This window comes from Lycium barbarum, chromosome 12 (assembly GCF_019175385.1).
Source record: "Lycium barbarum isolate Lr01 chromosome 12, ASM1917538v2, whole genome shotgun sequence".
Classification (NCBI taxonomy): Eukaryota; Viridiplantae; Streptophyta; class Magnoliopsida; order Solanales; family Solanaceae; genus Lycium; species Lycium barbarum.
In genome coordinates this window covers 69,746,583-69,890,761 of record NC_083348.1, presented here as the reverse complement: position 1 = coordinate 69,890,761, position 144,179 = coordinate 69,746,583, and the positions used below count along the sequence as shown (strand labels likewise).

Genomic DNA, 144,179 nt, shown 5'->3' with positions numbered 1-144,179 from the left:
CAGTTTATGCTCGTGCCTTAAGGAGCGTCATCTCGCTTCAAGGATAGTACTTTTTCAAGAACTTTGCGTTGATAGGACCGATCCTCAAGCCATCCGCATCAACAAGCTTGTAAGCGCCACTTGAATATGCTTCTTGTACGACATATGGTCCATCCCATTTTGAGGTGAATTTGCCCCCAGACTTATGGGAAACTATAATGGGTCTTCTTACTGCAAGGACTTGATCTCCCACTTGGAAGGACCTCAAGCGAACCTTTTTGTTGAAGGCACGAGATAGACGGGCTTGATAACATTCAAGATTTTGTTGAGCCTCCAGCCTTTTCTCATCAAGTGCTTCTAACTCTGCAAGACGCAACCGAGCATTTTCCTCTTCGGTGAGCCCTTCTTGAATAGCAAGTCGTAAAGAAGGTATTTGGCGCTCAAGTGGTAAGACTGCTTCAACTCCATAAGCAAGCGAATATGGGGTTGCTTGCGTTGGTGTGCGGTAAGTCGTCCTATATGCCCACAAAGCTTCTTCCATTCGTTCATGCCAATCTCGTTTGGACTTGGAGACGACCTTCTTCAACAAGTTACACAAAGTCTTATTGAACGCTTCAGCTAGACCGTTGGCGGCAGCATGATACATAGAAGATTTATGCTGCTTGAAGCCGAAGAGATCACAAATCTTGTTCATCAATTTGTTATCAAATGGCTTGCCATTGTCCGTTATTATGTAACGAGGAATGCCGAAGCGGTAGATTATGTTTACTCGGATGAAGTTTGCAACATTCTCCTTCTTCACTTCTTTAAGAGTGACAACTTCGGCCCATTTTGAGAAGTAATCAGTTGCAGCCAAGATGTACAAGTGTCCACCAGACGATTTCGGCAAAGGACCAACGACATCCAACCCCCAAGCGTCAAATGGCCAAGATGCGACAGTCGGGTGTAATGCTTCGGGAGGCTGATGTATAAAATTCACATGAAACTGACAAGCCTTGCATCTTCGAGCATAGTCCAAGCAATCTTTCACCATCGTTGGCCAATAATATCCCATCCTTTTTATGTGGAAGTGGAGTTTTGGTCCAGATTGATGTGATCCACATACTCCTGAATGTGCTTCTTGCAAAGCTTGGACTGCTTCATCCTCTCCCAAACATCGCAAGAGTATCCCCTCAAAAGATCTTCTATATAAGGTATCCTTGTAGTAAAGGAATCGAGGTGCACGATGACGAATCTCAGTTCTTCTTTTTGAGTCTTCTGGCAGTATCCCATAACTTAGGTAATCAATGATGGGTTGTCGCCAGTCTTCCTTTGCAGCTTCAGAAACAGCTACGAGATGCTCAAGCTCACTTTCCGCGCCTTCGTCCTCATTTGGTGGTGGTACTACCCATTTTTGGCAGATAGTCACTTGTGTTTGATCTGGAAAAGTAAGCGCTGAAGCTAGAGCAGCTAAAGCATCAACTTTCTTATTTTCCCTCCTAGGGACATGCTGAAGAGTCACATCACCAAGCCATCCTATCAACTTCTGAGCATAACCATGATAGGGGAGTAATTCGGGCTTCTTGACTTCGTAGCTTCCCAAGAGTTGATTGATCACCAACTGAGAGTCACCAAAGACTTGAAACTGCAACTGCTTCATGTCGACGGCCATTTCAAGTCCAAGTATTAGTGCTTGATATTCAGCGACATTGTTGGAGCAACGTTGTGTCAAAGTAAAGGAGTATGGTAGAACTTCTCCCTGTGGAGTAACAAACACCACACCAGCACCAGCTCCATCACGTTGTGCGGCACCATCAAAGTACATTTTCCACGGAGATTGAATTTCAACGACCATTGCATCTTCGTCAGGAAGTTCATCAGTTAGCTCCCAGTCATCAGGTATCGGGTGATCTGCTAGGAAGTCTGCCAATGCTTGTCCTTTTACAGCCTTTTGAGGGATGTATGTAATCTCAAATTGTTGAAACTGGAGGTACCACCTCGCTAGTCGATCACTGAGGACTGGTTTTGACATCACAAACTTGATGGGATTTGCTCTGGAAATGAGGTTAACACTATGAGCTTGAAAGTAGTGCTTCAGATTTTGAATCGAGAAGACTAGCGCCAAACACAACTTTTCAATTGGCGTGTAATTCAGCTCATTAGGTGTCATCATTCTGCTCAAGTAGTAAAGAGAATTTTCTTTCCCTTCGCTATTCTCTTGGGCCAACAACGCTCCAACCGACCTTTCTTGTGCTGAAATGTACAGTATCAATGGTTTTCCAGGTACAGGGGCTACTAGAACTGGAGGCTTCATTAAATATGACTTGATATTCTTGAAGGCATTAGTACATGCTTCGTCCCACTTGAAAGGGGCGCCCTTCTTCATGAGACGACTGAATGGTTGGCACCTCCCAGCTAAATTCGAAATGAATCTCCTAATATTAGCTAGCTTCCCTTGTAGACTTTTTAACTCATGAATATTTCGAGGCTCGGGCATTTTCAAAATCGCATCAACTTTGGCTTGATCAATTTCGATTCCTAGATGTCGAACAATGAAACCAAGGAATTTTCCAGAAGTAACTCCAAAGGCACATTTCAATGGATTCATTCGAAGTTGATATCTCCGAAGTCGATCGAACACCATTCTCAGGTCTTGCAAGTGGTCGCTCCTCTTTCTTGATTTTACCACCAAGTCATCCACATAACATTCAACATTTTTGTGGAGCAAATCATCAAAGATATTCTGCATAGCCCTTTGATATGTGGCACCAGCATTTTTCAAACCGAAAGGCATCACTTTGTAACAATAAATACCCTTGGGTGTACGAAATGCAGTAAACTCTTCATCTTTTGGTGCCATGCGAATTTGGTTATAGCCGGATGAACCATCCATGAAAGACATCGCCTCGTAACCAGTGGTAGCATCAATCATCAATTCTGGGATGGGAAGCGGGAAATCATCTTTAGGGCATGCGTTGTTAAGATCCCTGAAGTCAACACAAACTCGAATTTGTCCAGTCTTCTTTTTTACGGGAACGATACTCGAAATCCATGTAGGATATTTAACTTCACGAATAAAGCCGGCTTCAATGAGTTTGTTGACTTCATTTTCGATTGAAGGAACCAAATCTGGTCTGAAATACCTTTGGGCCTGCTTAACAGGACGGGCACCATTCTTGACCGCCAGATGATGGACTTCTACTTTGGGATCTAATCCAATCATCTCTTTATAACTCCAAGCAAAAACATCCCTATATTCTTTGAATATTTCCATGTAAGTGTCTTCTTCATCACTTGTTAGAAAAACACTTAGGTAGGTGGGTCTTGGGTCTTCATCAGTACCAAGATTAACTTCTTTCAAAGAGTCTACTGTGGTCTTCACCCCTTCTTCAAGTTCTGGAGGAGCATCTCTGGCATCTTCATCCTCTCGAGGATCTCCATCACTGAAAGATATGTGGTAACACAAAGATATGTCTTCTAACTTCTCGGCAACCTCTATCTGAAATGAAGTATCTTGATCACTTTGTGAAGTAATATGATATGAAGAACCTACACTCTCCTCATCTTCGTCACGCTCCTTGGTATACACTACAGTGTGAGACTTTGCTTTTAGCACCTCCCCACATGAAACCACAAGCTTTGTTTATCGTCTTATTCTAGAAGTAATCAAACTTTGTATATCCCTCTGGGTTCCAGACAAAGCAAACGTTTTCACGCTTTGATAATCTCTGTGGAACTTGTTCTTCCTTTTCTTCTTCAGTTTTAACGACCCTAATCTCTCAAATACAGAAGCTTTTGTGGCCGACTTTCCAAGACGATCAAACACTGAAGGCCTTTTATTGGAAGCAACAGACTCATCTTCCACAGTGATATAGTTGATACTTGCCCTTCTTATGGATATACGAACTGGCGGAGGTTGTTTGTATCCCAAACCTTCACGTGATTGCATCATGCTAGCTCCTGATGGAAGTTTCCCTAACTTTGACGGCTCGTTAGGGTTGTACCCAGCCTTGACAAATAACTTGTAAACATTTGGATCAAAGCCTTCATTTGTACGTTTTGCAGGGAGTGCCATATTTTGTGGCGGATTCTGAGCCACAAAGTCTCCAAGTAACTTTGAGGATAAATTTATCGCATCAATTCGTCTGATAGGAAGAGTTAGCCCTCCTAGCGTATTTTCTTGAGCTTCAGATGGTTGACCTTCCTTTTTCTTCAACTTTGGGACATAGCAGAGTATAGGAGTTGTCTTCTTCTTTTTCAAAGACACGGTGTTCCCTTTATTGGGACTGGAGTGCGACACCTCAGCACCAACTTCAACTTTTCCAATAGTCTCATCAGCTTTTTCAGTTGCAATCTTATCACTCTTGGTCGTTGCGATGTCATCGACTTTTACTTCTCTCACCATGTAGTTCTTCAAGTAGAACTTCGCATCGACGAAGTGTGACTCTGCTTCAGTAAATGGCTTTTCATCAGCAACTATCTTCTTTTCGACCCTGCCTTCGAGATACTTCAAACACTGATAGTAGGAGGATGGGACAACTTTGTTCTCGTGTATCCATGGCCTACCAAGCAACATATTATACGAAGTCTTCGCGTCGATGACATGCATCCATGCACTTGATCGCAAATCTTCGATCGTGATATCTACTTTGACAGCACCTATGGCTCGTTGCCCCCCTTGATTGAATCCTTGTATCATCAAGTAGCTTTCAGAAAGTTCTTCAGTTGTGATGCCAAGTTCCTTCATTGTACGAATAGGAAGAATGTTAACTCCGGATCCATCATCTATCAATATTTTGTTTATCCTCTTCTCGAAGGCATAACCCACCATATACAATGGACGATTATGTAGTGTTTCACCAAGTAGAAGATCGTCATCTGTGAATGTGATTCTTATATCACATGTGTGTACCTCTTTCAAAGAAGATTCAACAGGCTTTTCAGATGATGACAGAGACAATGTTGATAGGTTTTCATCATTTGCTTCCTCTTTATCAGTATTGAGGCATGATGCCTCAATGTTGTCTCGAGCAATCTTATTGTGGAACCAGCTTGGTAGGAATTCCCCCAAAGTCACAGGACGTCGTGGTTCTTGGTGGTAGTTCTCCTCTACTTTTGCTTTCCTCGGACGCTCAACTGATTTCTGCTTCCTTGGTCTTCTAACCATCCTTTTCCTTGTTGGTTGTTTAGATGATTATTTTCGTGGACTTGTTTTACAGCGTCTCCGCCTAGTCACCAGAATCCAACCTTCATCATTGGCTTCATCAACTTGGGTTCTGTCTTCCTCCAATGGTCCTCCCTCATGTTCTTCAAAGCTGTATATCTGGACCGGATCAAAAGAGCCAAAGGTGATAGAGACTTGATTCGAACTTGCCTTCTCATCATCAAGCAGAATCTTGTTTTCATTAGCCAACTGCATAACTTTGTCTTTGAAGACAAAGCACTTCTCAAGAGGGTGACCCACAAGTCGATGATACTTGCAATAGTTCGGGTCGTTTGTTCTTCCAGCTTCATTGGGCCGCTTCATCTCTGGTAACTCAATGAGCTTCAACTCAAGTAGTTCATCAAAAATTTCAGGGACATCAGAATCCAGGAAGGGGTATTCTCTTTCTTGCATCTCCTTCAAGGTAGACTTTCGGCTTTTGTTGTCTTGGAAGGAAGTTGCTTTCATACTTTGCTTCTTGCTCACCTTCGTAGTAAACTTTATAGGCGAGGCGTTGACGTTCATGGATTCTTTATTATCACTCTTGGGGACGAACTTGCTCCATTTCTTGGGTTCCTGCTTGTCCTTTCCTTTGCGAGGGTCGTAGACAGGCATTACTTCATTCCCAGTGGAAGACATGCTCAACTCCATGTCATGAGCACGAGTATCTAGTTCTTCAAAAGACCTTGGCTTAATTCCTTGCAATATGTAGTGAAGCCCCCAATGCATTCCTTGGATACACATTTCTATCGCAGAAGCTTCGCTGAGCCTATCTTTGCAGTTTAGACTCGCATTTCTCCATCGGTTGATGAAATCAATAACTGGTTCGCCCTTTCTCTGGCGAGTGCTTGTAAGCTCGACCATGCTCACGGTACGCCTTATGCTATAAAAGCGATTGAGGAACTCCTGCTCTAGTTGCTCCCAACTATCGATAGAATTAGGCTCGAGATCAGTGTACCAGTCAAAGGCATTCCCCTTGAGAGAGCGGACGAACTGCTTGACAAGATAGTCTCCATAAGTCCCAGCGTTGTTGCATGTTTCAACAAAATGTGCAACATGTTGCTTTGGATTTCCCTTGCCTTCAAATTTTTGAAATTTGGGAGGTTGATAACCGGCGGGCATCTTGAAACTACCAATTCTTGTAGTGTACGGCTTTCCGTAAGTAAACGAAGACTTGGCAGCAACTTCGTACTTATCCTTGATAGTCCCTTCGATGAACTCCTTTAATCGGTCAAGCGGAATCATCCCTTGAGAAGAAACAGGAATTTCCTTGGTAGGTGGTACTTGCTTTGCACGAGGTTCAGTCTTTTGTACTTCTGGACCCTTCCCAGGTGCGTGGCTGGATTCTCCTTCCATTAATACATCCATCTTGTCCATCAACTTCTCAATTCGAGCGTCTTGATTTTGCACATGCTTGGCCAAGCCATCAATCACTTTTGCTAAATTTGCCAGTGTCTCCTCCATTGACGAAGCGTTGGTTACCATTGCTTGCATGATTGTTGGGGATGTTGGAGAATAGCATGGATTATCACATAAGTTGATCTTTGACTGGCCTACTTCATGTGGTGTGAGTGGAGAGGATCCGTCACTTGAAGTATCATCATCTTCCTTCATAGTAGAGTTCTTGGATCCAGAGAGATCAAGTAGGGCTAAAGTCTTCTTAATCTTTTCAGCAATGTTGCTTCCTTCCTCCAATGCATCAGTAGAGGATCTCGCTCCTTTAGGAGATGAAGATCCAAAAACAGGAGTTGTTACGGATGAGACTTGGAGTTCTTGTTGTCCCAACATGCTTGCTTTGCTCCTCGTAACTGGTCCAATGCTACCAAAGGTAATATCGAGGATGTTTTCCACATCAGCAGAGAACTTGGAGCTAGCGACCTTTGAGGAAATTGATTTGGAGTTGATCTTCTCTGAAGTCATCTCGATGTTGTTAAACTTTGATGATTGAAAAGTTGAGATGAGAGGTAGAGATTGTCCCACTGGGCGTGCCAGAATTAGTAGACAATAAAATTCGCTTCGAGAAAATAATAATCAAGACAGGAAAATATCGCAACAATATTTGTATTTGACTTCAGAATATGAGTGTTACAATCTCTATTATTCCTCTAATTCGTCTTTTCAACAATAAATTCAAGGGATTTTGAGCTTATTCTTGAACTTGATGGATTTGATCTTGACTTGTACTTGAATTCAAGGGCTTTTGAGCTTGATCTTGAATCTGGTGGTCTTGATCTTGAACTTGTACTTGGATTCAAGGGCTTGAAGCTTGATCTTGAATCTTAGTCTGGATCTCTAGAACTTCTAGAGAAATACTTGAATGCTTGAATGCTTTTAGCTTGTAGAGAAATCTGCAGCGTTTGATCCGCGAGCTCTCTCTTGCTTCTTGTTAGAATTTCTGTCCCTTTTTCTGAATTATGAGACCCCTATTTATAGTTGTAGGATGGAGGAGTTGTGATAAGGGCAGACTTCTTTCGACCAATCAGATTTAAGCTGACATGTCGATATTTGATTGGTCGGAACATGTCACTTGTACACGTGGCGCATCTTCATTGGCCTTCGATTTGACTAGGCATGTTGCATCGTTCTCACACGTGGTGTGATCCTATAGGCTCCTTTATTTGACTTGGCGTGCCACGTCATTTGACACGTGGCACCAATTTGGGCCTCTAGGAATAGATGACATCTTGGGCTTAGCCAAGTGGGCTCACCATTTGTAGCCCAAATCAATGGACTAGCCTAACGAAATTGGACCTTTAATAAACTCCGTATTTATTGGACTTAAACAATCGATCCAAATATACTAGCCAACAATATTTATTTGGACTAACATATCTTTGATTTAATATAATCTGAATTTCTTGTGAATTGAAAGTTAATAAAAATTCGTTATCCGCAAAGCTGTTTAATACGTATTAAGATTTAAGAAAATGATGTTTGTTTACTGATTATAATATTTATATTCTAAAAAATCTTAGATGCGTTTTAAATTAACATTGAGTAGAATTATTTTTCAATGACTTAATTTTCAATTACAAAAATCAATTAACTAAAATAATTTTGATTAACTGAGATTAGTATTCAATTACATGGCTATTGTATTCCATTGTTATGTTTAGATATGAAGTATATACGACTTTCTACACTTGTGGATATTATTTATGGGTTTGGATGATTAATAGTGTCGCAGGGGCGATGCTCACTTTTAAAAGTTTCAAACTCCATTATACTGTGTCATTATTTTTTTTATCCATTTGATACTTTAGGGGTGAAATCATTTACTGTTGAAGCCATGATTTTCTCAATTATATATCCTTTCTTAAACATGGCGTATTTTACTATATATGTGGGTTGTGGCTCTTTCGTGGAAAAAAAAAAGTAAGTGGAGAATTTTGGTGAGCACACTCTTGAAAGAGTTAAGGGGTTGTTTGATTATTGGTTATGAATGGAGTTACTAATATCATGTTTGATAGCGTTTAGTTGTTTTGTATAAAATTTAGCACGCCATACAATGTTTACTTACCATTTTATAATCCCACATAAGTAAAACATGTATAAGTTATGAGTCAATTTATGTATTATTCTATCCAAAGTAGAAGATGGAATAACTCATACATAAATGACTAAACTTTGCATAATTAATCGCAAGATAACTCTAATCAGCAACCAAACCAAATGACCCCTAACTGTTTCAATACAAAATTCAGTCAATCTTTATGGTTATGTATACTGATTCCATCTCATTGAAACCTTCATATCATATCTCTGCATAGAAGTATCAAAGATAAAATTAAAAATACAGATTAATATTATAATTAGAAAATACTATAAATTTAACAGGAAGACTTAAATTGTTGGGCGCGTGCTAGCACACGCCACCGGCATCTAGTCATTTTCTAGAATGGTTTGTTAAAGCCAAAATAGTGTCTAATTTATTGTAGGCAATACATGTTGATAAAAGAAGTGGCTCCTCCATCTCAAGTCAAGAAGAAAGAGAGATTAAATAGTTTTTTTTTTCAATAATCATTCGGTATCAAATATTTGCTATCTAAACTAATTCAAGATCGCTTCATGTATAGGTCATGAAGGGGAATCACTTCTTACGATGAATTTCTTCATTTTTAAAACACAAATGTGAACTCACAATATTATTACTATATATATAAGGGAAGATCTTAAGTTTTTGTAGTCCTCACATCATTCTTTGAGCAATGAGAATGTTACAAGTGGTGGTTGCTCTTTGCTTACGAATTTTCATTTTTGCCTTAATTCATTTTCTTATGACCATACCCACTTGGGACTTTGTAATTGGACTAGATTGACGCCATATATGATATTTTTTTTGGGTCTCTTTTTGTCCCTTAGTATATTACTCCTTCTGTTCCTTTTTACTTGTTCCGTATACTAAAATGATTTTTTTTTATTTGTCTATTTTAGCAAATCACAAAAGATTTATTTATTTCTTCCTATACTACTCTTATCATTAAGTAATTACATAAGTATTACTCTCAAATTATTTGTCGTGGTAACTAAAAATATATATCTCAAATTATTTGGCCTTTTAGAAGTTTAAGGCACAATTAATTATTTTTTCCTCATTTTACCCTTAGTAAAATTTTGTTATTAATGGAGATGACACATAAATAAAGTAAACATTTAATGTAGAGAAATTATAACTTAGACATGACTGAGGGTAAAGTAGTCAAATACCCCTTCTAATTAATATCTTAAGGTGCGTGTAAAACAAAATAACGACAGATAATTCGAGACGATGGAGTAATAATCAAACTTAAATTTCCAAAGCATAATAAATAAGGGTAATTTAGTATGTTTTGCTCCTAACAAATGATTTCTTAAGGAAAGTGCAAAGTACACAAGATACGAGTAAAAAGGAACCGACGATGTGCCTTTTACACCCTCCGTTTCATTTTACTTGGCCTTTATTCTAAAGTTAGATTTTTCTTTTACTTCTCTATTTTAGCAAATCAAGAGAGATTTATTGTTTCCATTCAATATACCCTTATTATTAACTAACTATATAACGTAATTGTAGTAAAAAATATATAAAGCATAATTAATAAGGATAATTTAGTAAAATAAACCCCTAAAAATAGCTTCTTAAGGAGAGTGTCAAGTCAACAAGGGCGAAGTAAAATAACGAAGAGAGTATTTCTCTTTCTTATATATAAACGAAGAGAGTATTATATGTGTTATTATACATTTTGATAATTCATGTAACTTTGGAGTCGCAGTTTCATTTTCTTTTTCTTATATATAAACGAAGAGAGTATTATATGTGCTATTATACATTTTGATAAAATTCATGTAACTTTGGAGTCGCAGTTTCATTTCCAATCAAAACATTTATTAGGTCTTACTAATTAGTACCCTATATTCTTCTTTGTGAGGGGAGTTCGGTATGAAGAAAATTTCATAAAATTATTTAAAAAATATTTTCGAGGAAAATAAGTGTGTTGCTTACTTATTTTCTCATCTTCGATACGTAGCAAAAAATATCATGTTAAAATCATTTGTATAACAAGTACTATGGGAGATGGGGGTGGGTGTTGCTAGGGACGGGCCTACGGTGGTGGGAGTGAAGATGAGGAGTCTGTAACCTAAATGACCTAATAAAAACCCAATTGAACCAAAATACTCCAAGAAAAAAAAAAGATACCAAAGTACCTTTAACGCACTTTTTTTCTGCGTTATATAAAAGTGAGTTAACGTCTAACGTTAAAATCTGTTACCGGTTTTTCTTTTTTATTTTAAAAAAAAAACTAAATTGCATAAAGCATGATTTTATTGCGCTATGCAACTTGCAAAAGTTAGGCCGTTTCATGTATACTTAGTTACTTACCATTAATACAAATGTATCCATTTCATAACAATGCAAAAGTTTCCATTTTCTAAAATATTTATAAGATTAATTTATCTTCTAATAGTATAAGAATCTTTTAACAATTTTTTATCAAAAATATATATTCTCTTATCTTTTGATATTTATGAAAAAACATTTATTCTTTTATTTTTGATATTATTTTTTAACAAACTTTTTATCCTCTTGTTCATTGACTTGTTGCTACCTTTTCTTAATTAATGTTCGTTTAGCTAACTCTAAAAACAATCGAGTCTACGATCTATTTACTGCTGACAAAAGTAAATAATTTTTTATTATAATTGAGGGGTTTTTTTTTGGTCAAACAGTAACAATTTTATTTAACCAAATAGACATTTACAACTACTTGTTCTTTGTACTCTAGAACTAGACCTCATCATCATTCTCTATTGTTTTCTTTACAAGTATCAGAAGTGCAACTAATTTAATTTGGATAGTTGTTCAGCTGTGCTAACATTTGCTTCCACTTTGGCTGCTGGTTCCCTTTCAGATGCAGCTGCCTCACAATCTCCCTTAGCATGTCTTGGCTTGATCTCATATTGCCTTGAAATCGCCTAGCATTTCGTTCACTCCATATATGGTAAACTGCGGCAGCAAACAGAAATTTCAGAATACCTGCTCAAGCTCGGTTCCCCTTCACTCTTTGTGCGACCCAGCTCACATCTTGGATCCAACTTTGGACTTGTCTATTTTCACCTATCCAGCCTAATAGTTTCTCCCAAATGTGTCGGGAATACACGCAGTTGAAGAGTAGATGTGGCAAGTCTTCTTCATCTCCTGAATCACATAGAACACAGTCTTTGGACACATGAATGCCCCATCTTTCCAACCTGTCAACAGTGGCGAGTTTCTGGTGCAGAGCTAGCCATGTTTGGAACTGATATCTTGGTAAGGATCCAGCCCCAAGAACAATGCTCTTCCAGCTGACTCTGATATTCCGAGGGGCCATGGCTGAGTATGCCTTCTTGATACTAAATTTGCCACCTTTACAATAGCTCAATAACTCTGCTTGGATATTCCTGCTACCAAACCACTTTCTAGTGTCAAATATTTTCCTAATAAGCCAACTAGCTTGTTTAGGAGTATCCATTTCGACTATCAACTGCCTTTTTATATAAAAGTTGTGCACCCATTGAATCCAAAGGGTGTCCTTCTTTTCAGAGAGTGCCCATAACAATTTACAAAGGGCTGCTTTGTTCCACTTATAGACATCAATAATGTTTAGTCTACCTACAGCTCTAGGCAAACATAATGTATCCCAGACAACTAATGCTCTCTTTGATGGTTCAGCACTTCCAGTCCATAAGAATGTTCTACATAGGCTTGTTATTAGTTTTATAATCTTCTTAGGGAGCAAGAAGACTTGAGCCCAATATGTTTGCATTTCAAAGAGAACACTCTTTATAAGTTGGAGCCTACCACTGTATGACAGAAACTTCATGGTCCAGCACTTAATCTTGGTTGTCATCCTTTCCACCAAAGGCATACATTGTTGAATACTAAGTTTCTTAGATGATAATAGGACCCCCAGATATCTAAATGGCATCTCACCTAAGGAGAAGTGCATCTCTATCAGAATTCCTTCTTTAAATGTGTTATCCACCCCAGCCAGGTATATGGAACTCTTTTCTAGGTCGGCATGTAAACTTGATACTTCGGAGAAATGGGTAAAAGCCTTTATCATCAGCTGGATTGAACCCTTGTCAGCCCTACAACACATCAATAGGTCATCGGCAAAGCAGATATGGATTAGCTTCATCTTCTCACACCTTGGGTGATAATTGAAGTCAGGAATGTGGCTCAACTGTTTCAGTGACCTATTCATATATTCCATAGCTAGGACAAAGAGATATGGGGACATAGGGTCACCTTGTCTCAATCCCTTCTTAGCTTGAAATTTAGGAGTAACACCACCATTTATCAGTATAGCATACTGGACTGTAGTCACACACTCCATAATCAAATTCACAAACTTCACAGGAAATCCGAATTCCAATAGTACCATCTTCAGAAATCCCCACTCCAAAGAGTCATATACTTTCCTTATATCCACCTTTACAATGCACCTTTGGGATACACCTGTTGACACCTAATTTTGGCTCGCCGTGCTTAAAATTAACGTTTTAGAGCGCGAAATACATTTTTTTACACATTTTTACATTTTTTGAAAATTTATTGATGATTATCCTTATTTTAGGAATTTTATCAATTTATTGTCATTTTTAAGAATCATTATTTTTGCACATGTACAGCGTAATACTACCATTTTGTGCAATTAATAATTGTTTCTTAATTTTATAACAATACATTTTCATATCTTATACATTAATAATTACATTTCATACTTACGCATGTATTAATTAACTATATTTTAGTACAGTCTGTCAGTGCAGAGAAAACCAGAGCAATTAATTTTTAAACGCAAAACAAAAATTCGATCAAGTAAAGGTCTCGTCACCTTTTTAAAAGTTGACATTTGAGGTGATGGGTTGGTTTCATGATCCATTGGTTATTATATTTTTACATAAAGGTTAAAAGGGGTAAAAGGGACAAAGGGATACACTCTTTTATTCTTTGGATAAAATAAGGGGCCATTTTGTATTATAAGGGAAAAGGGAGGGGTTAATTTTAGGACACAATCTTCAACACACACTACACATCTCATTTTTTCAGATTTCTAAAGGGTTCTCTCCTCCTAAATCCTAGAAGTTTCTCTCCCCTCACCTTCTCTCTCTGACAGCCACGCCGCCACCCCCTTCCACGCCGGAGCTCCGAGCTCCGGTGAACTCTAAACCATAACCACAACGACACCTCAGCCCTCTACTCCCTCTCCTCACTTCTCCAAAAACAGCCACCCCTACCCCCCTTCTACCATCTTCTCCGGTGACGAGCTCGCCGAAGCTCTAGACCAACACCACCAGCCCTTTGCTCCCTCCGTTCTCACCGCCAAAGCCTCCACTACGACACAACCTTCTGCCCTCATTTTTTTTTTTTGCCTTCTTCACTGCTCCGGTGAGGAGCTTTATGCTGCGGTGAACCGGAGCAGCCGCGAAACACGACCCCTAACACCACCACGACGCCACTGCCTTTCCTCTTTTCCCCGCTGCTCTCTCTTATCTCCCTCTGTTTTGACACCACCAACAAACAACCCACGCATAGCCATTTCCAACCTTCCCCTTTACTACCCGCCCTCGGAAAAAGTGTCCGGTGACCTCTGTTTTTCACGATTCCATTTTAATATTGCTGCTCCGATTTTGTTCTGATGGCTAACTGTTGTTCTTGATCCCTTTTTAGACTAATTTTGTACTATATATATTTTTCCAGATAACATTAAACTTTTCTGGTGAATTGCACTTGTTTTGTGCATCTGATGCCTTGCCATAAATGTTTTGATTTTTGTTTGGGTTTCATATTGATATTGCTAGATAGTTGTTGCCTGCTTCGTCTTATATTGATCAGATTATTTTTAAACATTTTCTCTTGCTATATAAATATTGGTTTTTGTGCTCGGAAAATACTACTCCGGCAGCCAACGGGACTGTTGTTGACACTTTTACCCAAATTCATTTGGGTGAATACTAAACCCAAATGGCCGATGAAGAAATTTCCGTCGATTTCCAAGGCCTCCCATGTACAAAAGACGGGTTTTTTATTTTAAGTTTATTCATTATTTCTTTAATTCATTCAATAGTTATTTATTCTCTTACTAACACTTTTACTAAGTGTCTATACAGGTACCCGGAGATACATCCCGGAGACGACACTCGGAAGGAACCCGAAGACTTCATCGAATCACCGTTTGTATTTACTTTCCGCATTTTTTTATAACTGTACAAAATATAAACTCATAGTATAGTGGAAACTTTATTTTTTGGAATGACGGGTTGATATATTTACTTACTTGTCGCCTTGTTTGTTAAACTTAAAATTGTCATTCGCTTTAGGCAAGACTTAGGCCGTCAATACTTTCATAACTAGATTAAATTGACCTGGTATAAATACTTTGTTAATTAATTCATACTTTTGGCGTTTAGGCAAAGATAATAGTTCATCCTTTATTTTTTTATTTTTATACGCTTTTAATACACATTTTTATAACATACATTTTACATTCTTTCGTACACATTAATACACCTTTTATTTAAGTTAAATTCACATTTTGACGCTAGGCAAATATTAAGTCGTCCATTTACAAATCTTTTATTCTTTAGAGGCATTAGACATTTTTACTCATTATTTTTTTTATACATAATTCCTTATACTTATTTTTTACCAAAATTTTTTACTATCCTTTTATTCCTTATTATTTTGATAGGATATTCATTAAATGAACGTTCTTTTAACTAAACGGTAGAAACAAGTCAAATCAATTTCACTTTTTGTAATAATTTTGTTATATAAACTCTTTACACTAATGAATATTCGTAGATTATTTTTACATTCTTTATGCACTAATATATCTAGTTATACAATTCTTTAGACATTTTATATTTGATATACACTCTTTTATACTTGAAATATGTTCTTTATATGTTTAATATACATACATTACACATAGACACACATTCGTTATATACCTATTTTACATACTCTTATATTTTTATACATCTTCTATATTGTTGTATATATTCTTTACACCAACTGATATACCTTTGTGCTAATAGATATACACTTGTTTTACTAACAAATACACTACCATACGAACGAGGTATGTTTTCTTTACACTCCTTTGTACATTCATATCGATATACATTCTTCATAAATTCTTGATACTTGATATACATACATTTTTTATACACTGTATACACTTAGCATATTATCACCTAGTGTAGCTTTTCATGAAATCACAACATTTTGAAAACAAGTAATAATAATGATAAACAGATAGATAATCCCCCTCTAATGTTCAATTAAACCAAGTCTAAGGATTGTCTTCGGACAGGCTCTGAGGAATGCTTAATACCTTCCCCTCGGGGTAAATAAAACCCTTATCTAGAATCTCATAGGTTTCGTCGACTAAAATAGAGTAGACACACAAATACATATAGGTTTCCTATTTTTCCTTAAAAATTAGGTGACGACTCTAACCCTTTTTAAACCAGTTAGAAGAACCGGGAAGTTGCAAACTATCTTGGACCCGTTCAAAATAGGGCGTAACAGAATGGCGACTCCACTGGGGATTACCTAGGTTTTGACCTTAACAGACTTAGTTTAAGTGAGCACTTGAGGGATATGTGATTATTTATTTATTTTTATTATTATTACTTTTTATGTATATATTGTGAACTGCTACAATATTATCTTTGAAAGGACACGAGCCAAACCAAACTTGTGTTCCTTGTTTAATTGAAGACACTACATGTTACTGTTTTCTTTATACTGTCATCGCACTTTCAATTGAGTCTTTGGCCGTACACATACACACATTGTGCACGTGAGTTGTGCTTTTGCGCTCCTCCGAACCTTCTTCAAACTCCTTAGTTTCAGAGATTGGTAGGCTAGTCTTACTACTTGCCATCTCGCAGTTTTCCGAATATTCTTTATCAGCTTAGGTGAATCTACTCTTAGAATTCTTAGGCCGTTGTATGTATAATTTTGATCACTGCTCTAGCCGGATTAATTTCATTCTTTATTTTCCACATATTTTTTATTTGCTACATGCTCTTTGCATCTTACATATTCTTTATTTGTTTCACATACTGTATTTATTAGACATTCTTTAGTTGTACATATATACTAGACATACCTTCTTCCGCCTTGTCTGCTTTATCGGACAATTTTGGTTGACTTATGTTGAGCTTGGAACCTTTCCAAACCCTCACACCCATTTTTTTGGTCTTTACGACCACCCTCACAGCCATATTATTTTTCATACCTATTTTCAATCTTTGCAACTATCATTTTGATTCTACCAATCTTTTTCAATACAACACAATCTTGTACATTCTTCTCATCCATGGAGCACACTTTTTTCAGATTCAAACTCTTGTTCATAACCTCACTTCTGTTCAATACAATCACCAATTCATCCAAATCACATACGACACTGTATCTGCCCGAACTACGTCTGACTTGATTCTTGGCCTGGCAAGATACGTAGGCAACCCTACACAAGGGTTCGGTCTCCCCACTGTTTCAGAATAATCCACCGGAATAAAAACAAACTGGGACAATTATTTTGGAGTAGTTCAAAGACTCTCTTCAAAAAAGCCTTCTAAGAGCGTCAATCAACCCCTTGAAATCCAAAACCCAACAGCGGCAATGCCAGCCTTACCCCAACCATCACCCAGTTTTGGTCCCAAATTATGGGATATAAGCTTTTCTTCTTCCAAGCATCGCAAGCCATGAGAAATTTGGCGTGTCGGCCTTTATTTTTCAATCCCAAGGGTTCAACACATGTAAATCCTCCCCCCCTCAACTATACAATAATCGTGCCAACTGATAAGGAGTAATGTCAAAGCTCCACAAACAGTTTGGTACCCAATCATTGCAACCTTACCGATGGGCGCGGAGTATTTTTAGAAACTCCATAAAAGTCGCCATTCCCCCTTATCACCTTGTCAGCGGACGCGGATTATTTTTTAAAACTCCACTGACGCTGACATTTCCTCATAGCCAACCATGCCAATGGATGCAGAGTAGTGTCAAAGCTCTGGCAACGTCTGACCTTCTCCTCCATAATAATCTTGTCAATGTACTGGAGTAATGTCAAGGCTCCATCTACAGTTGACCTCCTTCTGCTCGGCTGCCTGTTAGAGTATTTTTTAATGCTCTGGCTGCGATCAGCTCATTTTTTCTGACCGCCTACCATAGTACGGTCCAAGTTCTGAGCCTATGATTGGTCCCTTCCTGGATAATTTTCAAAAGCCCTGTGCCTGCGATGGACACACCCTTCTGCCATCTGTCGGAGTACCTGCAAAACTCTGCCTTCAATCGGCACCTCTTTTCTTACCTCTCTGAACGAACTACGCGCACCTGATTCTCATAAAAAATGAGATACGTAGGCAACCCTTTTCGGGTTCGGTACCCCTTATTCAAAAAATACAAAAAAATATTTTTTAGATTTATGTCTTTGACTTGATTGGTACCAACACAGTTAGGAATGTGCATAGGAAAGAAACAAGTAACAATCGATAGAATGGAGAGGACTGACTTCGTGGTAAACCATAGATTCTTTTGGTACCTCTCATTCACACTTTAAGTGACACTTGAAAAATTCTCTTGCATGCTCGTAAGACAAGAATAAAACCAACCTCATTGTTTCATGTGCATTGTAGGGTGAGCTTTAGATAACGTTCAATTGCATTGCATTGTGATCTAGAACTTGGCCCGAATGTCTGTTGAGGCGAAATTATGAGTAACACTTGGTATAGGAAAGGATCGTAGGCCTTCTTTGACCCGTTTGAGCCTTTCTATCCTACCAAATGATGTTATCCCTAGCATTCCCCCTTTGAGCCTAAAGCCTTTTCTTTGACAACCACATCATAAGACTATACCATTTCTGAGTGCTTACACGCACTATCCCTCTCTTGGCCCAACCTCCCTGAGCGCACTAGAAATGTGCAATCGTGGATAAGAGATCCAAACTGAAGCTTCAAAAAAAAAAAAAAAAACGGTCCGAGGAAAATAAAGACGAAGAACGACCTCCAAAGCAAGAAGGAGCCCAACAAAAAAAAAATCATCAGACATCATTCAGGATCTCGGGCATACAACCCGTCATTCATCTTTATTTTTCACATTCCGACATACAACCCGGAATTAACATCAGGACTTCGGGCATACAACCCAGGTCAATTCTCTTAATCCCCACAGAGTGTCGGGCATACAACCCCGAACTCCAAAAAAAAAAAAAAAAAAAAAGGGCTCCAACTTGCAAAAGAAGTCGCACAAATACAAAAAAAAGGGACAACAAAACGAAGCAGATCAGCATCAGAGCACACAAATACCAAGCACGGACATAGTGCAACGCTCAGGGAAGAATTAGTCACTCCCTACCCAAATAATATCCTACTATTTTTCCAAGCCTACAATACACACCCGTAACAAGCCCTACGTGATCCTATGCGAAGGGTTCTCACATTAGTGGATACTTACATGATGGCCAAGACTATGGTATCACAATTGCATGCATTGAACATCCTTCTGAGTGTTAGTGTACTTCTCTAGACGTCCCAAAGTAAAAAAAAAATACTGAATATGTGTGAAAAAGTGACTTTCTTTCTAATGAGGGCACTTGAAACATGAGGATAGGTATAGTTCAAAACCTTTACTTGAAGCAAGACGAACAAATCTTGTCGATACTTAAGTATGTTTGAGGTACCACTTGAAGCTGTAGAACTATCACGAAGTCAATCTCGGTTAGCTGGGAAGAAATTGATAGCTAATTGTTGGTACCAACTGAAGTCAAGACGTGATTCTCTCCTCACTTCTTCAATTTGCAATATTCTTTACAACAAAAAACAACAGAAAATGCATCAAAAAAAAAAAAAAAAAAAACAGGCGCCCACCTTCTAATGCGGGTATTTTCATTTCAAGTACATTTTTACAGGCGCCCACCTTCTAATGCGGGTATTTTCATTTCAAGTACATTTTTACAGGCGCCCACCTTCTAATGCGGGTATTTAAATTTTAGTCAAGGCGCCCACCTTCTAATGCGGGTATTTTAAATTTCAGTCAAGGCGCTCACCTTCTAATGCGGGTATTTTAATTTCAGTCAGGCGCCCACCTCATAATGCGGGTATTTTAAATTCAGTCAGGCGCCCACCTTCTAATACGGGTATTTTAATTTCAGTTCAGGCGCCCACCTTCTAATGCGGGTATTTTAAATTTCAGTTCAGGCACCCACCTCATAATGCGGGTATTTTAAATTCAGTCAGGCGCCCACCTTCTAATGCGGGTATTTTAATTTCAGTTCAGGCGCCCACCTTCTAATGCGGGTATTTTAAATTTCAGTTCAGGCACCCACCTCATAATGCGGGTATTTCAATTTTAGTTCAGGCACCCACCTCATAATGCGGGTATTTTAAATTCAGTGAGACGCCCACCTTCTAATGCAGGTATTTTAAATTTCAGTTCAGGCACCCACCTCATAATGCGGGTATTTTAATTTCAATTCAGGCACCCACCTTCTAATGCGGGTATTTTAAATTCCAGTTCAGGCACCCACCTTCTAATGCGGGTATTTTAATTTCAGTTCAAGCGCCCACCTTATAATGCGGGTATTTTAATTTCAGTCAGGCACCCACCTTCTAATGAGGGTACTTTAATTTCAGTCAGGCACCCACCTTCTAATGCGGGTATTTTAATTTTCAGTTAGGCGCCCACCTTCTAATGCGGGTATTTTAATTTCAGTCATGCACCCACCTTCTAATGCGGGTATTTTACTTTCAGTCAGGCACCCACCTTCCAATACGGGTATTCTAATTTTTTTTTATATAGGCGCCCACCTTCAAATACGGGTATTCCATCTCAAAGCTCTGGCACACAAAGTAGAGTATGCATCAAGATCTCGGCACACAACACGAGACTTCATTTCATTTCGAGGCTCCGACACACAAACCGGAGTATGCATCAAGGTCCTCACACACAATCCAGGACCCCTCTACATTCAGAGTTGTGGCACACAACCCGATGTTTTCATCAGGGTCCCGACATACAACTTTGTAGTCCATTTTAATCCATGGCTCTGAGTTTGGTCACCCCCATAGCAATACATCATTTTCCTCCCCAAATTATTTTCCCGAACTACAATCGGTCTGACTCCCATTTCAGGGATATGTAGGTAACTCGAATTCGAGCACGACCGTTCTTCGTCCCACACCGGCTAGGACCACTCCAACAACACTGGGGCAAAATTTTGATCGGACGATCAAAATTTGCCACAACATCCATTAGTTACCACCTTTCGAACTACATTGACCTGATTCTCGTGATTGACGAGATATGTAGGAAGCTCTATGCAGAGTTCGGTCACATCGGGGCGAGAATCATTCTTTCCCCAGCAAGTATACAATCTTGCACCCTCCCAGCGTCTCGTAGCTCGACACTGGGGCAATTTTGGAAGCGATGACGTGAGTGCGCGAATGTTTTTCGGACCTGAATAATCCTTCCCTTTTTATCATTTTTCTTTTTTATCACAACCCTGCCGGCGGACGGGGAGTATTGTCAAAGCTCTATCAACGTCTGGCTTCTTTCTCTGTACATATCCTTTTAGTAATTCTTTGCCGAGCCAAAATATGCTACACGTCAACGTCTTCGTCCGAAAACTCTTTCATCTTCTCCGGTCGAAGAGGGACAAGCTGTTGACACCTAATTTTGGCTCGCCGTGCTTAAAATTAACGTTTTAGAGCGCGAAATACATTTTTTACACATTTTTACATTTTTTGACAATTTATTGATGATTATCCTTATTTTAGGAATTTTATCAATTTATTGTCATATTTAAGAATCATTATTTTTGTACATGTACAGCGTAATACTACCATTTTGTGTAATTAATAATTGTTTCTTAATTTTATAGCAATACATTTTCATATCTTATACATTAATAATTACATTTCATACTTACGCATGTATTAATTAACTATATTTTAGTACAGTCTTTCAGTGCAGAGAAAACCGGAGCAATTAATTTTTAAACGCAGAACAAAAATTCGATCAAGTCAAGGTCTCGTCACCTTTTTAAAAGTTGACATTTGAGGTGATGGGTTGGTTTCATGATCCATTGGTTATTATATTTTTACATAAGGGTTAAAAGGGGTAAAAGGGACGAAGGGGTACACTCTTTTATTCTTTGGATAAAATAAGGGGCCATTTTGTATTATAAGGGAAAAGGGAGGGGTTAATTTTAGGACACAATCTTCCACACACACTACACATCTCATTTTTTCAGATTTCTAAAGGGTTCTCTCCTCCTAAATCCTAGAAGTTTCTCTCCCCTCACCTTCTCTCTCTCACAGCCACGCCGCCACCCCTTCCACGCCGGAGCTCCGAGCTCCGGTGAACTCCAAACCATAACCACAACGACACCACAACCCTCTACACCCTCTCCTTACTTCTCCAAAAATAGCCACCCCTACCCCCTTCTACCATCTTCTCCGGTGACGAGCTCGCCGGAGCTCTAGACCAACACCACCAGCCCTTTGCTCCCTCCGTTCTCACCGCCAAAGCCTCTACTACGACACAACCTTCTGCCCTCATTTTTTTTTTTTTGCCTTCTTCACTGCTCCGGTGAACCGGAGCAGCCGCGAAACACGACCCCTAACACCACCATGACGCCACTGCCTTTCCTCTTTTCCCCGTTTCTCTCTCTTATCTCCCTCTGTTTTGACGCCACCAACAAACAACCCACGCATAGCCATTTCCAACCTTCCCCTTTACTAGCCGCCCTCGGAAAAAGTGTCCGGTGACCTCTGTTTTTCGCGATTCCATTTTAATGTTGCTGCTCCGATTTTGTTCTGATGGCTAACTGTTGTTCTTGATCCCTTTTTAGACTAATTTTGTACTATATATATTTTTCCAGATAACATTAAACTTTTCTGGTGAATTGCACTTGTTTTGTGCATCTGATGCCTTGCCATAAATGTTTTGATTTTTGTTTGGGTTTCATATTGATATTGCTAGATAGTTGTTGCCTGCTCCGTCTTATATTGATCGGATTATTTTTAAACATTTTCTCTTGCTAAATAAATATTGGTTTTTGTGCTCGGAAAATACTACTCCGGCAGCCAACGGGACTGTTGTTGACACTTTTACCCAAATTCATTTGGGTGAATACTAAACCCAAATGGCCGATGAAGAAATTTCCGTCGATTTCCAAGGCCTCCCATGTACAAAAGACGAGTTTTTTATTTTAAGTTTATTCATTATTTCTTTAATTCATTCGATAGTTATTTATTCTCTTACTAACACTTTTACTAAGTGTCTATATAGGTACCCGGAGATACATCCCGGAGACGACACTCAGAAGGAACCCGAAGACTTCATCGAATCACCGTTTGTATTTACTTTTCGCATTTTTTTTTTATAACTGTACAAAATATAAACTCATAGTATAGTGGAAACTTTATTTTTTGGAATGACGGGTTGATATATTTACTTACTTGTCGCCTTGTTTGTTAAACTTAAAATTGTCATTCGCTTTAGGCAAGACTTAGGCCGTCAATACTTTCATAACTAGATTAAATTGACCTGGTATAAATACTTTGTTAATTAATTCATACTTTTGGCGTTTAGGCAAAGATAATAGTTCATCCTTTATTTTTTTTATTTTTATACGCTTTTAATACACATTTTTATAACATACATTTTACATTCTTTCGTACACATTAATACACCTTTTATTTAAGTTAAATTCACATTTTGACGCTAGGCAAATATTAAGTCGTCCATTTACAAATCTTTTATTCTTTAGAGGCATTAGACATTTTTACTCATTATTTTTTTTATACATAATTCCTTATACTTATTTTTTACCAAAAGTTTTTACTATCCTTTTGTTCCTTATTATTTTGATAGGATATTCATTAAATGAACGTTCTTTTAACTAAACGGTAGAAACAAGTCAAATCAATTTCACTTTTTGTATTAATTTTGTTATATAAACTCTTTACACTAATGAATATTCGTAGATTATTTTTACATTCTTTATGCACTAATATACCTAGTTATACAATTCTTTAGACATTTTATATTTGATATACACTCTTTTATACTTGAAATATGTTCTTTATATGTTTAATATACATACATTACACATAGACACACATTCGTTATATACCTATTTTACATACTCTTATATTTTTATACATCTTCTATATTGTTGTATATATTATTTACACCAACTGATATACCTTTGTGCTAATAGATATACACTTGTTTTACTAACAAATACACTACCATACGAACGAGGTATGTTTTCTTTACACTCCTTTGTACATTCATATCGATATACATTCTTCATAAATTCTTGATACTTGATATACATACATTTTTTATACACTGTATACACTTAGCATATTATCACCTAGTGTAGCTTTTCATGAAATCACAACATTTTGAAAACAAGTAATAATAATGATAAACAGATAGATAATCCCCCTCTAATGTTCAATTAAACCAAGTCTAAGGACTGTCTTCGGACAGGCTCTGAGGGATGCTTAATACCTTCCCCTCGGGGTAAATAAAACCCTTATCTAGAATCTCATAGGTTTCGTGGACTAAAATGGAGTAGACGCACAAATACATATAGGTTTCCTATTTTTCCTTAAAAATTAGGTGGCGACTCTAACCCTTTTTAAACCAGTTAGAAGAACCGGGAAGTTGCAAACTATCTTGGACCCGTTCAAAATAAGGCATAACACACCTGCTCTAGAATACCCTTTGACTAGCTCGTGGGCTATCAGAACATTATCTAAGATACTTCTGCCTTCTACGAACGCGGACTGGGAAGGCCCTACCACATAGTCAACCACTTGTTTTAGTCTAGCTGTAAGAATTTTGGCAATAAGCTTGTATAATGTTGTACAACAAGCTATTGGCCGAAATTCTTTTACAAATGTGGGATTGGAAACTTTTGGAACTAAAGTCACTGTTGTGCAATTTATCTCTTTGAGCAGCTTGCCATTCTAAAAAAAACTGCTATACTGCTTGCACCACGTCCTCTCCAATAACCCCCCAAATCTGTTTAAAGAACTCTGCAGTAAAGCCATAAATACTTGGACTCTTGTGTGGGGGTAGAGATTTGAGTGCTGAGACTACTTCCTTCTTAGTAACTGCTTCAACTAGTTTCCTTTGATGGACAGTTGTGAGACAAGGCCCATCCCTAGCAATGGTAATATCAAGACTTGGGAGTTCAGCTGCACTTGTGCCCAATAGATTCTTAAAGAATCCCAAAAATTCTTGATGTGCCTGATCTTCTATTAGAACTACTCCCATATCATTGCATATATTGGAGATTCTATTCCTTGCCTGTCTTGCTTTTAAAAAGCATGAAAAAACTTGGAATTTGAGTCCCCATGGGAGATCCAAGTAGCTCTGGATTGTTGCCTTAGAACCTGTTCTTGGACATTGGACCAGTGTTCTAGTTGCCTTAGCCTTTGCCTTTCTTCTTGGATAAGAGTAGGATTAAACAAGTCAGCCTGGAGTTGGTTTTGAATAGTTTTGACTTGCTCCTGTAGTTCATCAATTCTTGTCTCTAGCGTAGTCAACTCTCTGTTCATATGTGCAGCCTCCATTTCAATCAACTTCAACTTTCTCCACGTAGCATACATTGCATACCCATTTACTGGTGTCCACCAAACATTAGCCACCATAGTCTGAAATGTCTGTTGCTGCATAAGAACATTGTATAATCTGAATGGTCTAGGTAATTTATGCTGAACCACCCTAGTATTGATAATAATTGGTGAATGGTCTGAGCACTCAGGGGGGATAATGAGTTGTCAAATTGCTATATTGCATAAACCATAGATCATTACCCAGTGCCCTGTCAATTAAGCTATACACTCTGTCATCAGCATCTCGTTTGTTGCACCATGAATAGTGACTCCCTCTCCGTGTTAGCAACCCCAAGTTCAGATCCTCAACACACTCCTGAAAATCTACTAGCTCAGGAGCTTGAATGGGTGCTCCATTAACTCTATCATTTACAGACAAAACAGTGTTAAAATCTCCCAATATCACCCAAGGTTCAGCCATTGATAAGCTAATGACCCTGAGCTGTCTCCAGATTTCTCTTCTCGTAGCAACTGTGTTGAACCCATACACAAAAGTCATCTGGCAACTGAATTGGGACCCAATCTCTTTGACTAAGAAGTGGACAATTTGGGAATCCGAGTAGAGAACAGTGACTCCTATTTTTGATGTTTCCAGCAGATCCAAAGTCTGCCATTAGGAACCGCAGGATAATCAGTGAAAGTTTCTTCTTAATTTTCTCAGCCATATTAGCCTTTATTTTAGTTTCTAAACACCCTATTAAATCCACTCTATATTTTAGCAAAAAGGACTTTAGTCCCTTTTGCTTAAAGGGCTTGTTCAGCCCCCTTATATTCCACGAGCAAAAGATCATGGAGGGTGTTGTTTAGTGTTATGAGTCCCCTTAAAGGTTTCTCTAGCAATTGAGTCGCTACTGCTATGGCCTCATTAACTCTGTCTTATTTTGTTGGTTCGGGGAAGGCTTGAGCTTTTCCTCTAGTGTTGATCCTAAGCACTGCCTGATCACCAGGGGCTGCTCTAGCCTTCGTCACCTTTTACAGGTATCTCAGTGTCTGATGCTGCTGCCTTCTCTTTCTAGGCTTGTGATTTTGTTGCTTTGGAGTAGGTTGTTTAGCAGATAAGTTTGCCGTACACCCTGCATCATGATGGTCAATCTGAAAACACTCTACACAATACTTCGGTTTCCATTCATAGTCAATCTTCTGTTCCTTCACCTTCCCACCCAAAGTTTCAATTAGAATGGAATTTGGAAACTCTTGCGAGGCATCCATCTCTATTAATAGTCTAGCATAGGATACTCTATCACCCAATGCTGTTAACTTATCAGTGCAAAGAGGTTTCCCTAGACAGCTCGCAATCCTCCCTAAATTCTCTATTGCCCAAAGCTCAATAGGCAAACTGGGAAACACGACCCAGATGGGTAATAATCGAGCAGATTCCTTACTATTATAATTGAGGGTTAGTTACATTAAAGACTCATGTAATAAGAATTAATTCGAGATACACCCCTTGTATTTTAAAATTGAACATTTACACCACTTATATTATGAGAATCATGCACTTACACTCTCTATGGGGTATAGTCGTAACTAAATTTATTAAATATAATAATTAAAAATAAATTAAAATTATAAATAACTCAAATTACTTAATAAAATATGCCAACTATTATTATTGGCTTTCTCGCACATTAAGCAAGCAAATTATTTTTATTTAAATAATATTTTATTATATAAGAACTCCTCATCTTTAGTTTCTTTATTTATTCTTCTCTTTAAAATAATTTTTAATTTACTTATTTCGATAAAGTTTCATTAGAGTAGGATTTCTTAAGAATATAATTTTTATTTTATATTTGAAAATTTGGGAATACATCACTATAATTTAGATTTAAAAAAAAATATTTTTCCAAATCGTTAAAATTCTAGTTATCTTTTCATTACATACTCATGTAATAAGAATTAATTCGAGATACACCATGTGTTTTAAAATTGAAGATAGGATTTTCATAGTATAAGTGGTGTAAATGTTCGATTTTATAATACAAGGTGTGTATCTCAAATTAATTCTTATTACATTAATATTTAACGTAATTAACCCTCAATTATAATAAAAACTATTTACTTTTGTTGGTATATAGATCGTAGACTCGATTGTTTTTAGAGTTAGCTAAACAATCATTAATTAAGAAAAGGTAGCAACAAGTCAATGAACAAGAAGATAAAAAAAATTGTTAAAAGATAATATCCAAAATAAAAGAATAAATACTTTTTATAAGAATAATTAATACTTTTTATAAGAAATTTTTTTTTTCAGAAATATCAAAAGATAAGAGAATATATATTTTTGATAAAAAATTGTTAAAAGATTCTTATAGTATTAGAAGATAAATTAATCTTATAAATATTTTAGAAAATGGAAACTTTTGCATAGTTATGAAATGGATACATTTGGATTAATGGTAAGTAACTAAGTACAGCCTAACTTTATCAAATTGGGCGTGGTTGCATAGCGCAGTAAAATTATGCGTTATGCAATTTAGTATTTTAAAAAAAAAAAAAAAAACCGGTAACGGATTTTAACGTGAGTCGTTAACTCACTCTTATATAATGCAGAAAAAAAGTGCGTTAAAGGTACTTTGGTATCTCCTTTTTTTCTTGGGGTATTTTGGTTCAGTTGGATTTTTATTGGGTCATTTAGGTTCCGGATGAGGTTTGTTGGTAGGTGGGAAGGACACAATGAATATGGAAGCCACTTGTGGAACTTGATTTTCCTACTTCTACTAGGGAAGTCATTTTCCTCATTTTTAAGTAACTTACTTTTCTAGAGAAAATGCTTTTAAAAAATTTTGACTAGACCAACCAAACATGAAAAAATTGAAATATATTTTCTTTTCATATCAAACACACCCTTTATTTGTTTTAATACTCCAAAGTTCTTGATTCTTTAGTGAATATCGAATCTTGTGTCCCTTCGTATTTGTTAATACTCCTTCCAACCTTCCTTCCTCATAAATACTTTATTAATTATTTAACAATTATTCAATTATGTGACTAAAAAACTTTAATGATTATGAAGATTCACCAACAAGACATGATTAGTGTCGCCAGATTAAATTAATTATGCAATAAAAAAATATGACACATATATATTTTTTTTAATTAAATTTACTTCTTTGTATCATGTCGGGCCTCATGCAACTAGTTACTATTATATAAGAGTGGATGTTCAATTTTTGTAGTCCTCACAGGGCTACTTTTGATATTTCATATTTTTGTACTTTTTGAGGTTTTTTCGTATTTAATCAGTATTATGTACAAACTAATTTTTTCTTTCACAGCTGGATAAAAGAAAACAAACCATCATTAGGACACTTGTACAACTTTTTAAAATTTTCTTTGAGCCCATGAATTAGTTCTTTATTACCTCAAATATCCTAATGGGTTCTATGTAAACTAAGCAATTTTATTTGGCTATTATTCCCTTCGTTTACTTCTAATTATTCACCATATTAAAAAATATTTTCACTTTTACTTGTCAATTAGCATATCAAGAGAAAAACACATTTTCTCATATTTTACTATTAACATTAATTACTTATTCTCCAAATCATTTCGCAGGACTTAAGATTATAGAACACTTAATATGAGTATTATACACACTCCATTTATAATCTCTTAAAGGAGTTCAAAGTCTATTATGGACAAGTAAAAGTTAATGAAGGGAGTGATAAGGACTTCTTATACGCCACAAAAAGTAATGATGTCATGAAAAAAGTAATTGAGACACCACAAAGTATATACTCCTTCTGTTTCTATTTAGGTAACACTGTTTGAATAGGCATAAAATTTAAGAAAGAAAGAAATACTTTTGAAATTTTGGACATTTGTGTGAGTATATATCTTTTCATGTAAGGGTTAAAGGAGAATTTTTAAGTTTAAGTTGTTTAAAAACATAGAAAGGTGACATTCTTTTTAGGATAGACTAAAAAAGAAAGTGTGCCACATAAATTGAGAAAAAGTGAGTATTAAATTAAAATTGTCGATAAAGAAAAAATTATTAAATTCAAACAAATTTAAAAATAAGAAAACAAATTATTTTCAAGAACTTCTTGAAAAATATTGTGTCGTTTAATTTGGAGGAACGCTAAAAAGTATTTTGCATTACCATAATTTGTAATTATATAGCTTAAGCTTCTATATTTATTTATTAGTTAACTTCATCGATTTCATTATATAATAATTTTTGTAGCATTAGATATTTTTGCCATTAATTTGAACATCGTAAAAAAATATTATTAACCAATATGGGTTTGATTAAAAAAAAAATGAAATTAATTTTACATATGATAGAGCTCAATTTGGATCATTAGAGATTATAGTCTCATAAACTTTTAGCAAAATAGAAAATGGAAGAGCATTTGTACATGTTTTTGTTCAGAAATGTTTAAAAAGTCTAAAATATAAACTAAGAAAAATGTTCTCTTGTAACTTTCAAATACCTTTTTAATCTTTTAGAAACAAAGAGTTAGGAGTAGAAAAAATAAAAAAATAATTATAAATAAATAATTTTTAATGTTGGTTTGGGCCGGGCTTAACATGAGCCAAATGCCACTAGTCTATTGGGATAAGACATCATTACCTCCCTCACCTAGTAGCGTTTTTGCTACGACACACCTTACCTAATGGTTGGTCCTATCACCCCCCTAAACTATTTAAAACCGTAATATTTTACCCCCTAAACGCTGACGTGGCAAGGAGAGTGTGTTTCACTCTCTTTGAGAGAGTGAGAAACATAAAAAACGGGAAAACTTAATTTTAAAAAAAACAATCTATATTTTCCACATTTTAAAAAAATAATTAATCTTTTCAAATTTTTATAAAAAATCAGTTTTTTTTTTTCAAATTTTGACAAAAAAAACACTTTTTCCGGATTTTATTTGAAAAATAAAAGTATCCTAAGAAAATGAAATCATGAAAATCTAGATCTTTTAAGACATTTTAAAAAATAATCAAGCTTTCCATATTTTTAACAAATCCATTTTTCCCTATTTTAAAAACAATTCATGTTTTCAGTTTTGTTTTTTTTTTTTTTAAAAACATATGGCTTTTAAAAAAAATCAAATGTTCAATTTTTTTTTTAAAAAGGGTTTTAAATTTATTTTTTTGAAGAAAATTCAGTTTTTTAATTCGCGTTTTCACTTTTTTTTTTTTTTTTAAAAACGGGTTTTAAAAATAAATTTTTTAAAAGAAAAATCAGTTTTTTAATTCGTGTTTTCAGTTTTTTTTTTTTAAAGGGGTTTTAAAAATAAATTTTTAATTCGCGTTTCAGTTTTTTTTTTTTTAAAACGGGTTTTAAAAATAATTTTTTTAAAAGAAAAATCAGTTTTTTAATTCGCGTTTTCAATTTTTTTTTTTATTATTAAAAACGGGTTTTAAAAATAAATTTTTAAAAGAAAAATCAGTTCTTTAATTCGCGTTTTCAGTTTTTTTTTTTTTTAATGGGTTTTAAAAATAAATTTTTTAAAAGAAAAATCACTTTTTTATTTTTTTATTCTTAAAAATTGACACGTAAGCTGCTTTTTTTTTTAAAAAAAGAAAATAAAAAAATGCACATGTGGCAAGGAGAGTGTATGTCACTCTCTCATATGAGAGTGGACATCAGCGTTTAGGGGGTAAAATATTACAGTTTTAAATAGTTTAGGGGGGGTGATAGGACCAAACATTAGGTAAGATGTGTCATAGCAAAAACGCTACTAGGTGAGGGGGGTAATGATGCCTTATCCCATTAATACAACAATAACATATTCAACGTAATTTCACAAATGACGTCTGGAAGGGAGGTGTATACGCAATCTTGCTCCTACATGTGAAGGTAGAGAGGCTGTCTTCAATAGACCCTCAACTCAGATAAAGCATATCAAAATAAAGTATGGAAAGTAAATACAATAGTGAAGAAGTCTTGCTAAAAATAAATGAGAAAGAACAATAGCAACAACAAATAAGATGCTAACCATAGTAATGGAAGCAACAAATAGTAATAAAATTGAAGAATAAGATAGTAGGAGTAATAATAATAATACTGATAAGAGAAACTAGACAACTCTCGACTATTTATATCGTGTCTAATCACCTCTCCCCAATACTTCTTCGACCTCACCATATCCATTAAATATTAGTGGTAAAGTAAATCGCAAAAATGAGTTAATAAAGCTGGTATTGAAAAAATAAAAGAATTACGCAACGTAACAAACATTTAGATTGCATTTATGAAATGTAGCTATAGTATCAAAAATTACGAATCGTAACTACATTTTGGGTTTTGTAGCAATTACACAACACACACCGATATAACTCTTTTGTGTTGCGAATACAGCTCTTTCACGCAATTTTAACTGATACAGTATGCGTTGATACAACTCTTTCTGCTAAAACAACTGTAGCTACGTTTCATAAATACGCAAACTGTAGCTATATTCGTAATTACGCTTTAAACTATAGTTATTTATGAAATATTCTCAAAATGATTAGGTAGAAATTGGATGTAAGCCCTGCGAACCGAGCTGATCATACGTTTGTAAACTTGACTCTTTGACCAAAATAAGCCATTATTTCAGCCAATTCACTAAAATAATATATTCTTTTAAAAATTTACAGAAGTAGAATAAACGTATTCCGCAGTAACGTATTATGCATTATTTTATTCAAAAAATTCAACGGGCAAAAAAGTTAAAGGTTAACGGTGTTAAAGGGTAATTCGTTACTGTGAGTAACGTTTTATGGTTAATATGTTACTGTGAGTAACATTTTATGGTTAATTAATGGTTTCAATGTTCCACTGATTTGAGTTCTTTATTTTATCGTAGCTGATTTGTGTGCTTTATTTTATGGAGTATATATGATTCACTAAGGTCTCTTAGTCTACAACTTGATGGAAACCATTCTTAGCTGCCGTTTTGCTTTATACAATTTTAGTTCCCGCGAAGTGAATTGAGAGACCAAATTTAGCTGTTGTTTTGCTTTTAGAAGATGGAGTATTTTTCGTTAAGCAATATATATGAAAGATGGTTGCTTCTTAATTTTCATATATGAAAAGGCTGTGATATATAAGCATTAATTACTAGTAGTTATTGTTGTAAACTTAAGACATTGTATCTTTAATTTCTTTTGGGTCTTAACCATCTTGCACTTTAAAATGTATAAGAAAATGTTGAAAGGGAGAATTAACCAACTTCTGCTCATATAATTTTCCACTGTTGGTGTTGTTTTGAAATTGAAAAACAACTACTTTATTTAGCTAATCAATACTTTTTTTATAAGGCTTACCAATATTTTTTAAGGCTAATCAGTATCTTTTTGTAAGGCTAATCGATACTTTTTTTTTTTAAGGGTAATCAATATTGTCGGTAAAGTTTTATAATTACATCAATTAGAAGGGTTTGTAATTTGAGGAATTCTTTGCAGGATTTAACTGCTCGTGCCTGGATTCTATAGAAACGTTACTGTCAGTTACGTTTTAGCCTGAAGTTGTAACTCTGAGTTACGACTTTAAGATCAATCAATGTTAGATTTTGTATTCTTTAGAGTCGTTACTCACAGTAACGTATTAATCATAAAACGTTACTCACAGTAACGAATTACCCTTTAACACCGTTAATCTTTAACTTTTTTGCCCGTTGAATTTTTTGAATAAAATAATGCATAATACGTTACTGCGGAATACGTTTATTCTACTTCTGTAAATTTTCGAAAGAATATATTATTTTGGTGAATTGGCTGAAATAATGGCTTATTTTGGTCAAAGAGTCTGTAAACTTTGTCTCCACCGTAAAACTAATTTGCTACAAATGTTACAGAGAAACTTACACAATTTGTACACTTAGTATAGCCCAGGACCATGATAGAATAAGGAGTGCTCCATGTTCAAAAATCTTATCGGTAGATATGAAGAATTAAGTAGTTTAATTCAAAAATCTAAAATATCAGATAAAGTTTTTACTATCATTTAACTATTTTTTTTACTGCATTCCTAATATCATGACTATATAAGAGAACAATGAACAATTATAATTTTGTTATACGTATAGTAATTATTTAGTGGTTATAAGAAGACTTTTGCTGAAAAATAAAAAAAAAATTGTAACTTGATATATCGAAATAAAAATCTGATTATATGGAAAGAAGATTTAATGCATTACTGTGTCACTATACAAGAAAATTGTAAGTTTTTATATTAAAAAAATACTTGGAAATGGTCTTTAATTTTATACAATATATTAATTTTTCTAATTATCATAAATAAATTGTTTTATTTTGGATTTTACTTTGAGATGTTCAAATGAGTGAACAAATTAGGTTAAGTTTCTATCTTTTATCAATTAGTATATATACCTACCGTATTGGTTTGATTTCTCTTCTTACGTTCATTTATTCTCCTCTTTTCATGTTTATGATGATTTTATATTCCGTTTTAAACTCAATTTTTCCGAATCAATTAATTATTTTTATTTGTCCATTAAAAGAAGTATTTGAATGAATTGATTTTTAAAAGGATAAATTTATAGTTTTGCATCTAGAAAGGTTAAAGGAGCGAATTTAAAAAAAAAAATACACGAATTTTACTTAAAATATATTTATGATATCTTATTAAAGTTTGCTTGCAACTAACTGTATTGAGCCGCTCCTGCCTGATATAACCATACTTGCCTGATACAACTCTTCCGCCTGCTAAAATTGTAGTTACGTTTCAGTAAGTAGTAAATAGTTAAGACAAAGCATTAGCTTAATTGTTTATGGGTGCCTGCCAGATGTTTGATAAAATTCCTCTGAAGATATTTCAAGATTTTGCTCTAATTAAACCTACATCTGCATGTAGCTTATTACATGGTTTATGTTTTGTTTTGAAATGTTATTGTAGAAATGATGAGTGATGATAAAGCTGAGCTAGGGAATTTGCTTGAAATTCTACCTCCTGTTGAGTTCTGCTGTATATATGGTTCCAAACTCCATCCCAACAACAAAGACCAGGTTTTTTCTACTTATTCTTTCTGTTTTGTCATAGATGTGATTTTCCTTCTTTAAAGTTAGCCTCCCTCAATTTCAATTTCAATTTGTTTGCCTGATTTTGACTTGATACGGAGTTTAAGAACGTACAAACGCCTTTTGAATCTTGTGGTTGTTAACTAAATATGTGTAAAATTTACCCGAATGCCCTTTAATCTTGTGGTCTTAAACGTGCCACGTGGAGAGTTGGAATTAAAGAGTTGTCGAAAAAGGAAAATACATTACTTTTAAAACAGAGTAAAAAGGGAAGTAAGATAAACAAATTGAAATTGAGGGAATAATGATTGCATCTCTAGCCACTTCCACTTATGGTTTTGTCTAATCAAGAAGCTCTATGAAGCAGGGGGGATCCACCGTTATGAAATTGACTTCAGTTGAACCCAATACCGTCGGCGCCGAGCATAAATTCAATAAAATTGAAACAAATATTAAATATGAACCCGTAACTTTAAAAATATAATGGGTTCAATGTGAAAAACCTTAAAAGTTGAACCCAGAGATTTAAATCCTGAGTTCGCCTCTGCTATGAAGTACTCCAATAGTACATTACTAACAACTTCATTGCTAGACATCTATGACAGATTACATTATTGGAGTAGCTGATCCTCGACAATGGCATTCTGAGGTAATTGCTGAATTTTAAGAAACTCTCTATCCATCTTTGTTGTCAAAGTCTAACGCCTTTCTACAATCCAGAATCTAAAATTGAACAAGGATCACTATGCTTCATGGCTCATTCACCTTGGTGGAGCAAGGATGGTGCTATTTCCTTTCTTGAATTTACTTCGATTTCCCTTCTTTTTTCACGGCTTCATATATATTTTTGAGTAATAATATTACATTTCAACTTGAACTAAATAATAAGTTACTGCATTGAGTCAGATAACTGATATTGCAAATGACATTGGTGTTGGCGTACATTTCAACCCTTTTGTGTCTTGCAACAAGAAGGTATTGACCATTTAATGATGATGCACGTTTTATTAACACAATAGAAATTTCACATTACGCAACTCTTACAGATGGTCAAGTATGGAGTTGTACGGATGCATGACTTGATTCAAGACATATTGGGATGGGAGAAGTTCTATCTCAGCGGTCGTTTGCAGAAACCTGTATGGTTCATTTTATATGCTATTTAAATAACATGTTTGATAAAGGATTTCAGTTTCCGCATTAGTTACATTGATGAAAGGACATGTTGAATGAATTTAAGTTGGTCAGAATTTTTTGCATTCCTTTTGTGCCTCTTAGTCACGATCGTCGTACTGACAAGTCGCATGAATTTATTTTCTGTTGTAACTGAATTTGATAAAATTGATGCTATCAGGAATTAGGTGTTTATCAATGACAGTGACTATCCTGACTCACTATAAATACTTATTAGTCAAAGAAGCATGAGGTCATCATTTAAGAAGTAGCTTGATATATGATGTTAGCTTACTTTCTTAGTATAACAAAAGTGAGAAAACTTGGTAATATGTTTTTATTCCTATTGGTGGTGGATAAATAAGTTTAAGTTGATTGTGATAATATCCATGAGCTTTTCTATGTTTTCTTGGCCTTAGGATTCCGGCTTCACGTTGCCTAGAGACCAAAAGAATAAAGAATTATAAATGTTACCTTCTTCACAAAAAAAAAAAAAAAAAAAAAAAAGAAAGAATTATCATAATAACTTTGAGCTATAATCCTATCTAGTATCTCATCCCAAACAATTTATAATCCTGAGTGGAATTGATGCTAAGTAAGTGTACTCCCAGATAGTTGCTCCAAGTGTATCAAGATATAATTGGTTCTGACTTGAAACTATTTATCTCTCAGCCTGCATTTTGTTATTAAACAAATTGCATGTGCTTTTTGAGTTTTGATGGCACACCACTGCTAGCTTTTAAGCTCTCTCTTGTATTGACCTGAAGATGAAAAATCCATTCAGACATATGTAAAAGCGAAGAGTTCATTGAGTGTGTATCATAGCCTGTTATATTCTCAAGGATACTCCCACCGTTATCTGTTCACTCAGAGATGTCGTGTGAGTGTCAAAAAGAAGAATTTCTGTTGGAAATATTTGATTGGGATGCTTTGTTTTCTTCCATATAGGTCTGCTCAAAGAATTTAGACTTGAACAAACTTGACATTTGACCACCAAAGCTCTACATTGCATCACAGTTTGCAACTCATTGCAAAATGGAACCTGCATCCCCTACCCCATCTGGTTTTTGGTTTCATCCTTAATCGTATTAGTATGGGGCTTGGTACCTATTGCTTAATTGTTATCAGACATTTCTATGCTTTCTAGTTGGGCAGTCATTGCTGCACTAATGTGCTTCCTAAATAGAGAGTCTAAGTCTACTATAGATTGAAATTGAAAATATAGAAATGAGAAGAAAAAAAAGAACACGGAAAGGCTTTGTCTTTTTCTGTAAATTATATTATGTGATGCCTTCAACAGATATCCTTTAACCTATTTTTAGTTTCATACTCATCCATAATATTCTGGTTTTTTGTTGGCTCCTTTTTTGCTTGTAGTAGAATATGGTGACCGTCTCTCAGCTATTACATTTACTTCTAACCCAGGTGAACATTCTTGTGGATAACTTGGATATCAAAAATGTGAACTCTGTGAACCTGAAAGCTGCAACTTCTGCCGCTCTCCTCCTTTTGCCATCAAAATTCACGGAGGTTAGTCTCTTAATTCATTTCTTGTCAATCAGTACAGGAACATAACACATGCCACTTGGAATTTGGTGTTTATGCAGGAAGATTTATTTGCCAAAATCTGTAGCCTCTCATATATGGGTGACTTGCGTATGCTTTTTGCTGAGGACAAAAATAAGGTAGATTTGATATTTGAGTGGGCCTAAATTTTAGATTTTTCTGGCCCTAACTGCGCCACATGAAAGCATTACTCTACGTGTAAGTTCAAAGTGTAATTGGGTAGTTTTTCAATTTTATAGTTGATATTACTTCCAGCAGATCAACGAATATCAATTAAATTTATCTCTTATCTACAGGATATCCTTTTTGGACTAGAATTCGAATCCCAACTTTTAGCATAGTATCAGTATCACATAGTGCATATGCAACGTTCATGCCACACTGAGTGATTGAATTGATTCTTCCATTTTGTGGACATGAATTTCTTCACTGCATATTGATTCAGGTGAACAAAATTGTACAAGGACAGTTTCATTTATTTGAGGAAATGTATAAGCCACTTCTGGAAGAATATGAGGCCAAGAACTTGTTGAGATTTTCATCAGCTGGTGATAAACAAGTAAACATATTGCAGGTCTCTCTCTCTTTTCTAAAGCTTTGTCTCTTGTTGCTTCGTTGTCATGGTTAATTCTGCTAAATGATGCTGATAATTCTTTTATAATCAATGTGTCTTAATATGGGAACATAGAAAACCCGTTTTTTTCTTCTACTGAAGCATAAAAAATAAGTATGGTGTCTATGGTTGATCAAGAATAGACAGCATGACTCATGCTGATGGCTGATGGGGGCCCTATGTTGTTGCCCATTACTTTCCATTTTTATTGTGATTTTCTGGCCTTGAATGGTAACTTCTGCAGTTAGAGAAGACCTTTTTTCTATTCTACACGGGTCTCAATTAGCAACAAAGTCATTTCCTTGCATGAAAATTAGTTTGTACTTTTACATGATTGCAATTTGTGCAGACTTATTCATATTGCTTTTGGTAATGCATCTATATGAGCTTCTTTGACTACACAAGCAGGTGGTTTCTTTCTGATGGATCTTAGGATATTGATTTTGTTTATACCTCTATTGAGATATGTAAATTGGAAAGTCAAGGTCAAGTCAATCTCAAAAATTGAGATGTTTTAGTTTATCCAAATCAGGATTGTGGGTTATCTGCTGCTTCCACCTTGGTTTCTTCTCTTCCTTCATCGATCAGAAGTGAGATGGCCATGAAACTTGGAGATAAGAGAATTCTGGACAGCTCTGGTACGTATTTCAAATGCAAAAAGAGTGGATTTTCTGGAAAAAAAAATATTCTTAAAAATTGCCTGTTCTTTCAGATTTTATTTCTTGTTAGTAGTTACGGTTGGATTGTGTCTAACTGCCTCGTTAGTGAATATACACTTTATTTGGTTATTTTACCACTGTAACTCTCACGTGTGGATCCTGATACCATGTTGGATTATGTGTGTGTCTCATCTAATCTATTTATTTTATTTTAGTTCTTATGATTAGCTCATATAATGTTCCCTCCTCAGCTAAAGCAAATCATTTCATTTATGTCATATTTTCTTGTAGGTAGAGTTAGACAGCAAGTAGTGATTGGTTCAAAAGAACAGGCTGCTGAGTGCATGAAGAGGCTAGTTAGACGTAAGGTTATGTTTTCGAGCACAAGGCAAGCTGTTGCAGGTTTATTGACTGCTGGTGCTGTACATGGTGTCAGATATGTTGCAAACAAAATGCGCAAGGCTTGGAAATCTTGGTTGTAATCAGTAATGCATTAATTTTGATTTCCTATTTTTGGGTGCCATCATTGCTTTTTAACTGCTTCAGACATGGGGATATAGACACTACTATAGTTTCAACAAATGACATGCGGTTCAACCATAGAGTTCTTGGCGTGGATAGACTTTGCCAAGCCTCCTGCTGCTTTTCAACATCAGCAAATAGAATAGAGAGGGAAAATAACCAAACACCCCATTAAAAAATTTCATCTGAAGATTTTCTGTTCACTTGTATCTTTTCATTATTTACCTTTTCAAAGTTGGGAGGAGTTCTTAGGGGAAGGTCAGGCTGTTCTATAAGTTAGAACATCCTAATGTACCAATTAAAATTTAAAGGTGTCGATCAGTGGTTCTAAACAATGAATTGCTATTGTGTGTTATTTTTTCCTTCTATTTCAGCAGACACATAAAAAGTGTTCTCCTAAGGTTCATGAAATGATCCACATGCTTCATTAGGTATGCATACATGAGTCCGCAACTTTTTTAGCACAAAAAAAAAAAAAGTTGAACCAAACTAGTACAAAAAAAAAAAAACACATTAGTAGGTTTTACGCACGAATTTCGTGCGTGAAAGGACCAACCTGCAAAAATGCAGCTTGGCCCTTTCACGCACGAAATTCGTGCGTGAAAGGACCAACTTGCAAAAATGCAACCTGGGCCTTTCACGCACGAATTCAGGAGGCCTAACATCTGAAAGTGTCAGGAAAATTAACCTTTCACGCACAGAAACTGTGCGCGAAAGGCTTTTATCCTTTCACGCACTAATTTCGTGCGTGAAAAGGCCTCCCTCCCCCAACACCTTGATTTGACAATGCAATATTTGACTGTTTTAACACGACTTGTATTGCGCACCATTTTAATGCGCAATGTAATACCACACATGACAATTTCAGGAATCTATGACACATAAAGCCTTGATTTGACAATACGTTTCCTCATTATTTGACCGTTTTAACACGACTTGTATTGCGCACCATTTTAATGCGCAATGTAACACCACACATGACAATTTCAGGAATCTATGACACATAAAGCCTTGATTTGACAATACGTTGCTGTATTATTTGACCGTTTTAACACGACTTGTATTGCGCACTATTTTAATGCGCAATCTAAGTATTGATTTGACAACACACCACACATGACAATTTCAGGAATCTATGACACATAAAGCCTTGATTTGACAATACGTTGCTGCATTATTTGACCGTTTTAACACGACTTGTATTGCGCACCATTTTAATGCGTAATATAACACTACGCATGACAATTTCAAGAATTTATGACACATAAAGCCTTGATTTGACAATACATTGCTGCATTATTTGACCGTTTTAACACGATTTGTATTGCGCACCATTTTAATGCGCAATCTAAGTGTTGATTTGACAACACACCACACATTACAATTCTGAGTGGTCTATTTAACTTGAAGGCTTGACGAGTGAAAAACCCATCAACTTCTAAGTCTTACAAGTCATTCAAAAAAAATCAAACTTCATAGAAAAAATGTCTCAAAATGCTTCAACTGTTAAGGTTTCACTATTTTGGGATGGAGTTATCGCCGAGGACAATTACTCCATTCGTTATAGTATCAAACCAAAAGCCCATGTTAAATTTTCAACAACTTTAAATTATGAAACACTAGTCAGTTACATGCACAAAAGAATGAAAACTACACCCACTGAGTTTGGAATCTCAATAACTGGCAGATATCCACAAACAATATCAAACGGTGTAGTGCGTTATGGCATGCACAATATCAACGATGATGAATCTTTGAGTGATTATTTGGGATCGCCGGAAGAATATCGTGATTTAGTATTCATTAATGTTTTTGAGATGTATGTTGAAAAGATACCTCGAGAAGAAGTCCCTCAAGTCTAGCCTATTCATGGTAACACTTATGGGGACTTTAGTTCTTATGGAGACATTTTGAGTGGTCAAGTGCCGCTGGAAAATCTAAGCCAGCAATTTAATCAAGCTTACAATGAAAATTGGTAAATATGGATTTTTCATATTATTATGTGTAGTAGCACGTGTTTGTTGTATGAATTGGTAAATAACCAGTTTTCAAATCTTTATAGGAACTATTCTCAAAACTCGCCAGTGGTACCAAATATGGATGTTGGTCAATCCTCTCAGTTCGGTGGAGTTGATCATTCTCCACACCATGACAGTGCTTATGTACTCACCTTGATATTAAATTATCTATATATATATGATGTTGGTATTTAAAATATGTTACTTTTCGTGTAGGAGGATGAATACACTTGATAATGAAGATTTTCCTAATTATTATGAGTCATCATCAAGTGATGACGATGAAATAGCTAATAATGCAGAGGTAACCGATGATGATGATGTTCAAGTTGGTATGACCAACAATATTCCTCAAAGCCAAAACCAACAAGAACCAATGCACCACCACGTACCACCACCGATGGCTGAAAACCCAACTTCTGAAAGCCCAGTTCAGTGGCATTCTAACAATATCCCTTATCTTGACAGCCTGCAGGGTCGTGATGATGCATTTGTCTTCATAAGAGAAGATGATTATAGTCGCCAAAAAACCTGGATTGAACCAAAGGATCTCAACAAAGATCGATGCTACCTTGCAAAGGGAATGTTGTTCGCATCCAAAAAGGCGTTGCAACGGGCTGTCAAAATTTATTGTTTTAAGGACATGAGGGAGTTTAAGGTTGATCAGTCAAACACAAAGATATGGAGACTAGTTTGTAAACGACGGTATCAAGGCTGTGAGTGGTTGCTTCGGGGAATTGTTAAGCCTGATGGTATGTGGGCTATCACAAAATTCCGCGAAAGACACACTTGTGATATGGAAGAAAATCGAGCAGATCATTATAATTTAGATACAAACATGATTGCTCAAGTATTACTTAAAGAGGTTGCTGAAACGCTAAGGTAACTTATCCTACCTAGTACATTATATGTCTTATATCGATTAAAAGATCATTACTAAATATTGTTTGTTTAAACTTATGCAGGATCCCCATCAAAGATTGTATTCGAAACGTTCAAACCGTATATAGTAAAACTATAAGCAACAGAAAGGGATTTCTCGGGCGTAGACGCGCTTTTGAGATGGTCTTTGAAAATTGGCATACTTCTTTTCAATCGCTGCCAAGGTATATAGCAGCTCTACAACATTTTAATAATGGTACTGTTGTAGAGTGGCGGCTTATAGAGGGTAAAATCTTCAACTTCGTATTTTGGACATTCAAACCATGCATTGATGGTTTTGCTCACTGCCGACCAGTGATATCCATAGATGGTACGCATGTATATGATGCCTACGATTTCAAGCTCCTAATTGCAATAGGAATGGATGCCAATGGGTCAATATTTCCTCTTGCTTTCGCAATTGCCGCTAACGAGAGCAACGACACATGGGGCATCTTTTTGACCAATTTGAAAACTCACGTTATTAAGGATCGTACCGGCATATGCGTGTTGTCTGATCGTCACAAAGGCATATTGCACAATATGGCTAATTTACTGGGGTGTCAGCCTCCCTTTGTTTACCATCGCTATTGTTTAAGGCACTTGAAGGCAAATTTGCAATCAACGTTTCACAATGGCACTCTAAACAAATTGATGTGGGGGGCTGCGATGGAGCAACAACAACGAAAATGGGCTGCAAAAATGGATCTGATCAGGGCAGTGAGTGAACCCGCATATGTTTGGTTGATGAAGCTCGAAGTTGAAAAATGGACGCTTCATGCTGATGGAGACAAAAGATGGGGCATGCTCACAACAAACAGCTCAGAGTCTTTCAATGGCTTGCTGAAATCTGCTCGAGGACTACCTGTCACCGCAATGGTGAGAATGACTTTCAAGCAGGTTGTGGAGCGATTTGTTGTTAGGACAAGGCAGGCTAGAGCGATATTAGCCGACGGCGGGACATGGATGCCAAAGCCCTTAAAAAATATGGAGCATTATAGAAAAAAAAGTGAGCATCACCAAATGACCGAGTATGACCCAATTCAACATGTGTATGAAGTTAGGACGGGTTATCGCAACGGTAAAGGTGGAAACGTGCATACCGTTTATGAGGCAACAAGAACATGCACTTGTGGTAAGTGGAAAACGTACCACATGCCGTGTTCTCATGCTGTCAAGTGCTACGAGAGAATAAGAAAAACAGTAACAAGTTATGTGGCGGGGGAATACAAGGTCCACAGTTACCTTAGAGCATATTCCAGCCAATTCCACCCACTTGATAATGAAGCTTATTGGCCAAACGAGCCGTTTTCGATGGTTGTTAACAAGGATTACATTAGGAAATTGGGCATTAACTCACGGAGTCGTAGACCCAATCAAATGGATGTTAGTGAAAGAACTTATTCTCGCAAGTGCTCTACATGTAAGCAATATGGCCATGACAAACGTTCGTGTGGGCAACAAGGCCGTGGTAGTACAAGCACGTCTCGAAGCAATAGAGCCTCTAGAACTTGAAGATTGTATTATTATTATTGTAATTTATTATTGTATTGCTTTGAATTAGTATTGTAATTAAATGGAATGAATTATTTTTTAATTAGTATAAATCTCTCGTATTGGATGAATTATTATTAAATCTAATATTTATATTTGTACATTCAAATATAATAAAACACTTAAATCAAAACCCTATAATATGACAAGTTTCAAAACTTACTTCGGGGCACTTTAGAACCCCCTAAAACGACGATCCAAACGTTTAGGTGGACTTGATGTAATGAGCCGACATTATGTACGCAAAAAAAGATATTAAGTTTTATATAAAATATTGATATTTTGGGGTTTTGAAACATGACTAATCTTTGCCCAAAGTATGGAAAAAAATGTGATTTGAAAGGTAACACCCAAAAAAAAAAAAAAATAGAAGAGCCTTAACGCACGAATTTTGTGCGTGAAAGGCCCAAGCTGCATTTTTGCAGGTTGGTCGTTTCACGCACGAAATTCATGCGTGAAACCTACTAATGTTTTTTTTTTTTTTTTGTACTAGTTTGGTTCATTTTTTTTTTTTTTTTTTTTTTTTTTTGTGCTAGAAAAGTCGCGGACTCATGCTTTCATCTTCCAATCTATTAATTTTAAGTATGTTTTCCTTCTATTTCTCTCATATTTTTCCTTGGAATTTTCTTCCAAACCTGATTTTCCAGTTAACTTCCAAGTTCAAATTTTATTATGTCCGGAAAGGGACAGAATTAAAACAAGGTGTTATGTTTCTGAAGAAAGAAAATTTGTCATCTTTGCTTCATACCCTGCTATTTGGAGATACCGACTGATGGAATTTGACGCAATATGAACGGCTAAGAAAGCTACCCATCAAAATCTTCAGTCTACTTTTCCCTCAACTTATTCAAAGTCTGGCACATCAGGATGTTATTAACAAAAAACAAAAAAACAACAAAAAGAATCGAAGTTGCTTATTAACTATACTAAGAAAGTAGGATACTATTTTGAAGATCACCATCTGCCAAAAGAAAAATACAATAATGACACAGTATGCCATGAAGTCTACTAATAAACCGAGCTTAAGGTCAATTATGAACGCTTAAACTTCCTCCATGCCATGTTGCATTCAACTGTAGCTGTATCTTACTGGTTCAAGAAGTAAGCTCAGTAATGAAAGGAGTATGTAGATGTCATTCCAATAATGTTTTTTGCAGAAATCTTTGACTATTCCAAGTGATATAGGACAAAAAATCCAGCCTGTTACTCTTCCTAGTTCTAGGCTAATGAATTGATAGATTGTCCCATCTCTTTTTACATAAGCCATCTCCAACCCTTCACTCCAAATATTTACTCTAAAATGGAGTAAACTAACTCCAACCATTACTCCATTTTTTAATCCAAAAAAGAATATTCCTTTTTATATTCTTTCCTCTCTTCTATATTATATTATTGTCTTTTATTTAAATTTTATTTTCTTATTTCCATTAAACAAATTCTATCTTTTTTTTTTTTTACATATTCATCTCATATAATTCATATTTCTTTCTTATATAACCATTTAAAATAAAATTATTTTATACCATAAACTTTTAAATAATATAATTTGTAAGAATATTATAGATTATACATATTAACGGATAATTCAAATAAAAGTGAAATCCTTGAGATACACGATAATTCAATACATATTACATTATGGTAAAATTTAGTTTAAATACTTCTTAAATATTCAACTTCCACCTCTAGTATGCTCCCATAAATGATCTATTAATGCATTACGAAGTGCAAAATGAGCATCTTTGTCCTTAATTTTTTTTTTTTGTGTCGACCTAAAATTATTCAAATCGTTGGCTTTTATCTACTACCATTTCTATTGTTGGAGTTGGACCTTCCCAAGCATCTTGAATTGGTGCATTAAGATCACGTTCATTCTCGATTATCATGTTGTGCAATATAATACATTTAGTAATTATATCATGTAGCACTTCTTTTCTCCAAAATTAAGATGTAAAATTAATATAATAAAGATATTACATAAACATAATTTGGTATATATAATATGATAAATTAAAAGGGTTAAATAATAATAAAATAATAGGAAATAGTGATGGAGATAGTGTCACTCCAAATTTGGAGTGATACTGTTCACCGTCCAAAATGGAGGCAAATTTGTAGCTGGGTTGGAGTAAAATTTCTCCATTTTTGACTTCAAAATGAAATTTGGAGTTAAAAATAGAGGTGTGTTGGAGATGGCCGCCTAAGACGACTCCACGTTAGTCCTAGGGAGCTAACACAGATTGTTGATATTTTCAAGAAAGACACATGCACAATTATTGGCCCCTTTTTAACCCTTGACAGGACCATACGGCATAAAACAAAATATCGAATTTAGCGGAACACAAACTTCCTTGTTTAAACAGTAAGACTGACTTATTGGCAACCTTATCGATAACAATAATTGAAGATATGGGAGTCCATCCATAAAGTGAATGATCCTATAGACAGTAGTTCAACGGACATCCAGAGTGAGCTACAGAGCTAGTAATTACTAGCGTTCTGTAACAGTACAATGAGTCCTGAAAGGAATATAATAGTAATGGACTCTGTAGGTGAAGTGGGAGATGAGATTCAACCAAGAAGTTACTGGAGATGGAGCAAGCAAGATTTCTTCCCAGAAGATTCTTTCCAGAATTGGAGCGCATACCAAGCAGCACTGTCACAAACATTTACCAGATTCAAGGACCGAGCTGCAAGCCGTTCCGAGGATGCTGATGAGATTGTGGAGCTAAAGAAACAAAGTGAGAACGAAATGAAACGTTGCCTTAGTTGGTGGGATCTCACCTGGTTTGGTTTTGGCTCTGTTATTGGAGCAGGCATCTTCGTACTCACTGGCCAAGAAGCTCATGAGCATGCCGGACCAGCGATAGTTTTATCGTATGTAGCTTCTGGCATTTCAGCAATGCTCTCTGTATTCTGCTACACAGAATTTGCAGTAGAAATTCCTGTAGCAGGAGGGTCATTTGCCTACATCAGAGTAGAACTGGGAGACTTTGCAGCCTTTATCACAGCAGGAAACATAATTCTTGGATCCATCGCTGGTGGTGCGGCAGTAGCAAGAGCTTGGACTTCTTACTTTACAACTCTCTTGAATCGTCATCCAAACTCTTTGCGTATACATACAAATCTCACAGACGGGTTCAACTTACTAGATCCAATAGCTGTTGCAGTTCTAGTATTTACATCAATAATTGCAATAAGCAGCACTAGGAGAACTTCATATTTCAACTGGATAGCATCAGCAGTAAATATGGTGGTGATTTTATTTGTCATAGTTGCTGGATTTGCTCATGCCAATACCTCCAATTTGACACCCTTTGTGCCACATGGTGCCAAAGGTATCTTTGTTGCAGCAGCAATAGTGTATTTTGCATATGGGGGTTTTGACAACATTGCAACCATGGCAGAGGAAACCAAAAATCCATCTAAAGATATACCACTAGGATTGCTAGGGTCAATGTCAATTATCACCGTAATATATTGCTTGATGGCACTTTCACTGAGTATGATGCAGAAGTATACAGATATAGACCCTAACGCTGCCTATTCTGTTGCATTTCAAGGCGTGGGGATGAAATGGGCAAAATACCTGGTCGCCCTTGGAGCTCTGAAGGGGATGACCACTGTCCTTTTGGCAGGAGCACTTGGGCAGGCACGATATGCCACTCATATTGCACGAGTTCACATGATTCCACCATGGTTTGCACTTGTTCACCCAAAGACAGGAACTCCCATAAATGCAACTATCCTGATCAGGCTTGCAAGTGCCTGTATCGCGTTCTTTTCAAGTTTGAATGTCTTGGCAAGTTTGTTATCTGTAAGCAGCCTTCTCATAGCCACGATGGTGGCCGTTGCTCTGCTTATGAGGAGGTACTATGTTAGAGGTATCACTCCCCGGACAAATCTTTTGAAGCTAACCTTCTTTGTACTGGTCATAATTGTATCCTCCGTGGGGACTTCTGCTTACTGGGGACTGAAGCCTAATGGTTGGCTTGGATACATAGTAACTGTTCCCCTTTGGTTCCTGGCAACTTTGGCAATTTCGGTTCTTTTGCCACAGGAAAGAACACCAAAAGTTTGGGGAGTCCCACTGGTCCCATGGTTCCCATCCCTCTCAATTGCAATAAACTTGTTTCTCATGGGATCATTAGAAGCTTGGGCATTTATAAGGTTTGGAATATGTACGGTTGTAATGCTGATGTATTATTTTCTTTTTGGCCTCCATGCAACTTATGACATGGCTCATCAATCAAAGATGCCAATGTCTTCAAAGATCTCAGAAGAAGACATGGAAAAAGCTAGGGCATAAGTTTGATGCCAATGTCTTCAAAGATCTCAGAAGAAGACATGGAAAAAGCTAGGGCATAAGTTTTTTTTACACCTATGATTAAATCTGGGACTTGAGTTCCATCGCACTTATTCCTGCAATCAAAATATTTATGTTAGATGCAGTCATAACTGAAGAAATAGCAACAGACACAATCCTATTATTATGAATAATGAAAACTGTCAACCACAGCTCATGTTAGTGAAGTACATTCTCAAGAATCTCAACTACAGTCAAGACCATAAATAGAGAAAAAAAGGAAAGATGCTACAAGAGGAAAAGCATGTAAAGTAAGGAGAAAAACATCAGCACATAGGAAACACATTCTAAATCAAGAGTAAAGGTAGGTTTAAAACTCACTTAAACGAACCATAGTTGTTTGTATCGTTTTCATAATTTCTTGAACTTTTCTAGAAGCCGAGCAATGCTTCTTAGGAAACATCGATACCACTCCAGCGAACATATCTGACAATATATGCCCCCCCAAAAGTTACAACTTCTGCACAATGATCATTCATAAAATTGCCATGTTAGATCCATAATCACAATGAAACCATGTAGACTCTGCTTCATATCCAGTCAAAATGGAGTATATTTGATCAATAAATGAACCAAGAAAATGTTAACAAGCATAAGAATTCAAAAGCTCAGAAACATCTGAATTGTGAAAACTTTCAAAAATATTACCAGATTAAACAGTATTCTCGTTGTCATCTTCTACTGCTTTTTCATGCTTCAACCTCATGCACGTCACGAAAGCATCATGTGATGGACCCCTGTGGAGTTCTCACTGCCATTTTCTACTTATTTGCAAGCTTCCCATAGCAACCACCACGCTCACAATATTTCTTTCACCCACCATTGTGATCCCAAGTTAGTTTAGCGAAAAATAATAATTCTAGCAGCCTTACCAAAAGAAAATTACGTTAACATATGCAAGATGCACCATCAGATACATTAAAGAACGACGAATATTCGCATGTGCATTCACCTAATAGACTGCATATAGGAAGAGAAATTTACTCCATATGAGTGTAGAAAGCACTTTTAGTTGTGAAGTGAAATGACTGAGAGAGTAAGGTCAGAGGAAAACGCGCAGAAGAGAGCTTTGCAGCCTGGTAGTACTGTGTTATGGATTCAACAAAATCAATACCAAGTAGCTTCAGCTCAGTGGTACTGTGGTAGTCACTCTGTAACAACTATCGTTTATTTTGTGATTTCTATCCAGTTGTCTTTTTTCCGTAAGATAAATATTTAATATATAGGGATGAGGCCCCAATATACAAAATGTAGGTTATCTAATTGCTCTTTTGTAGCACCATTTTTAGAGGAACTTTGAGCAGTTAGAAATTAATGAAAAGCTGATTTTTAGTTTTAACATTGAAACTGTTAGTCTCTCTTGCACTTCAAAATAAGAACTTGTCACCGATTAGCCCCAATATCTACTTAAAAGAAATGCTTTCAGAGAAAGCCCACACACATTTGTTATTGGTAGAAAGCACACACTCTCTCATATCCATTTTTTTCATATCAAGTAGCGCACTTCTGCTACATTATCAGTTAATTACAATTATTTACAGCTTATTTTAAGTGCAAAATATTTTTTTCCTGAGAAACAAAAAATACATCAACATTTGATGCAAACATCTTTCAAGAAAGCTCCAAAGATTTGCCATCAGCATTTACACTGGACAAGTGGACATTGATAACTCCTGTTTTTCACACTCTCTCTTACCAGAGGGAATATTATATAAAGAAAAAATAAGCAAACAAAAATATGAAACTTATTTTCATAAGCCATATACAGAAACTTTGTTAGCATTTTAGAACTCTCATAAAACATTGTAGTACACATCTTGAGACAAATTGAAACAAAGAGGAAGCAAAAGGTAAATAAGAAATGTAAACAACTACTAAAACAATAACCTAAATGAACTCTTTTTAGACTCACCAAAACCATTTCTAAATGATCTTGCATGACTAGGGTATTGCAGTATCATCAATATTCAAACCTGATATGTAACAAACTTGTTAGAACTTTTAGATTTCAAACCTAACATATGGTAAGAAAGTGAAGAAAAACATATTCAATGACGTGGACGCTTTCTTTTTAATATCCTTCTGATGAAGTAAAAAGTTTCACTGATGGCATCAAGAACAGTACAAAATGTAAGGTTACAAAATATAGGTGTTTAGCTAAATTAGATAATAGGCTATCCTAAGTCCAGGGAACTGACAAAATTCAAAACTTGTAAGGGGAATCTACAAGTGATACGGATTGCTTTTTATTATCCTAATCCTAATGACTGAACAACGCTAGATTATCCTAATTGAAAGGTTTCTGTATCCATTTAAGAGCTTTGTAGAAATAATTGATAAAATGTCATTTTCTGTTACATACATGTGCAACAGATACACACACAAACTAACAGAAAAACGTAATGTTTAAACTATGGAAGCAAGTGTCTGTTTGGAAATAAACAGTCGTCCAGTCATTGTGTAATTGCTTGATGCACATCTCAAGCAGAATGACCCCTATTCTGAAATGTACAGAATGAATCCTCTGAAAGAATCTCACTGTCCTCTTTTGTCTCCAACGAGCAATGTGCCCATCGGAAACAATGTTTCAGGATATTGCATTTTTGCAACCAAAATAAAAACTAACCTCTAATATCAGATGAAAAGGTCACTCCAACACTTGTTAATAGCTCCTTGAACCTTCTTCGGTTTGCAGAGTTCTCGAATAATCATTTCCCAAGTAGAGGACTTGGGATGAAGAAATTTTTGAAGCATCACTTCTATAATTCTTGAAGCTCCTAAAATTCTCTGCCGCCTGTACAGTTGCCACACCAACTTATCCAGAAAGTCTTCCGCATCTTGGGATGGATTTGCTTTTTCATTTAAAGTTTTCAAGAAAATATTACATGTAATAGCATCAGGATCACAACCTCGATCCAACATGGTATTCAAAAGATCAATTGCTAGAGAAACTCTGTCCACCTTGCATAAAGCGCTAAGAACTATGTTAAATGCTATTACGTCAGGCTGAGAACCAGATCCTCTATATAGCATCTCATTGAAGAGTTTCAATCCCTGGTCTACAGAACCAGCATTACAAAGGCCGTGAATCACTGAACTATAAGCCACGGCATCAGGGACAAACCCTTTGCCTAACATGTGCTTCCACACCATCATAGCCTCTTTGAGCTTCCCATCTTGACACAGTCCATGGATGAGTACACTGTAGCAGATTTCATTGCATGTGATACCACTAGTTGCCATTTCTTTCCATAAAAATACAGCCTTGTTGCTATCGCCGGCTTTAAAATAACCTTTCATCATAGAGCAGTAAGTGTAAGCATTGGGATTGCAACCCATTTTAATCATCTCAGAAAGGATCTCCTTAGCTTCGTCAGGACTGCCTTCTCGACACAAGCCATCTATAAAAGCAGAATAAGCAACTGTATTTGGTTTCACTCCCTTTTCAATCATTTCCCTCCATATTTTTAATGCCTCTTCAGGTTTTCCCTCCTTGAACAACCCACTTAGTAGTGCTGAGTAGACATATTCATTTGCAATTCGCCCTTTCAGGTGCATTGCCAACAAAATCTGCACACCATCAGTTGCTCTTCCTTGCTTAACGAACCCGTTGATAATCGTTCCATATGTTACATCAGTTGGCACATACTTATTCGACACCATTCTATCCAATAAACTAACAGCTTTCTCCAACTTACCTTTCAGACACAAACCATGTATAAGTGTGTTATAAGTCACTTCATTCGGAACACAACCTTTAAGAAACATGTTATCCACAAGCTTTGCAGCTCGAGCCAAGTCACCTTTCCGACAAAGTCCATGAATCAACACATTAAATGTTACCGGACTAGGAAAACATCCCTCTATCTGCATTTCATCAAAAAGAATAACTGCCTCATCAATCCGGTCATCTTTGCACAACCCATCCATCAAAGTACAATACGTATAAACATCCGGTTCACATTTCCAGGTAGGCATTTCTCTAAACACCTCGATAGCTCTATCAACCATCCGAAGCTTACAAAAGGTCTTAATAACTAAATTAAAAGAAAGCACATTCGGCTTAATATTCCTATTATTTACAACATCAGCATAAAAATCCAATGCACGACGATATAACCCTGTCTGAACTATCACATTAAGAACAGAATTAAACGACTTCACAGTCCGTTTACATTGAAACTCATCCACCATTCTTTCAAACAATTCAACAGCTTTTTCAGGCAAACGGGCTTTTCCATAAGCTCTAAATACTAAGATAAAACTCTTCTCAATAAAGACTCTTTTTTCACACTTCATTCTATCAAAAACCATCTCTAAAGACCTAAAGTCCCCAGAACTGGCATATTTCTCAATAAGAGAATAAAATGTAGAATCACCCAATTTAAAAGAACCCAACTTTGGAGCCTCTTTAAATAACTTATCTGAAATTGGTACTTCTATTTCAGTTTCACAAGAACCCAACTTGGGTTTTGGGGCAACTTTAAATGAATTATCAAAAAGGGGTTCTTCTACTTTAGTTCCACAAGAATCAAACTTGGGTATTGGGGCAACTTTGGGTAGTCCCATTTCAGTTCTACAAGAATCCAATTTGGGTTTTGGTGCAAAATTATCAGGAATGGGTAGTTCCATTTCAGTTTTTAAAGAAACCAAGTTGGGAATTGCATCATTTGATTGAGGTTCATGTTCAGTATCAGAAGAAGGGTTAGAAAGAGCTGAGAAGAAACTGTTAATAATGGTGAAGTTAGAGAAAGACTTACTACATGGGATTATTAGCTTTGAAGTGAAGTGTTTGGTAGTGAAGGTGTAAAAGAGCATGCCTTTTATCAACTCAGATTCTCATGAAGAAGAGTGGAAAAAAAAAAAGAACTTGTGTGTATTGATCATAATATTGGGTTAAAGTTTATAATCAAGAATCTTTGGTTTAAGGCTTAAGCAAAAATGAAGAAGGTGGTCTCTGTAGGTAGAGACACTGACGAGGAAGAAGAAAACACGAGTAGGGCAGAAAACAGGAGGTGGGAAAGGTGGGGGGGGGGGGGGGGGGTTCTTAATTTTCTTTTTCTTCAATTTTAATTCTTAATTAAGAATATGGGTAAGATTTGATTTTTCATATGGTTCTAATTTTTTACTTTTTTTTTAAGGGAAGCTACCCTTCGGTCATCTAGTTTATCAAATATGTTTCGAGTAAAGAGGGAGTGTCCGGTTCTTTAGGACTAGGAGTGCAGTGTCTGCTTTCGAGAATCTAAATATACCCTCTGAAATAGCTGCATTTATTCCGTTATCGCCTAAATGAAATTGTAAAGTCCCTAGAGGAGCTTAACACTTTGATTGTATATATGTTGTGTATAGATAGATATATATAGTATATGTGTATTTAGTATACTTTATACAAAAATTATACACCGTGTACATATTTAATAAACTAGATGGTCGAAAGATATTTGATTGTAATTTTCTCTAATTAAAAATAAAAATTGAAGAAAAGAAAATTAAGATTGAGTGTTTACAAAAGATGTTTGTTTTATTGAGTGTTTGGATCAAATTTTTGGAATAATAGTTTTGGATATCTACTGAGAGAATTTTTCATTTTTTGTTTTGTTTAATTTTCAAAAATAAACAACAAAAGATGTTTGTTTTTTCTAGAAGAAGAAAAATAAAAATTACGAAAGGCATTCAAAGAGCTATAGATAAATCTTTTGAGTTTCATCCAATTTTTTGAGCTTTTAAATATTCTTCTTTCTTTTGAACTACAAGTTTTTGTTTAAATTTGTGGAAAATAATAAAAAATATTTACAAAATTAAATTACTCAGTATTTGTTGAGGACACATGTATGACATCACATGTAATATTTTTTTGAATCTTTAGAATACAGTAGAAAAAACGTTGTATAGAGAAGAGTAAAGTGAGTCTATATATTAACCTTTTACGAGCATACATGGTTGAATAGTTTCTCTTTTACAAGTTTGAGTATCATTTTTAAAATGAACTGATTAAGAATTTGAACATTTAATTGAAATAAAAGTGAGTATTCCATAAGTCTTACTAAAATTTAAGAAATAATGATAATCCCCTTCCTAATGTGTTTAATTAACTATTTTCCTCTTCGAGTTTTGGAAATTGAAGATGGCTTACTTACTAAATTGTTGATCATTATGTGTGTTGTCTTTTGCTCGCTAACCAGAAACTAGTGTCACCTTATTTTTTCGATTGTATTTTTTACATTGACAAATACGAAAGATTCTTGTAATTTATTTCAACGATTTCGAGATTGAGGCGTGGTAGCGTGATTGATTGACTGTGTTTTATCAGAAAAAGTAGGTATTAGTTGTTAGAATTGCATGCAATATATTTATCGGATTGGTGTAAATATCGGATGAAAGTAAGCTTTTTCTCGTCGAACTGCCTTTTTTTTTTTTTTTTTTTGTTCAGAAGTTAATGCTTCAAGCAACCACTGTTTTTAGGGATTTAATCTTTTCAGCCACGCTAATGTTGAATGAAATGACAAATATTTTCATTCATCATGTTACTTTCTTGGCCAAGGCCTATGCAATAATATGTGATGTAAACCTTATGGTAGTATCAGCTTGTCAAAACTGTCTTTTGAAATGTGCCCCAATAAAACTCAAAAAATAGCTTCAAAAACTCCAAATTTGGTTTTCTTCCAAAGTGCCTTTTGGTCAGAAATCTTTCAAAATAAAAGTACCTGTAAACATCAACCAAACTTCTTTCATACTAAAAACAATTATTGTATATGTTTAATATTGGACTAAGATTAGCCTAAATGAAGCGACATGGACAATGAAGATTCATATACTGATCTCAACTTGCTGGAATTGAGACGTAGCTGGTCACATTTACATGGTTTTATACCTTGCTTGATGCAATTCACAACCAGGAAAGGACAAATTCAAGCTAACCTTTTATTTAGATAAAATATATAGCAGTGGCCTAGAAGATCTCTTTTCTTTACATTAGTATTCTTAATCTTTTCCAATCACCTTATTCAAATGCACACCTTCCATTGTGGTGATAGAACTACTAGAGTTCAAGCTGGAGCTTCAGCACTAGAAGGAACAACCTTAAGGACATAAACAGGGTCCCCCACCTTGACTATCTTTCCTTTTCCACGGCTAAGGGCGTCGGAACAAACCATGTTCTGTCCAAAATATACCTGCAAAATAACATGAAAGCTTATACTTGTGATTTATCTAAAGAATAGGTAAATCAGTTATGGAACTTCTCACAGTATTTGATCTTACATTCCCTTGTTGTTTCTTATTCGGACGCAAGGCATTATCAGATCGGAACTTCGAGAGAGTTTCTGTTGGCTCAGAGCCTGGTACTGCTGTTTCTTGATTTATGGTAGGTACCTTATATAAAGAAAATAATCAATGTCAGATATAAAGACTTTAACTTGATTATAAGCATTCGAATGCCAGTAAATTAGGAAGGTGAAGTACTGCAAAAATTCAAAAAATATGTTTTCATAATCAACTTCATTCTAATAGTTAAGGCTTGAATCAAAGATACTCATCAGAACATATTAAAAGGAGAAACATGACTAGACTCTTTTTATCTTGTGCAAGCAAGTTGCTAGAATAATAGATCTCATCATCTCAATTCATGTCTATCCCTTGACCAGAAAGGAAAAATACGGGTGGAGATGTTCACGTAGTTTGGAAAATCTGAATTTCTGCCTATAAAATGGCCTCAGATATGTTAACTTTCTCTCTTCAATATCATGTTGCATGAACTTTATAAAAAAAAAACAGGTGGAGAAAACCCCTACCAGTTTGCAGAGGTTATTCATTGTCGTATAGTAAGAAAGTAAGTTCATAAGGTTTTACCTTACAGCGAGAGCATAGTTTGACACCCTCAAATGTCAACTTATTGATCCGGATCTCCTTCCACAAATCCTCAGCAAATGGTTCACATCCGTCAACAAGAACACTGTGAAAGAAGGTAACATCAAAAGATTTAACCGAGTTAATCTGAAGTGCTAGCACTTTGTACAGAAAAAGGAAAGAAAGTAACAACCAATCATAAACAAATTACACAAGAGGGACAGGAGTATACTTGGGTCTAAAACGATTTACTGGAACAGGCTCCTTAAGAAGAGAATTTAATGCATTCAACGATCCCTGTAGAACATGGACCAAGAAAATCCAGTCAAAGACTCTTGTTTTATGGATTTTTTTGTCGAATTTAAATGATGATATCACTAACCTGGGATAGCACAAGGTATGGATATCCATCAGAAAACATAACATTGTATCCTTGAGCATAATTAGGATCTACAACCCTCATTTCCTTCACTACAAGAGTCAACAGGAAGCAACTTATTTTGATCGAATTGTACACATTATTCCCAACAGTTCTCTACTAAAGCAAGCAAATAACCTGATAATAGGCGATAACTAATCTATGAACAAATTTGCGAAAATATGGTCTGCTCAATTCTGAGGCTTCATAGATGTGGAAACTTAGACAAAATGATATCCGATCCATCATTATTTAACTGTGTGTAATGATAATCTTCCAATTCAGTGGTGACACTCTGAGATCAAAACTTGGGGGGGCCCAGAAGAGCCATCTAATTAGTGAAATGCAAATCTAGTTCGTAGCAAGAAGTTTGTCTGACAAACTTAAGGATTTAGCTTCTGGTAGAAAAGGACTCCATCCCAAAATTAATATTTGGTATTTCTTCAAACAAGGAAAGCTGTAAAGCAACATAAAGAAATTGGGTATATGCAAGATGGTAGGTCCATGACTTGTGCAACTAGCCATTTGCTCAAATTTCATTTACAAAAAACAAAGTAAAAATAGCAAAAGTAGCAGAGGAGATAGCATGAAGCATGACTTGCTTTCTTAGCTATGTACCGAAAGCAGCTACATGCAAAGAATGAAGGAAACACCCTCCAAGAAAATATAGTTCAATACAAGAAATAAAGATAGAAATTCCATGAAAAAAGAGAGTGCTGAACAAGTTTTCTAGAGAAGTTAAGCATAACTGGTGGAAGAGATGCAGGACGAATTTCAGACGAGGATATTGAAACACCAGTGATATCATATAAGTAACATTTACATGAGGAAAATCTATATAGATCAAGGGGATGAGCTATACCTTCACTAAAGCGAACTAGCCGACTTGGTTTTCCAAGATGAGTGGAGAACCACGTTGCTGCCTCAGCTCCCTCGTCCAAGGCAGAGCCAGACCACTCCCAGACCGACACACCATCCGTCACTTGAGATGGGTTACTTAGTGGAATTTTCAGTGGATCCATGCCAGGGGCTCTGATAACTACATGATGATTACATCCAAAAAGTAATTTATGATATGGAAAAATAGGCCAATATTTAAATTCTCCCCCTCTCTCAATTTCTTGTGAGCTATCAGTATGACAAGAAGCTTCTATGACTGATTAGTCATATCCGTAAACTGCGTGAATGCATCAGTAACTTCACAACTACAGCAGTAAACAAACAATAATAATAACACGATTCGAACATCAATATCCTGTATCTTATGTTTTTAACAGTCACACATGGAACTAAATACTGATTCTTAGCTGCATATCAACATTTTCAAGTAAAATGATCTATGTTTCAACATTTCTTAACAGTAGCGAGGAGAAAAACATGACAAGCTTTGCTGCAGCACCACATAGCTTAAAAGATATGTTGCACAAATGAGATAATACAATAGCAAAATCATAAAGTTAAACAGCAGCTTGATCTTGGACTAGGCGATTGAAAACTATGACACTACCTAGATAAGAGTCGTTATTTGGTTCCCAGCCTTCAGAAAAAGCCTCAGTTGGCAATGTCACTTCAACAAGAGCAAGCTTTGGTTCAACTCTTTGAGTAAGGGCCCTGCCTTTGGAATTCACCACTAACCACTGTCGATCCCATCGAAATCCTGTTTAAAGAAAATAAGACATCAATTGTAAAGCAATAATATGAAGGAAGGAACAAGTTTAGGAACAACAATAAAATGTTCATTAACAATTTGTTAATGAAGAATGTAATTTACTCAAAAGTAAGAAATGGACCTGAACCATAACACATAAAATTTGTCCCAAGTTATTCCATAATAGAAGGTGACCAAAAACAAACTACAAGCAAGAATACCAAATTCATCTCTATTACTTTTGATTTGGACATTTGGGAAATGAGAAAGAATGAAAAAGCCCAAATCTTGCTTTACTTTGCTTATTGAAAGTGGGAAGAAAAGAAGGAAACTATTTTCCTTCAGAACTTCTCTCAAATAGAAAAGGGAATACTACTACTAAGAAAATTATTCTCCAAAAGTATCCCCTTTTTTTCCCAGTAACAAACTACCATCTCAAATCTTGACATTTCCATATGAACCAAACAAAAAGAGGAAAGCTACCAACTTTATCTTATTTTCCTCTACCCCACTACCTTAATTTCTAAAAGACACTCTTTACACCCCAAAAAAGAAAATTTTCATTTCAAGATTTAAGAGAAAAATTGACTATACCAGTGGAAGTGATAGGTGCTTGAGAAACAGAAATTCCACGGCATGACTTGATGGGATATACAAATATTGACTTAACCTGAGCTACTGCTGTTACTTCTGCCATCACTCTCTCTATCTCCTGTTTGCTTTACTGTTGTTACTAAACCTTGTTTGGGTGGCAGGTTCAAAATTTAATGTAGCTCATCATATGAATTTATAGATTGGCAGGTGTACTTGGACATTCTTTTATTTTCAATTGGGAACCATATCTGATAGGGACAATAAATTCATGTTTGGTCAAATGGTTTTGTTTTTAGTAATCATTTACAAGTATCAATTGCCCTTTTGCTTGATCTATTTGTTTGTATTGGATTCGTGGTCCTTTTGATATTTTTAAATAAAAAAGTAAGAAAATATGTCGTTTTGTATATAAGGAAATTAAATACTTAAAATGTTTTACTTTGAACGAATAAGATAAACGCATTTGACATAAGCAGGTTCCTTGGAAAAAGAGAACCTTTCTTACCGACCAGCTTGGTGTCTCCACTCTCCAGTACCGCTACCTACATTTGGTTCTTATACTATTATGTTCGGTGGGAAATTTTGAATTTGAGTTCATTCTTTGCATAATTGAGACGCCAAACCGCTTGTAGAATCTTACCCCCTGTTTGGACGGTGGTTTCCGTGGTTCATTAATTAATGTATGATTTTCTAGGAAATCATGTTTGTTTTCATTGTTTTTAAAATCATGTGGTATGGTATTATAAATCCGTGGTTCACTCTATGATTATATAACCATGAAAAGTCCCAATTTTTGAAATCACGGATTTGGTGATTTTTTCGTGATTACGTATTTCATTTCTCCATTATATCCTCCACCCTCCACCATCCACCCTACCCCACCCATGCCTTACGCTACCACTCACCCCCACCCACCCCCCGCCACTCACCCCAACCCTCAACCCCGCCCCCGCCCTACCACCCACCCCACTCCTCTGCCACCCACCCCCATCACCCCAATCACCACCCACTACCCTTCCCCACCGCCCAACCCTACCCCACAATAACTCACCCCCACCCTCATCCCACACTACCCACTACCTCTCACCACCACTCAACCCCACCCCCACAACCACTCACCCTACCCTACTACCCACTACCCCCACTCTCATCTCACAATCACCCACCTCACACCACCCACCCCTCCTCCACCCACTACGTACTTATTTTTTAAAGTTCTTATTTTATTCTTTACCTGGGTTTTATTAATATATATAAATTATTTCTAATTAAGAGTTAATGATATTTTAGTAAACTTACAAGTTATTATACAGTACCATACAGTCAAACCAAACAACACAAATGTTATTAAATCACAACAAACGATACAGTCTATCCAAACATTGTATTCATTAATACAGTACAATACAATACAATACAATACAATACCATACTGTACCATACCATACTGTACGTTAATGAACCACGGGAAACAATCATCCAAACAGAGGATTAGACACCAAAATAAACATAAAAAAGTGTATCTCTGTGTTAGGAAAGAACCAATTTTTTAAAACTGTTTTTCACCCTGTGTTCGGTACCCGCATTGAGGCTCAACTATTTTGGATCGAGCCGCGTAGAGTCGGGGAAGCGCTCCCTATCAAGGATTTTTTCATATTCAAGACTCGAATCCGAGATCTCTGATTAAGGGAGCAATCCCATCCACTGCACGTCTGCAACACATTCTTTGGTGGTAAAATTTTGTTAGTATTGCAACCTGATGACTTATATTTCATTACGGTGTTCAGTTTCAATATAAAAATCTTAAATCTAAAAAATGCTACACATATAAACTAAAATAACAAGGTCATCTCAAAGTTTACAAACACCTCAATCTAAGAATCTGTTAAACAATTTTCTTGAACATGTTAATTTGAATTGTTGAAAGTTATTATTTTTATCATCTTACAACCTTCAACTTCATAGCTTTATGAAATAATATTCTTTTGCACATTTTTGGAAAGAAAAGAAGAAACATAACAAACATTTTGACCACGAATAATATCTATCACCAAAAAAATCTATGAATAAAAATGATGAGGTATTTAAATACAGTGTATTATACTCGGTGCATAGACATCACATCATTTACGCAATTAAACTTAAAAGGGTTAATAAATTTTTTATTAAATTCTAAATTTAGTTTTTGTGATATCTGTCTAATAAACAAATTTAACCTTCAATTATTTAAAATGCGCTTTTTTGGATCAACTTTCTTGTGAATATTCACAATTTTTCAGAATCGTTCCGTCATTTAATTACCGTGTGTTATGTTAAGCGTTCATTGTTACTCCATATTTGAGTGTAATATACTTTTTAAAAATAGTTCAAATACAATATATTTCCTACATAAATGTACCAAAACATACATTTTGGTTAATTGAGGGTTAAATATATTGGTCATATATAACAAGAACCAAAATCAGAATTTAGAATAACCCAGGGACCAAAATTGATATTATCCCAACTTAAAACTACCTCATCTCTATTGTTCTGTTACTTCACTCAAACTGTCTTTAACTACCAACAATGTCCTCTTGGACATGTACACTGTCTACTTCCCCTCTTTCTCTACCTCTTCAACAACCTTCCCATTCATTTAACCATAAACCACCAACAAACTTACACACAAGTACACTCATTTCCAAGAAATTACAACAAGAACCCACCTCAGAAACACCCTCATCAGCTCAATGGATAGACACTCTTCGATCCCAAGTTCGCTTAAACTCCTTCAAAGAAGCAATCTTTACATATATACAGATGAATGGTGAAGGTGTTAAGCCTGATAATTTTGTTTTTCCTGCAGTTCTGAAAGCTGCTACAGGCCTTCAGGACTTGAATCTTGGAAAACAGATACATGGTTCTGTTGTTAAATTTGGTTATGACACGTCATCAGTCACCGTGGCGAATTCTCTTATCCATTTACTTGGGAGGTGTGCTCGGAGTATTGATGATGTTTATAAAGTGTTTGATAGGATTAATGAGAGAGATCAAGTTTCTTGGAATTCTTTGATAAATGCACTATGTAAATTTGAGAAATGGGAGTTAGCATTGGAGGCTTTTAGATTGATGGGGTTAGATGGATTTGAGGCTAGTTCGTTTACGTTGGTGAGTATGGCGCTTGCTTGTAGTAATTTGCCTAGGAGTGATGGGTTGAGGCTTGGTAAGCAAGTACACGCGTATAGTTTGAGAATAGATGATAGGAAGACTTATACAAACAATGCTTTGATGTCTATGTATGCGAAACTAGGAAGGGTGGATGATTCAAGATCTGTTTTTCAGTTGTTTGGAGATCGAAATATTGTTTCGTGGAATACTATGATAAGTTCTTTTTCACAGAATGACCAGTTTCGAGAGGCGTTGGATAACTTTAGAGTCATGATTCAAGAAGCGATAAAGCCTGATGGAGTCACGATATCAAGTGTTGTTCCTGCTTGTTCTCATCTGGCTTTGCTGGATGTTGGGAAGCAAATTCATTGTTACGTCTTGAAGAATGATGATTTGATTGGGAACTCGTTTGTTGATAGTGCATTAGTTGACATGTATTGCAATTGTCAACAGGTTGAAAGTGCGCGTCGAGTTTTTGACAGTACCTTGAAAAGGAGCATTGGGATTTGGAATGCTATGCTTGCTGGCTACACACAAAACGGATTCTTTAAGGAGGCATTGAAGTTATTTACAGAGATGATGGAATTCTCTGGGCTAAGTCCAAATCCAACCACTGTCGCAAGTGTTTTACCTGCCTGTGTACATTGTGAAGCATTTTCCCTTAAAGAAGTCATCCATGGGTATGTTATTAAATTGGGTTTCGCAGATGAAAAGTACGTGCAAAATGCATTGATGGACTTGTATTCTAGGATGGGAAAGATAAATATATCAAAGTATATATTTGACAACATGGAGAATAAAGATATAGTTTCATGGAATACTATTATAACCGGTTTTGTAGTTTGTGGTTACCATGAAGATGCACTTATTATGTTACATGAGATGCAAACAGCAAAAAGAAACAATGACTCTCAGAATGATGTAGAATTTCGGTTAAAACCTAACTCAATAACCCTCATGACTGTCCTTCCTGGTTGTGCCTCGCTGGTTGCTCTAGCAAAGGGCAAAGAGATACATGCTTATGCTACTAGAAATGCATTGGCAACGGATATAGCCGTGGGAAGTGCATTGGTTGATATGTATGCAAAGTGTGGCTGTTTAGATACTGCTAGGATAGTTTTTGATAACATGATTACCAAAAATGTGATCACATGGAATGTTCTCATTATGGCTTATGGGATGCATGGGAAGGGAGAGGAAGCCTTGGAACTTTTTAAGATGATGGTGTTCGAAGGGAAAGTGAAGCCAAATAACGTCACATTTATTGCAATTTTTGCTGGATGCAGTCACACAGGCATGGTAGATCAAGGTCGGCAATTGTTCCGAAAAATGAAAAATGCTTATGGTGTTGAACCAACTGCGGATCATTACGCTTGCATTGTTGATTTGCTGGGTCGAGCAGGCCATCTAGAAGAAGCATATCAGCTTGTAAAGGAGATGCCTTCTGAGTACAACAAAATTGGTGCCTGGAGTAGTTTACTTGGTGCCTGTAGGATACATCGCAACGTAGAACTTGGTGAAATTTCGGCAAGGAATCTCTTTGAATTGGATCCACATGTAGCTAGTCACTATGTTTTACTCTCCAACATTTATTCATCTGCTGGGATTTGGGAAAAAGCAAACATGGTTCGACGTAACATGAAAAAGTTTGGAGTAAGAAAAGAACCTGGGTGCAGTTGGATTGAGTTTGGAGATGAAGTTCACAAGTTCGTAGCTGGAGATGCATCGCACCCACAAAGCGAGCAACTCTATGGATTTCTCGAGACTTTGTCAGAAAAGATGAAAAAGGAAGGTTATGTACCAGATACTTCCTGTGTTCTTCACAATGTTAACGAGGACGAAAAGGAAAATCTACTCTGCGGACACAGTGAAAAATTAGCTATAGCTTTTGGTATCCTAAATACCCCTCCTGGAACCACCATACGGGTTGCAAAGAACCTTAGGGTTTGCAATGATTGCCATGAGGCAACTAAATTTATCTCAAACATTGTGAAGAGAGAGATCGTTGTTCGGGATGTAAGGAGATTCCATCACTTCAGAAATGGAACCTGTTCATGCGGGGATTATTGGTGATATAATTTGTTTTGTTAGATTTATATAAGTTCTGTTTATAGATTCTTCTAATGTCTGAACATAGGTAAATACACCAACTGTAACTTACATTTGCTGACTATATTATTGAGAATAACACTTTGCAACTAAAACAGTCATCTGATGTCCTGGCATCAGATTGAAGTATAGATTGGACTCAATTGTTTTTAGAACTGTGAGATATATTGGGTTACTAATTTTATTGCCAACTTTCTTGCACCTGAAACTCATCTATTGCAAAATGGGGCTGTCTTCAGTGGTGTCTTAAAGTTTGGCACACAATGCAGTGTACAGAGAGTAGCCTAAAACTTTTAATTGTTTGTCATGATTCAAAAGAGAACATTGAACCCTACACCAGACCTGTAAACCTGAAGGTTATACTTCTATTGATGTTTGGGTGATGGTTCTGGTTTTATGACTGCCATTCAGTTTTAGTATTGTTTCAGATGATCTTCAAGTTATAGCTCATTGAAAGGTACTGCACTTGGGAATTTCACTCCCTTCTTTTCTTTATGCACTTTGTGGTAATGGTTGCTAATTTATATCAGTCATAGAAGGTATTAATCTTAGGGCTAATAGCACATTTGTTCCTTCAGGTATTGGTAAATTCTAATTTTAGTCCTTGTGATAGTTGATTGAGCATATTTAACCTTCTATTACTTCAAATGCACCTTTTGATCCCTTTGCTCGTGAATATTCACAAATTTTCAGAATTATTAACTACTCACTGTTTAATTTCCATGTGTTATGTTAAGCTTGTACTGTTACTCCATATTTGATCTTAATATACTTATAAAAAAAAAGTAGAAATGCAACATGTTTCTTAAATAAAGGGACCAAAAACACACATTTTAATTAATTGAAGGTTAAATATGTTGAGTCATATATTAATATTACAAGGATCAAAATTAGAATTTACCAATAACTAAGGGACTAAAATGCTATTATCCCTTAATCTTATTATATCCACACATCATTCATTTTCTTAACTTGGTCTTATCCTTCCTTTTTGAACTAGTATCTTGTTAAACCAGAGGTAGCAGGAGGAGACAATTCTCCTCATCTCCAGATTTGCCATACACAACTGTAGCTCCTTGGCATTGCCATTTGACATCTTTCATTTAATACTTCCTTTTATGAAAGATAGGAAACAAGAACATAGATCTTAGGTCATTGTTTATGGCATACTAAGAGATGACTATGACAAAAGCACAGCCATAACAGATCTAGCAGATAGAAGGGAATCAAGAACACAATTTTTTCTTAGGGCATTTTCCAGTAATCCCTCCTGTCCTCTTTCTATTTTGTGACATCCTAAAATGTATGAGATATGTTCTACTAATAGCAGGAGCATATTAAATAAAGAGTGTGTTATTATTTTAGATTTAATAGTTTGAAGAATTAGTCCTAAAGGTTGACATTAAACTAGTGCCTCAAACTAGTACGAGTTGATGAGAGTTAGTTCAAAAACAAACAAACAAAAAAGTACAGAAAAATTCCTCAAGGGTATTATCTCAATTCCGATAAAATGCAATTGGGAAAAATATGCCTCGGCAATGTCTTATATAACCTTCAGCAGTTTTTAATATTCAAAACTATTTACTAATCAAATAGTTGCTTTAACATTATTTTCACCATCTTTTATATAATAATAATGTAAAAGAATAGTGAAAGGAGAATTAAACAGGCCATTTGGACGGCCAAGTTACTGCCTAATGCTATAACAAAAAATGTAAAAAGAGATTACAAGAAAAAATGGAATTTCTAGTAACAAAATTGTCTTCGTGACTCTGGATATACAATCTTCATACTTGGACAGTATGCAAGGCCCGTGTGGGGTAAATATGCAAGGCCCGTATTCCACTATTCCTCCTATAAAACACAGCCTGAGAAGGGCCCCCGTCAAATAATGACTTCTATGGTACATTAATCTGTGAACAAGTGTGATGTTACGTTGCCTCAACGGCTTCTTCCACCTGTGGCTGGCGCTTAGGTCGACCACATCGCCTTACATCTTTACTTAACAAAAGCTTCAAAGCTTTTTCCAGGGTTATGTCACCAGGCTTTAAGTTCTGTCACCAAATTAGTATAAGCATCATAGTATCCATTTACAATTTCTATCAGCAAATATTGAAATCTATCAGCTATCCCCCGATCCCAGCACCAAGAACTTCTCATGGAAAAAAGAAGGAAACAGTAAATCATATCCTTAGATAGGAGGTTATGGAGGACACGGATTAGGGTAGAAAGTTAACAGGTAGGTAGCATCGTTCTACTTATTTCATACTAGTAGTGGTAGTCTTACTCTTGTAATTTATTGTCCGTTGTTTTCTGCGACTATCTGTTGTTTTCTTGTGTTTCGATTATCGTATGCATTTGCAGTAGTTCAAATACTTCTTTTCTCTCGATAGCTTTATCATGCTTTTTATATTATTTTCCCCTGACTTCTTATACTGTTTTGAATTGCTTGTCCCAAGGTAGAGGTAAGGTCTGTGTACGCTCTACCCCGCTCTACCCTCCCCAAACCCCACTTTGTGGGATTCAACTGGGTATGTTGTTGTTGTAACCTGCTTCAAAGTCATTCAAGTCGTCATTGATCTAGTTGAGATTTGTACAGACTTTATTCACTTCTAAATTACTCCCAAGAGAAAAGGGACACTTTATGATACATGTATTGTATCAATAATAGACAATAACTAATAGTAGTAGGTAAAATAACATTCTGACCGGCACTGATATTCATTGATATAGAGTTAACAGTAGTTGCAGAAACTCAATCTCAAAAAAAAAAAAAAAAAAAAAAAAAAAAACTGTAGTTGCAGAAACATTTGTAAACAGTAAACAGGAAAAGCAGTAGCTTCATCTAATAGTAACAGAATGGATTTTTTTTTATATAGCAACAGAATAGATATGTAAAACTGAACCTTAAGAAGAAATTACTTTCAGTAAAATTATTGATGAGCAATAAGAAATGCAAAGGCAAAGTTTTCAAATTAGCACTTGGAACAAAAATCTGACGAAAGATACTAGCAGAAAGGTTTGCAAAAATGTTATTTCTTCAGTTAGGCAAGTTTTGTTCTAATAAAAACAACTTAACAAATATAACGTTGTATCAAGTAGTGGATATTGTGAGGCCATACAAGTTACAACGCTATAATAGTTCTTAAGGTCTTCAATTCCCACTTGTGGAAGCAGGAAGTATGGAGACATGAGAGGCTCTTCAACCATTGGCATTAGGCTGACATACAGGAATTGAAGGCATACTAATAAGTGCTTGAACTCCCAGTTTTTACTTTTGTGACTATTCCTAATAGGCAATTATGAACAAGTGATTAACTCCCCAAAAATTTTAAGCACAAAGCACCCAAGGAAGTGGCCTAGTGATCAATGAAGTATTGAAGTGGGAGGAGAACCATGAGATCTCAGGTTCAAATCTCAGCGGAGGCAAAGACACTTGATTTCTTCCCATCTTCCTAAAGCCTTGGTGGGCAAAGTCGGTCACCCGGTAATGGTGGAATAGTCGAGGTGCATGCAAGCTGCCCGGACACCACCATCATTTAGAAAAAAGGTTTAAACACAAAGTATCTGATGTCTGAGACGACTGATTCTGGATTTCTAGACATTAGGGAGACACTCTTTTTTGATAATGGTAACATTGACATCTGGGAGATAGTTTTACAAATTCTATTACTTCTCACTAGATTAAGCACAAAGTTATAGAAGTCCAATGATTTGAATTGAGAGAAAATGCTAAAGTATTCCTCCATGGTAGATGTTTTTCCCTGCTTCACCCTCATGCATCATTAATGTATACCGCCAACAAAGGCACAAACAGGACTGCAAACCACAAACCAAGAGTAAAGCGACATTTTGAAAACTGGAAACTAGAAAACCATGAATTTCACTTTTCATCCATCAAAACTGCAGGAGACCCATGATGCTGTAACTGTGTCATCACTTTTTATCAGATCATTATTGATTCCATGATAATTTTCTCTGATAAATACCTTATAATCACAGTTATTAATCAGCAGCAAGCTAGCATATCAAAGCACCATGTTTGAGAAAACAATTCTCGTATAGAGAGAGATTGAACCAAACCTTGGGAACTGGAGCAATTGTTCGCCTGTGTCTGATTGTAAATCCAAACTTTGCAAGCTTTAAAACGACTGGCTGGTTATCATCGGGATGGTTTCCCTATAGAAAAGACCCATTCATCTTTTGTATGCATACTCATAACCAGTGATATAGAAATTTAAAACTGAAGATAGAAATAATTAATAAAAATAAATAAATAAATAAATCAATAAAAAGGAAGTACACATTGCACCATACCAATGTTATAGGGTAACGCAGCAACTCCAGGGCATCTTCCAAGGTAACAGAACTAATGTCCTTCACCTAGATCATGAAAAATGCATTTACATCACTGACCATCTAAATAAATAAATTTGTCTCTTTTAACTAAATGTGGAAGATTAATAAAAAATTATACTCCGGGTGCAATTATATCAAATGCAGACAAAACAAAAGGTAATTCAGTTCCCTTACTCGTCAGAAGGGGAAAATAAAGGAGCCGCTCAACGCTTTGGAGCAATTGCAGTATCTTTTTTCTATTATATAGTAATATAAAAGTGGAAAATGGTATTTATACATGTGAAAGAACCAAGTTCAATAAAGTGCTTGTCAAAATACCTGCGAAAGCGAAGCCCGCTTGGGAACATATCCTTTCTTGTCTTCTCCAAGCTGAACATAGTATCCATACGGACCATTCTTCAGAAGAACCTAAAGAGAAAGGGTATAAAGGTCTTTACATCTTTGAGAACAAACAAATAACTAAAAGATAAAATCAACTAGTATAACCAATCAACTAATATATCAAGGGTTTTTAAGTGGAAACCTTCTCATTTGAAGATGGAAGGACACCCAGCAACTTTGGCGGCTCTACATTTCTTTTAGTGTCTTCAGAGGTGATGTCTTCCTCCTCTTCACCGTATAATGTCTTGGCAATATACCTAATAATGAATGTCAAAGCTACATCAGCCAATGACAGACGACATCAAAAGAGAAGGAGAGAAGTATATAACTATATTTCTTTTCATTGTTCTGCACTATAAAATAACAAATTTGTCACACTGCTGCTAAGTTCATAAGTTCATGAGCTTAGAACTTACAAGGTGTGATAACTGAAATAAAGATTTAATGATGGAAAGAACGAACTTTAAGTTTAAGCTAAAGAATACATGCCCGATGCATTACAAGTACTCAAAGTGCAAAGGATGTAAAAGTAAGAATCAGAGAAAAGGGGGGAGGGAACTCTTTTTTTTTCAATTGCTTTGCATGGGATAACAGTACAATCTTTAAGGAAGTTCACTGAGACTTAAGGTTTAGAAGGAATCTTCAGTATTGAGAGGCAGCGAAATTTCAAGGTCTGGTTGAATTGCTCTATAAACAAAGTTCTTCACATAACAGCCAGGATTATTGGGAATCGAGGGCAGGGAGTTTGGGTTTGTTTTAAGTAAAGTCCTATAGTAATAAGCTCTAGATTTAAGAGGAATCAACCTTTCCACATCTATTGATTTGGATTCCAAGGACGCCAAGAAAGTGTGTTTCTTCACTTCGTTGGGGGCAGGGGAGCGATTCTAACATGTGAAAATTTGAGGTAAGGAAATCATATATCTATTAGTGTTTTATGTGTAAGATTTCTACCGGGGTAATTTTTAACCATATAGGAGAAGATAGGAGGGAATGGCTGGAGCGAGCTATTGGGGAGGAGGAGGTGAGGGAGACAATGGTGAGTTGTGCCGGTTATAAGGCCCTTGGACTGGCTGGTTTTACCCTGGCTTTTTCCCAACAGTTTGGAGCACAATAAAGGAGATGTGATGAAAACCACAGGTGCATAAGCGACATCGAGGCTTACAGGCCTATAAGTCTAATAGGAAATATCTATAAGATAACCTTAAGGTGCTTTCTAGACTAAAGAAGCTAGTGGACGAGACAAGTCTAAGATGTGACTAGTGACAAATGAAGTGTTAGATTCAAGAAGGGAGAAAGGTGAACCTAGGAGTCAATGTAAGCTGGATTTCGAGAAGGCCTATGATCATGTGGATTGAGAGTTTTTTTGGAGTTTGCTATGATGAAGATGGGATCTGGGGATAAGTGGAGAAAGTTGATCATGTTTTGCATCTCAACCGTCAGACTCAAAATGGAAAATATAAACACAACATATGTAAATGCAAGAACAGATACCACACCGACATTTATGGTATCAGAAGAAGATGAATCCACAGTATTTAAAAGATCCAAAATCTATGATAGCTCATTACTCACTTGCATTTAGGGTGCTGGTCACAACCTATAAAGTAGCCTGCACCAAACCGGCTCACTTTGAAAATTAAAGTTCCCTGAAGACAGCTTGGACATGTCCTACTTTCATCAGGAAGAGATGCAAACAGAAAATCACCAAACGTTTTCTCCAACATCTTCTCCACTTGATGAATGTGCACATTACCAGTATGTTCACAATACTTGCTAAATCTAGTCCAGTAATCTCTCAAAAGGCCTTTCCATTCAGTCAAACCAGCAGAGACATTATCAAGTTCTGTCTCCATGTCGGCGGTGAAACTATAATCTGTTACTTCAGTAAAATAATGAGAGAGAAATGCTGATACCATACGCCCACGAAATTCAGGGTACAGTGTTCTGCCTTTGGCAGTGACATAATTCCTATCCTTTAATACTTTTATTGTGGTTGCATAAGTGGAAGGTCTTCCGATGCCGAGCTCCTCCAGCTTTTTAACCAAAGACCCCTCAGAGTATCGTGGTGGAGGCTGAGTGTGGTGTTGATCGAGTTTCACTTTACCCAAATACAGTGGATCTCCAGCAGTTAAACTCCTAAGAGCCTCAAATACTTCAGAACGATCATCCCTCCCACTGTCACTATCTTTCGTTGAGTTAGTTTCCACATCCTCATAGACAGCTTGGTATCCGGGAAACTGTACTTTTGAGCTTGTAGAACGAAAGATTATGGATTGGTCAGGTTTCCCAATATCAACTTGTATCTGCTCTATGGTAGCAGGTTCCATCTGGCATGCCATGGTACGGGACCATATAAGTTTGTATAGCTTAAGTGCATCATCATCCAGCACCCCAACAAGCTTTGAGGGTAGCCTTCGGACATCAGTGGGTCTAATAGCTTCATGGGCCTCTTGAGCATTCTTCACCTTCTTGAAGTATTTACGGGCATTCTTTGATGCAAAAGTCTGTCCATACCTTTCGCTGATATAGGATTGAATATCCTTGGTAGCTTCATCTGAAATGTGCAATCCATCTGTTCTGATGTAAGTTATCAATCCTGTTGCCTCGCCATCTGATAACTGGATCCCCTCATAGAGCTTTTGTGCAAGTTTCATCGTATATGATGATGTGAAATCCAACTTGTTTGCAGCATCTTGCTGAAGTGTTGATGTTATATAAGGAGGAGGGGGGTTTCTCTGCTTTTTGGTTATCTTAGAGTTTAGAACTTCAAAGTTTGATGCATTTATCTTCTGTTCAATTTCCATTGCTTCAGTATGTGAGCTAACAGAGAACTGACTTAATTTCTTGGAATCAAAATGAGTCAAGTGGGATGACAAAAAGTTATTGGCTAAATCTAGGTTTATGTCCTTCTTAAATTCAACCAGGACTGTCCAATATTCCTGTGGTTTGAATCCATCGATTTCCATTTCTCTGTCACATATAAGTGATAGGGCAGCAGACTGAACCCGGCCAGCAGATTGACAACCAGGTAGTTTTCTCCATAGCAGTGGAGAAATGTTGAACCCAATCAGGTAATCAAGAGCACGCCTTGCAAGGTAAGCATGTACTAAATTTGCGTCAATCTCCCTTGGAGACTGGAGGGAAGCTTTGATGGATGATTCAGTAATTTCATTGAAAACAACCCTTGCCACATTAATATCATCACGTAGGGCATCCTGTTGGTGTAACATCTCTATAATGTGCCAAGATATAGCCTCTCCTTCACGGTCAGGATCTGATGCAAGAACAAGATTCTGGGCTCTGAGAATCAACGAAGAACAGATAAGAAACTGAGCATGACATTGTTTAAAACAGCTCTAGCTACAAACCAACCATTTTATGAAATTTTATTGAATCTAGTTTGTGTCTTCCATAATCTCTATGTAACTGGTCCATTTGTTAATTGAACATTGATGAAACTCAAAACTGTTTTTCTTTTTCACTATAATCATGATTATTGAATTGTAGAAATTTTTTTAAGAAAATAAATATGAATTACATTTTTTTATCAAGCAAAAAATATGAATTACATAATCACTACTAATCCTCCCCAACGTGTTAGCACCATGTTAATACATAAACTAATCAGAGGTTGGAACAACAATAACATACCCACTTAGCGCAACCTTGATGCTCTTGAGATGAGTCCAGGCAGCAGAAGGAACCTCCCATACCATGCTGAAGTCATCATCTGGTCGGACAGATCCAGACCTAGCAGCCAAGTCCCTGACATGACCATAACTGGGCAGGACTTCAAACATGTCACCAAGGTACCCTTGGATAACTCTCGCCTTTGTGGCAGACTCCACCAACAGTACAGTCTTTGCTGTGGGAGGATATAGTTGTGGCCATTTCTTGTGTCCCGGGGGCTTACTTTTGATGCTCACATCTGAACTCTTATCTGGTACTAACTTACTATCAGATGGCAATACAGATGCCTCATTCAGTTCTCGAAGAGATTTGGTCTCCTTGGTGGATTTCTTTTTCCTGGGAGAGGTTCTTTTCCCTTGTGCCAAGTCAACCTTCATTGAGACATCGCCAGCAGGCCCTACTGTTGAAGAATTAACGGGCAAACTAATCTGGAATACTGCAAGGTTAGTGCAGGTAATTATGCAGCAAAACACATCAAAATATGGTAATTCCAGAAAATGAGAAATTGCAAACCTCTGATACTGCTGGAGATTGCTCATCTTTAGCGGGGTTAGACTTCTTTGCTCGGGGAGTCCTAGAAACTTTTGGCTGATCTACTGCATCAGAAGCAACATTTTTATTCTTTTTGCTTCTTGATTGCTTCTTTGCTTTCTCCTTACCCGTGGATGTTGACTTCCCATTATTACCAAGAGAAGGACCTGAAATGTCCGGGCTGACAACCTTCTCATCAACCTTAACCGGGGTGTCTTTTGAAATGACCAAATCAACATTCTTACTAGCTGATACTTTGGAGTTTGGAGTGCCTTTTTCAGGCACCTTATCCGACATAGCATTTCTTCTATGAACAGCCAATTCTTTTGACCGCTTTGAGTGATTCTTGAAATTTTTAAAGAATGTCTTATTTCCATCACTAACAACTTTTGCTCCAACAGTACCTTTATCTGCTATTGCTCTTGCGTCAGGGAAAATATATGTTTTTCCATTTGTGTTGTATGACCGTGAACCTATTCCTCCAAATGGCCTGACACCGATAAATCCCTCCTTTGATAGCAGAAGGATACTAAATGCAGAAGAAGATCCAGGATTAGTATAGCTTCTGATAGGATGAATTTTCTTTTGAGAAGTGACTCTTAAATTACTTGGTTGCCTAGCTCTGGTCCCACAACATAACCTGGCTTTACGAGACAAATTCTCAAATCTGTCAACAGTTGTGAACGACGAACATTGTAAGCAATTTGCCTGATAATTATGTAGTGTCCTGTTCTGCAACTTAACCCAAAAAAAAAGATGGTAAAGTCAATACGGTGGTTATTGCAACAAGGAATTCAAAGAAATAGGGGTATATAATTTCCAGACAACTTCTCTATTATCTTTTCATGAATCACTAAAGTGTACAGAACGAGGCAAAACAAACCTTCGAATTTCCCTAGTAACCATCAAAATGTATATATCTTATAGAACTTCACAAAGTAGGAAAAAAAGATTGAAAAAACAAGGTCCAGCAAAACCTCTAGATGTGCTGCAAAATCTACAAATTAAAGAAAAAAAATTCCTTTTTTTCCTTTTTGGCATTAGTTAGGGCACAGCGATAATGGAAAGAGCTCTCTCAAGTTTGGTTCACCATAGTGAGTGATCCTAAGCAAAAGTTCAGTATCATAAGCTTATTCCATAAGCATTAAAGAAAACAACTACTAAAATTTGCTCTTTAACTCTAACAAGATATTGACATCAAAAAGTAATTCAAATGGATTCTGTCTGTGATTGCCCCAACCCAACTGCAAACTAAAACAAATAAAAGCCTCCGGCTCTGAAGTTAAATAAAATTATGCATTTTAACACAGTCAAATTATTCCCTATAGTTTTCACCTGTGCCATTTTTGTTTCACGGATTCAAAACTCAAGGAAGTTACATACCCCATTTCTGTTTCAAGGGGTTCAATTCAAGGAAGTTACTTTCATACGTAAAATAAAATAGGATGACTGAGATAAGTACTCTATACAATCCCTTGAAAGAAAATAGTAAAAAAGAGAAAGTAAAGACTATAAATTTACTTTCTTTTCTTTTCCTCATTATTTGATTATTTCCACCTTCCAACAAACCAAGTGTAGCTCGAGAAACTAAAAAGCTCCAGTTGTTATAAGGAAAAAACTAAGCATAAATTGAATCCTAATACTAAAGAACTAATGTAAGAACTTAACCTTTCTTTGTTTTGAGATAAATAATATCTCTCAAACAATTTCAAATAAATGATTTAAATGGGAATTCCCCATAAGTGGAACTCCATAACAATTAACATTACAGGCTCATTCCCTCCTTTATAAGTAGGCACATACATGAAAAAGTGTGAAAATATTTACAGAGAAACAGAATGAAATACTAAATACTACCATTGACAACTGAAGAAAGAGGAGAATAGTGAGCCTATTGTTAGATTCTAACACTGATAGACTAAGGGTCGATTCGGTATGGAGGAAAACATTTTTCAATTTTCCAGTTGGTTAAAATATTTGAAAAACATTTTCTCTAAGAAAACAGCAAGTCCCTTAAAAACGAGCAAAATGACTTCCCTGATGAAGGATGAAAAACAAGTTCCATAAGTAACATTCCAAGTTAATCGTCTCCTCCCCACCCACCCAATGCCCCCAACACCCCTTGACCATCCCAACCCCACCCCCAAAACACCCCTTGACCAACCCCCCACCCCCCACTCCTCACGCCTATAGTATTTTGCTAGATTAAATACAAATGTTATTGGGATAATATCTTCTTGCTTACTTACTCAACACTAGAAAATAAGTAAGAAACCAACTAAGAAAACATTTTCCTTCACACCCTTAGCTTCAAACCTTTTATATACTTGTTTCTTGTAATTCTAAATTTCAATTAAATGAGAAAAGATGGAAACTTTTTGGTTACCATGATGGAGCGGCAGCTAAATAAGTGTTGAACCAATGCCATTCAGAATCCCAAGAAGGTAAATATTTACTGGAGAGAAGATAATGGAAAGAGCAAAACCATGAATGTGCTATGTAAAAACATCAGCTTTACTGATTCTTGAAATTTACAACTATTTCTACAAGGACCTAAGAAAACTAATATAAATGAGAGCCTTATGTGGACTGCAAGAAAGAAATGAGGAGGCAGTATTGTCAAGGGGTTTTGGACAAGAAAGAGGATGAGAGGGTTTAGCAGTAGGTCGTACTACCACTAGGACGACGTTTTTTTTTTTTAATGTAAATTTGTTATTTTCTTATTATGTACTATTTTATTTTCTTTTTGTAAATTACAAATTTTAGTTGACATTCTCAACTTAATTGTTTTAATGAACCCCCCACCCACCAAAAAAGGAAGTGATTGGCATTCGAATGACCCAAAAATAACTTAATCTTACAAATTGTGATAAAAATAACTTGAATAACATAATTCAGACAATGAATAATGCTTAAATAAAAATATATTAAATTATCTATTTTCATTTGGTTATCAAGTTTCTTGATATATTATTGGTATTAAACCTTAAAATGTTTTTAAGTTCTAGTAAATATACGACCTAAATAACAATTGTACCCACAATTTTTGTTGGGCAATTTGCAGGATTGCCTTCGCTGGGGTGGTCTTTAATTTTCGGCCCTCAAATCAGTGGTTTTAATTTTTGGCTTTCACTACAGCCTCTTGATTTTAGGTTCGAACTCTCGCTCAATCAAAAATTTTAAAAAAAAATCGCAAGGCATAAGTTGGGATTCGCAGGGCATAAGTTGGATCTCAACTTATGCATAAGTTGAGTTTCAAACTCTGCTTTAAGACAAAAAAGAAAAAAATTGCTAGAATTTTGCAAACCTTTACCTTAACACCTACCTTTGGGCAAAAGTTAGACCTCAAGACCTAATTGTGGGTAAAAGTTTGCCTTATGCCTTGAGAATCCCAGCCTCTGCCCGGGCAATTCGCACTTCTTTTGGGATGGTCTTTAAATTTTGCCCCTCATATTTGCGGTCTTTAAAGTGTTACACCCCGCAATTTCGTATGTTGAGATTCGAGCTTATATGTGTTTAACTTATGGTTATAAGGATTCAAGTTCATATAGTAAGCTATGAAAGAATTGAAGGGAAAGTGAATTAAGGAAATTAAGTTTGTCGGACTTTGGAGAAAATTTGAGAAACAACTTTGGTCCAACTTGGGAGACAAATATCTCTGAGCATATGAAGTGTTTTAAGGTGAAACAAAAGCCCAAAATGAAGTTCGTCGAGTCTAGTTTCCAACGCAACAAAGCGCTCGTCGATAGGAGATCGGAGTAGAGAATTATGGACGCTACAAGTTCAGCTGGCAGAACAGAAACGCACGCTACAGTACTTCTACAGTAACCGACTTGCTACAGTAAATGCTACAGTACCCGACCCGGACTGACCCGAATCTGACCCTTATAAAAAGGGTAATAACCCCTTTTTTCCTCAGATTTTGCTGGAAATTTCCAGATTTTTGGAGAGAGAAAGAGAGAGGGAAACCAAAAGTAAGCAATTTTCAAGCGACGGAGTATTAATCGAAGCTCGGATACATGCATAGAGGTGATTCTAATATGGTTTTACGGTGGATTCAAGGTGGATATTAAAGATATCGCCGTGTTAACAAAAATAAGATATGAATCTCCTATTATTAATGTTTATTTTGGTTTATTTACGGAGATAAAATTATCATATAGCCGTACAATAGTTTTGTTAGTGGAAATTTGGGATAAACCCCACATGGGATGTTTATGGAGTATTTTGGTATTGAGGATATTATGATTAATGTTGGTATTGATGTTGTTGTTGTTGGTTGCTGAATTACTATTTTGGGGCTAGGCAGATAAATAGGGGAGATGCTACCGAAATTTTAGCAGATTCCAGAGAGATTTATTTGAAGGATTAGGACGAGCATTGAGTAGTCAAAGTTAAGGCGACCAAAAAGGTATGTTAAGGCTAAACCTTTCTTTCTTAAGGCATGATTCCTTTGTTGTGAACCTATATATAATATCTCCAATAAACTCATTTCTAAAAGTACCAAAGCTTATCCTTGAGCTTGTTTCATGGCTATTGATGTTATTCATTCATGTTGATCTCATCTTATGAATTTGTTCCTTCAAGGTGAGATGTGTTCATGATGACGGTTCCATAATAATAATCTAATGAGTTTAGGAATAGGTTCTTAAGGAATGTCTTATAGGACATGAGTAGCGTGCTAGCAGAGGATCTCTAATGAGGTATTAAATGTTCGAAGAGAGGTTCATGTTGTATCTTAGTATTTGGTTATAGCCTAGTCAAGTGGGAAGAAGTACTAATGGCCAGAGATGTGCTTATAAGGCTTATATGATCATGTAGACACTACAGGTTAAGCGAAGACCATGAGAGGTGCATAGAGATTACTTGTAGAAGTTTAGTTATGATGTTGATTATTATTACCACTGGTCTACGACCAGTTGGGCAGATGTATATATTTACCACTGGACTGCAGCCAGTCGGGCAGTTACCACCGTGCTACGGCCGGTCGGGCAGTTACCGCTGATCAGTCGGGCAGTTGCGCTCTACCGTCGGGCGATAATCGGACGGGACGTTACCACCGGACTGCAGCCGGTCGGGCAGTTACCACTGATCAGTTGGGCAGTTAGCATAGGATGATTAGTGAGATAAAGGCACAGTACGGTACATAGATGTAGTTAAGCATGCGAGAGTATAGAGAGAGACATGTATCATATATGGATCGGGTTTCACGCCGCAACACATGTTCAGATAACGTCTGATAATAAGGTAACCAGGACTATGGTAGGGTATACAGACTTAGCAAAGATCGCAAGGAGATGAAGAGGTATGTATACATATGCTAGATTTCCATCGGTAGTTCAGAAATGCCAGGTTGATTCTTATTCTTCTCATCTTTAGTGTATGGCTATTTTATTTCACTTTCCGCCTTGCATACTCAGTACATTGCTCGTACTAACGTCCCTTCTTGCGGACGCTGCGTCTCATGCCACGCAAGTGTATACAGATGAGTAGAGGACGTTGCTAGAAGCTGTTCCAGCTGGATTGGCGAGCTCCATTTCCTTCCGGAGTGTTGCCGAATCAGAGTATCTATGTTATGGTATCTTGATTGATGTTAGAGACTTTGCAGACAGGGTCACATATATATCATGTCAGTCTTGTAAGCGGCTCTGCAAGCCGATGTATCATTATGCATTATGTTACAAATTTCATATAATTACATATTTTACTTGATTTGAGAAAGACAAAAAGAATGTTTTTGAAAGTTTTTCATTATGCATTTCATTTCGTGATTAAGAGTCCAGCGAGATTATGAACATAACAAGAACCAGCGGGGTTCGCTCGGCCCTGAGTAAGGGGTCGGGTGCCCATCATGCCCTATCAGGATTAGGGTGTGACATAAAGTTTGCCCCTCATATTTGTGGTCTTTAAGTTTTGCCCTTAGCTTGGATACCTGGGGTTCTGGGTTCGAACCCCCGCTTAGGCATAAAATAAAAAAATAATTTCGCAAGGCAGGGCTGGAGGGAGTGCATGCCGGATCCGGCATAAAGTCCTTAAAGAAAAACTAAAGTTATGCCGGAAGGGGCATAACTTTTCATCAAGGCATAGTTTAGTTATGCCTTGTGGGGCAAAACTTTTCCTTAAGGAACTATGCCTTATGGGGCAGACTTTTAATTAAGGCATAACCAAAAGTATGCCTCATAAGGCAGAACTTTTCCTTAAGGCAAACTTTTAGTTATGCCTTAAGGAAAAGTTCCGCCTTATGGGGCATACTTTTAGTTATATTTTATGGGGCACACTTTTAGTTAAGGCATAACTAAAAGTATGCCCATCCCATAAGCCGAAACTTTTTCTTAAGGCACAATTAAAAGTTTGCCTTGAAAAGAAGAAAAAAAATAAAAATATATGTTTCAAGGCAAAGTCTACCCCCTCCGGCATAACTTTAGTTTTTCCTTAAGGATTGTATGCCGGATCCGGCATAAAGTCCTTAAGGAAAAACTAAAGTTATGCCGGAGGGGGCATAACTTTTCCTCAAGGCATAGTTTAGTTATGCCTTATGGAGCAAAACTTTTCCTTAAGGAACTATGCCTTATGGGGCAGATTTTTAATTAAGGCATAACCAAAAGTATGCCTCATAAGACAGAACTTTTCCTTAAGGCAAACTTTTAGTTATGCCTTAAGGAAAAGTTCCGCCTTATGGGGCATACTTTTAGTTATATTTTATGGGACACACTTTTAGTTAAGGCATAACTAAAAGTATGCCCCATAGGGCGGAACTTTTCCTTAAGGCATAATTAAAAATTTGTCTTGAAAAGTAAAAAAAAAAAATATGTCTCAAGGCAAAGTCTGCCCCCTCTGGCATAACTTTAGTTTTTCCTTACGGATTGTATGCCAGATCCGGCATACACTCCCCCCAGCCCTGCCTTGCGAAATTATTTTTTTATTTTATGCCTGAGCGGGGGTTCGAACCCAGAACCTCAGGTATCCAAGCGAAGGGCAAAACTTAAAGAACACAAATATGAGGGACAAAATTTAAAGACCACCCCATAAGAAGGGCAATTCGTGCAAAAAAATGCTTCTGCCCTGCGTGCCAATTTTATTTTATTTTTACTGAGCCTGAGTTCGAACCCAGAACCTCTGAATGTTAAGCGAAGGGCAAACATTAAAGACCACCAATTTGAGGGACAAAAATTAAAAGCCAATCCATGCAAAAAAATGTTTTTTGTTTCAAAGGAAACAACGCTTCTTTCACCTTGATACTTTTTTTAAAAAAATTATTTCTCATCCGGTATTCGGTACCCGCATTGGAGTTTAACTATATCTGAATGATCGACTGCTACAAGGTTAAAGCTACTTTCTTTTATGGGGACAAGGCAGTATTACCTCTGATTTTTTTTTTGAGCGGATTTCTTTTCATTTGGGTTGGTCTTTAAGTTTTGCCTTTCGCCTAATATTTTGAGATTGTAGATTCGAACTCCAGCTCAGTAAAAATAAAATTGTGCAAATTTTGCCTTTAAGGCTCAAATTTTGTCTTAAGGAAAAAGTTAAAGACCATCATATTGAGGGACAAAAATTAAAGACAACCCAGCGAAGGGCAGTCCAGCAAATTGCCCCCGGAATTTTGACCTAAGTTATGACATACCTTACTTTTTCAAGGGTCCTATTAACCCCTTAACTTTTTAAAAATGGAATAATTATTATCCTAAAACTGGATATCTACTCTCTAATGGGAGAGTGACATACACTCTCCTTGCCACATGTGTATTTATTTATTTATTTATTATTTTTTTAATTCTTTTCTCTTACGTGGTAATTTAAAAAAGAATGAAAATGGATATTTAAAAAAAAAAAACAGAAACATTGAGTTTTTTAAAATATGGAAACTTGATTATTTTTTTGAAAATGTCTTAAAAAATCTAAATTTTCATGATTCATTTTCTTAGAGCAATTTTATTTTCAAATAAAATCTGAATTATTTTAAAAAAAAAATTGGAAAAAATATTTTTCTTGTCATCATGTGAAAAAACTGAATTTTTATAACAATTTGGATTTTTTTTTTTTTAAATGTGGAAAACTCATGTTTTTAAACTAAATATGGCAAACTAGATTTTTTTCATATATAGAAAAAAAAATCAGTTTTCCATATTTATTTTCTAAAAAAAAGCCGATGTTCATATTTTTTAAAACAATTCTGTTTTCCATATTTAAAAAAAATAGATTTTAAATAAAAACAAAAATTAAGTTTTCCACATTTAAAACAAATAATCAATTTAGAAAAAAACTTTAAGCTTTAATGATAATTAAGTAGGTGTAATTAAATGTGAAGTACCCTATTAAAAAATGACACGTGTTTGATTTTATGCTTCTCACTCTCTCAAAGAGAGTGAAATACACTCTTCTTGCCATGTCAGCACTTAAGGTGATAATTATTCCGTTTTAAAAAACTTTAGGGGGGTAATAGGACTCCTGGAAATGTAAGGTGTGTCGTAGCAACTTTGGTCAAAGTTCAAGGAGGGTAACAGTGCCTTATCCCTTTTTTATACGAAAAAGACTAAAAATATCCCAAGCCTATGAAAATTAGCACACAAAAAGCAAATACCCTTCGTCCACCTATTAGTTTAAGCATATCTCTGACTTTTTTTTTGGGCTCAACTCAAGCTAACACCTTGAACCTGATGGCTTTTTCCGATTTAAAAAAGTCACACGGCTTAGTATAAACCTGCTGACCCGTTTTAAACCCACTCAATTTCAAATTTAAGAAACTAAATTTTTTCGCTTGTATTATGATGTAATATTCACTTAACGAAAGATTAAAGGATGACACATGTCTGACATAACTTTTTGAATTACTTGTCCTATTAAAAGACCAAAATGAAAAGAGTAATCTATATCAAATGACTAAGGCAAATGTCACCCACTATGGCCGGTTAAGAGACCAATAGATGGAAGGAGGGTATTTATGAGGTATTTTTAGCCTTTTTAGACTCCTTTTATCTCTCTTTTTATCTTTTCTTTTACTTTGTTCATTTCACTGTATTTGACTTTATAATAATTATATTTAAAAACTCTCTTAAATTTAAAAGGCCACAAAAATATCTGTATATAAATTTAATAATGTTGTCACAAATGTATTTTCTGAAATTCAAATAAAGAAGATGGCCAGTGAGGATTCATGTTCCCGACCCAACTTGTTAGGAGTAAAGCATAGTTATTGTTGTTTGTAAATATATTTGATGCAAGTGCAGGAGTTAGGGTCTATGTGTTAATTGGACAGTTAAAGTTGTTAGAATTCTGTTAGGGGGACAGTTAAAGTTGTTAGAATTCTGTTAGGAATATTTGACTCTATTCATTCTATAAAGCCAATCTGTAATTGTAATTAGATTCATTCATTCAGATAATAAGAAGTCTCTTATCTCTCTTTCTCTAAACATTCTCTATCAATTTAGCTATTCTCTCTGTTCATCCCTGAATTAGCTTTCCCCTTCCTCGAGTAGATTCTCCTGGATTGATCATTTCCCATCAATTATCATTCGAGCATCAATTGGTATCAGAGCAATCGATCCTCGGCATTGCGATTAGGACTCGAAGAAAGAACCAAGATAAACTAGTAGGAAAAAAAAACATGGAAGAAAAGCTTTCACAGATTCAAGAACAGTTGCAGAAATTGATGGAGTGCATGACCAGTATGATTGAAGGAAAAACGCAGACTAACAAGAAACTGTTGGAAATCAAGGAAGCCATTGGAGTTATGACTCAAGAAGGAAAAGATAAAGAACAAGTAAGAGCTGAATCATCAATCATCAGAGTCTGCCCAATGGACAGTCATTTTAAAGGCCAAAACAAAGAATCTCAGAATAGTTTTGCGCATAATGGAAATGATTCTTCAGCAAGGGAGCCTGAATTTCTTGAAGATATGCTTCTTGCCACACTTTTTACAGAAGATGAAGGTGATGTATCTTCTGAATGTGGAAGAAATATAACCGCTCCTTACGTGTTTGATCAAATGCCTGAGAGAAATTGGATGTCAAGGAATAGCATCATATCTCATTATGTACCTTTGGCTTCTTGGTACTCTATTCAGGTTGGTTATTTTAATGTGAATTCTTGTAGTGCTTTCACGATAGAATATGAGAGTATTATTTTGGGTAATGGAAAGGAGAAGCATAATAGAGTTGGTGCAAAGCAATGGGGATTGGATAAGTTTGTTGTTACTAAAGGCCAGCAGCAATTCTTTCATCTCAAATCTGGTCGAATTAGGTTTTTGGGGGTGAAAATTGCATATAATAGCAGAACTTGTGATGTGTATTCAAGAGCTGCTTGGAAGGAAGTGCTTTCATGGCAAGCTCATGCGCCTTCACTTGGAAAGAGGAGTTCGAAATCTTTTGGGCGAAATAAAAAAGTTTCGGTAGTCAGTAAATACTTTAGCCATATTCCGTTGATGCTAAGTCCCTATCGTGATCTACCTGAAGTTGTTCTGGAGAGGAGATTGGTGAAAAAGGGTAACAAGGCCGTTTGTCAAGTGTTGATCAAATGGACTGGAATTGATGCTGAACACGCTACTTGGGAGTATCTTTCAAAGCTGCAACATATGTTTCCATCATTTAATCTGATGCTAAGTATCGTCATCTACCTGAAGCTGTTTTGAAATTTTAATTTGATGCTAAGTATCGTCATCTACCTGAAGTTGTTTTGAAAAAAGATTGGTGAAAAGAGGCAACAAAACTATATGTCACGTGTTAATCAAGTGGAATAACATAGTTGCTGATTAGGCTACAGGGGGGGCACCTTTCTGAGTTGCAACACGGGTTTCCATCCTTGAGGTCATGGATGTTCTTTACGAAGGGGTATTGATGCAAGTGCACGAGTTAGGGTCTATGTGTTAATTGAACAGTTAAAGTTGTTAGAATTCTGTTAGGGGGACAGTTAAAGTTGTTAGAATTCTGTTAGGGATATTTGACTCTATTCATTCTATAAAGCCAATCTGTAATTGTAATTAGATTCATTCATTCAGATAATAAGAAGTCTCTTATCTCTCTTTCTCTAAACATTCTCTATCAATTTAGCTATTCTCTCGATTCATCCCTGAATTAGCTTTCCCCTTCCTCGAGTAGATTCTCCTGGATTGATCCTTTCCCATCAATTATCATTCGGGCATCAATATTTGCTTACAAGATAGTTATTTCCTACGAGAATAAAGTAGACTTGAATAGAGTGGAATTGCATAAAGAAAACTCAGATATTGCTTGCAAAAGAGAACTCCTGCTAACTGAGTGTAAGTTTTCTCCCAAGTACCAATGTAACCAAGTAGCAAGACCTTTCTTTTTATTTCAGCCTTTTTGGCCTGCTCTTACTCCACTTTTATCATCTTTCATCAGGGAAAAGCTTAGCAGCTTAAGTCTTTTTTCCTCAATAAAATGAAAATGCAAGAATCTTGTTATCAAACACATCAAATTTATTCAGTAGCTATCATTCATTTTCATCATGGTTTCTACAGAATACCTTTCATTTTTCTTCAACTTCCTATCTTTCCAAAACTGGTGGTGCAAGGCATTTTCCACCTATACACCCTTACTAGCTACTTTCTAAACCCCCAATACAATCCCTCAAAATGTTCTCAACAATGAGCTGCAAAAGCAATTGTGATAGATTAAGCTTTCAAGATAGCTGCAATTGGAGCATATTCTTTAAACATCGTCTCCCGGGCTACATGTTTTCTGGCAAAGATTACTTCATATCTTGCTGCTAACTGTGTCTAAAATAAAATCCGGTCTTGGTAAATGTCCAATGCCTGTATAACCTTCTCTATCAGTAATTTCCTATGCAATCTATACCTGCCAAACGAAAGCATTATGTAAATAAGATCTGCATTTGCTTTGAAATAAAGATAAAATGATCCAGCATGCAATGATGATGATTCATATATCGGAAAAGGGCCAAATTTACCCCTGAACTATTGGAAAAGGGCTAAATATACCCCTCGTTATACTTTGGGTTCAAATATACCCCTGCCGTTATACTTTAGGTCCAGATATACCCCTCCTCCGTTAAAATTATCCAAGATGGACACTAGATTTGACGTGGCATGACAGCTCAATGAGGTGGACGCCAACATGGCATGCCACCTCACCACCCAACCCATTTACCCCTCTCTTTCCCTTATTCTCCCACCACTGTCATCTCCCCTCCCTTAACAACCAGTGCCACCATTAGCACCACCACACCACCATCTCCAACCTCCACCTCCATATAGCAGAGCCTAAAAAGAGGAAATTACTTTATACCAGAGCAATGCGATACCAAATGTTCAGCAGAAGTAGAAGCAGTAAGAATTAATGATCTGAGGGAACTGAGTTGCATATGTAATACTTCCATTAAAAGTAACCTCTTCTCCTTCCGTTGATAGTCCCTGTAATGCCTCCCGCCTCCGACCACCACTCATAAGCAGGGATATTTAGTCGAGGTATGGTCGATGCTGTGTTACCCAATAATGATATTTTCTCATCCAAATTCAGGTGTAAAATTAGATCATCTACTCTCTGGGTAATGGATAATGAGAAATTACAGACCTGAAATTTTTGGGTGTCTGGGTTGGACGTGTCACATAAGAATGGAGAAGGAGTTGACTGAGTAGTGCTGAGAAAAAAAAGATGATAATGGTTATGACAACAATTTTATGGAATTCCATATTTTGGATTAATTTTGTAACAGAAAGGGAGTGAAGGTGGAGATAGTGGTGTGGTGGTGCTAATGGTGGCAGTGATTGTGAAGGGAGAGGAGATGATATGGTGGGAGAAGAAGGGAAAGAGATGGGGTGGTGAGGTGGCATAGAAAGGGAGTGAAGGTGGAGATAGTGGTGTGGTGGTGCTAATGGTGGCAGTGATTGTGAAGGGAGAGGAGATGATATGGTGGGAGAAGAAGGGAAAGAGATGGGGTGGTGAGGTGGCATGCCATGTTGGCATTCACCTCATTGAGCTGTCATGCCACATCAAATTTAGTGTCCATCTTGGACAATTTTAATGGAGGAGGGGTATATCTGGACCTAAAGTATAACGGCAAGGGTATATTTGAACCCAAAGTATAACGAGGGGTATATTTAGCCCTTTTCCAATAGTTCAGGGGTAAATTTGGCCCTTTCCCGTTCATATATTACGTACTTTATTGCTGCTTCAAGTGTTCTCCTGCATTCAGGCATCGAATCTGTTCACAGTAAACCAAGAAAATGAATACATTGTTGGACAACTTTATGACCTGAGGAGTAATAACTGTTACAAAGTCAACAGATGAAATTAACAAAGCACGATAAACAGAGTCAACTCGGCGGGAGTATGATGTTTGCAAGCTTATAGTTTGTAATTCATGGAAAAACCAAAGCTTGTGATGCCAGTCAGTACAATGATTATTGCATTCTGAACTCAATTTATCAAAAGTAAATCCACATCAAAGTCATCATCATTACCGCCATTGTTCTTGACCGGAAAAATACAGGTGATCATCATAGCGGATTAAAAATGGACTTATATTTCTTCCCCAACATGCATCATTAGATAGAACTTAGAAGTATATAATCCACGCTTACCTAGGATTTTCTGGTCTTCGTCAGAGGTTGTGGGAAATTCTGCAAGCATTTGGTGGCATTCTTCTTGCAGTTCCTTCACTGCTTTCCGCTCTAAACTTGGAATTGGAGGGAGATCTCCATCTGACCAAGTAGGCAACGTTCTTGCTGCTGCTAAGATTGCTCCATCGACGAACCCATCCCCATCATTCGATAACCTACCTGCTACAAGTTTTAAACAAGGATTCTGGACATTAATTGCAAAGCTAGATCAGTGAAGGAGCCACTATATCAAAAAGAATCTTTAAGACCCATACTGTTGTGGTAATATTCTCCAGGGAGGCCAGATATGTTAAAGACCGATAAGAAGGTGTCTAGATGAATTTTGGCATCTCCTGTGAAATGAATGACATCCCAAGGATTCTGCAATATCAAAGATATATATTATAGTTAGTGTCAATAGAAAAAGAAAAAAAAAGAAAAAAAATAGTTAGAAGAAACCTCATAATCAAAGCAAAAGTTCAACGAAATCAAAAATCACATCCAAATGGCCCAGACAACTAATAAAATCATAAGCTCTGTCAGGATAATTCAAGAAGATGCAGTACATATCTTCTCTTTCTTCCCCTGATCCAGTACAAATATCACTTTGTACTACATGGAGCATCATCGAGCAGTACCATTTAATCATAACTCAAGTCCTACCCAAAATTCTATGATTAGATGCCCAAATTAATCTACTCTCAATTTACAACATGCATATAAAAATCTGAAGACAAGGACAACAACTGGAAGAAATTTTTTCCTCACTCGAACTCTTGCCTTTCACTTTTTGGTTTATCTCATTTTCACTTGTCAGTGCTTAATGACCCCCTCCATAATCTTCAATATTATGGATAGTAGATATTGCCAGTCATTTACTATTGCATCCTTGCTTTTAATAAAGATTACGGCAATGAACATCACTATGCAAAACCAGTAGTACTAGGGCCTTCGAGTTGGAATTTCATACTTTTCAGCAGAAAAAGCACGACACAGTTTCTCTTTCTCAGAAGAGTAAAGAAAGACTACATTACCACAGGTGATGAGAAACCATATCTCTGCATAAAAAAGTCATTCTTCTGTCCAGCCATGTAATCAACAGTCATCTGCAATAATTCATAAAGACCATGTTAGGTCACATTATGAAGATATGCAATAGTAATAAAGACAAGTAGGGAATTCGATCAGTGATATCGGTCACAGCTCCTCCAGCACCATACATAGTCAATACAGATTACTGTAATGCTAAAGAAGGTCAAAATAGGACAAACAAGAATCGGTCAAAATAGGACAAACAAGAATCTTACTAACAAGTTTCCTTTCAATTCACTATCCAAAGAGCGAAATATTTTTGGAACTGTTTCTTTCTCATTGTTACCAAAACATGAAGAATCTTGAAGTACTACACCAAGAAATAAAAGTTAGAAGCAGACAAAGGAAAGGTTAAGTAAAAAGATCATTCACAAAAGAAATTACAAATACTAGCAACTAATGCATGTAGAGAGGGGAAAGAAGTTCATAGTGCTTCTATTCGCATTAAGAATTAAAGCAGCAAAATTAATTTAACCTTCTAATCCGATAAGCTTTCACATTAGAAGGAAATGGAATGTGTAACAAAGACCTTATTATTGCTTTAGCACCATTGTTACTTATATCCCATGCCTGTCACCTATACAAAACTACCTAATTCAGTGATCAATTATACAAGTTTCCCTCTTTCCTCAGTGCATGCATGCTATTTCTTCTTTCATTTTTAAACTCTTCTTTTTCTTTGGTTTTTTTTCCTTGCGGTGAAAGGCAAGGCCTTGCATGCTGTGGAGTAAAAAAAAAAAAAAAAAAAAAGTGCATCAAATGAGGCCATCCTTAGAGATGCAAGATTTTGATGTCGGAAATGCCTTTTGGGGCCTAGAAATGCATCCTTAAAAATAAGATAGCCCTAAATATCATATATTATGACGTATGTTCAGCAAGAAAATGGAGTACAAATATTTTCTGCACCATAAAATGTAAGAAATGCCTTTAGGGCCGAAATAAGCATATGAGTCATGCATTTTCTTCAATTCCACTACATGCCCATCTTCTCCAACTGAATTATCCAAAATAACTCTGACTCATTGAGAAATCTAATTAGATGCCCAATGTGATAAGTTGTACCAAGTACCAACTAATACACACACATCACAATTCAAATAAAGCCTTCACTAGATCTAGAGGGCCATAAAAAGGATTTACCTCATCTCCTTTTCTAATTCTTTGTCCTGCATTTATCATCACCTCCAGCATCCGGTCCTTGAAGCGCCAATGGAAAAAACAATTTGGCTGAAAAGAATGATTCATCATGTCTGGAGAATGAGATGAGTAAATATTAGAAGGTTTTTCTCACAAACAAAGTTTGGTTGAAAATGCTAAGACAATGCAAGAAGCTCTGCCTTGAAATTAAGAAGAATCCGTATCTAATAAGTTTTTAGTTTTTAAGTTTTTATCTTAAACACAAGCCACAAAAATATGTTTGGGATTTAGGCATAGTAGTAGTTTTTGTTGTTGTATGCTGTAATATTAGTTCAAGAGCTTCCAGGTTTCCTGAACTTCTCAACAAATTTGACTGGCATTAATAGCTAATACATACTTTTAATATATCTATTACTTTTGCGGAAGTTTTTAAAATATGTGAATTACAAAAGAAACCATAATGTGCACAGCTACATCGCCAGTCAACATCAAACTTTAGGACTAGAAAGTCAAAGATGCAACGAGATTAACAGTTACTTAGCCTTCCGTAGCAATTAATGGAAATAGAAGAAAAAATAGCAATACATTAACAAGTTTTTCTCGTCATATCAAGAGTCAAAGGCACTGGCACTGTTAATAGATCTTCAGAGTCACCAATTTTTCTCTCATACTGTCCATTTTCTTCCAGTTATCAGAGTCCTTCAGTAGCTTGCAACGCTCCTTTCCATTTTCAAGAAATTATCCAGAAAAAAAGTTCCTACTTCCTTTTCCTTTTTTCTTTTTTTTTTTTGAAGAAAAAACATTTCCAAATTCTGCATTTCTACTTTCTATTCTATTTGCTTGAAACTTGTTTGGCCGAACAATAGAACCTCTCTTATCTCAATTAGTCAAATGTCCTTGCACCTCCATCTTTTGCTATTTTCTAAAGCTACATGATGTATATGAATCAAGAAAACAAATGGAAGATAGAAATGCAGAAGGAAGTCTTCCTTCAGCACCGAAACCAAACAAATTGAATTCTTGTCCTTAAATCGAATTAGATGGAGCACTTGACTAGGACTAGTATTTGAGAATGTTTCATTTTGCCTCTTCTAACATGAGACACATAGATACACACAAATACACCCAAGGCTAAAACCAAGGGAGGGTGTGGGAGAATCTGAGGTAGAGAAGAAATTCAAAAGCTAATATAATTTTTTTCCGAGGGGACATGCTTTCTTTGATAGAAGAAGCATGTGGAAACTTTGAAAAACAGATTTTCCTCTTTTGTAAAGCACTACCCATGTCCCATAAAATATGACCTGGTTAGGTTTACAATAGTTGACTACTTATTAACTTGCTGTCTAACATCAAACTTTGAATAATTAAAATTCTGAGAATAACCATTATATTTTAGTCTACATAAAACCCTCTATTAACCATAGATTTCTTACCAATGTGATCAAAGCAATATATAGTATCATTAGGGTGGACAAACGGTTTTTTCCGTGTAATAGTAAGTTAGTAACTAGGTCAAGTTTTATGGCAAAGAGGGAGAAGCTCAAAAGGATTACAGCTATTGGATTTGGAAATATCCTTCAAGTAAAATGATGCTCATGGTTTCAGTAAACTGAAAACAGAACATATTTCTCACAGCTTAACTTGTTTCTGCAGTCGTAGATCTGCTGTTTTTGATCCATTTAACATAGCGATAAAAGTAGGAATGAGCATCATTTCAAGACCAATCAAAATAAAGTCAAATAAACGATGTCATTCGGACTAACTTTAAAATATCTCAGCCAAGTGTGCTTAAGTAGCCAAAAAAAAAACTCAGCCAAGTTGATTCTATCAAAATTGTGTAAATAAACCATTTAAAGCCCACAATTTCACTATTGAAATTTTGGATGACAGAAATACAACAGAAGAAGCTCACCAGCATAAGGTACCAACATATTTGCATCTTGAACCAGCGCACCAATTCTGGTTTGCAAGTTGATGCATCGAGATTGTGCCATACTCATTGCCCAAATAAATCTCTCAGGATCCCGAGCAAGACGTTTAATTTTGAGAGGTACTGCAGAATGCTAAACAAACAAAGAAAGTCAAAGGACATTGTTACGAGCAAGAATTTAGAGGAAAGAGATTGAACCAGATTGTCAGTACCCAGTTTTTCTCCCAAAACTCAAGTGCCCGATGTTGTTGTTCTCTCATGGTTGAAGCAAGCTTCTCGTCTTGCAACTCCAAAAGATCCTCCTACAGCACAGAAAGCATTAAGAAGACCATAACAAAGTGAGGGTTGATTTTGTGAATGCACAGCATTTCCTATAGAATTTTCCTCAAAATATTACATAAATTGAAAGCACCAAAATATAGATGATACTCGTATCCAGACCTCAGTAGCTAGAAGAAAGCTAGTACATTCATCAGCACTAGGCAAGAAGTCTCCGTAAAGCTGCCAAAAGTTGTCCTTGCAATCAAAAGCATATAAAAGAAGGCATGCCAACCGCAAGTCCGAATCTGTCTGCCATAAGAAGGTAATCAATATTAATCAAATTAATCAATATTAAGAAATCACAAGAGATCTCCCTTTTTTTCATTTACTTGATTAAAAAAAAAAAAAAAAAAAGAGAGAGAGACATCTTAGAATACCAGACAGAAAATGAAAAAATCAAAGAATAAAGGCTTAAGTCATAGACAGACCCTTGAACTTGTCCAGAAATTCCACTTAGACCCTCCAAGTGAGCCCTGTACCACCTGAACTCTTCAAGAAGACGTCTATTGTGCCACTTGGACATAATTTATAGGGATGGCACAGTGCGTGTACTACACTGCTCCAAAGGGCGTGAAATTGTTTTTTTTTTCTTTTTAAATTTTTTTAATCAATAAAAAATTAATTATAAAGAAAAAAAAAACTATTCTAAATCTATTGAACTAATTAAAAAAACATTTCAAACACCCAAAAAAAAAAAAAAAAACCACCCTCCCCTGATCTGATAGCCATTAGAGCAGTGTGCAATTGCAATGATTTAAAATTTGATGAAAGCAAATTCGAGGTGGTTCTTGGGGTTTCGGTGATATTGGCTGGGGATATTAATGTAGCGACTTGATCGGCAGCAATTTTGTTGTTTGCCGGTGGTGGGATTTGGTCGGTTTCCGATGTAGAGTTGTTGGAGTTCGATTCTTGAGAGGCACTTGGGATAGTGAAAATGGTGGGTCTTTTGAGATGTATGGAAATAGGTGCGGGTTTGATTGAGAAGTGGGTATTGTGGTAAATTAATTTTGAAGTTGGTGGAGAGGAAGAGGGAAGTGACAGTGGGGATTGTGAGAAGAAAAGTGGATGTGCCATTGTTAAGGAGCTATGCTGTTAGCATATGTCGAGAAAACTACGCGAAAGCCATTTTCCGGCCATCTCATTTTCATTGCAACGCCGCAGTAAATGACGTTGCTCGGAGCTTTTCCGGCGAAGCCAACAAAGAGTGACGACGGGAAAAGGGGAGAGGCGAAGGCTGGTGTTAGTTATTTCATGACTGAACTCCGCCAGTGGTGGGTGGTCAGCTCCGGCGACGCAGGTAAACAGACGAGCGGAGGAGGAGAGGGGGGGGGGGGTTGTTTCGCTGATGAAAGAGACAGTGTTTTTTTTTTATTATTTGTTTAAGTTAAAATGCACTCATTTTAGCGTGTGAATTACACGCACCTTTATTGTGTGGCTGTATATTAATTTTGTGTCCAAGTGGCACAATAAACGTTTTCTTGAAGGGTTCAGGTGGTACAGGGCTCACTTGGAGAGTCTAAGTGGAGTTTCTGGACAAGTTCGAGGGTCTATCTATGACTTAAGCCAAGAATAAACAACTAAAAGTGCAGATAAATATCCTCCCATGAGTAAGGTGTACCATTAGAGAAAAAGGTAAGACTTCTATTTTTCTTTTTTAACCAATCAAAGAAAAATGCGGATAAATATTCTCCCGTGTTTACCATTAGAAAAGATTTAAAAGGAGAAAATGCATCCTTTTACCTCAGGATTAGTTGAATTGATAATGTCGAATATTGGATGTCCTATAGGTATGATATCTGGAAAAAACATCCAAGGAAGCTTTTTGCTTATGGTTAACATCAGTTCTAGAGGAATCTCCATTATTACCTGCATTACAAACAAAACCTCATCATTCATTGACCGGTAAAGATTTTAGTATTAGCACTAACGAAAAGCTGTGAAGATAATCAGTGAGAAAAGAGGAATGAAACAGTCAAGCTAATGCCAAATGAACTAGATACAGTCCAAACTATGCAGGACGTGATAGACTACACCGCAGCAGGAGAAGAACTAGAAGTGCCTAGGCACTGTCCCATATACCTTATAGTTGTTAAAAAAGAAAATGAGGTACATAAACTAAGGGATACTCATCCCAGAAAGAAGGGAGGGAAGAGAGTAGATTAAAGGGTATTACAACTCTCCCATGCCCTTTTTTTCCACAACCTCCAATTCCCAATGGTTGAATTGATGGGATGAAGTTCATGTTTAGGTATATCAAAACACTGATGGAGCACCCGATTTGACACTGCTTCCGATGGTAAGGTTATATATTCCATCAGGAGGATGAGAACTTTCCACATATAAACATAGTTTAAGGTAGTGCTCACCCTAGCTCGACGGAGAGGCTCCACGTCTTTGGAAGCAAATACTCCATACCCATCTGGTCCCTCCCTGAATTCAATTCCGTAGGCTCGGAAACTTCTAACATATCCTATCTTGTAGAAATCAGGATCTGCCAGTTCCAACTGTGAATGAAAAAATGTTATATCACCATCATCAACAGTAAGAACAAGAGAAAATAAGGATATTGAAATAACCAATTAGAATAACAAATAGAAAAATTATATGTTTTTTTTTTTTTTTTTAAATCAGGTAAATAGAAAAATATATGTTCATCAGCTTCTCAAAAGAAAATTAAAGGATGTAAGACAGAGAAAAGAGAGGGAAGAATCTAACCATTACTTTGCCTATGTAACAACAGAGATAGGATATTTATACATGAGAATGTGAGAATGAACCTAAGCATCTAACTGAAAATCTTAAGGCAATACGGGAGTGGCTCCAGATCTTTATAAATCCTTTGGCTGAACCTAAATACCCGATGTGAAGCATTATATATATCCGAAACCCTTCCCTCATACTTGAAAATCACTCGTGAATTTGAATACAGACTCACGAGTGTAAGAACAGACTTACTGTGTTGAAAAATTCGGACTTAGCGAACGCATAACTTATGCAGTAGGAGAGTGATACAATGCGTTTAAGAAAACACTTATCATTCCCCTATATACCCGATGTGTAACATTTTATATTTCTAACACAAAGTAATCACCAAAAAAATTATATGGGACCAGAAAGTTTTTCCTATGTAGACTCAATTTGAAAAGAAAATCTATGAGGAAAAAACTAATTCAAAAGAACTATGATCCATCAATTTTTGAAGTGTAATCTCCTATCTTTTCCAAATATCAAGTGCCTGACTAACACTTCCTTCAATTTATTGAGAGACAAGTACTTATTGCTGTCCATTGTTTATTGGTCTAACTGGTAAAGAAAGAGAAACCAGGACTGAAGAGGAAAAAGTGATATTGTAGTGAGGTGGGAAAATCAAAGGAGTGTTATTTCTTTTGAGGGTGTAGTGGTCTTAGGAGTATTTGTACTCGTTACTACACAGTGTAAAATTCCTCTATAGTGATATCAGCTGCTCCTCTTGGCCGTGGTTTTTCCCTTATTCAGAAGGGTTTCCACATAAAATCTTGGTGTCATTATTGCTGCATTTTATTCTTGCTGATTTAACCATAAGTTAGTGTTCCGCGTTTATCACTAATACCGTGAATATTATTTTTGCGGGTCTATTTTATTCCCATCAAGTGGTATCAGAGCCAAGGTTCTGTCTGAGTATGCTCTGTGGTTGCAGCACAGTCTGAACTTCCACATCAGAAAAGAATTACTTTGGTCTTCGAATAAAATAATATTTGTATTTGTGATAAACGATGGAAGCCAACACTAGTAGAATGGTTACTTTGAGTGGCGTAAATTATGCCATTTGGAAGGGCAAAATGGAAGATTTGCTCTATGTCAAGAATTTTCATCAACCTGTCTTTGGAAATAAAAAGCCTGATAATAAATCAGATGAAGAGTGGAATTTGTTGCATCGGCAGGTTTGCGGCTTTATTAGACAGTGGGTTGACGATAATGTGTTAAACCATATTTCTGGAGAGACACATGCTCGGACCCTATGGGAGCATCTTGAAAGTTTGTATGCTCGAAAAACTGGTAATAACAAGATGTTTCTGATAAAGCAAATGCTGGGTTTAAAATACCACAATGGTTCCGCAATGACAGATCATCTGAATATTTTTCAGGGGATCATGAACCAGTTATCTGCTATGGGTATTAATTTTGATGAAGAAATTCAAGGCTTATTTCTACTTGGTTCCCTACCAGATTCTTGGGAAATTATTAGAACTTCATTATCAAATTCTGCTCCGGATGGTGTGATCTCTATGGATCTTGCCAAGAGCAGTCTTTTAAATGAAGAGATGAGAAGAAAATCTCAAGGTTCCTCCTCATCAGATGTCTTGGTGACTGACACTAGGGGGAGAGGCAAGAATCGTGGTTCTCAAAATAGAGAACATCATAGAAGCAAATCCAGAAGCAGACTTAAAGATATTGACTGCTATCATTGCGGGAAAAAAAGGGCACACAAAGAAGTTCTGCCGGATTTTGAAAAAAGAGAATAGAGAAAAGGAGGAAAAGAAAGAAGATGGCAATCGTGTTGCCGCTGTCACTACAGAAGATCTTGTTACTGTCCTTGATGCGGATCTGATAAATATTGCTTGTGATGAGTCAAGCTGGGTTGTGGACAGTGGTGCCGCATCTCATGTGACATCAAGGAAGGAATTTTTCTCATCCTATACTCCGGGTGACTTTGGAACTTTGAGTATGGGTAATGAGACTGTATCCAGGGTGGCTGGTGTTGGAACGATTTGTTTGAAAACTAGTATTGGAACTAAACTAGTTTTAAACAATGTAAAGCATGCACCTGATGTTCGTTTGCACTTGATCTCTGTTGGTGTTTTGGATGATGAGGGATATGTCAGTACCAATGGTGCTGGAAAGTGGAAGCTTACTAAAGGTTCCATGATTGTGGCTCGTGGCGAAAAGCGTCGTGGTCTATACTGGACTACGGCCTCTACCTGTGTTGATATGGTGAATGCAGTTGAGAGCAATAGCTCTTCAACGTTATGGCATAAGAGGCTTAGCCACATTAGCGAGAAAGGACTAAATGTTCTGGCCAAAAAGAAATTATTGTCAAATTTCGAAAGTGCTAAATTAGAAAAGTGTGAGCACTGCTTGGCTGGAAAACAAAATAGAGTTTCTTTCAAGTCTCATCCTCCTTCAAGAAAGACAGAGTTGCTTGAGTTGGTGCATTCAGATTTATGTGGTCCAATGAAGACAAGGACTTTGGGTGGTGCACTTTATTTTGCTACCTTTATTGATGATTGCTCAAGGAAACTTTGGGTCTACGTCTTAAAGACTAAAGACCAAGTGTTGGGTGTCTTTAAGCAGTTTCAGGCCTCAGTTGAAAGAAAAACTAGAAAGAAGCTGAAGTGTATTCGTACTGATAACGGTGGTGAATATTGTGGACCGTTTGACGAATACTGCAAGCAACAGGGTATCAGACACCAGAAGACTCCTCCTATGACTCCTCAGCTTAATGGTTTAGCAGAGAGGATGAACAGGACCTTGATGGAAAGAGTCAGATGTTTGCTTTCTGAAGCAAAGTTGTCGAATTCCTTTTGGGGTGAGGCATTGTTGACCGCCGCACATGTTATTAATCTATCCCCTGCGGTTGCTTTGCAAAGTGATGTTCCAAACAGAGTCTGGTATGGCAAGGATGTTTCCTATGACCACTTGAAAGTGTTTGGTTGTAAAGCTTTTGTACATGTGCCTAAAGATGAAAGGTCGAAATTAACTGCCAAGACAAGGCAGTGCATCTTCATTGGTTATGGCCTTGATGAGTTTGGTTACAGGCTATATGATCCAATTGAGAAGAAGGTTGTGAGAAGCTGTGATGTTATCTTCATGGAGGATCAAACCATTGAAGATATTAACAAAGCGGAGAAGATAAAATCTTCAAGTTCTGAAGGTTTAGTTAATCTTGATCAAGTTCCTCATACAAATGCTGATGAAGTTGGTGGGCTCGATGACGATGGTGATGCCCAGAATCATGTTCCAGATCAGCATGTTGATGATGATAACGATGCTGCTATTGATGAAGTAGATGCTCCTACTCATGAAGTCGTGGATGAGTCAGATATTCCACTTAGAAGGTCTACTAGACAGCATGTTCCTTCTTCCCGTTATTCACCTAATGAGTATGTATTACTCACTGATGGGGGAGAACCTGAATGTTATGAGGAGGCCATGGAAGATGAGCACAAGGATCAATGGATTGAAGCCATGCAAGATGAGATGAAATCTCTGCGTGAGAACCATACTTATGAGTTGGTGAACTTGCCTAAGGGCATGAGAGCTTTGAAGAACAAGTGGGTGTTCAAAGTTAAAGCCGAAGAACACAGCTTGAAGCCCAGATACAAAGCTAGATTGGTTGTTAAGGGATTTGGTCAAAGGAAAGGTATTGACTTTGACGAAATATTTTCTCCTGTCGTGAAAATGTCCTCCATTCGGACAGTTCTTGGTTTGACTGCTAGTCTTGATTTGGAGATTGAGCAGATGGATGTGAAGACTGCTTTTCTTCATGGTGACTTAGAAGAGGAGATTTATATGGAACAACCTGAAGGCTTCAAGGCAAAAGGTAAAGAAAATCTTGTATGCAAACTCAAGAAGAGTCTCTATGGATTGAAGCAAGCTCCCAGACAGTGGTACAAGAAGTTTGAGTCTGTTATGGGGAAGCAAGGCTACAAGAAGACTTCTTCAGATCACTGTGTGTTTGTACAAAGATTTTCTGATGGTGACTTTATCATCCTTCTGCTATATGTGGATGATATGTTGATTGTAGGCAAAAATGCTTCCAGGATTGACGAGTTGAAGAAACAGTTGAGTAAGTCTTTTGCAATGAAAGACTTGGGTCATGCTAAGCAGATTTTGGGCATGAGAATTACTCGTTCGAGAGATGAAAATAAGCTTTATTTGTCGCAGAAAAAGTACATAGAACGTGTACTAGAGCGCTTCAATATGAAGAGTGCTAAGTGGGTTAGCACACCTCTTCCTGGTCATCTGAAATTGAGCAAAAAGATGTGTCCTACAACAACAGAGGAAAAACAGAGAATGGCCAAGATTCCTTATTCCTCTGCCGTCGGAAGTTTAATGTATGCAATGGTATGCACTCGACCAGATATTGCTCATGCAGTCGGTGTTGTTAGCAGATTTCTCGAAAATCCAGGGAAAGAGCATTGGGAAGCTGTGAAGTGGATACTCAGGTATCTAAGAGGAAGATCAGATAAATGCTTGTGTTTTGGAGGATCAAATCCAATTTTGAAGGGCTATACAGATTCTGATATGGCAGGTGACCTTGATAACAGAAAATCCACTACTGGATATTTGTTTACTTTTTCAGGGGGAGCTATATCATGGCAGTCAAAGTTGCAGAAGTGTGTTGCACTATCTACAACAGAAGCGGAGTATATTGCGGCTACTGAAGCTGGCAAAGAGATGATATGGCTCAAGAGATTCCTTCAAGAACTTGGATTGCAGCAAATGGAGTATGTTGTCTATTGTGACAGTCAGAGTGCAATAGACTTGAGCAAGAACTCCATGTACCATGCGAGAACAAAACACATCGATATCAGATATCATTGGATTCGTGAGCAATTGGAAAGCGAATTGTTCCAAGTCAAGAAGATTCACACGAATGAAAATCCTGCAGATATGCTGACCAAGGCGGTACAGAGAGACAAGTTCGAATCGTGCAAAGAACTTGTTGGCATGCACTCAAATTAGAAGCCAGTGTACCCTCCTTCAGGTGAATGGGACTGGAGGGGGAGATTTGTGGGGTCCAGTCCCCTATCCCATATTTTAAGAAAGGAAGATTTTTCTTCCTTTGACAAATTATACATTGGCAACAATTGTGGACTTGGCTAACAAGCCAATTTCTTTGTTCACATTTTCATGATGTAAGCGCTTACCTCATCATAATCGTGATGTAAGCGCTTACCTCACCATAGGAAATTCATTCCTATAAATAGGCAGCTTATGGTTCATTTGTAACACACCAAAATCTCAGACAATACATCTGAGTGAGAGGAAAAGTGAGGTATTCCATAGACTATAAGAAAATAGTCTGTGAAGAAAAATAGAGTGTGAGTGATATTGTAGTGAGGTGGGAAAATCAAAGGAGTGTTATTTCTTTTGAGGGTGTAGTGGTCTTAGGAGTATTTGTACTCGTTACTACACAGTGTAAAATTCCTCTATAGTGATATCAGCTGCTCCTCTTGGCCGTGGTTTTCCCTTATTCAGAAGGGTTTCCACATAAAATCTTGGTGTCATTATTGCTGCATTTTATTCTTGCTGATTTAACCATAAGTTAGTGTTCCGCGTTTATCACTAATACCGTGAATATTATTTTTGCGGGTCTATTTTATTCCCATCAAAAAGTACGCGAAGCCAAAACTCTTAGGGGTCGTATGGTTGCTGGTTAGAGAGGAGTTATTCATCGATTAAAACTAGCATAACGGTATACATTGTTTCGTTACAAAAATGGGAAACAATAATCTCCACATAGAATCTAGCATAAGTTATACGTACAATGTTTGGTTGATTTTTTCTCTTTTCCAGATAAAGCATAGCATTGCTAACACAATGTTTGGTTTGTGTTTTTTATTTTCTGCGTAACTAATACATGTAAACGTTACGAGGGAATCTATGTATTATTTTATGCAGGATAGAAGATGGAATAACTAAACCCTGCATAGCTAATCCCTGCTTAATTAATCCAACAACAACAACAACATGCCCAGTGTAATTCCACAAGTGGGGTCTGGAGAGGGTAAGGTGGACGCAGACCTTACCCCAACCTTTGTGGTGCAGAGAGGTTGTTTCCGATAGACTCTCGGCTCGAAATGAAAATAAAGAAGAAGAGAATTTGAAGAAAGGTATCAAGTAAGATATGAGAGCACCCCTGCTTAACTAATCTCTGCATTACTAATAACTCTAACGACCCATTACTGCAGAAAAGAGTACATAAAAGAGCACTTAAACAGTGAGCTTAGCAAATGAAAACAGTAGTTACTACACAGAAAGTAAGAAGAAGTGATTAAACTAAACTTGAACTTCAAGAAGATGAAAAAGAAGTAAACTTTGGGCAGTAGAAAGTACCTGAGAAGCAGGAGTATTTTGGAGCTCAGTAGGGGGTGTAAAAAGAGGAAATGCAGAAGGAGTTGGAGAAGAATCATAGCCCTCCAAAGTGGAAGAAGAAGAAGTAGCAGCACCATTAGCACTTGCACAAACTCTCAAAGGTCTAATTCTCTTGTTGCTATTATGACATACAAAAATGGGTTGTTTTTGCAATCCATGGTGCAGACCTCTCCACAACTGGTTCAATCAACAAAAACATTAACACCCATAAAATTAAAAAAGAAGAAAAAATGATTCTTTAAATGATTCTTGGGTGTTTTGAGTTAACCTGATGGTGAAACTCTGGCTGGTGGAACAAGTTTGTAGGTTGTTGAATTAAAATGGTGGAAGAAATCATCTTCCAGTACTTTTGGGAGTGAGCTGAAAATTTAATGGAAATTTCAGTAAAGAAGATTCACACACAATTGTATTTGGGTTCTTGGAACGTTATCCACTCTACTGTCAGTAAAACAACTCGGAGAGAGAAAAATACCAAAGGGGTTTTACTTTTTTTTACTTTTACCATCAAATATAAATTAGTACTATATATAATGACAAACTTAGGGACTTTTGTAATCCTCATAAGAATTTTTAAATTTTTTTAAAATTTTTTAATTAATTATTTTTAGATCTTAATCTTACTTATTTAAGTTAAATTTATTTTTTTATTTTTAAGGTTTACTTTCAAAATCTATCGAACCTCGTACCTCATTTTTCATATTTTTTGGTTTTCTGTTTGGTGCTCGATATCCGCATTTGAGCCCAATTAATCCAGATAATTCGCAATGTATCGCGCCCATTTGGGGAAAGCGCTCCCTCCAAAGATTTTTTCCATATCCATGTTCGAACCCCTAATACCTAATTAAGGGAGGAGCAGCTCCATCCGCTGCACAAGTTAAATTATGTATTTATCTTAAAAGTTCATTAGCTATTTATAGATTATTTATTTAGAACTAAATAACTTCAGAAAATTAGAATACATAACTTACTTATAAATGTTAAATTCTAGCCCTGCATTTGATTTGAAGTAAATAATTTTATCAAAATGGAAGTTAAAATATTAAAGGAGTGGAATGATAGTTTTGCTTTCATATATTGAAAATATAATTATATGACCCTGCATTTGAAAATATAATTATATGACCCTTACTTATAAATGTTAAATTCTGGCCCTGCATTTGATTTGAAGTAATTATATGAAATTTAATTATTACTAACTTAATTACCCACTTTGTGGGACTATAATGGGTATATGGTTGTTGTTGTTGTACACTTATACTAACACAAATTATATTTTTTTAATTAAAATATCTACTTTTATATCTTAAGGGCCCGGACTTAGCCCTCAAAATATTTCTTTAATTAAAAATATTTAATGGGAGTTTTTTGTAGTCCTCACAGGGCTATTTTTGTCCTTTACTAGCCCTGAACGAGTTACACGTGTTATCCAACTTTCACTTTGAATCCCTTTTTTATTAATTTGCCTCTTGTTTAGTTCTATATTGCTTCAGTTGCCATTATCTAATTTAGTAAATAATGGAAAATTTTGAGACATTTTGTAAGGCCCAAATTCAAGGGCATTCCCACCTGGCCAAAAGCTCATTAATTATTGTTCCTTCAATTTAATAGATAGTCAACTTTTTAGGGAATGGGGAGAAAAAGTCATTGGGAAATTCGGATTTAAGAGAATGGTGTAGATTTTAGTCCCTTTAAAATATTTTTGATCTTAGTAATTGGTAATTCTTTCGTCTTAATTTATTTGTTGCGATTAGTAAAATAGTTATTTTAAATTAATTGTCATTTTCAACTTTATGACAACTTCTTTTTAATTTTACGCTTAATAGTAATTGTTCTTGAAGACTACAAAACACCTCAATTATGGAGATATAACACATAAATAGAGTAAATATTCAATAAAGAGGTATTATATCTTAAAAATAAATAAAGTGTAAAACTTCTAAAAATTAATATTTTCTTAATGGGTGTGTAAAAATAACATGACGGATAACTTGAGATGGATACAATGTAGCAGTAACTTTTTGCGGTTGGTATAATTTAGAAGACTTTGGAGCCACATTTAAAATCTATTACTTTATTTATGCGCTTGAATTATTATTTAATAATATTCTTATAATATTATTAAGTTGATTTTGGTAAAGACACTAAACTAATATTATATAAATATTTTGTTATCATATATTTCAATTAAAATTGTTATTTTAATTTTTTGAGGTTAGACCCGGAGTTAGCACGGGCCTCCCGCAACTAGTAAAAAAATATATAAAATTTAAGTAGTACACTACTACTATTGAATAATAAAGTACCATCAAATATAAATAAAAAATATATAAAATTTAAGTAGTACATTACTACTATTGAATAAAAAAGGAAATAAAAAGTCTAAAAGGTAATCTTTTTCCATTTGAACAGGAGATAAAGAATAATCAACCCCATTGATTTCCAAAATGTGCGCAGTTTTGGTTCCATTGTGTAAAAAATTTCGTTTCGACATAAAATGGTGAATGTATATATTCACAATGGTTATCCGCAAGGGTGGCTTAGTTGGTTGGTTGAGCATGAGGCTTCAGTAACAGCGGTTTCAAGTTCGAAACCGCCAACCTACAACAACAAGGAATTTGCGTTCTGGATCGAGCTCGTTGCACATGACTTGTCTAGTGTGGGGCATAGGAGCGGAGTTTATCCTGTGCGCACCCAAAGGGTAGCACAATTGCCGATTCCCTTGTCATAAGAAAAATATTTATTCACAATGATTTAAAGGATAAAAGGTGGATGTCTAAATTCACGTCAAGTCGCAAGTAGCTTTTTATCCCATCATTTTGATGAAAGTTTTATTAACATTCTCTAAGAACCCATAAGAATAAATTCAATTACGGAAACACGATCAAGATGTATAATTTACTCCTCAATAATTAATAAACTCATCGGGTTATGTTGGCAGAGTACTGACCACACAAATATTGAAAAGTTTATGACACTCAGCATAAACAACTAACTTAGATATTCTCTTGCAAATTTCCCTTCTATTACTATCGAGATATTCTATGAGGGGTAATAGAGAAGTTCTCATCTCTTGGATTTACAAAGAAAATTATTAATTATTTCTAGGAGTAATATTTATAGAAGTTGGAAACTCGGCTTATATAATTACGCAACGGATAGTCGGTCTGAGATTATGATAAATCATCTGAAAACTTATAGATCTGAAAAATAAAAGAATTGATACATCTCATTCCAACTAATTTAGTACCACCAATTTAGTTGATTGATAAATATATCAATGTTGGACAGCAATCATCTATTAGACATTAGCTATGATGGGGCAACTGCAGTGATTTTCAGACCGTCTTCCAGTGCACGTATGCTGCATTCATTGAACAAACTATCATGAATTCCTCCAATGTTTGCTGTGGCCTGACTGAAGAATTTTGACCATCTCCACCCTGTACTAAAAGAAAGGGATTGATGTCACCCCTTAGATTGAGCACCAGACACTAGGGATATTGCTTAACGCTCTCTTATTACTGAACATGAGTAACACACCTGGAATAGTTTCACATTACAACCCTACTGTAACTAGTAATTACTATAGCTTTTAACTTTAATCTTTTCATGTTTGGATACTGCAAATAAGTCCAACAGGAGAAGAAGAATCCCAAATATGCAACACTTACCGACCTAAGAAACTAAAATGAAATATATCTGTTAACCTATTATTCCATTGAGGGCCAAAATATAAAATGAAATGCCAGGGGTGGATCACTACAAGAAGCAAATCACCAAGAGATATGAAGAATTTTGCATCCAAAAATTGATCCGCCAGAAAAGAAGGGGAAAAAAAAAAAAAGATAAAGCATAGCCAAAGGTAACTCCTTCCTCTTCTTAACAAATCATTCACCAGCTTTTCTCTATGAAACTTTTGCAGAGAGCTAGATCATGGTAACCATTCCGTTAATGCAAAAAGCTGATCTCTTCATTTTTCTTGGGACACCCTCATGGTGCATTATTGATAATATTGATCATTGTTGTCAAGATAGTAGTAAAGGGATAAGAAATAGACCTATTAACACTGAAAAGCTTAAACAATACTATGCAACCTTAAAGCACATCAAACTCGAAGCCTGCTTTCCCCGTTCTCTCTTTTTATTTTTCCGTGACGGTGGAGTTAGGTTGCATGCACCTTGACTGTTCCACTATGTTAGCTGTATGGTAGGTACCAGATAACTCCACCACCCGGGTTTAGGCAAATGGAAGAAATCACCCAACTATTTTGCCTCTATTTGAGAATCGAACCTAGCCTTCACTTCATCGACTATTAGGCCACATCCTCCAAAGACAAATATCTCTGAGAAAGAAGAGAAGAAAAAACAAAAAGAATTAGAGGTCCTATAACAAGAAAGGCACCAGTGCTCCAGAATTAAACTTGACTCGTAAATCACGTTGCTTCGGAAAAATAAGTAGTCCTCCTGGTCATATTTTTTTGTAAAATCTAACACATGAAAAAGGAAATAAAGTAACCAACAAATACAAGTTCATTAACAATATTTAGAAGTTCTTAAAACTACAAAAGAAACCGAAGGTTAACATAAGCTAAGTGATGTCCGTCTAAGTCACATCCCCACGAAGAAACTAACAAAAGATATACCTTATCTATGCAAAATAAAAATAAAATGTCAGAAACAAGCTTTAAAACACATCAAAGAGGCACCCATGTCAACTTCAACAGAGTGAGGTCCCATATGGCTAGATGACAAAAACAATCACTGGTCTAATTTAGTGTGAAAGGAATGCGGTAAAGACATGAACTCAAGCTTGAATCAGAAATGTGCTTCTGTCCAAAGGTTCTCCGAAAAACTTTTTGCACATTGAATTCAATTGAAAACCAGAGAATTTCCAGTCCATCTTATGCTTTAATTTGCAAATATTTATGAACACAAATATGCACGGAAGAAGAAAGCCCTATCAAGTTCCAAGCTTTGTAAACATACTCTTCTACTGATTTTCCTGTAAATAATTTCAAACCAACTATACATATTTCTGTGCTTGCCTACATCTTTATGTATTACCCATTATCCACCTTTATCCACAATATTCAAAATCGTGTTCCATTATCTTGATCTTATGAGATAAGTCACTACCACTCAAACATTTAGAGACGATAATCGATATGAAGACTTTGTAGCATATTTCTGCTATCTTGTGCTGCTGCTTAAAACACCCAGCATCATACACCCCTAGCCACTAACCATTCAATGGTGGTGAGAGAGACAGGTTCTTATTGAACAAACTTATTTACAACCTCAAAAGCACTTATAAGTGCATCTAATTAACAATGGAACTGAAAACTACAAAATCAGTGAGTGGACAGGATTCTGAAGGATCTAACCCATTCCAAGCTTGACGAAACAGACATGTACAGTCCAAAAGTAAAAGATTAAGCCTGTTAGGTCCAAAAATGCATTCTCATAAAGCATTTTGTAAAGATTACACCTCTGATAAAAAGAAAGTGAAATAGAACAAAATAGAGGAGCAAAATCAGTATGACAACTTTCCACGATAGGCACAGAAAAAATAAGTATGTAGAGTATTATGCAAGAACAAACAAAATAGATTATATGACATCATTAAAACCACTTAGAATGGGCATTGAAGCTATAAACAATAAGTCGATAATTCCCCACAATATAACGAAGGAAATCTGCACAAACTTAGGTGATAATTCAAGAATGCAAAGCCTAGGAACACAATTTGATACTACCAACTTGAGTGAAGCTCGTAATTAAAACGTGCAATCACAATCATTCATGCAAATACTGTTAAAATGCCCATTTTTCAGTTCATTTTGGTCTTCTCCTACAAGAAAGAAAGTAGCACAAGTACGACACCAAATAGCATTAGCCACGGATAGTCGCCATTAGCCAAGTTGGTTAGCTTATACTCTCTAATCTCTATTCAATCCAATTTGAGATTATACTATGCAAAAAAGCAACCACTTCCTCATTTTCAATACACTTCAAAACTTCATTCAACTCTTGAGCCTCCTTAATCCTCGCTTCCCTCAGAAGACTTCTATATACCCGCATCAGTATGACGCAGCTATCCACAATAGCACGGAAAAAATAACAACGATATGTAGAGTGTTATATAAAAATATAAAAAATAGACTATATGACTATCATTAAAATCTACTTAGAGCCTGTTTGGATGGGCTTAAAAAAAGCAGCTTATTAGCTGGAAACAGCTTATAAGCCAAAAAAAAAAAAAAAATTGGGGGTAGTCCAACTTATTTTTTTGGCTTATAAGTTGTTTTCAACTCATAAGCTGCTTTAGATAAGCTAAGCCAAATGGGCCCAATTAATTTTTTGAACTTATTTTAAGCACAAAATGGTTTTAAGCTGACCAGTTAAACACTCAAAAAAACTGAAAACAGCTTATAGGCAACTTATAAGCCAATCCAAACGGGCTCTTAGAATTGGGATTGAAGCAATAAACACTAGTTGATTAAACTACAAGTTGATATTCTCCACAATATAAACACCAGTTGATTGAACTACAAGTTCATTTTAGTCTTCTCATACAAGAAAGAAGGTAGCACAAGTACAACACCTAATAGCATTAGCCACGGATAGTCGTCATTAACCCAAATGAGTTACATTATACCCTCTATTCAATCCAATTTGAGATTATACTATCCAACAAATCAACCACTTCATCATTTCCCTTATCTCCATTCTCAACACACTTCAAAGCTTCATTCAGTTCTTGAGCCTCCTTAATCCTAGCCTCCCTCAAAAGACTTCTATAAACCCACATCCTAACCTCACCTCCAACTTTCAAATTCCCAAACACCATCACCCTCAAAACCTTCAACCCCTCAACAACCATATCATTCTTGCAAAACCCATTTACAAAAACAGCACACAATCCATAATCCACAACACAAGGAAAATCAGGCCTTGACACCCAATGAAAAATCTTTAAAGCTTTCTTAGCCTCTCTTTCTTTAAAATACAAAGAAACCAACATTTTACAAATGGGTAATAAAAAAGATTGAGTCTTTGGGGTGTACTTGAGGCTGTTAAGGAAGTACATGGATTGTGTAAGGTCATGTTCAAGAGAGAGTCTGTGAATGAAAATGGAAATAGAGAGTGATTCTAAAGATGGGTTTGTGAGAAAAGCTGTTGATATGAGATTAGCAGCTTCTTTGAGGTGATTTGATGAACATAAACGTGGGATTAGTAGATTGATTTGTGTAATCTCTTCTTGGGTTAGAGAAGGGGTTGCAGTTGTGCTTGTTGTGTGTTCTATTTGGGCATTAGGAGAAGAAGAAAATGAAGATGTGAAAGGCAAAGAATTAGGAGTGAAACGTGAGAGAAAGGATGGTGAAGAAAGGAAACGAAGTCTTTGAATTGATATCATGCTTATAGTGCTTGGTGAAACTATACTGAGTAGAGAACTATAAAATGGAACAACCATTAATGGTGATGACCAAAGTGTGTGTACTATACTAGGGGTTAAGGGTTAATGTTCACAAATGGTCTCCACAAGGGTTGCCTCTGCTGAAGAAGATTATGTAGGCAAAAATTTTGTTTACCATCGAGCATAAATTATGGACCAGTATAAAATTGGGGACATAAATTAGTTTTATTTATAAGCAAAAAGTTTAGTATATTTTCAGACAGTGAATTTGCTCAATTGATCATAAATTTTGTCTTATATATAAAAATTAAAACTTATGCGGATGGCAATAAAGGATATTTAAAAATAGAAACCTGCTTAATTAATCACAAGTTTTACCTCCTTACCGGCAAAAGCTAGAACTTATGTCCGATAGGCTACATAAGTAAGCAAAGCTTGTCGCTCATCGGGCATAAGTTCTAACTTTTGCCTAAAAATAAAAAGTTCAGGATATTTTAAACGGAAAACGCTCAAATATGTTATCGAACTATTGGAAATGACTCATCTATGTCACTCGTCAACAGTTTGGCTCATTGATGTCATCACCGTTATCAAAATAGCTCATTCATGCCATTTTTCATTAATTTGGATCCAATTTTTTATTAATTTGGGATTTAAAATTGGACTGATTTATTTAAACAACGTAGACCTCTAGTTGAAGGCCAGGTGTTATATCTGATATTATAAAACCGGTGTTAATGAAAAATGACATGAATTAGCCATTTGGTTAATGGTCATGGCACAGATGAGTCGTTTTAGAATGACGATGGCATAAATGAGTCAAACTATTGATGAGTGGCATAAATGAGCCGCTTCCGATAGTACATTGGCATATTTGAGCTTTTTCCGTATTTTAAATAGTGAACCTGCTCAATTGACCATAAGTTTTGCCTTATAGAAAAACTAGAATGATGGGCAACAGAACTTCTTCCAAGGGGATTTTTCAAGTTAAGTCATTTTTTTAAAATATTTATCAAACAGGAGCCAAAATTCAAGATCCGACACTTTGAAGACACCACACGTCATTTACTGTTATACTAGAGTGATGTCAGTTTTGACCCAAACATGAAGAAATGGGGAAGGCAAAAGTCATAAATAGCCCCCTAAACTTTGTCACATTTTTCTCTGGGGTACCTAAACCGAGGGTTGTACCTATTGGGTATCTAAATCAGTCCGAATTTGTACCACTTAGATACTTTTTTGACTATCAGCTACAATTATAGAGTGTGTGCAGTGCACTCGCGATGATGTGGCAGAATGTTAATTAGAAGATGACATGTGGCATTTTGGCCCCCAATAATAATTAAAGGATGAATTATGAGAAAAGAAAAACTAATTTAAAAAGAAAAAAAACAATCACAGATAGAAAAATCATTAATCTACAATTAACCCACATGGATTACAGCAAGGAATGCCAAGATTTTTACCTATTTGAAGGATCACGATTGACCAAACAGAGTTGAATTGCAATGAACAAATGTGTACAAAATTTAGGGTTTGAGACAAGAATTATTGAACTGACTTCAAAGATAGGGAAACGTAGACAGAGGGGGAAAAAGACCGATCTTTTCTCTTTGGTATGGTAAATAATCTTTTGTGCAATTGTGTATTTGCCAAATCTGATCAGTTGACTACCAATTTACCACTATGGAATATGCGCTTAAAAAATCAAATTTCTTGTTCTCTCTTCTTCTTTTCTTTTTGGTTTCTATTAGATTTGATTATTTCTTTTCTTTTCTTTGCTGTAAAATTCTTTTTATAATTTTTAGCATAGCTCTTCTTTCCCAATAAATTCACCCGCCACCAGCCGCCCATTGTCGTTCCCCTTCGCCGTTGCCGTCCCTTTAAACCCGTCATTTTTCCGTCTTCGTTTTTCTTTGTTTGATTTTTAAATCTGATTGTTTTGTGATTATCGTTAATTATTTTCGAGCAGACGAGAGAGAGAGAGAGAGAGAGAGAGAGAGAGAGAGAGAGAGAGAGAGAGAGAGAGAGAGAGAGAGAAAAGTGGTGGCGGCCTCTATATTTTCCGTCAAACAAGATAACAACGGTGGGCAATTATTGGATTCAAAGAAAAAGGAGGAGGAGATGGTGGTGCGGTGATGGTGATTTCCTGATCTAAAAAAAAAAAGATGAAAAGTTGGTTATTATTGGTGGTGGCATCAACAATGATGGTGGCTGCGGCGGCGGGGGTTGGTGGAGGAAATAATGACAAAAACTAACGAAGAAGAAGAGATTTTTTTTTAAAATCGACTAAAATTATAACCTTTCACGCGCCTATGGTAAGTGCATTACACACATTTTGCCACCTCAGCAAAAAGTATCTAAGTGGTACAAATTCGGACTGGTTTAGGTACCCAATAGGTACAACCCTCGGTTTAGGTACCCCAGAGGAAAATGTGACAAAATTTAGGGGGCTATCTATGACTTTTGCCAATGGGGAAAGTGCACAAATCTAACAGCCGATTTTATGATCCCATTAAAGCATAGCCTTAGTTAACTTCCAACATCACGGTGCCTTAGCAGGTCAAACTTTCTATATTTTCATATGAAGTTATAAAATTACTCGTGAAGAAAAATTAAATGATTAAACCTCAAGCATAAATATGATTAAATGATATGTTTTGTCACATCCCGCATTTTCATACGTCACGTAGGTCGTAAATCAATTGATGTAACCTTGAAAATGAGATCATCTTTGAAATTATATAAAGTAAGTTAACCATGATACCTTGGAGGTTACAAAGATTTAAGATCACGATCAGCAAGTACCAAGAGGGTTGGAAGGTTTAGAAGTTAAACGAATCGAAAAAAATAAGTTTCGTCGGAAATCGACAAGATTGAGAATGTTATAAGCCGTACTTTTGGGGTAATACTAGGAGTGCTTAACATACTAAGAAGGTCATGTTATGAGGTATTTGAATCGTGTAATAGTTGTATGTTAAGTTTTGAAGTCAAGGGATTTGAAAAACGAAAGTCGACAAAAGTCGTCACAAGTTACGTTCATAAGTTTGCTGAAAATTGGGTCAGGTGTCACTGAGCTTTTCTCCCAATCTACTTGGATTTACAAGGTGATCCACCCACTAAATTGAAGTTCTACGAGTCTAGTTTCCAACGCATTAAATCGTTCGTCGATACGACGTCAAGTAGATAGATATTCGCATTTTCGCTAGACTGCGCAAGCAGCTCCCTTTAAGACCCACATAGGCGGTGGCCGATTTAACTTTTTATAAAATGAATTGAGGGCTTATTTCTCATCATTTTCTACCCAAACATCGTCCCCACACCCATCACAAATCCCTTTAGCAGTTCTTTAAGATCTAAAGGTGAAATCAAGTGTTCATACCCAAGTTCAACACCAAAAGTTAGCAGAAGGTAAAAGGTGACTCTTATATGAAGTTGTTGTGGTGTTGAGGGTGATTTTAGGTGAAAGAATACTTGGATATCAAGTTGTTCTTGATTTATAAGGGTAATTAAATCATGTTCTTGGTTGTGCTTAAGTTTATCTAAGTATATTTAAGTGAGTTGAAGAAGAAGAAGAAGAAGAAGAAGTCATAAAACTATATGAAGGTTGCTTCTGTTGTTGTTACGAAATTGTTGGACTATGTTCTAGTTATCTATGATGGATATAAGGCTGAAAAATTTCATGACTATGTTGGTTACCATGTTAATTATGTTGTCATGTTGAAATCAAGATAAAAGAGGGGTATAAGGGCTTAAATGGGTTCCAATCCGAGCTTGTCGCTGGTCGTGTTGAATAATGGTATTGTTAATGATGTTATTGATGTTGTTTTGGTTGTTGTTGTTGTGGTTTGGGATCGGAGGAAGCGACAGTTTTAGGGGAAATGTTGTTGAATCCCTATAGACGAGTTGTTAGCTTAGAAATGAAACTAAGTCCTTTCATGATATTAACCAAAGGTTCTATTATCCTTATTGTCGATCAAAAGGCTTCGGAGGATATAAGATGAGTCGTTAAGTGAACGACGAAGATATGTTAAGGCTAACCTCACCCCCAACCTTCAAATTCCCAAACACCATCACCCTCAAAACCTTCAACCCCTCAACAACCATATCATTCTTGCAAAACCCATTTACAAAAACAACACACAATCCATAATCCACAACATAAGGAAAATCAGGCCTTGACACCCAATGAAAAATCTTTAAAGCTTTCTTAGCCTCTCTTTCTCAAAAATACAAAGAAACCAACATTTTACAAATGGGTAATAAAAAAGATTGAGTCTTTGGGTGTACTTGAGGCTGTTAAGGAAGTACATGGATTGTGTAAGGTCATGTTCAAGAGAGAGTCTGTGAACGAAAATGGAAATAGAGAGTGATTCTAAAGAAGGGTTTGTGAGAAAAGTTGTTGATATGAGATTAGCAGCTTCTTTGAGGTGATTTGAAGAAAATAAACGTGGGATTAGTAGATTGATTTGTGTAAGTTATTCTTGGGTTAGAGAAGTGGTTGCTTCTATTTGGGCATTAGGAGAAGAAGATGATGATGTGAAAGGCAAAGAATTAGGAGTGAAACGTGAGAGAAAGGATGGTGAAGAAAGGAAACGAAGTCTTTGAATTGATATCATGCTTATAGTGCTTGGTGAAACTATACTGAGTAGAGAACTATAAAATGGAACAACCCTTAATGGTGATGACTAAAGTGTGTGTACTATACTAGGGGTTAAGGGTTAAAGTTCACAAATGATCTCCACAAGGGTTGCCTCTGCTGAAGAAGATTATGTAGGCAAAATTTTTGTTTACCATCGAGCATAAATTATGGACCAGTATAAAATTGGGGACATAAATTAGTTTTATTTTATTTATAAGGTAAAAGTTGAGTATATTGGAAGATAGTGAATTTGCTTAATTGATCACAAATTTTGTCTCATATACAAAAATTAAAATTTATGCGTGATGACAATAAAGGATATTTAAAAACGAGAACCTGCTCAATTAATTCTACAGGTTTTTCCTCACAGGCAAAAGCTAAAACTTATGTCCGATAGGCTACTTAAGCAATTTTTTTGTCATCTATAAGGCATAAGTTCTATCTTTTGCCTATAAAGAAGAAGTTCAGGATATTTTAAACGGAAAAGGCTCAAATATGCCATCGAACTATCGGAAATGGCTCATCTATGCCACTCGTCAATAGTTTGGCTCATTGATGTCATCTCCATAACCAAAATGGCTCATTCGTGTCATTTTTCATTAATTTGGGTCAGTTTTTTTTTTTATTAATTTGGGATTTAAAATTGAACCAGTTTATTTAAACAATGTGGACCTCTAGTTGGAGGCCACATGTCATATATGGTATTATAAAATCAATGTTATTAAAAAAGGGCATGAATAAGCCATTTGGGTAACGGCGATGGCACAGATGAGTCATTTTGGTAATGGCTATGGCATAATGAGCCAAACTATTGACAAGCGACATAAATAAGTCGTTTCCGATAGTTCAGTGACATATTTAAGTCTTTTTTATATTTTAAATAGTGAACCTGCTCAAGTGACTATAAACTTATGATGGGCAGCAGAAGTTCTTCGGAGGGACTTTTCAAGTTAAGTCATTTTTTTAAAAATTTTTATCAAACGGGAGCCAAAATTCAAGATCCGATACTTTGGACACGCCCCACGTCATTTACTGTAATACTAGAGTGATGTCAATTCTGACCCAAACATGAAGAAATGGGGAAAGTGCACAAACAGCCGATTTTATGATCCCATTAAAGCATAGCCTTAGTTCACTTCCAACATTGTTTACCCCGAATTTAGGTAATCAATTGAATTTATAAGTGAGATATAGGATATGTGAATGAACTTTAATCTTTTTTGGGTTGGATGTGGGTTACGTATGGATCCATGTGCAATAGTATTTGTATGTGAATATATGCGTTGATGACTTGAATAAAGATGTAGATATTTATGATTAAGCTAAACTATGTTGGATGAATAAGCATAAATAAAACGCCACTGATCCAGACCAAAACAGAGAAAGAGAGCGCTTTAATATATATATATATATATATACTTTCTATTACAATGTTGTAGATCTCAAAAAACTAACCCATAAAAGTAGGGAAATATCCTCTATTTATAGTTTTGCCTCATGGGCCTTTTATACTACACAAAACCCTTTTGGAATAAAGAAACCCTAAAAGGATAAGATAGGACCGTACGGTCTGACACCCGTACGGTTGTCAGTACAAAATGGCAGAACGGTCTTGACGCGTGGCGGTTCCGCAGCTGGTTAACCGGACTAACAGCAACGCAGAGTTTGGTTCAGATACACCGGACTAACAGATTTACTTCTCTTTTCTCGGATCAGCCACATTTGGTGTAATCCCCCGGTCTGAAGAAAAGACTAATTATACTCGTGCTCATTTGACCTTACCCTTGGCTCCGGTGTCACCGGTTTTGCATATATCCGGTTTTTACCGTATACAGATAGACGACCATATCGACGATCTGAGTATACTTTTATCACTCTGCAGGAACTCCGACATCGAAGCACTTCGACGAACCGTCAATCATGTTAACGGTGCAATTCGATGATCTGATGATGATATGATGAATTGTCACTTTGCAGGAACTTATCGACGAGGCAACTCGACGGCCCATCGAGCATGTTGACGGTCCGTCCTTATGCTTATCAGAACAGATTGTTTCTTTTTCTCGTTTTTTCTCTTTCCGAGCATTCTAACTTTAAAATACCTGCACAACACACAAAACACATCAAACTAACACAAACTTGCCCGAAAACAAATAAAACTTAGAGTTAAAAAGCTTTAGATATGCCAAAATTCTCGGGACATCAACACCCCAACTTAAAGTCTTTGCTTGTCCTCAAGCAAGTCAACTAACCGACTCAATCTACAAATGTCTCGATATCACAAAGAAAAGTTGCCCACAGTGGTTGTGGCAATTAGCTTCTGGCATATCAAGTGTATCACAATAACTCTCCCCCCAAGAAAGACAAAACCAATCAAGGACTCGTTGCAACTAACCATGAGGCTTCAATTTATGACATCTAGTTATCACAGAAACCATCGCGCACACGAATCAAGACTCACGGGAAACCAGTCACTTAACAAATTCTAATGCCCTCACAGAGACCAAAGATTGTCCCAACATATATGTACACCTAGAATGGGACAGAAGACAAAGGAGAAGAGAAACACTCCCACTCACAAAGAAATTCTCTAGCTATATATGCAAATACCATAGGCTTGCCCTTATTTTCAGCGCCCTCGACTTTGGACAGTTCGACTGTGATCACTCTAGGACTTTTTCAAGGTTGTAATGTAGGCTTGGGGACGGGTAGGATAGATATTTGGATAATCAGTGACTCACCCTCCTTGAACACTACATCTAATTTTTCTCTTTTACCCTTTTTGCCATTTATTTTCTTCCCTTCTTTCTTTTTGTTGCCTCGGTGTGGTTTTATTGTCATTCTACTTCTCTACACATTTTTTTTTGTTGCTATTTTTTTTCTTCTTCTTCTTTTTCTTTTACACTAACCACACCGCTGTCTTTTAACTAGGCACTTTACTTCAACCCCACTTTAGGCTTATGCCTCATATTCCCCTTAGTCCACCTATCACCCCCCCCCCCCCCCCCCCCCCCCCAACTTAGGCTTTTAGCCTCAATCTTATTATTTTAGTGCCAAGGAGGGACCAGGTGCAAAAAGAGATGGATATTAAGAACGGGTATCGGCTTGTTACGGCTAATCAAAGATAGGTTTTCAGGCTCAAACTGGTTAACAAGGGATATTAATCTATGGGTAGGCTTATATTCAGGCTAAACAGGGGTTTCTTAACACAAACAAAGCCTAAGATCATTTCACAGCTTCACTTAGCTTCAGAATGCAGGCACGACTAACCAGGAAAGTTCTAGATCACATACGAAACTAGAAAATATATCTACAAAACCTTACACAACATGGCATCAGAATTGTCAACACACTAGTCTCCCCGCTAAAATTCCGCACACACGGTAACCCAATAATCTAAATGTCACACAAGGAAGCATGGATGTCAATTAAACAACCAAGTCCATTTTTTCAAAAATTTCGGAGGGGAGTACTTTATTTCTCAAAATCAAAATAAGACAGCCCTAAGTTAATCAAACCACCACCACATAAGTCAACAATACTCAACTTTATCTAAACACGACCTAAACATTCTAGGTTCAACAAGAAATAAACCCCTCAGGAAAAGAACCATGGCAAAGAAAAGCCGAGAGGGTCCTAAACACATATACGATACATCAAATACTCCCACCCCCAACTGAAAAAGTCTGCAATGTCCCAATGCAGAAAAAGTAATACCAGGGAGTAGGAATACCTGTGGCGCACTAGGCGCGCTGCTTATCTCGCGACTCATCAGTCTGCAAGGCATCAGGTGGTGCAATCGCACCAACAGCAGTCTCCGTAACAGCATCAGCAGCAACATCAGTAATGGTGCCCGAAGGCACTGGCACTGGAGTGGGAAGGGGTGGTGGCAATGTCTCACCACTGGGAGCACTACTCGAGGTGGCTCTCCTAGTGCCAAACTGGACATTCTCCATGACCGATCTCTGAATGGCCTTTGCCATCTGCTGCTCCTCAATACTCGGGCCCCTAGTGCGAGTGCTCTCTCGCACCTCCTCCTCATCACGGGCCACTCTCTTTCTCTTTCCCTGACCACCTGCTGTGGCAGGCGCAACTAATTGCACCACTGGAAGATCCTCCTCAATATCCTCCGCAACAGACGGTGGTGCTGCTACTAGGCTCGGATCACGGGCCTTCAATAATGCAACATCAGCCTTAAGCTGCTCTAACTCTGCCCTCAAGGCATCTGTGGAAGTGGTCCGGCGAGCCATCTCCAATGCAGTCAATCTCAGCTCAAATGCATCCAACCGAGCGGACAGTGTCGTCCTCACAGGATCTAATGCCTCCTCCACTCTCATCCTCATATAATCATCCAGCTGGTTTACTATGATCTTTGACTGCTGGTCCGCTGTAGCCGCTTGTTTTGCAAATTTCCTAAAGTTGTCCATTGAGAAGGCATATGAATCAACTCTAGCAGTACCCTGGGGCTGTGCAGCTTGTTCCGCTGGCTGTGGGACTAAATTCGGAGGCGGTGGAGCCGAATTCTGTGGCTCAGGAATAGCAGTCTGAGTCTCAACGGAATCATCACCAACATCAGCAACTGGAGTCTCAGAATATGCAGCCTGGACAGTCTCAATAATAGGGGTAGCAGTGGTGGGTAACTCCAGTGTAGAGTCACCCGCGGCCCCGGGATGAACAAGCTCTTGTGGTAGAGGTACCCCTCCAAGTGCCATTGGGAACCCATCCGCTTCCCCTTGGCTCTCATCAACGGCCTCATTCTTGCTTTTTTCTATCGAATAAACCGACGAAGCTGTAATCCGATGGTCGATATCATCTATAAACCGCACCCGTGACCTTCGAACCAGCTCTATAATCAGGTATGAAAATATCAGGGAAGTGTTGGGCTGGGAAGCCCTCAACTGTATCTCCATACTAGCCAATGCCCCGAAATTAATTGGGTATCTGGACATCAATGCGGCTACAACAACCTGCCTATCAATCGTAAGAGCATTATCAGCCTGAGTGGGGAGAAGCCGCAACTGCACCACGCTCCACCAAAACTTTCCCTCTAGAGTCAACCACTTCTTCTTTATCCGATTCTTCAAATTAGTACACTCGGCTCTTTTGGTTGGGCGACCCACCATTGTAGATACCTAGTCCCTGACGGACTGTTCCTTGCACCTCCGCAACTTGTCTTCAAGCTCAATCGTCTGCCTAGGGGCGGTATAGTTATTACCGAAATATACTCTGTTGATAGCCTGGGCGGATATATCAACACTCACCCCTCTAATCTCAACCTCGCTCAGTGGCGGTATCTCTCTCAATTTCTGGCGCTTCTTTCTAACTTTTCTGATCAAAGCCCCATATGCGACATATATCTCGCGAACCAAGATCGGGCAATACTCCCCAGGCGGCTCTCGCATGAACTCTAACTGATAGTGGCGAATGAGCTCCCTGGCCCTGGACAAGATCTCTAGCCCCTCAAAACTAATCTGTCGCTCCTCATTTATGGTGCGGTTCGCATGCTGAGTGTCGTCACTTTTCAATTCAATGCCATATTCATACAGTTGCCTGGAACCCTCAACAGTGAAGCGATCCTCAAGCCTCTTGCTTCTAAGTTCCCGAGCCCTAACCGCATCAGCATCAGTATCAGTATCAGCCTCATCATCACCAGGTTGTGATCTCTGATGGGTCTGGGATCTAGAATGTGCCTGAGAGGACTGAGCAACATCCTCAGTAGATTGCGCCCGTGCAGCAGGTGAGGCATCTCCAGATGCAGCCTCTGATCCCTCCTCCTCGGATCCATCACCGGACCCAGATGTAGATGATTCCTCCTCGTCGGACTGGGAGGAACTGGGAGGTGTAGGAGCCGGTACTGTGACCTGCCTGTTCCACGAGGGAGGAGCAGCCCTGGTCTTCTTCACGGGCATAACCTCAAGCTCATCATCCGACCTCTCGTCTCTAAGTGTGGGTTGGCCACCGGGCCTCATTCGACCCGTTGCTCTTTCAGTTTGCCTCGAGCCACCCCCTCAGGTGGTTGTCAACTTGGGTGGCGCCATACCTGATTCACAGAAGAAATAGAAGACTACTTGAGCAAATAGGAAGAAAAAAACAGAGCAATTGTTTATGGATAATGGGCAGAGGGTTCAACAGGTCTGCTTTTTGGTTTGTGGAGGAAGGTGGAGAAGTTAATGGGGAGTTTATGGAGGATTTTTGTGGGAGTTATGGAGGGAGTTTAGGAATTTGAAGAGGGAGGAATAACTGCTCTGCCCGTCATAATTGCTTCGGTCTTTCTTTTAAAACGTGACTGTTGCCCTTTATTTATTTTTTGAGGTTTTTGGACGAGTCGTCGAAGCGTATTTATGACTTGAAAAATTAAAGACGAGAGCAAACCTGTTGACGAGCACTTCCACGGCATCGTCGAACGTGTCGACGGTCCGTCGATATACTCATCGATTTACTTACCTGTAGATGAGCAGTTGCTAATCCTCAGAAGCTCAGCTCTGTGTACCGTCATTGTACATTGACGGTCTGTCGATATGTCGATGGCCCGTCTTTATGCTATGGTGTAACTTTGCTGGTTTTCCGAGTTTTATTATTTTAAAAAAATAAAATAAAAACTAAAACCTACAAAAACAAAATTACATAATTTTAAACTTGGGTTGCCTCCCAAGAAGCGCTTGATTTAACGTCGCAGCACGACGGTGCTATCAGTTTACTCTTGGTCGGGACTCGCCGCGTCAGCATTCGTCCCAAGGTGCTTCAACCGATATCGGTCTACAATTCTATCTCCGTCAATCATACCATGGTAGTGCTTCACCCTTTTCCCGTTCACCTTAAATGTCCTAATTCCATCTTCGGACTTCAATTCAATAGTTCCATGGGGTGAGACACTTACCACTTCAAAGGGACCTGACCATCGTGATTTTAATTTGCCCGGAAGTAGCTTCAATATAGAATTAAACAGCAAGACGGGGTCACCCTTGTAGAATTCCCGCTTCAGGATTTTCTTGTCATAATATTGCTTCATACTTTCTTTTCAATTTGCCCGGAAGTAGCTTCAATCTAGAATTAAACAGCAAGACGGGGTCACCCTTGTAGAATTCCCGCTTCAGGATTTTCTTGTCATAATATTGCTTCATCCTTTCTTTGTATAGCGCTGCACTTTCATATGCCTGATAGCGGAACTCATCCATCTCATTGAGCTAAAACAACTTGAGTTTGGTCGCTTCTTCCCAATTCATGTTCAACTTCTTCAAGGCCCACATGACCTTATGTTCAAGTTCAACTGGCAGGTGACATGCCTTCCCGAAAACTAGCTTGAAGGGTGAAGTCCCAATCGGAGTCTTGAAGGCAGTCTGATAAGCCCATAGAGCATCATCGAGCTTGCGAGCCCAATCAGTTCTGTTTGCATTCACTGTCTTTGCTAAAATACTCTTTATCTCCCGATTAGAGACTTCAACTTGTCCGCTTGTCTAAGGATGATACGGGGTTGCCACCCTATGCTTGACTTCATACTTCTCCATCAATCCCGCAAAAAGGCTTTATTGCAAAAGTGAGAACCCCCATCACTGATTATTGCCCTTGGGGTACCAAAACGAGTAAATATGTTCTTTTTTAAGAATCCCATGACACTCTTGGCTTCATTATTAGGTAAAGCCACAGCTTCTACCCATTTGGAGACATAATCAACAGCCACCAAGATGTATTTCATGCCACAAGAGCTTACAAAGGGACCCATAAAATCAATTCCCCAAACATCGAACACTTCAACTTCCATTACAAAGTTCATAGGCATCTTGCCTCCTACCAATATTCCCCTACCCTTGGCACTGATCACAAGAACGCACCATCAGATTAGCATCATGAAAGAGAGTAGGCCAATAATAACCACATCTGAGGACCTTTGCAGCAGTCCTCGTACCACTATGATGTCCCTCAACTGGAGAGTCGTGGCAAGCCTTCAAAATCTCCAATACCTCACTCACTAATACACAACGCCGAATAATGTTATCAGCACATGTTCTGAATAAGTATGGTTCATCCCAATAGTACTGACGAACATCCCGCAAAAACTTCTTCTTTTGATACGATTTTATCTCGTCGGTAATGCTACCAGTTACCAAGTAGTTAGCAAAATCGGCAAACCAAGGTGCCACCTCCATAGACACCTCCAAAACTTGCTCATCTGGAAACGCATCTTCAATGTCAAGTTCTTCTGCTGTCACCTCAGTCTCTTCAAGCCTAGAGAGATGATCCGCGACTTGATTTTCGGATCCCTTTCGATCTTTTACTTCGAAATCAAACTCTTGTAATAAAAGGACTCAACGAATCAATTGCGGCTTAGCTTCCTTCTTTGCCATCAAATACCTCAACGCAGCATGGTCAGTGTACATCACAACCTTAGACCCCAGCAAATAGGACCGAAACTTCTCAAAAGCATAAACTATTGCAAGCAGTTTTGCTCGGTCACCGTGTAGTTCATCTGCGCCTCATTAAGTGTCCTACTAGTATAGTAGATCGGGTGTATAATTTTATGGTGCCTCTGACCAAGCACAACACCTATTGCAAGCCCACTAGCATCACACATCAGCTCAAAAGGTAAGGACCAATCCGGAGTAACAATCACAGGAGCAGTAGTGAGGCGCTCCTTTAATTCATCAAACGCCTTTTGGTACTTGTCATCAAACACAAACTTATCCTCTTTTTCAAAAAGCTTGCACATCGGGTTAGAAATCTTGGAGAAATCCTTGATGAAGCTCTTGTAGAACCCAGCATGTCCTAAGAAACTTCGGACACCTTTGATTGAGATGAGTGGAGGAAGTTTCGCAATCACATCTATCTTCGCTTGATCGACCTCAATTCCCTTTTCAGAAATTTTGTGACCGAGGACGATCCCTTCCTTCACCATAAAGTGGCATTTCTCCCAATTTAGCACCAAATTTGTCTCCTCACATCTCTTCAGCACTTGACCCAGATGGTCAAGACAATCATTAAACGAATCACCAACAATAGAGATATCATCCATAAATACCTCCAAGAAGTCCTCTACCATGTCAGAAAAGATTGATATCATGCACCTCTGAAAAGTGGCTGTTGCATTACACAACCCAAAGGGCATTCGGCTGAACGCAAACGTCCCATAGGGACAAGTAAATGTCGTCTTCTCTTGGTCTTCTAGTGCGATGTTGATCTGATTATAGCCCGAGTATCCATCTAAGAAGCAATAGTAAGACCTCCCAGCTAGCCTATCCAGTATCTGATCAATGAAAGGCATGGGAAAATGGTCTTTACAAGTGGCAGTATTTAATTTCCTATAGTCCATGCAGACACGCCATCCAGTAACTGTACGAGTGGGAATCAGCTCATTCTTTGCATTAGGCACCACAGGGATGCCTCATTTCTTTGGTACAAATTGAACAGGACTTACCCACTTGCTGTCTGTAATTGGATAAACTACCCCAGTGTCTAACCACTTTATGATCTCGTTTTTCACGACCTCTTACATGTTCTGGTTCAATCTCCACTGATGCTCAACACTCGATTTGCTGTCCTCCTCTAGCTGAATTTTATGCTCACAAATACCAGAAGGAATACCCCGAATGTCTGTTATGGTCCAACCAATAGCACATCTGTACTCGCGCAAAATCTCCACTAAACGTTCAACCTGTTCCTCAGTCAATAATGCTGAAATGATCACTGACAATGTTTTGTTCGAACCAAGGAACTCATATCTCAAGTATGCTGGGAGCTGCTTAAGCTCAAGCTTTGGAGGCTCAACAATAGAAGGCTTAGCTGGTGGAGTAGTTCGATTTGCAAGATCAACATCAAGCTTTCTTGGCTGATAAGTGTAGGAACCTAGACCCTCAAGCGCGTTTATAGTTTCCACATAGCCCTCCATATCACAAGCATCAAAATTTATTAAAACTGCAACGAGAGCTTCTCCCAGACTTTCTTCTTCCATTTTATGTTCGACAGCATCGTCAATCCCATCAAACGAATCAATAACCGAGATACTCTCATAAGCGCTTGGCAACTTCATCCCCTTGCTTGCTTGGAAAGTCACTTCTTCGTCATTCACTCGGAACTTTATTTCATTCTTTTCAGAGTCCATAAGTGCTCTTCCCGTAGCAAAGAACAGTCTTCCCAAGATAATGGGAATATCTCTATCCACCGCACAATCCAGAATCACGAAATCAGCAGGCAACTTGAACTTACCCACTTGCACCAACACGTCATCTATAACCCCAATTGGCTTCTTGATAGATCTGTCTGCCATCTGTAATCGCATAGAAGTCAGTCTAGGAGTCCCCAATCCAGATTGTTTGAAAATAGCAAGGGGCATCAAGTTAATACTTGCCCCATTATCACACAAAGCACGGGTGAATGCATGAAGCCCAATATTGCACGGAATAGTGAATGCCCCTGGGTCTCCCTTCTTCTGAACTGTGGTGGAAGCAATAATTGAACTCACACGATGAGTTAAGTTCACTGTCTCATATTGAACAGACCTTTTCTTTGTAAGCAGGTCTTCACAAACTTAGCAAATCCGGGCATCTCTTTGACAGCATCTAAGAATGGAAAATTCACTGTTAACTGCTTCAACTGATCATAGAAATTCTGACACTTAACATCATCATTCTTCTTTGCCAACCTCTGAGGAAAGGGAGGCTTTGCTTTGTACATATGAGTCAAAGGGCGAAGATCCCCTTTTATCGAGTGTTTCTCTGTATCAGCAGCAACTTCTGGAATATCAGCAACTTTTTCTTCACCACGGAGTTCCTCGTCAATAATAGGCACTTCAGAACACACCTCTTCTTCCTCAATAATAGGTTCTAGATCAACCACTTTCTTGTCAGCACCTTGAAGTATTTTACCACTCCTCATGCTAATAGCAAAAGTACGTTCCACTCCCTCACCATTCTTCGGGTTTGGAATAGTATCACTAGGAAGCCCTCAGTTTTCTAGCAGGGTGTTGTTCTCTAGAAAGATCACGCATCTGCTGTTCAAGATTCTGAATAGCTTCTGAATGAGAGACCACCGTCTCTAATAGCCCAGATAATATCTTTTCAGTGTTTGTCTGACTCACCGACACTTTTTCAAGCATTGACTCCAACCTCGAACTACCTTGATCATTGGATTGCCCTTTTTGTGGAATATAAGGGCTGGAACTTCTGTTCCCAAAATTTTCGTTATTATTGTTGTATCTCCCTTAGTTCGGTCCACCATAGTTGTTGTTGTAGTTTCATTGGTTGTTGTTATAGTTTCCTTGATTGTATGACCCCTGCACTTGTTGGGGTTGCCAGTATCTCTGAATTGGCCAAGGAATATCCCCCTTCGCTATGTAATCTGCATACTGAACATTCTCAACTTGTGGAGGGGGCCCCTCTTGATACGGACCCTCTGGGACTTGGTACATTCCAGGCGGCATGCCTGAGATATCTTCACAAACGTTCACCTTCTCTCTCATCAAGCCTCTTTGTCAGTAAAGAGAGATTAGTGGCCAATTGTGCCAACGTCTGCTGCGTTTCCTGGCTATCCTTCACAATATTTTGAATCAACAGTGTTCCAAGTGATAGCCCATCAGAATTACTTGAATGTCATACTTGGCTATGTGTAGTCAATCGATCAAGTATATTAGTTATAGTAGCATAGGACTTATTCATGAAACAACCGCTGGCAGCATTATTGGCTATCGCTTGGGTCATAGGATCCAACCCTCTATAGACCTTTTCCTTCAAAATCTGATCTGGAAAGCCATGGTTTGGACTCCTATCCAAATATTCTTTGTACCTCTCCCAAGCTTCAAAAAGTTTTTCCCCATTACGTTGTTTGAACTCGTAAATATGATCACGAATTTCAGCTCTTTTGCTCGGAGGATACCACTTCCTGAGAAACACTCTGACCATCTTTTCCCATGTAGCAATGGAGTTCCGGGGCAGCTTTGTGAACCATTTTCTTGCTTCTCCGGCTAACGAATATTTGAAGAGTTTCAGCCGAACTGCTTCTTGAGTCACACCCCACTGGATATGCTGAGAGCACACATCCAGAAAGTTCGTTATGTGTTGGTGAGGGTCATCATCGACTGCATTCCGAAAGTATCCCTCTTGTTTGAGCATATGATAGAGGGAATTATCAAACTTGATAATAGTAGCAGTCAACCTCCTGATACACTCAAATTACACCTATTAATGGTCAAATATAGTAACCCAACGAGGTTGGGGTCGAATCCCACAGAGAATATGGTGTGAAAAGTTTACTAAACGAGTATTATACTAATCTTGCGAGCCTGGTGAATTCCAGAAAAGGGTTTTATAGTTGATTTGGTTTGTGGACTAATGTAAAGTGACTGGAAATTTAAAGTTGTAAATATATGGGTAAAAAGAACCAAGGTTGTGTCCCCGTCAGATAAAGTGTATGATCATGGGTATCGATCTTGATATACTTCTAATGGACTGTTTGTATGGATGCACTTAACCTCTATGTGAATCTGAACTATTTCCCAATAAGAAAAGATTATTTCTTTCTATGCTTTTTCCAAAGATAAGAAAGTATGCATGAAGAACGGTTAATTATGCCAAGTAAATTCCTCTTATTCCTAAGTGACTTTATTAAACAAGGTTTAAAGCCCTGAGTTCTTGTTATTTGTTCTTACCTAACCCTAGCTATTTTCCCAAATAAACTAAAGTTTAAGGTGTTAGCTAATGTTTGCAACCACTAACTATATAATGAAAATGAAGAACAAATAAACCCTAACAATCCATTATGCGTATATCATTCACGATTCCCAATCACAACACACCCATCCTTGGGTTCACAACCTTAGTAAAGGTGTTTAGCTACTCATGGCAACAAGAAAACAATAAAAGATTGAAGATTGCATAATTGAATTATTGTATTGAACTTACGAATAAAACTTGAAAGTAATGAATGTAATTGTCTGGAAATCTTCAAAAGCAATAACAACTCAAAAGTAATTACTACAAGTCTAAAACTCCAAATGTCTAAAAAATAAAACTTAAACAAGTATTTATACAAGTCAAAACTCGGAATAATCAACCCCAGTCCTGTTCCAGCTCGACGCACTTCGATTGGTCGTCTTTGCACTTCGACAGTCGTCGACATGCTCGACGACCATATCGACGATCTGAGTATACTTTTATCACTCTTCAGGAACTCCACCGTCGAAGCACTTCGACGGACCGTCGACATGCAATTCGACGATTTGATGATGATATGATGAATTGTCATTTCGCAGGAACTTATCGACAAGGCAACTCGACGGGCCGTCGAGCATGTTGACGGTCCGTCCTTATGTGTATCAGAACAGATTGTTTCTTCTTCTCGTTTTTCGCTTTCCGAGCATTCTAACTTCAAAATACTTGCACAACACACAAAACACATCAAACTAACACAAATTTGCCCGAAAACAAGTAAAACTTAAAGTTAAAAAGCATTAGATGTGTCAAAATTCCCGGCACATCACCTCCCTTTTCATATATCCCAAATGTCTGCCAACACCGAAACTACCTCCCAGGACGTTCCCTCGGTTTCTTCTCAGGGAGCCGAGCCAACCTCACAACCCAAGGGAAAAACCTTTATCGAACCTACCGCTTCGGACATAGTTCCGTCCAAACCCAACTACAACAAATAATTTGAAGTCGAGAAGCCTTTTCCGATTGCGGATAGAGGGTTCGATGTAAGGCGATATCCTTCGTCTATTACCGAGGATAATCTTGACTTGGTCCGGGCTAATTGCGGATGGGATAACCGTCCGGTTCAAGTGTTCGCTCCCAGGCCCAACGAATATATCGCCGATCATAGGAAAGACTTCTTGTATGTTTACACCTATCCCTATACACCGAAGCTCAACCCCCCAATTGACCTAGTTATTTTGGATATGTGCCGGACATACAACGTGACCTTGGCCCAAATTGGTCCGATAATCTAGAGGACCGTGGCCTGCCTCTGGCTGTTGGCCAACAATGTAAAAAAGGAATTTATGATGACACATTTCATCCATTTATATTCCCCGAGGCTATTCCGAGGGGGTGTGATAAAGCTCGCCAAGCGAGGTCGGAAACCAATTTTTTCGAAGATGGATGAAGACAGAGATCGAGGTTGGTTAGAACATTACGTCTGGGTGAGGACCGCGGACATCATTCCAGCTGATTACATGCCCTTTCCGGAGAGGTGGAACGATAACCGTAAGTTTCTCAGTTCTCCATTCAATAATTATTCTTGCATGCTTTGTCAAACACTTGCTCCCTTGTATTCACACGATTTCTCCCCTTCTCTTTATATCAGCCGTGGCATGGATACCTCCAGCCGTCCGAAACATGAATGAATGGGTTGGAGCACTCCTCGGTCAACAAACATCACGGTGCCTTAGCAAGGTCAAACTTTCTATATTTTCATATGAAGTTATAAAAGTATTCGTGAAGAAAAATTAAATGATTAAACCTACTGGGATCTTAGTAGCTCAGTTGGTTGGTTACTCGAACTTTCACCCTGTTGGTAAGGGTTCGAATTCCTACGTTGTAATCCCCTCCTCATTTCCCCTTCCCCTGTCCCCCTATGTAATTAAAAAAAAAGTTTTTAAGAATTTTTTTTATTTAAAAAATGATTAAACCTTGAGTATAAATATGATTAAGTGATATATTTTATTACATCCCGCATTTTCATGGGTCAAGTACGTCGTAAGTCAATTGACGTAAGCTTGAAAATGAGATCATCTTTGAAATTATATAAAGTAAGTTAACCATGATACCTTGGAGGTTACATGAACTTAAAATCACGATCAGCAAGTACCAAGAGGGTTGGAAGGTTTAGAAGTTAAACTAATAAAAAAAAAAAGTTTCGTCGAAAATTGGCAAGATTGAGAATGTTATAACCCGCACTTTTGGGGTAAGACTAGGAGTGCTTAGCATACTAAGAAGGTCATGTTATGAGGTATTTGAATCGTATAATTGTTGTATGTTAAGTTTCGAAGCCAAGTGAGTTGTAAAACGAAAGTCGACAAAAGTCATCACAAGTTACGTTCATAAGTTTGCTGAAAATCTGGTTAGATGTCACTGAGCTTTCTCCCAATCTACTTGGATTTACAAGATGATCCACTTACCAAATTGAAGGTCTACGGGTCTAGTTTCCAACACATTAAACCGTTCGTCGATATGACGTCAAGTAGATAGACATTTGCGTTTTCGCTAGACTGCGCAAGCAGCTCCCTTTGAGACCCACATAGGCGGTGGCCGATTTAACTTTTTATAAAATGAATTGAGGGCTCATTTCTCATCATTTTCTACCCAAACATCGTCCCCAGATCCCTCACAAATGCTTTTAACAGTTCTTAAAGATCTAAAAGTGAAACCAAGTGTTTATGCCTAAGTTCAACACCAAAAGTTAAGGGAAGGTAAAGGCTTACTCTTATATGAAGTTGTTATGGTGTTGAGGGTGATTTCAGGTGAAAGAATACTTGCATATCAAGTTTTTCTTGTTGTATAAGGTAAGTAAATCATTTTTTTGGTTGAGTCATAAAACTACATGAAGGTTGCTTCTGTTGTTGTTACGAAATTATTGGACTATTTTCTAATTATCTATGATGGATATAAGGATGAAAAATTTCATGAATATTTTGGTTATCATGTTAATTATGTTGTCATGTTGAAGTCAAAATAAAAGAGGGGTATAAGGGCTTAAATGGGTTCCAATCCGAGCTTGTCGCTCATCGTGTTGAATAATGGTATTGTTAATGATGTTATTGATGTTGTTCTGGTTGTTGTTGTTGTGGTTTCGAATCGGAGGAAGTGACAATTATAGGGGAAATGTTGTTGAATCCCTATAGACGAGTTGTTAGCTTAGAAATGAAACCCTATAGACGTGTTGTTAGCTTAGAAATAAAACTAAGTCCTTTCATGATATTAACCAAAGGTTCTATTATCCTTATTGTTGATCGAAAGGCTTCGGAGGATATAAGTTGAGTCGTTAAGTGAACGACGAAGGTATGTTAAGGCTTAACTCTTCCTTCTTTTAGCATGTTCCAAGTAAACGAAACATAAACGAAAGTCTTATCAATATGACTCCATTCATGTTAAGTTGTAGATGTTCTTTGTAATACCTTGTAGTTTTATACTCTAGATTCGTCGTACGGTAGTTGTCTTAGTTTCAGACACCGGGACAGTTTCTGAGGATATATGAGGTTGGGCATGCTTAATTTATGCTTACACGGGTTTAAGTTCATATTTGGTAAGTTACGGAAGGATTAGAGAATAAGTGAATTGAAGGGGGAAGGTTTGTCAAAAGTTGTTTCTGGGAAAAATAAGATATGGGTCGTATAATTGAGATATGGTCTGTATTTTGAGATATGGACCGTATTTAAAGAATTTTAAAATTTACAGAGAGCAAAAATTTTGAAGGGGAATTATACGGACCAACTATACGGTCCGTGTGACAGCATGTTGGCCGTATAATGTTCTATGGCCAGTATATATGGTCCATATTTTCCAATGTCGGTGGATTTTGCTAATTTTATATATGACGACCCCTCTTCATTTTAAATCATTTTAAACATAACCCCAAGTTTAGGAATGCTCTAGAAACCTCTCCAAACATATTCAAACATTTCTTCAAGCATAAATCAAAGATCAAAGTACTTAAGGTTTCAAAGTGAGGTTGAAACATGTCTCCTCTTCTTGTAGAAATTTGGAGGATATTTCAAGTTGAAGTGCTCTTGGAATTGTAGTGTTCTTGATTTTTTTAGGTAAGATTTCATTTTATTTCATGCTTACGAGCTTATGTGGTAAATATGTTAAGATTTAAGGAGAAGAAATTGGTGGAAAAGTTCAAATATGAATTTGATGATATTTTGAGTTGTAAATTAACTTGACCCATGATTGTTAGCATATTTTGAGCGTAGTTTTGTTATAAAGGATAATAGTAATGTTGAGGAAGTGTGTTATACAAGTGTATATGGGGCTGATCAATGATATATCTTTAAATATGGAGAATATAAGGTTAAAGGAGATCATATGAAGTTGTTGTGTAAATTTGGTTGTGGACCTTTTGGTAATGAATACGAAATAGGGGAAAGGCTATCCATTTCATTTTGGAATTGATTTATCATTGATATACATTATGTACAAGTGACATCTAAGTCGTATATGTATTCATGGTTATAGGAATGGTGCTCTAGTGGGGATAAACTTGTTGTTGGATTACTTGGACGCCTTGAGGTATGTTAAGACTGTCCCTTTCTTTCTTTTTGGCATGATCCTTATGAACAAAATGTACACGTAATGTTAATCCATAATGGTTCCACTCTTAGATTTAGGGGTGATCCATTTGATTTATGTTCCATATATATACATATATATACCCGTTACCCCTCAGGAGCTATATGCGTGTATATTAAGTATTATATATACATATATATGTATATGCACATACATATGTATGTATATACACATACATATGTATGTATATATGTATGTATGGGGTATAGGGAAGGTGACGACATTATATACGCACTACCACCTGATCAGCTGGTCATATGAGGATACGATGATACCCACAGAGGCCGATACGATAAGATGGGTTACCCATAGAGGCTTGCCAGACGTTATATATATAGTATGTATGTATGACCTCATGCATTCATGCGCAACATTTATGTATACCAATGATTCACATATGCAGTCCATATATACAGGTTGCATTCATTTACCCTATGTTTTCTTATGTCTCTCTTGTGTTACTCTCTTGCCTTACATACTCAGTACATTATCCGTACTAACGTCCTTTTATTGTGGACGCTGTGTTCATGCCCGAGGTTGACAGGGAAACGGATCAGACCTTTAGGTTGCCTTATCAGCTATTGTATAGGAGCACTCCACTTGTCCCGGAGTTGCAGTTCAGCTTGGTATGATTCTTTTGTGTACATATGTGGGGTCCTATCCCGTCCTTATTATATTATGCACTCCAGTAGACGCTCGTAGACAGATGTGTACAGTTAGACGTTCTATGACCTTCTCAGTCTATATATTGTTACATCTTTATATGTTGATAGCCTTATCAGCTTGTATACTGGAGTTCAACATGATAACGTGTGTGTGTATATATATATATATATATATATATATATATGTTCATGGCCCACACTCAGGTATGATTATGTAATGAATGTCTTGAGGTGCTCGGTAAGTTAGATCTGGGTGCCCGTCATGGCCCTCAGGTTGGGTCGTGACATTCTTGGCTCTTATTTGTCCCGGGTTGGGATTACTTTCATGTCATAATGATTTATCCTTCATGTGTATTGGGATCCTTCTTGGACTGATAATCTAACACACGATGGCTTGATAGTACATAATGATAATCGGAGGTGTAACGACCTTACATCACTCCGACAGTTTCAGAAATGTATTCTTACGAGTCTCATGCATTAGATATGTATCAATAGGTGATTAAATGACATTGTATACGCATATACTGTATATGTATAGACATCATTATGGTACTCTTATCTTACCACCGAGCTACATCCGGTTGATAATAATATAGCCCTATTTACCACTAAGATACGGCCTCGGGCAGTCATGTATTTACCATCGAGCTATAGCCGGTCAGGAAGTTATGTATTTACCACCGAGCTACGGTCGGTTGGGAAATTATGAATTTACCACCGAGCTACGGCCGGTCGGGCAGTTACCACTGATCAGTTGGGCAGTCAAGTATTTAGAGTTATGACGTGGATATAGTCTCATAGAGTGACATTATAGATAAGTATGATCATTGTGCATATCATGGCCCACAGTGACACTTCAAAGGTTCAGGTTGACTCGTATCTTTCTCCTTTATGATGTTTTACTGTTGTGTTTTATTTCCGCTTTACATACTCAGTATATTATCCGTACTTACGTCCCTTTTCCTGGGGACGCTGTGTTTCATGCCACGCAGGTTCAGACAGACTGGTAGAGAACCCTCCACGGCTGGTTTCCTCCAGATATCAGCTTTCGTTGGTGAGCTCCATTTCTTACCAGGGCATTACCGAATCAGGGTTATATATATGTTATTTTGTCTTATGGGTATGCCGGGGGCCCTGTCCCGACTTGTGTATGACGATCATGTTTTCTTATAGACTTTGTAGACTGTGTCCTATGTGTAGTTATGGTTATGTCGGTCTTGTGGGCCCAATTAAATAGTTGCTCTATCACGATAGCCTTATCGGCCCGAATATGCATACATATATATATATATATATATATATATATATATATATATATATATATATATATATATATATATATATATATATATATATATATATATATATATATATATATATATATATATATATATATATATATATCCTTTTGGATTGTCTTTCATGAGTTAAGCTTATATACCCTCTTTATGGATGTTCATCAATGTGGCCTTGTCGGCTTATGACAAGTCTAACGATAAATGATAGGAAAGTATGTTGACGCTCGGTCGAGTAAGCCACCGGGTGCCGGTTGTGACCCTCCGATTTGGATCGTGACATGTTTAAACTTATTAATAACACTAATATTCCAAATGTTTTATATATATTGAGACCATTTTGATGTAACAAATGTCCTATAATAGTCTACTATAGTGAAAACAAATAAAGATATTGTTTAGTGTTTTCAGCAGTTTTTATTGTAGCATAATAATTGAATTAACAAATCAAAATTGTAACACTTTATATCATTATGAACTATAGAGTTGCGCTTTAGAAAGCGTGGATATAAGGCGAGATGTTTTACATATGCCTCGGCGTAGCATAGCCCTATGGGTATTTAAGTTATAATTTTTTTATAAATTAATGAAATAAACATTTAAATAAAAAATACATTAAAATCATATTAACAAAATTAGTACGAAAATGTATAAATCTATTATTAACATGCTAACATGTGCAAGAACCATTAAAAAAAATTGAAAAACGAATGACGTAAAGTTGCATTACACCAACAACATGACTATGATGAAACATAATTAGAGTTGTAAAAATGATATTCTATCCTAATAATTCAAAGAGAAAAATGACGATAATACAAAGTTATTGTTTTAAAACCTAATACTAGATGGTAAATTAATAGTCATTATAATACAAATAGCCAGAATAGAGTCCTCAAACATTATCTAAACTAGAACAATACTAAAAGAAATTCTAAACTTAAAAAATTATCTTGAAAAAAGATAAAATGAAGAATGCTAAAAAATTCTTGAAGAAAATAAAGCATAAAGAAGGAAAATGGAAGCATGTTACGAATTTAAAGACATAACTTTTTAATTTGTAGTTTGCACTTTGCATACAAAGGTCTAAAGTGTATAAGTTACTTCGTAAATAACAAAGAGAAAAGATTATGAATTTAGGATAATTTTTTTTTTTTTAAGATGTTTACTTTGAGGACTTACTATGAGTTCCCTTTTGGATATTTAAATTTTTAAAAAAAGATTTATTAAGTAATTTTGGCTCAAATTTGAAAAAGTTCTCGGAGCTTACGTCCCAAGTGAATGCCCAGAATGTTGGAGCTTATGCCTAGGCAAACACCCAGAAGGTTGGAGCTTACGCTCCATGATACTTACGCCCAGGGGCGGAGCTACCCATGCTTAGATTGTATAGATATGTGAAATTTTGATTTTATAGGTATATATACCAGTGTTGACACCCCTTAACATAAGTTAAAGGTTTAGGTCAGTGGTTCAGGGATTGCAAAAATTTCCTAAGGTCTCGTATTCGAACCTGGGTCATGACATATCTATATTTTTTGGCACCCCTTAATATAAATCACTAATGCAAGAGGACCTAATAAGAAACTATATACATTTTGTGCTAGCATTTAAAAAAAAAAAAAAAAAAAAGTGGAGTCACGTTATAGACTCTTAACTGGTCACAAATGCAAAAACGTTTAAAAAGCATTAATGTGTTAAATAATATTGTGCAATAGACTACCCCACAATATTAATACTAAAAAGTATTTGTATTTTATAAAATACACTTTTGTGGGTAATGTGTAGAGCTGTCAATATGGGCTTGGCCCGCGAGGCCGGCCCAACCCAACCCTTTATTTAAGTAGGCACTACAAGAAAAACTATATTTGGCAACAAAATTCTTTTTGTTGACATATATTGATTATTGTTGCAAAAAGTACTTTTAGCAACAAAAAAATATATTTTGTTGCATTAACTTTTCCCAACGGCTGTTATTGCAACAACATGCAACAACTTTTTTTTTTGTTGCCAAAAGTACTTTTTGCAACAATAATCAATACTATGACAACAAAATTAAATTCTTTGGAAACAAAAAAATCATTTGCCAACAATAAACCTAAGTTGTTGCCAAATATAAAAAATTTTGTTGCGATTTCTATACTTTCTTGTAGTGACGGTTGGGCTAAGATTTCTTTAACCCATATAGAAGTGAGGCTCAAAAGCCCTGTAACACCTCGTAACTTCGGACGAAAAGTTTGACTCATAAGATGATAATATAATGGAACCAATATGATGGTTATAGGAAGTGTTTTGAAAACCAATTATGTCATAAGAAATGTTTTTGAGCAAAGAAAAGTTGGAAGCCACTCTATGGGGCATGTTTGCAAGTGAGTTTATAGATGGTATTACTTCCAACGACCATAACCCCATTATTAATTTGGAATTTGGGAAAACATCCTTGATTAAAGTTGTAGCCCTTTGAAATAGCTTTCCAACGGTATATTATGGAGGTCAAACGGACATCTTTGCAAAGAGTTATGCCCATTTTCCTGAAGCCTGTCTTCGCTGGAAAATGGGTGACTTCGACGGGAAGATCGACGTTTCGTCGATCTGATCGACGGTTCGTCGATCTGATCGACGGTTCGTCGATCTGATCGACGGTTCGTCGATCTGATCGACGGTTCGTCCTTTGAACCGTCGATTGTGCATTGTTCACTGGAAATTTGACCAATTCGACGGAGCAGATCGACGCTCCGTCGATCTGATCGACGGTTCGTCGTTTGAACCGTCGTTTGGTCCGTTAAGTACGTTTTCGGGTCAAAAGTCGGGTTTACGCGTTTTAAGCTATATTTAGGACTTGGGGTTATTTCCCCAGCCTCCCCATTCACGAAAATACTCTCTAAACTCATAGAGAACAAGTCCCAAATCTCAAGATCTTCCAAGGTAAGTTTCTATCATGATTCTAGATTGAATCCAAGTCCCTAATCCCGTTCTAACTTGAGTAAACCCTTCTAATCTATAGAGTTATGATTGGAACATTATAGTTGGAGGTGAAAACCCTAGAACCCGAACTCAAGAGGATTGGACTTCGAAAAGGTAATGTTTCTACTCTCTGAACATTTATAGTTGTGAATTGATGAGTTCTTGGGAGAATAGTAAATGGGTTTGATAAAGAGGATTATATGAACAATGCTAGAGTTTTTGGATTGTTGACTTGGGATTGTTGTATTCATATGGGTGATGAAGAATGATGTCAATTACATCTAATTGAGATTGTAGAATCATCTAAAAGTAATAGAATGGGGATTGGGGGAAGAAAACACCATTAATGAAGGTTGTGGAGCTTCATGCCCACCAAATGTTTGATAAAATGCTTAAATGAACAAAACATGGATATTGTCGCTAATATAGAGTCCCTATGACCTGTATTGCTATAGATTAAAGTTGAAGGGATTGAAGGACATTGTGATACACTCAAAAGCAGGAAGTCAAGGTATGTAGAACTTCCATCCACATGTGGGAATCTCTACGTTCTTCCCCATGATTCGTTTCGTAAAATATATGAAGTTCAAATCCTAGGGCATTAAACCCAACATATTGGTAGCCCGTAATTATGTATGTATGTACATGAATTTTGTATCTATGTTCGTTATTGTATTCCTAATCTTCCATTACGGATATTAGGAATCCTAGCTAAATCCATGAATCATGAATTCTTCCTCATGTGTTCTCATTATGTTTATATGAAACTTTATGATTTCATCCAGCAAGTTACAAGCATGTTTTCAAGTCAAGTATATATATATGATTATGAACTATTGTTATTACTCATGCATCAAAAACATGTTTTGCAAGACTATGACAAGTTATCTTATGAAACTATATTTACAAGTTATGATTTATGAAAACCATGTACAAGCAAGTTATGATTTATGAAAATCATGTACAAGTAAGTTATGATTCATGAAAACCATGTACAAGCAAGTTATGATCATGAATACCATGTACAAGCAAGTTACGATTCATGATATACCATGGGCAGCAAGTGCCACTATTTTCATGTTCATGTTTTGGGAGTTGCATTAATTACCGAGGAGGGCTTCAGATAGCCTGAAACTACGTAGCCACCGTAGGATGAGGATCGCTCCACCCATGTCCCGGACGATCTCTCATAATGACTGGATCCTTTCATATTTTATTAAATCTCATGTTCCCTGGCAAGGACTGAGTGTTCTGCTGGCGGGACGCAAGCACCAGACCATGGATCGGTTATAAGTTATTGCTCTCCCTACTTATGATATTTTTACCATGTTTTATATATATATGTATGCACTCATGTTCATGTCCAGGTTTTCAGTTTCAGTTCTTATCATGTTATTCCATGTCCCATGTTATTTCTTTCAGTTGTTTTACATACCAGTACATTCAATGTGCTGACGCCCCCTTTTTATTGCCCGGGGGCCTGCATTTCACGATGCATGTACTGATATACAGGACGACACATCTGCTCAGTAAGACAGCATTCGTATCAGCTTATTGGTGAGCCCCATCTCATTCGGGGTTTAGTCAACTTTTGTTTTATGCTTAGTTATGCATCTGAAGGTACGCTGGGGGCCTTGTCCCAGTAAGTATGTTTTCCAGTCAGACTCATGATAGAGGTTTCATAGACTAGACAAGTCAGTTATGTTATGTCAGACATTCGGAGTCGTATAGCCATTTTTGGCTCATTCATGTTATTTCCGCACTCATGTTTAAACAAGTGTTTTTATTAAGTATTATGACTTACTACGTTTTATAAAGGCTCATCATGCATTCACGTTATATTTCCGCTCATGTATGTATCATGATGATTCAGCAAGCCATGTGGTTCGCTCGGTCACACGCAGTCAGGCACCGAGTGCCGTGTTACGTCCAGGCCATGGTTCGGGGCGTGACAAAGCTTGGTATCAGAGCCTAGGTTCAAGTGTCTTAGGGAGTCTATGAAACCGTGTCCAGTGGGGTCACTTTTATATGTGTGTGCGCGCCACACATATAAACAGTTGACCACCAAGACATTCAGGATTGTCTCATTTCTTTCTACTCTAGATCGTGCCATGAAGCTTAGAGCAATAAGAAACTTCTCTTCCTCTCGAATTACGTACGTTTCGAATGCGCAAGAGATGAACAGGTAATTCAAGGTCCAAGTAAGCATGTTTACCCATAGGGAGTACAATTCTGCAGTACTTGCTGGTAACGAATGAGACTTCAAGTGCTATTGAAAGTGGAATACAATGTAAGTTGCCCGAGAATGGGTGTAGTGGAATGAATAGTATGTTGAATGATAATGATGTTCTTGAGAAAGGAGAATGGGATACCACAGGAAGAGGATATTAGAGAAATTAGAAAAGGAGCTAAGTCTACAGGGAAAAAGGTAAATCATGGAGTATCTCAAGGAGGTGGTGGCAGACAGTTTTCTACCGGAGGTCATCAGGACCCACTCCATCTGCAGTTAAAGATTGAAAGGGAAAATAAACAGGAAAGTGTAACAGGTACAATTTGAGTTGGACATATGAGGTAAGTTCATCATTTTTATACTGCTGTTGAAATTGGGAGCCCTGTGTGGCTATGATATGATATGATATATATGTATATATATGTTGGCCTTGTGAGGCATTGTTGGTATTTCCTGCGTGCAGGTTTTTGGGATAGTAAGAAATACAGAGGAAACTCTGCCAAAAGTTTTCTAGAAATAGAAGGAGAATGAGATATAAGTTCGTAATATGTCTGGAAAAGCCATATCAACAGTAATGATAAGATTTGACTAAGTTACGAGTACGGCTGACTTTGAGAAATATGATTTGATTTCCTATTCAGATGAACACCTCAAGTGGGTGACAGTTCGGATACATCCGAATGTGTGTTAGAAACCAAGGGCTTAAGTTAAGTTCAGAGTAGAATGATTAGTGGAAGAAGAAATCAGCTAAGCCGTAAGAGAGTAAACCACAGAAGAATAGCCTTTAAGAGTTGTCAAAAGGGGTTGACCTAAGATTTACAATGTGCGCAGAGTAAAGTCATTAAGATGGGGTATGCCAGTTATGAATACAGTAGCAACCGTTCATGTAAGTAAATTTAGTTTTTCCCCATGAGAAATTGCTCAAATGGGAGTTGAAAGATTCATCAATGTTGTAGAGTACAAAGGAGTTACAGAAGATAAGGAATGTTAATTGGATCTCATCAAAGGAGAAGAGTTTGTAAGTATAAGACGTTAGCCTTGGTCTAAGAGGGAGATGCATAAATCTCCAGTAAGTCCAGTGAGATAATTGGAGACCCAAAGGGTTAGTATGAGATATGAAGAACCTTAATTCAGTTAGGTTGGCATAATGAGATAGCCTCCATAGGGAATATGCCTAACCCGAAATGAGTAGAATGATCGTCAAACGAATCGTGTCAAGTTCAATTACTATCAATTAGGCGATCATAGAAAAGCTATAAGATCATGCCCAGTTATGTGTCACAAAGGTAGTGTCATTGCATGAGACTCTAATCTTTAGGGTGCTAGTCATAGACTTAGCGCACAACAGTACTATGAGTATTTTAGGAAGTATCTAAAATCAAGTATGGGAAGTATGGCTCATGATTTAGACAGACAAGAGAACTATGGTGAAAGAATTTCACCGCTTATCCAAGCTAGGAATTCGACTTTCAGGCTCCGAGGTAGGTGGAGTTGTTGCCCAGAAAATGGCTTATTCCTCCTTAGTCATCGAAGTTAGAGAGAAGCAGTTTGGTGATTCCTACTTGCTGCAGATGAAAGAAGGGATTCATGAATAGAAAGCCTTAGCTTTTGAACAAGGGGGAGATAATTTTACCTTGAGATATCGAGGTAGATTATGCGTTCCAGATGTAGATGGGATCAGAGAGCGAATCATGTCAGAAGCTCATAACTCTAGGTATTCCATTTACCCAAGCTCCACTAAGATGTACCATGATCTTAAGGAGATTTATTGGTGGATTGATATGAAGAAGAATGTAGCAGAGTTCGTAGCTGAGTGTCCGAGTTGTCAGCAAGTGAAAGCCGAACACCAGAGGCCTGGTGGCTTGGCTCAGGATAATGATATTCCTGTCTAGAAATGGGAAATGATCAATATGGGCTTTGTATCAGGTCTACCTCGTTCAGCTAGTAGGCATGATTTAATTTGGGTGATTGTGGACAGACTTACGAAGTCAGCGCACTTCTTGCCAGTTAAGACCACAGATTGAACAGAAGATTATGCCAAGTTATGTGTTAATGAAATTGCCGGATTGTATGGGACCCTAGTGTCCATTATTTTAGATTTTGGTGCTCAGTTCACAGCGAACTTCTGAAAATCCTTTCAGAAAGGATTGGGTACAGAGGTGAACCTTAGCACAGCTTTTCATCCTCAGACAAATGGTCAGACAGATACGTTATTCAGATCTCATGTTATAATATTCATGTTAGTTCAATACTCAGATATCAGCCCAGTACTCACGTATTCATGCCAGTCTAGTATTCAGCTAATCCAGTATTCAGTTAGCTCAGTATTCAGCGATTCCAGTATTCAGTCAGCTCAGTATTCAGCTACTCAAGTATTTAGTCAGCTCAGTATTCAGCTAATCCAGTATTCAATTAGCTCAGTATTCAGTCAGCCCAGTCTTCAGTCAGTACAATAGACATTCAGTTTAATATCTCAGCAGTTTAGTAATCTTGTATTCATTCAGTTCAGTAACCATGTGTCCTTAATTTCAATGGTAATTGGGATGACCACCTGTCTCTTATTGAGTTTACTTACAAAAATAATTACCATGCTAGTATTGGGATGGCACTGTTTGAAACCCTTTTTGAGCGAAGGTGTAGATTACCAATTGGTTGGTTCGAAGTTGGTGAAACAGGGTTGTTAGGACCAGATTTGGTTTATCAGGATATGGAGAAAGTCAACTTGATACATGAGCGTTTGAAAACGGCTCAGAGTCGCCAGAAGTCTTATACAGATGTGAGACGAAGGGATTTAGAATTTTTAATTGATGATTGGATTCCTTAAAGTCTCACCTATGAAGGGCGTCATGAGATTTGGCAAGAAGGGGAAGCTCAGTCCCAGACATATTGTACCATACAGAATCCAATAAAAGGTTGGTCAATTGGCTTATGAACTTGAGTTGCCACAAGATTTGGCTGTTGTACACCTAGTGTTTCATGTATCCATGTTGAGGAAGTGTGTAGGAGAGCCATCGCTGGTTGTTCCTGCTAATACTATAACAGTTAAGGATGGCCTCACTTATGAAGAGATCCCTGTAGCCATTCTTGATCGTCAAGTTCGCAAGTTGAGAACTAAGGAAGTAGCCTCAGTGAAAGTCCTGTGGAGAAGTCAGAAAGTTGAGGAAGCTACATGGGAAGCCGAGGAGGATATAAAATCCAGGTACCCGCACTTGTTTCATCCTGCAGAAGAGATTTATGATGAAGCACCAAGATTTTGAGGTATGTAAGCTTTCTTTTCATGCTATTGGTCGTGTGTGGCCAATTTATAATGCTATTGTGATGTAGCCCTGTGAGGCAATGATATTATGGGTTGTTGTGACAGGTTGGTAGTGCCTTATTACAGGGGAAACTCTGGCGAAATTTTTGTAGAATCCCGAATGGTTATCATTCGAGGACGAATGATCCCAAAGGGGAGATATTGTACCACCTCGTAACTTCGGACGAAAAGTTTGACTCATAAGATGATAATATAATGGAACCAATATGATGGTTATAGGAAGTGTTTTGAAAACCAATTATGTCATAAGAAATGTTTTTGAGCAAAGAAAAGTTGGAAGCCACTCTATGGGGCATGTTTGCAAGTGAGTTTATAGATGGTATTACTTCCAACGACCATAACCCCATTATTAATTTGGAATTTGGGAAAACATCCTTGATTAAAGTTGTAGCCCTTTGAAATAGCTTTCCAACGGTATATTATGGAGGTCAAACGGACATCTTTGCAAAGAGTTATGCCCATTTTACTGAAGCCTGTCTTCGCTGGAAAATGGGTGACTTCGACGGGAAGATCGACGTTTCGTCGATCTGATCGACGGTTCGTCGATCTGATCGACGGTTCGTCGATCTGATCGACGGTTCGTCCTTTGAACCGTCGATTGTGCATTGTTCACTGGAAATTTGACCAATTCGACGGAGCAGATCGACGCTCCGTCGATCTGATCGACGGTTCGTCGTTTGAACCGTCGTTTGGTCCGTTAAGTACGTTTTCGGGTCAAAAGTCGGGTTTACGCGTTTTAAGCTATATTTAGGACTTGGGGTTATTTCCCCAGCCTCCCCATTCACGAAAATACTCTCTAAACTCATAGAGAACAAGTCCCAAATCTCAAGATCTTCCAAGGTAAGTTTCTATCATGATTCTAGATTGAATCCAAGTCCCTAATCCCGTTCTAACTTGAGTAAACCCTTCTAATCTATAGAGTTATGATTGGAACATTATAGTTGGAGGTGAAAACCCTAGAACCCGAACTCAAGAGGATTGGACTTCGAAAAGGTAATGTTTCTACTCTCTGAACATTTATAGTTGTGAATTGATGAGTTCTTGGGAGAATAGTAAATGGGTTTGATAAAGAGGATTATATGAACAATGCTAGAGTTTTTGGATTGTTGACTTGGGATTGTTGTATTCATATGGGTGATGAAGAATGATGTCAATTACATCTAATTGAGATTGTAGAATCATCTAAAAGTAATAGAATGGGGATTGGGGGAAGAAAACACCATTAATGAAGGTTGTGGAGCTTCATGCCCACCAAGTGTTTGATAAAATGCTTAAATGAACAAAACATGGATATTGTCGCTAATATAGAGTCCCTATGACCTGTATTGCTATAGATTAAAGTTGAAGGGATTGAAGGACATTGTGATACACTCAAAAGCAAGAAGTCAAGGTATGTAGAACTTCCATCCACATGTGGGAATCTCTACGTTCTTCCCCATGATTCGTTTCGTAAAATATATGAAGTTCAAATCCTAGGACATTAAACCCAACATATTGGTAGCCCGTAATTATGTATGTATGTACATGAATTTTGTATCTATGTTCGTTATTGTATTCCTAATCTTCCATTACGGATATTAGGAATCCTAGCTAAATCCATGAATCATGAATTCTTCCTCATGTGTTCTCATTATGTTTATATGAAACTTTATGATTTCATCCAGCAAGTTACAAGCATGTTTTCAAGTCAAGTATATATATATGATTATGAACTATTGTTATTACTCATGCATCAAAAACATGTTTTGCAAGACTATGACAAGTTATCTTATGAAACTATATTTACAAGTTATGATTTATGAAAACCATGTACAAGCAAGTTATGATTTATGAAAATCATGTACAAGTAAGTTATGATTCATGAAAACCATGTACAAGCAAGTTATGATCATGAATACCATGTACAAGCAAGTTACGATTCATGATATACCATGGGCAGCAAGTGCCACTATTTTCATGTTCATGTTTTGGGAGTTGCATTAATTACCGAGGAGGGCTTCAGATAGCCTGAAACTACGTAGCCACCGTAGGATGAGGATCGCTCCACCCATGTCCCGGACGATCTCTCATAATGACTGGATCCTTTCATATTTTATTAAATCTCATGTTCCCTGGCAAGGACTGAGTGTTCTGCTGGCGGGACGCAAGCACCAGACCATGGATCGGTTATAAGTTATTGCTCTCCCTACTTATGATATTTTTACCATGTTTTATATATATATGTATGCACTCATGTTCATGTCCAGGTTTTCAGTTTCAGTTCTTATCATGTTATTCCATGTCCCATGTTATTTCTTTCAGTTGTTTTACATACCAGTACATTCAATGTGCTGACGCCCCCTTTTTATTGCCCGGGGGCCTGCATTTCACGATGCATGTACTGATATACAGGACGACACATCTGCTCAGTAAGACAGCATTCGTATCAGCTTATTGGTGAGCCCCATCTCATTCGGGGTTTAGTCAACTTTTGTTTTATGCTTAGTTATGCATCTGAAGGTACGCTGGGGGCCTTGTCCCAGTAAGTATGTTTTCCAGTCAGACTCATGATAGAGGTTTCATAGACTAGACAAGTCAGTTATGTTATGTCAGACATTCGGAGTCGTATAGCCATTTTTGGCTCATTCATGTTATTTCCGCACTCATGTTTAAACAAGTGTTTTTATTAAGTATTATGACTTACTACGTTTTATAAAGGCTCATCATGCATTCACGTTATATTTCCGCTCATGTATGTATCATGATGATTCAGCAAGCCATGTGGTTCGCTCGGTCACACGCAGTCAGGCACCGAGTGCCGTGTTACGTCCAGGTCATGGTTCGGGGCGTGACAAGCCCAGCCTCTCTTGGCCCGCCGGCCTCAAGGGTTGGGCTGAAGTCAGAAAAAAAATTAATTAATTTAAAAAATAATATAAATAAATTAAACAAAAAGATAAAAAGTAATGAAAAAAAAGAATGTACTTACTACTAAGTAGTAAATTAGAAACTGGAGTATTACTTTTTAGTCTTAGAATTTATATTAATTTCTTTTGAACGTGATTTTAATTAATGATCAAAAATAATAATTTATATTTGTTCTCTTGAATTTTTCTTCTTCTATGATATGGATTTGCGCAAGAATGTGTGATAGAAGATTCTATTTCATATTGCAAAAGTTTTATGTTTAAATTGTACCAAAAATCAATTAGAAAATGTTATTTTGGAAGACGAAAAACTTAATGGGCTGCTCTGTCCTAGCCCGCTGCCCGCGTAGGGCTGGGTTGAGCTGCCATTTTTCCGTCCCTTCAACTAAAAGGCCCAGCCCGTCCTAGCCCATTTAATTCTTTGGCCCTTTAGGGCTGGGTTGGGTTGGGCTGAGCCAGCCCATTTTGACACCTCTAGTAATGAGTGATGAAAGAAATTTCGGAAAAAATGTATTAAATTTAGTAGCTTTATTACAAAAAAGGAAAAGCTGCAAATATACTCCCCAACTTTGATTTAAAGAGATTTACCCATCGTTAAAAAATAGTATACATATACGCTGCCGTTTCACAAATGATGCAAATATATCCTTTTTGGTGACTTAATTCTTTTAATTAAAATAAAAGTCATTTTAGGGGTATATCTATATCTTTTAGCAAAGTACAGGGTATATTTGTACATTCTCACGCATGAACTGTTTTTGTCTTCTTTGGTCCAACAATTATTTGAATTTATTGATTTAATAATCAAAATTTCTTTTTACGCTCATCTTCTTATTAAATATATGAAATGCATAGAATTATTTTTATAAAAATAAATTACAATTTGGCCACTTATAATTATTTTGAAAAAATATAAGCTAATCGAGCCCTACTTGGACGGCGACCCGACCCGACCCGTTTTGCTTACCATACAACAGGCCTTTTACATGGGCATACTACAATACACTAATATTTACCATTTATAGCGATACATCCTATTTTACCAAATATAGCATTTATTTGTTAGTAAGCATATACTAACCCAATTTACTCTCCACAATTAGCGTATCAATAGATGATCCTCCCCATAATTAGAGCTATGGTGATGCGATGTTGCGCCGCCTCTGTTGTTTAATCTCTTTGATGTTTTGTATAATTCAAAATAGTAGTACAAATATGTAACCAAGTGCCTTAGAAATGTATTAAAACATGTACAAGTCGAGGTAAATAGTCTATCAAAACTGTATTATAAAAGTATTTGACATGTATTTCTTTCATTTGTAATGCCAAAAAATTGTACAGTATTAAATTGGTATTTGAAATGTTTCCACTGCATTGTTATCATTTTATTTATTGGTGTATTAAAACTGTATTGAAAATGTATAATATATTATTTATATCAGATGTTTCATGGTTACACAAACAATGGTAAAAACTATCAGCACATGTATTGAAGTTGTATGTAAAATGTATACTTATAATATGTATAATATAAAAGTTGAGGTAAATAACCTATCAAAATTGTATTATAACTGTATTTTTATATGTATTTCTCTAAGTAACGATGCCAAAACTGTATTATAATTGTATTAGAAACATTTTCCACTTCTACAATCACTGTATTAGGGTGGAAGATTAAAATATAAATCAGATCATAATAATATATAAAACATACAAATCATAGACAACTCTATTATGTATAGTTTTTCTTGTATACTGAAATTGAACAACACTATCATACAATTTATATACTACAACTTTTATTGTTGCATGCAGCTATTTACTTTGACCTTTAAGAATGAGGTAGACAATCTGACCTATG

The 144,179-nt window shown here is 36.9% G+C and overlaps 8 protein-coding genes and 1 long non-coding RNA gene across 18 annotated transcripts; 3 read left to right on the top strand and 6 right to left on the bottom strand.

The window, feature by feature from the left end:
• The first annotated feature begins 33,705 nt into the window (after positions 1-33,705).
• Positions 33,706-39,197, top strand: LOC132621527 (uncharacterized). 5 transcript variants are annotated; one of them, XM_060335834.1, is made up of 11 exons: positions 33,706-34,019; positions 34,188-34,297; positions 34,902-34,958; positions 35,030-35,092; positions 35,216-35,284; positions 35,356-35,448; positions 36,908-37,012; positions 37,090-37,167; positions 37,494-37,622; positions 38,194-38,299; positions 38,612-39,197. In XM_060335834.1, the coding sequence occupies exons 2-11, from the start codon at positions 34,190-34,192 to the stop codon at positions 38,800-38,802; spliced, it is 999 nt and encodes a 332-aa protein (XP_060191817.1). In that variant the 5' UTR covers positions 33,706-34,019; positions 34,188-34,189; the 3' UTR covers positions 38,803-39,197. The 5 variants fall into 5 exon arrangements, with proteins under 5 accessions (XP_060191817.1, XP_060191819.1, XP_060191816.1 ...); XM_060335836.1 differs by lacking the exon at positions 33,706-34,019 and having other exon boundaries at positions 34,026-34,297; positions 34,915-34,958; XM_060335833.1 differs by lacking the exon at positions 33,706-34,019 and having other exon boundaries at positions 34,026-34,297.
• Positions 39,198-45,745: 6,548 nt separating this feature from the next.
• Positions 45,746-46,258, bottom strand: LOC132625193 (uncharacterized). The gene is made up of 2 exons (XR_009576694.1): positions 46,120-46,258; positions 45,746-46,025 (listed from the first exon to the last, which is right to left on the bottom strand). It is a non-coding gene; the product is annotated as an uncharacterized LOC132625193 (long non-coding RNA).
• LOC132625192 (cationic amino acid transporter 5) lies at positions 45,848-47,841 on the top strand. The gene is made up of 2 exons (XM_060340021.1): positions 45,848-47,644; positions 47,705-47,841. Exon 1 carries the CDS (start codon positions 45,848-45,850, stop codon positions 47,642-47,644), a length of 1,797 nt encoding a protein of 598 aa, XP_060196004.1. The 3' UTR covers positions 47,705-47,841.
• Positions 47,618-52,714, bottom strand: LOC132625191 (pentatricopeptide repeat-containing protein At4g20090). 4 transcript variants are annotated; one of them, XM_060340019.1, is made up of 4 exons: positions 50,328-52,714; positions 48,350-49,674; positions 48,023-48,161; positions 47,618-47,757 (listed from the first exon to the last, which is right to left on the bottom strand). In XM_060340019.1, the coding sequence occupies exon 1, from the start codon at positions 52,517-52,519 to the stop codon at positions 50,336-50,338; it is 2,184 nt and encodes a 727-aa protein (XP_060196002.1). In that variant the 5' UTR covers positions 52,520-52,714; the 3' UTR covers positions 47,618-47,757; positions 48,023-48,161; positions 48,350-49,674; positions 50,328-50,335. The 4 variants fall into 4 exon arrangements, with proteins under 4 accessions (XP_060196002.1, XP_060196001.1, XP_060195999.1 ...); XM_060340018.1 differs by having other exon boundaries at positions 48,350-48,510; XM_060340016.1 differs by having other exon boundaries at positions 48,350-52,714.
• Positions 52,715-54,496: 1,782 nt separating this feature from the next.
• LOC132622518 (uncharacterized) lies at positions 54,497-58,513 on the bottom strand. Its single transcript, XM_060337125.1, has 8 exons — positions 58,207-58,513; positions 57,472-57,621; positions 56,827-57,003; positions 55,929-56,017; positions 55,779-55,843; positions 55,550-55,652; positions 54,962-55,072; positions 54,497-54,873 (listed from the first exon to the last, which is right to left on the bottom strand). The coding sequence occupies exons 1-8, from the start codon at positions 58,307-58,309 to the stop codon at positions 54,748-54,750; spliced, it is 924 nt and encodes a 307-aa protein (XP_060193108.1). The 5' UTR covers positions 58,310-58,513; the 3' UTR covers positions 54,497-54,747.
• Positions 58,514-60,750: 2,237 nt separating this feature from the next.
• Positions 60,751-63,541, top strand: LOC132624003 (pentatricopeptide repeat-containing protein At3g57430, chloroplastic). The gene has a single exon (XM_060338819.1). The coding sequence runs from the start codon at positions 60,775-60,777 to the stop codon at positions 63,427-63,429; it is 2,655 nt and encodes an 884-aa protein (XP_060194802.1). The 5' UTR covers positions 60,751-60,774; the 3' UTR covers positions 63,430-63,541.
• Positions 63,542-65,061: 1,520 nt separating this feature from the next.
• Positions 65,062-75,124, bottom strand: LOC132621332 (uncharacterized). Of its 2 annotated transcripts, none has more exons than XM_060335554.1 (9): positions 74,813-75,124; positions 72,409-73,164; positions 71,857-72,323; positions 69,778-71,505; positions 68,348-68,462; positions 68,143-68,232; positions 67,783-67,848; positions 67,549-67,644; positions 65,062-65,519 (listed from the first exon to the last, which is right to left on the bottom strand). In XM_060335554.1, exons 1-9 carry the CDS (start codon positions 74,852-74,854, stop codon positions 65,397-65,399), a joined length of 3,483 nt encoding a protein of 1,160 aa, XP_060191537.1. In that variant the 5' UTR covers positions 74,855-75,124; the 3' UTR covers positions 65,062-65,396. The 2 variants fall into 2 exon arrangements, with proteins under 2 accessions (XP_060191537.1, XP_060191538.1); XM_060335555.1 differs by having other exon boundaries at positions 72,409-73,158.
• Positions 75,125-83,622: 8,498 nt separating this feature from the next.
• On the bottom strand, positions 83,623-100,081 carry LOC132622037 (protein PLASTID TRANSCRIPTIONALLY ACTIVE 14). 2 transcript variants are annotated; one of them, XM_060336548.1, is made up of 13 exons: positions 99,886-100,081; positions 99,579-99,794; positions 92,846-92,983; positions 92,220-92,345; positions 90,600-90,728; positions 90,371-90,460; positions 90,141-90,291; positions 88,232-88,341; positions 87,034-87,105; positions 86,275-86,380; positions 85,982-86,182; positions 85,560-85,602; positions 83,623-84,236 (listed from the first exon to the last, which is right to left on the bottom strand). In XM_060336548.1, the coding sequence occupies exons 1-13, from the start codon at positions 99,952-99,954 to the stop codon at positions 84,158-84,160; spliced, it is 1,530 nt and encodes a 509-aa protein (XP_060192531.1). In that variant the 5' UTR covers positions 99,955-100,081; the 3' UTR covers positions 83,623-84,157. The 2 variants fall into 2 exon arrangements, with proteins under 2 accessions (XP_060192531.1, XP_060192532.1); XM_060336549.1 differs by having other exon boundaries at positions 85,982-86,179; positions 99,886-100,075.
• Positions 100,082-103,548: 3,467 nt separating this feature from the next.
• LOC132622535 (uncharacterized) lies at positions 103,549-107,225 on the bottom strand. The gene is made up of 2 exons (XM_060337142.1): positions 106,221-107,225; positions 103,549-103,959 (listed from the first exon to the last, which is right to left on the bottom strand). The coding sequence occupies exon 1, from the start codon at positions 107,088-107,090 to the stop codon at positions 106,278-106,280; it is 813 nt and encodes a 270-aa protein (XP_060193125.1). The 5' UTR covers positions 107,091-107,225; the 3' UTR covers positions 103,549-103,959; positions 106,221-106,277.
• Positions 107,226-144,179: the final 36,954 nt, after the last annotated feature.

Coding starts and splice junctions, on each gene's coding strand:
- LOC132625191 (XM_060340016.1), bottom strand. CDS start 52,519: ATGCTCTTTTACACCTTCACTACCAAACACTTCACTTCAAAGCTAATA.
- LOC132622535 (XM_060337142.1), bottom strand. CDS start 107,090: ATGGTTGTTCCATTTTATAGTTCTCTACTCAGTATAGTTTCACCAAGC.
- LOC132622518 (XM_060337125.1), bottom strand. CDS start 58,309: ATGGCAGAAGTAACAGCAGTAGCTCAGGTTAAGTCAATATTTGTATAT. Junction 55,653..55,778: donor GTAAATCGTTTTAGACCCAA/GTATACTCCTGT, acceptor CTTCTTTCACAG/TGTTCTTGTTGACGGATGTG. Junction 54,874..54,961: donor ATAAGAAACAACAAGGGAAT/GTAAGATCAAAT, acceptor GTTATTTTGCAG/GTATATTTTGGACAGAACAT.
- LOC132624003 (XM_060338819.1), top strand. CDS start 60,775: ATGTCCTCTTGGACATGTACACTGTCTACTTCCCCTCTTTCTCTACCT.
- LOC132625192 (XM_060340021.1), top strand. CDS start 45,848: ATGAGTCCTGAAAGGAATATAATAGTAATGGACTCTGTAGGTGAAGTG.
- LOC132621527 (XM_060335834.1), top strand. CDS start 34,190: ATGATGAGTGATGATAAAGCTGAGCTAGGGAATTTGCTTGAAATTCTA. Junction 34,959..35,029: donor CTCGACAATGGCATTCTGAG/GTAATTGCTGAA, acceptor TCTACAATCCAG/AATCTAAAATTGAACAAGGA. Junction 37,168..37,493: donor TTGCTGAGGACAAAAATAAG/GTAGATTTGATA, acceptor ATATTGATTCAG/GTGAACAAAATTGTACAAGG.
- LOC132622037 (XM_060336548.1), bottom strand. CDS start 99,954: ATGATTTCTTCCACCATTTTAATTCAACAACCTACAAACTTGTTCCAC. Junction 90,461..90,599: donor GCTTTCTTCTAGCTACTGAG/GTCTGGATACGA, acceptor TCTGTGCTGTAG/GAGGATCTTTTGGAGTTGCA. Junction 88,342..90,140: donor TATGTTGGTACCTTATGCTG/GTGAGCTTCTTC, acceptor CTCATTCTCCAG/ACATGATGAATCATTCTTTT.
- LOC132621332 (XM_060335554.1), bottom strand. CDS start 74,854: ATGGCATTGGTTCAACACTTATTTAGCTGCCGCTCCATCATG. Junction 71,506..71,856: donor ATCAAGGTTGCGCTAAGTGG/GTATGTTATTGT, acceptor GTTGATTCTCAG/AGCCCAGAATCTTGTTCTTG. Junction 68,463..69,777: donor GACCAGCACCCTAAATGCAA/GTGAGTAATGAG, acceptor ATTCATTATTAG/GTATATTGCCAAGACATTAT.